At 38.2% G+C, this 134,775-nt stretch overlaps 3 protein-coding genes across 4 annotated transcripts; 2 read left to right on the top strand and 1 right to left on the bottom strand.

The window, feature by feature from the left end:
* Nucleotides 1–1,412: 1,412 nt before the first annotated feature.
* Nucleotides 1,413–20,498, top strand: LOC146003131 (dolichyl-diphosphooligosaccharide--protein glycosyltransferase subunit STT3B-like). Its single transcript, XM_083141312.1, has 10 exons — nt 1,413–1,581; nt 2,849–3,027; nt 6,298–6,509; nt 7,343–7,530; nt 8,498–8,669; nt 12,499–12,672; nt 16,418–16,531; nt 17,572–17,696; nt 18,872–18,956; nt 19,419–20,498. Exons 1-10 carry the CDS (start codon nt 1,520–1,522, stop codon nt 19,500–19,502), a joined length of 1,395 nt encoding a protein of 464 aa, XP_082997438.1. The 5' UTR covers nt 1,413–1,519; the 3' UTR covers nt 19,503–20,498.
* Nucleotides 20,499–42,172: 21,674 nt separating this feature from the next.
* On the bottom strand, nt 42,173–44,017 carry LOC145986745 (zinc finger MYM-type protein 1-like). Its single transcript, XM_083121117.1, has one exon. The coding sequence runs from the start codon at nt 44,015–44,017 to the stop codon at nt 42,173–42,175; it is 1,845 nt and encodes a 614-aa protein (XP_082977243.1).
* A 9,189-nt stretch (nt 44,018–53,206) lies between these two features.
* On the top strand, nt 53,207–134,293 carry alpha-Man-IIa (alpha-mannosidase 2). 2 transcript variants are annotated; one of them, XM_083141303.1, is made up of 21 exons: nt 53,207–53,415; nt 55,129–55,276; nt 55,891–56,121; nt 57,560–57,707; nt 58,436–58,607; nt 85,626–85,766; nt 89,056–89,216; nt 91,062–91,248; nt 92,056–92,233; nt 94,612–94,814; nt 95,394–95,579; nt 96,806–96,878; nt 113,608–113,799; nt 114,207–114,373; nt 116,628–116,840; nt 119,997–120,175; nt 121,289–121,422; nt 124,120–124,272; nt 126,381–126,503; nt 127,045–127,329; nt 130,373–134,293. In XM_083141303.1, exons 2-21 carry the CDS (start codon nt 55,148–55,150, stop codon nt 130,520–130,522), a joined length of 3,405 nt encoding a protein of 1,134 aa, XP_082997429.1. In that variant the 5' UTR covers nt 53,207–53,415; nt 55,129–55,147; the 3' UTR covers nt 130,523–134,293. The 2 variants fall into 2 exon arrangements, with proteins under 2 accessions (XP_082997429.1, XP_082997422.1); XM_083141296.1 differs by having other exon boundaries at nt 53,218–53,317.
* The last annotated feature ends 482 nt before the right edge of the window (nt 134,294–134,775 follow it).

The following is a 134,775-nucleotide window of genomic DNA, read 5'->3' as shown; positions in this document are numbered from 1 at the left end:
GAAAACGTATGAAGTGGGAAACTGCAGTTATGATGGACGTTAGATCGAAGTCAACTTTTCCGAAAGCTTGGATGACAAATCATTAAGTGTGTTGACGATCTTTAGTTGGCCTATGTAGCTTTGATTATCTCTAACAGTTTCGCTTTTTTATGAAGTGTTACAGGGAACAAAGACATGAGTTGCTCACTCATGGGAACCTGCTGAAATTTAGGTCAAAGCTGGACAGATGGTCCAGACTTCCAGGCACCATGCATCTGTATTTTGGAACATTCCTGCGATCTTATTTCTCAAGGTGGTGTATTTATCGATGAAAGTGCTTGACCTGCCATATACATAGACAAAGGCTACAAGTCAAGCACAGTCATTTTGGGCTGCTCCCCCACCCCCACCCCCCCAATCCAGTTGTCAGCAGCTTGTAGGACAAGGAAACAAGTCAAGGTCGATTTAAAATAACATCAAAGCACATTCGATCTTCTCTTCTTGCGTATCCAAGAGCAAGCGAAATCACAATGGCAAAACAAGCCTAGCATGTTGGGTAACAGCTGTCGGGTGCAGGGTAATATTGGCATCCTTGGGGGAGGAGAGGGTAGAGGTCAAGTGCTATTGGATATCACAAGCTTGGTGTGGTGGTGTCTATTTTTAGATCAGACCCACTTGCAAGGGGTAGAGTGCTCCCGAAGGGAATGATTGCAAATAAAACGAGTGCAAAAAATGCATTTTTCAGCAGATTTCCTTCAATTTTTCAACTTTTTCATGGTTCCCGGGAAAAGGGTCGTTACTTCGAGAGGGTCGTTATATCCGGGCTCGTAGAATCGAGAGTTGACTGTATATGTTTCATAATTTTGTAAAGTATCATCATTGCTAATTCTTGAACATAGTTCTTTGGTTACTTCTGCCACCTAGAAGCTTTATGCTATATTTTTTTTTCTTTCCTGCATACATACAAAAAGGGGGCAAAGAAAGGAGCAAGTAGGTGTTGTGATATATAAGAGTAGATTCATGGGAATAATCTAGTGTTAAAAATTTGGAAAAGAAAAAAAACTATTTGATTCCAATTTTTATATTAAAATCAGTTATGAGAACTGATAGAAACCATAAACATGAACCTAGGAAGTAGCTGAAGCACAAAATGGGAAAATACTAAACATTTCTGTAAAGAATATTGTGGCTTTCTTCCTTAAGAAAAAAATAAATTCTTGACATTTGCAAATACATTATAATACTTAGTTAGCTTGTAATTGTGTGCAAGAACAAGCTAGTGAGAAATATGCATACTTGACGTAGTTGCAATGACGCTGGTTAATGGAAGTTGTGAAATAATATACACAAAAATGATGGTTGTTCATTTTTATACAGATGTCCCCTTCCTACCTAACACACGATTTTTCTATGCTGTTTGTTTCTTTCAGGTGTTTTTGTATTATTGAATGCTGTTGCAGTGGTAAAGTACCTTCAGAGTATCCTTACACGTTCAGAGTACAAATACTTCTTTATAGTGGCAAGTCTTGTTGCTGCGGGAATGGTATTTCTCACAGTAGTTGGGCTAACTTATGCAGGAATAATAGCTCCATGGAGTGGGAGGTAAGTCAGAAAAGTGTTCATCTGTTGTAGTTTTGTCCATTACATTGACCTTTGCTGGGGAAAAAGTAAAGCTCTCCCCTGTGCATTGTGCTACTGTGACATGCTTTTTCTTTATCTCTGACAATGTGGTGGTGATGTGATTAGCCCCATGCTTCAGCAATCTTTAACCCTGAGGGTACCCATTGATAAGAGGGGAGGGGGTAAGCCTCAGAGCTACTTATGCAGAAAACTTACCACCTGAGGTCTCCCAGCCTGGGAATCAACCTGGGTGTCTCACGTAGCAGTTAGTGCCCCCTACCAACTGGACCAGCATGAGTATGATTGATTGATTGATTTTATTTCTTCTACTTTGCTTTTCTGTCATTTTTGGCTAATCATGAAGATGAAGACTAGTGATGATGATATGAAATTGATGAAGGCATGCTCACAAAAAACACTCATTCCCTAGCTGGGATTTGAACCTGGACCCCTGGTGTCGTATTGCACTGTACTAACCATTTCACCATGAAGGCCAGCCAGCATGAATGTAGTTCAGGCACATTGTTAAAAATGTGCTGATAAGAAATTTTTGTGATATCACTAAATTAATTTGTAAAATTTGCTGATACATTAAAGATTGTAAAGATTTAAAATTTTAGATGTTTCGCGAAGAACACATTCACTTCCTTAGTTAATGTGACTACAATCAGAAATAGAACACTATGTTTAGACATACATTTAAAAGATAATAACATTGAATTTTTGCCTCTGTTGCAACTTTATGGAAATGTTAGGATTTTAATAATTCTGGTACACTTATACACCTATGTCAGCTGGTACGAATAGAGCCTTTTGTGAGTTTGTATTTAAGTTTACTCTATGTGCAGTAAGGCTAATTGGGACTGGACCTACATTTAAAATGATATCTGAACCACTATGTGCCTTCACCTGGTATTGAACCATTATGCCATCGGGAGGCATTTACAACAAAACATGCTATAATAAATATAACAACCAAAAGCATACAAACAAAATATGAGACTGAAGCCTATAACGTTGTTTCACATGTGCTTCTATCTACTTCCCCTTTTGTGTGTAGATTTGCTCTTTCATACGAGTCTCATCTGCTGCAGTTGGACGGTATTAGTTTCCATCGTAGGTCTTTTTGGAATTGTAACCAAAGTTTTGTTAGTGTAATAGGAAAGCATAATTGTAATGTAAGCAAGTAATTTTTATTTCATCTTTAGGAACTTACATCACATAATTTATATAATCTTAATTTTCATAGGTTCTATTCATTGTGGGATACAGGCTATGCAAAAATCCATCTGCCTATCATTGTGTCAGTGTCGGAACATCAACCAACGACGTGGTTTTCATTTTTCTTTGATCTTCACATTTTGGTGCCCACCTTTCCTGTGGGATTGTGGTATTGCATAAAAAACATCAATGATGAACGAGTGTTTGGTAAGTAGTTTAGCATTTACTTCCATAGAAGTTCAAATATTAATCTTAGATAATTATTCACTACTTATTTATAATCAGCACATTGATTGTTTTTGTAATAGGTGTCAAATTATTATTAGAACAATACTCTGTTTAGCATCTCTTATTGATAATAGAAATTTACCAGATAGAAGAAACATTAGCAGTAGGTAAACAATTTCAACTGGAAGATTGTTTAACTGAGATAGTTATTAGAGCTAACTTTTAGTACACAGAGGATATATGATTACTAGGGGCATGCATATTTCGTTTTTCACGAAAAAACGAAATGTGAAAAAACACATTGTAGTGTTAATTTTTCATGTTTTTGAAAGGTGTGAGATACATTTTGTGACCATGTTTTGTCACGAAATAATGCGAAATGAACTGCAAAAAGCGAAATTAACTCTTAAACACGAAATTTACCGTTTATATACCGACGCGACACTTTCTGAAGTCTGAAGTATCCTGTGAGTTATGCAATTCACGGAAAATTGATTAATTGTGCTGTAAATATTTGAGAACACCTTTACACAGGAATAAACTTAATACTCTGGTAACTTCATAAATGTGCTATTAGAAGGGATAAGTTTATTTTGTGTAATAAGTGCAGTTTTTAAATCAAACTTAGGATTATATTCACAATTTTAAAACCAAAATTTAATTTTATATAGCACTTTTCATGTGATTATTCACCGCTATAACACCGAAATTTCATTTTATTTACCGCTTTTTAACCCGAAATCGACTCTGTTTTTGTACCGAAATTTTGCTTTTTTAATTACCAAAAATATGTGCCTCTAATGATTACTTATTGAAAAGTCTGTAAAGTTGTGGTTCAGCTATGGATGAAACATTTCCATTTCGGAGCCAGTGTTTTTGCTAACTGAACTACCAATCCAACCTGCAGTTCATCTCATCACCATTTAGATCTCTGCATGAGATTTTGTTTCTAATCTAGGTATACTGCAACTTCCTGTTGTCATTAGCCACTTGTGAAAAGTAGTGTCATCTCTTATTGATATGTTGATGGTGTAGTGGCTAACATCGATGTCCTGTAATCAACAGGTCCTTAGTTCACCATTTTAAACTGTACAAGATGGGCAAAATCTCTGTATACCTGTTTCGCCCATATGGATTTGAGTGCAAGAAGTGGATAAACATTTTGGTTTGCATGCTGCTGTTAAACATTCAATTGTGTGACAGCTCGTAATCATGCTGCAGGATTGGATATTTTCTTTTCACCAAGGAGAGATAGTGTGCAAAATCTCCAAGAAATCTATACATAACCCATTCGTATTGGGTGGATGTTACAGGGTGGGGCAAGATGGGTTGACTAATGTTTGACCACATGTTTGAAGCACAAAATAAAATCAGATATGATTTTTATTGCGACAAATAGTTTTATTGGTTCTTTGTTAATGTTATAAAAATGTGAAAACTGAAAAGACACGCTTAATGTTTGGAATATATTGTGATTTTTAAAGGAGCTCTTGCCCCACATGCAGGGCAAGACTGAGTACCTTAACTGTTTGCTGTACGTACTACTTAATTGTAACATTATTAAGTTAGAATAATCATAGAAACATAGTGGATGTTTTAATTGTAGAATTGTGTAAACTTACTCAAACAATTAAGTTTCACACAAACCACAAACATGAACAGCATTTTTGTCTTCACTTGACACACCTGCACAAGAATTATGCACCCATCGCAAAGTGCAAAAACACGACACCTGATTCAACCTTCATTCGAAAGATCCAGTAGAGCCTTGTTTGTGTTTCTTGGCTTAGGAAAGACCAACTTGCGCGTGGGTGCTGCTTTCATTATTTGATGAGTTTGTTCTGCTCTCTACGGTGATTCTGTTAAGAGATCTGTCTATCCACCTCATTTAGGAGATCTTATTTTGTTCTCTTGATCTAAGTTTGGAATAGGCACAATTGATTGAGGACTTGTAACTTTAAAAGGAGGATGATGCTGGTTCCTCAGCAGCAATGTCAAAGGCTGAACATAAAGGGTTGAAGCAGCATTGGGAGGAAGCTGAATGCTAAATGTTGGTTGTTGCAGAAGGCAATAAGTCTGCTTCACTAAACACATTACTGTCAACTGGGGTAATACCCCATTTTGCCCCATCCCATCACATTATCAGGTTACACGATCGTAACACAAAATGTGTGAATTGAAAATAACGAATGACCTGTTTTATGATATCCGACAAGCATGCTGGACAGATAATATAAGCATGCGTTCACAATAATAATCCCATTGTAACTTACAGCAGCAAATAGTTTGTCTAATAATTGCAACATAGGGTGAAAAATGTATGCACATACCGTTCTTTCTTTCAAACTGAGACCAGCTTCTGTCCAGACAAAGAGTACTATGTGCTGATGAAGTTCCAAGAACGTCGGATGAATAGTGTCACTTATTTGGCAAAACCACCCCATATCCCGCTTTACCCTGCTACCTCAGCTTGCCCCTAAATAGCAAAATGACTAATGCCAAGACACACATGTTCAACATTTATCCCGTCAATACCCGGTGGAGGCACATAGTGGTTCGGATCCCACTTTAAACTGTAGGTCCAGTCCCAATTAGCCTTACTGTGCATAAAGTGGACTTTACCCCCGGGCGAACTTCCCTTCCCACTGGATCATCCGACGACCTCCTTCCCTTCCTTTTATAGAAACCTTCCACCACCGATAGAGAAGGAAAACGAGCGAGGAAGGGAAATGAGAAAAAAGTCTAAACACCAATTCAATCAATCAATTCAACATTTATCCAAATTTTTCAACCCACCTAATTTCATCAGGGACAAGAGAGGAATAAGTGTTCCATATGGGTTAAAAGAGATAAGTTTGAAAAAAAAATTGAAAATTTACAAACTGATACTACATCAGGAAGTTATGGGTAGCCATTTCTCCTTCACTGGGAAACATGTCTGATGATTTTTTTTCCCCCATTAGTCACTTTACTATTTATAATGCTGATGACACGTGCAATGAAGTTTAATCATCTTGAAGATCATTTGTTTTGATTGATATAAGCAAATCATGTTTACTTACTCTGTTTTCATGCCAGGGATTTATGGAATGTTTGTCCACTGTCTGAGTCAAGCCTCCCTGAGCATAAAGTTGACATAAAAGAAAATTTTGATACATGTATAAACATTCATGAGAAGTTGTAGCTTTGAAGAGGTACATATAAAAACTATGTATCTTACTTATTGCATCTTTTCTTTCCCTAATATAGTTGTTCTATATGCTCTGAGTGCAGTATACTTTGCTGGCGTAATGGTTCGACTGATGCTAACCTTAACTCCAGTTGTGTGCGTTTTGAGTGGAATTGCTTTCTCTCGTGTGTTTGAATTATACATGAAAGAGGATGAAACACCAAGATTATTTGATAGTGACAGTGATGATGAGGGTGGAGGAGAAAGGAATAATAGAAATATGTATGATAAGGTAAGGGAAAAACTGGCAAACTTTGTAATTACCCTCATGAACAGAAATGCTTTATTATTTGATTGTAATTAGGTAGTAGACAGTGGAAACTTGATTATACATGTCAGTATACATTTTTTGGTGCCTATGGGGTTCGCTGGTACTAAGAATGTGATGCTATTGTATTTTAATCAATTTGGATTACCAGGTATCCTCAGGGTTCCCACTGACGTGAAAGATCTAGAAAAGTAAAAAAAGTCAACCTGTGAGTGAAAAAGTAAAGTAATTTTGAAAATCTATCTTACCTGGAAAAATCAGGCATTCTTTTTACTTGCCAGGATTTGGAATTGAAAGTGAATTCCACATTTTTCATGATATGAGATTGTATTTAAAAACATTTATATACTTTAATTTTTGTTCATTTATTTTTAACAATGCTGGGTAAACTTTATTGTCTTGAATAACAAGTTCAGTTTAACACTTAAAAACTTTCTTATTAGGATGTTAAAGCATCACAAAATTGTCTGGAAATTTACTTTAAATTTGCATGGAAAAATTGGAAAAGCTGGGTGGGTTCTTTGGGAACAATGATCTTATGCTTTTTGTTGTAATGTAAGATGAGGTATAGCCATTCAAATCCATAAAAGAACAACAAATTGTTTGGGTGTTAATTATGGAGCTGGAGGAGTCAAGTTGGTCAGCCATCTGACTGCCACGTGGGAGAATCATGTTCAATTCACAGCATGCAGATATGACTAAAAGCATATTTTCATTCAAAAGGAATTCTAAGAAAATAGCAAACGTTATAGATAAACATTCATTGCCTTGTTAATTTCTGCTTCGTCTCTTTTTAGGCTGGGAAACTGAAAAAGATGAAGCATGAGCAACAGAGGGAGAGTGATGGTTTGGGTGCAAACATTCGCAGTATTGTTATAATTGCAGTGCTCGTAATGCTTATGATGTTTGTAGTACATTGTACATGGGTGACCAGTAATGCTTATTCTAGTCCAAGCATTGTGCTGGCTTCTTACAGTCATGATGGGTAAGTGCTGAAAGTTACACAAAAGATTTGATTGCATTTTATATATGATCCATATATCTCGAAGCAAATTCAACTTGGTTCTTTGTAGGTCAAAGCAACAACTTTGGTGGTAAGAACATACCAATACAAATGTTATTTTATTTCTATTGTAGTTTACAGTTCTTACAAGCATGTAAACAACATTTGATGTAACATTTCTGGAGAATTCTCACTCCCTTCATCAGACATTTATTCTTAGTTTGATTAACTGAGCTTTTATCAGGCTGTTAGATATTAATTTATTTAATTTTGGAAATCAGTAAATGAATTAAGAAGCAACAGAAGACTGACTTCCGTGGTTGGCACAGTGCACTATGATGCCAGGAGTTCCGGGTTCGCATCCCAGGCTTTGCATGGCTGTTCTTTGTGAGTGTCTCTTCATCAATTTGATCATATCACTATTCATTCTAATCTTTGCGATTAGCTAAAAGAGGCAGAAAAGCAAAGTAAATTCCAACGAGGATGGTGGCAGTGGCTACCGAAATTAATAGAAAGAAAATTACTTAAAATAGCTTCGCGGAAAACATGTGTTCCTGAATTATCTATTACCGTGTGTCTCATTCCCATAGTATGAAGTGAAATAAACCGAATCAATCGGCCAAGAAGCACCAGATTACTCTGATATATTTTTTACATAGAAAGAGAAATTGCTTACTTAGAAATTCATTAAAAAAATTGTAGGTGATTTTTATGTATATATATATATTTGTAAAAAATGAAAACTACAGAAATGTTTCAAAGTTATACTTACTTTTCTAACCTATCATTATTAGTTAATAATAATTTTGTCGATTTCATACTTAAGTAATAGTTCTTTTAGTACTGTGATGAAGTTTATTAGACCATTTGCACAAAACCTTTCCTTACTCTTGCTTGTTAACTTGAATTCATAATTCTGGTTTTCCATTTTTCTTTTTTTCTTTTTCAGATCACGGCAAATTTTAGATGACTTCAGAGAAGCTTATTATTGGCTTTCACATAACACTGCAGATGATGCAAGAGTAATGAGTTGGTGGGATTATGGTTATCAGATAGCTGGGATGGCCAACAGAACTACACTTGTAGATAACAATACGTGGAATAATAGTCACATAGCTCTGGTGAGTATTAATATTCCCAGACCTCTAAAACAAAGGTTTCTAAATGTAGCGAGTGACTATTACCATGAACTGGGCTGGATGCATGCTTGCATTTAACTTCAGATGTCTTTTAGTTTTTGTTATTTTTTTATTATATACAGTGGAACCTCGATTTAACGTTTTTCAGGGAACCAAGAGAAAAAACGTGAAATTTAGGGAAAATGTAAAATCGAGGAAAATTTTACAACACTTTGCTATGTTGGGACCATCAAGACTGAATGTGCTCAATGTGATCACAAGTATCCGGACACCCACCTGAAAATGAAGTACAAGTTTGGGCTGCCCTCCATCGGGAATACTGGCAGTCAATACGGTGTTAGGCCACCCTTAGCCTTGTTGACAGCCTTCACTCTGGCAGGCATAGGCGTAGCTAGAACTTTATATTTGGGTGTGCAGAGAGAAAAGAAATGAGGTCTTGTACCTTTTTAATAGCATATTTTGCAACACAATCACTTGGCTCTTTAATTGCACTGATGTTTGTAAAGGAATATAAATTCACTAAATGACAGTATTGAAAATTTCTGAATATACGTAGTAGAAAAAAAATCAAATTGCATAGAAATTACACACACACACACACACAAAATGTTCATAAATGTTACAAACCAATACATCAAAATACACGTCATCTATAGCAAGAGACTTCTCTCAAAAGGTACAATGTTCTTAAACTCATCAATAACTTCATTTCATCAATAGACTAAGCTTTTTCCTGTTCCACAAATAGCAAGAGCAGGGCTTCCAATCTATCCTGCTTCTGAGTTGCTCTTAATTTAGTTTTAACTTGGGTAAGCTTGGAGAAAGCTCTCTCTCACACGTGCAGCTTGTGACAGGTATAGAAGAAAAGCGCTGCAGTACAGAGTAGAATGCAGTAAATATCTTCTTTCTCCAATGACATCAAAAAATCGAAAATCTATAGACACTCGTTTCATCAGCGATACTGCACACGTTTGTACCAAGTAATGACATTCTCAACTTCTTACAAACTGTCGCTTATTTTCTCTCTTATTGAAATATCTGTCTTCAATTCTCTTTAATAAAGCAGCCCATTAAGGTGTGCCTAGGCACACCCGGCGCGCCCCGTAGCTACGCCTATGCTGGCAGGCATACTTTCAACAGGTGGCTGAAGGTTTCCTGGGGAATAGCAGCCCATTCCTTGCGGATTGCCGAAATGAGAAGAAGTATCAATGTGGGGCTGTGTGGTCTAACACGAAGTCGGCGTTCCAAAACATCCCAGAGATGTTCGAGAGGATTCAAATCAGGACTTGGTGCAGGCCAGTCCATTAGTGGGATGATGTTGTCGTCAAACCACTCCCCCACAAACCCTGCAGTATGAATGGGTGCTCGGTCGTGTTGAAAGACGGTCATCCCCGAACTGGTCTTGAACGGTAGGCAGCATGAAAGTGGTTAAAATGTCAACATAAGCTTGTGCTGTGACATTTGTCACGTAAAGCAACAAGGGATTAGCCCCCTCCAGGAGAGACATGACCACACTAACCCTGCCACCCCCGAATTTCACTGTCAGTGCTATACAGGCTGGTAGATGTCATTCACCAGGCAATCGCCACACCAACACCCTACAATCGGATTGGCACATTGTGTACCATGATTTATCACTCCACACAACGGTTTTCCACTGTTCTATGGTCTAGTTTAGACGTTCCTTGCATCACTCGAGGCAGTTTTTGGCATTTGCCTGTGTGATGTTTGGCTTATGAGCAGCTGCTCGGTCATGCAAACCAAGTTGCTGCACCTCAGGCCGAACAGTCATGTTGCTTGGAGTAGATACTGATGCTGTTCGGAATTCGTGTGTGATGGTGGCAATGGATGATTGATATTACGCTATACGATCCTCTTCAACACTTGATGGTCTCTGTAGGTCAACATAGGAGGTCGACCTGCAGGCTTTTGGGTTGTACATGTCTGTTCACGTTTCCACTTCACTATAACATCGGGAACAGTGGACCTCGGGATGTTTAGGAGGGAGGGAAATCTCACGCATAGACTTCTTACACAAGTGGCACCCAACCACCTGACCACGTTGAAGTCCGCAAGTTTCTCGTAGAGTATAATGCAGGAAAATGTAAAAATCGGGGTTGCACTGTATTTTCTACAATAGAAACATTTGTATATGTTGTGAAATGATAATGAAGAGTTATTAATTTATTTTAGTTATTATTATTTCATGTTAGTTGTACATCACAGATATTCCTCTCTTCTAACATGATTGAAACACATTACTTGTTGTAATGGTTTATATTGTGTTTATAAATATTAGGTGTTCTAGATTCAAATAATGCATAAAATATGGATGGTATTTGTCCTTTAACTCTTTCACTGCAGAATTCTCTGGCATACAATATCCCTTGGCTGCGTAATTAAATTTGAAAATATATTTTTTTTATAAACAAATATTTTTCACAATTACATTGCATTAAATATGAGAGAGAACTTACAAAAGTCATTCCTTGCACTTCAAAACCATTCTGTAGTCCCTGGTGGAATGATATTTTGAAAAATTTTGAAATTTTGAAGAAAAAAAACATTTTTTAGAAACAACAATTTTACAAACATTTTTTTAGAAACAATAATTTTACACAATTACATTGCAAAATATGTTATAGAGAACTTACAAAAATCATTCCTTGCACTGGAAAACCATTGTGTAGTCCCTGGTGGTATGATATTTGGAAAAATTTTGAAATTTTGAAAAAAAACTTTTTTTTAGAAAGAATAATTTTACAAAATTACATTGCAAAATATGTTATAGAGAACTTACAAAAGTCATTCCTTGCACTGGCAAACCATTCTATATGTAGTCCTTGGTGGTATGATATTTTGAAAAATTTTGAAATTTTGAAAAACAACATCTGCTCCATGATGTTACGGACGGCGGTACAAATTCATCATCAGACACTACACAATCACTGTCACCACTTGAAGTCTCATAAAAACTGTCGCTATTGTCGTCACAACTTAATTAACCTTCTGATTCTGATTCTGAAAATAACAGTTGAGTAACATCATTATCAGACAAGTGTTGACGACTTGACGAAGCCATGCTGTTTACATTCGAACATGCATTTGAAACTGACATGTCAGAGCACTCAACGCTCGCATGTCAAAGAATTCTAAACGGAGGCGTAATTAGCAACATCATACGGATAAAAACAAAACTACAAGTTCAAATAGTTCCAAATACTATCAGCAGATGTCAGAAGGCTACTAAAAGCAACGTACTGCGGAAATGCGACACCCGCAGCGAGTGGAAGTATGAAGTCGCAATAATGCGACTTCCGTGGAGCAAGGCACCTGACGTGCTGTGCATAAATGCGACGACCTCAGCGAAAGAGTTAATTCACCCTATCACCATTTTATGAAAAATGATAAAAAACACATTGACATTAATATGTTACATTTTTTCATCATAGAAATGTATCTTCACTTTTTTTTTAATGTTTTTCATTTAATTTTATTTTTAGATTCCAAATTGCATAAATAATTCAGTTTAGGGCAAAAAATATATTTTAAAGTATTTACAGTGTTGAACTTTAGGGAGAATTGATACCAAAGTGACAAGTGACAGAAAACATGTCACTTGGGAACGAGACAATTAGCAACAACATTTCACACTGTAGAGATGTGACAGGCCACACAAGTCTGCGTTTAATTGTGACACTTGTCGCTTGGGTGTGAATTCTCCTTAAACATAAGATCTTGATTGCATTGAACCTCTTTTCTGTAAATGCATTTATTATATTGTGGTTTAATAAGCAATTGTATGTTCTAGGTGGGGAAAGCTATGTCTTCCAATGAAAGTGAGGCTTATAAAATAATGCTGTCTCTTGATGTTGATTATGTTTTGGTAATATTTGGAGGTGTGATTGGCTATTCAGGAGATGATATAAATAAATTTCTATGGATGGTGAGGATAGCAGAGGGTGAGCACCCTAAGGACATAAGGGTAAGTAACTTAGTAACTGTAGTCATGAAATTGTAGATTCACATATGAAAAATCATTACATTGAGATGCCAACCTCCGTGATGAAATGGTTAGCATAGTGTGTTACAATGCCGGGGTTTCTGGGTTCAAATCCCAGTCTGGGCATGGATGTTCTTTGCAAGTATCCCTTCATGAATTTCACCATATCATCACTGATTGTGATCATTGCAATTAGCCAGAAGTGGCAGAAAAGTCACATTAAATAACAAAAATCAAGAAAATCAATACAGTCAACTCTCGATTCTACGACCCCGGGTATAACGACCCTCTCGAAGTAACGACCCTTTTCCCGGAAACCGTGAAAAAATTAGAAAAATTTGGAAAAAAAAAAAAGTTGAAAAATTGAAGGAAACCGGCCAAAAAATGCGTTGTTTTTTCCTCCACTCATTCCCTTTACGAGCGCTCTACCACTCACAATTAGGTCTGAACTAAAAATAGACACCACCACACCATGCTTGAGTGATATCCAATAGTACTTGACCTCTGCCCTCCGCTCCCTCAAGCGCACCAATGTTACACCGCACCCGACGGCCGCTACCCAACGCGCCAGGCTTGCTCTTGGATACGCGAGAAAAGAAAATCGAATGTGCTTGGATGTTATTTTAAATCGACTTGACTTGTTTCCTTGTCCTAAGAGCTTCTTAAAACTCGCGGAGGAGGGGGGGAGGAGCAGCCTGAAATGACTGCTGGACTTGCAGACTTTGCCAATGTGTATGGCAGGTCAAGCTCTTTCATCGATAAATACACCACCTTGAGAGATAAGATCGCAGGAATGTTCGAAAATACAGATGATTGGCGCCTGGAAGTCTGGCCCATCTGTCCAGCTCTGACCTAGAGTTCAGCAGGTTCCTGTGAGTGAGCAACGCTCGGCCTTGTAGACGACAACTTCCGGTAACAGCTTTCATTCAAAAAGTGTTCTTTGTTCCCTGCAACACTTCATAAAAAAGCGAAACTTTTAGATAATCAAAACCACATTGATGAACTAAAGATCGTCAAGCCGCTTAATGCGTTGTCATCCAGGTTTCCATAAAAGTTTACTTCGATCTTACGTGCATCATAATCCCACTTCATACGTTTTCCTAATTGTGTCGATGTCGTAATATCTGCCAAAAAAGTGTTCCGTTGGCTGACTGACTTCTCCCACTTTTCATGTCAGCAAACATGGGGGGGCAGATTGTTTCAGCCCTGATTTTCTTGCTGATGCGGGCTGATTACAGGCAAGGGTGGAAAATGACCCACCCCTCTTCCTTTCCTTTGACGTCTAAAATGGGGCAACCAGTTCTGGATATCTTGAAACGAACAAAAACCATAGAACAAGTAATAAAAGAACGTGACCCAACTCCCTTTCCCCAGCTCATTCTCCGCCACTGGTGTGCACGGCAATGTTGATAATTGCAGAATTTTTTTTTTTTTTTTTTTTTTTTTTTTTTTTTTTTTTTTTTTATTAATGCTGTTGTCTGCATAGGAAATATTGCCCCTATTATTGTCTGTTGCATGGTAAAACCTAAAGCAAGGGTCATTTCTTTCTTCCTTACACTGCTGTTAAAAGTTCCGTCTTTGACAGTTGCGTTATCTGTAAAATGCTGGGATTATTCTCTTCCGCCACCTGTTGCTCGAACTTCCAGCCGGTCTCTTTGTTTTTACGATGCAGCTGGCGCCAGTGTTTTGTCTAGCATCTGCAAAGCTGTCCCTTGCCGATAACAGCGATGACTCATCCAGCGTGAAGAAAAAGGAATCTCGCAAAGCTGTTTTGATTTGACGATAACGAAATTCGATCTCCAGAAAGGAAAACAAGAGTTAAAATAACTTCATGTTCTGCGCCTTCTGATAAGCAAATCTTTAATTTAATTTGCATCCGCTTTTTTTTTCAGAACCATTCATGTGGAGGGGAAAAAAAAGAGTTCAATGTATAACTGAGACCGATTAAAGACATTATTCAAGGGGAAAACATTTGGAGGGGTGGGTGTTTGACATCAAGAATACTCCTAAATCCAACATTCAATCGTCGATTAACATGAGAGTAAATAACGATCTACCATTTTGACATGTGAAAATGCGCAATTTCATAAAGCTTGTTTTCAGTTCATTTTATGCTGATGGGCTAATCGGGACTAAATATACAGTTTAAAGTGAAATTCAATTCCAAACCCGAATGATTATCGCTGCCACGAGTTTGGACTGCTCCCTTGAATGGGGAAGGAGGGAGAATGAAGTTGGTTGAAGCAAAGAAAAGTGACTTTTTTTACGATGTATTTTACACAGCCGAACCAGAACGAAAATTACAGCCCTGCCTTTATTTTTTTTGTCTGGTACCTAGAGACAACCTGTGTTGTTTCTCCCGAGAGATCTAATCTTACCAGTTAATCTTGTAACAGACAATGCTCCAGTGAACCTGTATAAAATCCAACATTCATTCTGCCCGATTATCTCCCGACTTTTGCTGGCACCAGTCTGACTGGTGTCAAGATTCTTCGAGTTTCGCTTGCAATAAGCGAGAGATTGTTTTCCTTTCCATTGGTCTCAGTGCAGACGGGTGTCTCAGGAACTAGAATTGTAAGAATTTACTGGAAAAGCAACGACTGTGCACAATTGAAACAAAGTAACATTATTATAAATTCTCGTTTGTGAAAACTTTTTCATGTTCTATTTTCCTTCTCGCAACACGCATCCTGTGCATAACAGGTTGTATAACTACCAGGATAAATGGTGTTACCATCTCCTAGGCATCTTTCTGTCCGTTTCAGCTCCCTTTAAGCTGAAAATTGGTGCAAATTCCAATAACGACCCCTTCGAAATAACGACCCCTTTCCCGGGAACTGTGAAAGGTCGTTGAATCGAGAGTTGACTGTACATTGAAACCACTGTTATTTTTCATGACAATTTTGGTGTAGAATTAATGAAAATTGAAAGTTTTGTAAAATTACCAGGAAGTTGCTCAGGAAAAGTGTAATGTGATTAAATTCACATTGTATAAAGGGTTTTTCAAAATGAACTCATCAAAATAATGGGAAAGTAATTTAAGTAAAGCTCATTTGTATCTGTGGTCACTGTGTAAGATTATTTTTGTGTAAGGCTCATGAATTTCTTCCTTTGGGAACTGTGTGTTCTTCCAACCTCTCCCTGATATGTTAGAGAATGCATGACTGAAGTCAATACGCAAGTTAATCAGAAGAAAGATGTGGATAAAGTATAGGGGTGAATTTGACTATTGCATTGATGTGTGTAGATGGAGCACATCAAGATTTTTAATAATTGTCACTGTAAGTTAATTTTATTACAAGAAATTATTTTGAGTTTTTGACATCATTTTGAATAACCTTGTACAGAATTTTGTTATTGGATAAATTCAGAGTTAACTTTGTTTATTCCTCTTGTGTGTACATTTCATTTGTCTATAAAGCTTCTGTAAATACAAAGGTAATCACTTGTTTGTTTATGTATGTGTGTATTAATATTAGGGATGAACCGATGCATTTATATTCATTAAAAATATGACAAAACTTTTGCACTAAATTGCAGGCTATGTATAGAACTACCAAATCTAAAATAATCACAAATTTTACCAATAAACTGATATGCCTACATTGATCAATATCAGTAGAGCATCAATTAATCTATTCGTTCTCTAAACCAAATTATTATGTAGACTGTTATGAGAATTTCTGTCTGGGAAGGTGTCAAAACTGATGTTATTTTTTTTTCTCAGGAGAGTGACTACTTCTCTGATTCAGGAGAATTTCGAGTTGACGAAGAAGGTTCACAGACCATGTTGAACTGCTTGATGTATAAACTGAGTTACTATGGATTTGGTGATCTGAGGGTAAGGATTAGCTCTCCTATTGTAATAATTGCTAACAAATCTTTCAGTCTTGTTCATCCCATCATCCTTCGCAGTTTCCGGCCTCTGGCTGGGTCGGCATAGAAGTCAATCCTCTCCACTATTCTGGTCTTCAACCACTCCACCACTCCTCTCTTTCCACAGTATTCCAATCTTGTCCTCTTCTCCTAACATTCCTCACTATCTGCTCTTTCCACCAACATCTTGGTCTCCCCTTTGGCCTTACTCCCACTCCATGTGCATTGTAAGCTCTTACTGGCAGTCTTTCTGCACCCATCTCATCTAGGCCTGATCTATTCTGTCCTGAAGCTTCACCACCCCCACTGTCTGTCTGATCTCCTCATTCCTTATTCTATCCTTTCTAGTCTTCTCCAATATACCATTAATAATTTCATCTCCACTGTCTGCATCTTTCTTTTTCCTCTTTCTGTCATTGTCGAAGTCTCTGCTCCATATGTAATTATTGGCTTGTTCATTCTTAAAGCTAATTTCACAGAATTCATTCTTCATATATGATTTGATTTGCAAGGTACTTTATAATTTGATAGCTCTTTATATAATCTGGTACATTTTTGTTTCCCTCTTACAATGAGTTTTCCTTGTATTGCAGAGTTTTTACTTGTCACTTCCGATGTTGCATATGCTTCAGACATTTATGGGATAATTTAGTATACTGGGTGTCCCATAAGTCTGGAACCATAGGAGAAGAACAGAAGTTAATGTTAGGAACTTATTATTGTACAACACAGTTCAAGAATGTGTTCAAAGTCCCCACAAGCACAAGCAAAATATATCGGATTCGCTCCTCCTTAGTCAGTGCCATGGTTTACCTGTAACAGAAATAAAGGGTAATATGAACAATACCTATGGTTCGAGACTTATGGGACACCCAGTAGACTAATTCTGTAATAAGTGTAAAATAAAATTTTTCCTTTTCTCATTTCTGTGAGTAAATTTTCTACACACGCCAATTTTACCAGTTTAGTTCCACAGTAAAGATGGGATAAATGTTCTTATTTCAGTTGGATTTCCGGACACCACCTGGATTTGATAGGACCAGGAATGTAGTGATTGGAAATAAGAATTTTGATTTGACGTACTTGGAAGAAGCCTACACAACAGAGCATTGGCTTGTTAGAATCTACAGGTATGTGCTTTGATAGTGCCTTCTTACTGTGAGATTTGAAATTTATACTAGTAGAGTTGAAATTAAGTGTGTCCACTGCTTTAAAGGAAAAAGCTCAATCTGAGATATCTAGTTAGCTATTGTTTATTTAGTATTTAAAGATATTCCTTGTTATTATTCTTGTTAAGGTTATCAAGCCAAATTTAGATGATGTTGGTCCATTTCGATTGCTAGAAGTTCAATTTGGAAATTTTCTATTGTGACCGCCTACCAATCCTCGTAGCACTGCTTGTAGCTGGAGAACAGTCGGGGACCCACTTGCATTACTGGGATTTTTACCTTTCAGGGTCTTAACATATTATGCTAACTCAGACTAATTGCCAAAAACAAGTCTGCGGTTAGTAATTTCAGGTATTAGGTTCCACATGCAAACATGCTTTTAATTATTCCAAAACAATCAGATTCACATGCATCGCAAAAACTTACAACCATGGCTTCCATCAGCTAAGCCACAGAATATCTCCACACTGCCATACTCTTTTATATAACGTGATTGCCAATATGGCTTTTGTTCACATTGCTTGCAATGTTATAATTTGTACAGCATGATTGAACTCGTATACAAATATTTTTTATACATTGTAGAACTCTAGAACTTACGATCTGTCATACTATACAGAAATTTTGCATAGGTCTTCCAAATTCTATTGATTACAACTTGGGAGACTACAAAGAAAGACCCACTTTGTATATTTATCATGAAATAATTTTTCATTATATAAAATAAATGCTGGGGTTGGTGTGGGGCCAGAGTAAAATTAAAATGTCACTAATTTTTTTTAGTGTGTAAATATTGAATATAATATGAATATAGCAATGCTTAGAAAAGTTATTCTCTTTGTAACAGCTATATTTATGAAGAGTATAGCAAGCAATATTAAGCATTCATATTGCTTTGTCAAAAATATTGTGAAAACTGTACAGATGACTTTCTCCAACATACTGTCTACTGTTGCTGTGTCATCTGCCAAGGCAGGGACTTCTGTCTGAAATTTATCCATATTCATGCGACTGCCTGTTTTTTTCTTAGCTGATAAGTGGTTCCCCAAGGGTCTGAGTTTGAGACCACAGGTATAGAGGTACAGCTTTATAAACAATTTAAAAATTATTTTATAAATTGCTTTTCTTCTCTACAGGGTAAAGAAGCCAAATGATTTCAATCGACCTAGAATTCCTCTATCAAAGAGAAAGATAAAAACCCGCACTCACATTACAAAAAAGGTAAGTAATATTTATTTTTCCCTCACTTTTGTAACTGGTTATACAAAAGATGCTTGAAAAGTCATTTGAAATAACAATGCTAAATCTGGCAAGGGTTATGAATGTATTTTATTTTAACAGCGGAGTGTTGTATTTATTAAAACAATTGATGCTAAGGACTGTTGGACATTTATGAAATTTTCACTCTTGTGTTCGTCACTGAATGAAAGTACATACACATTTCCAACAAAGAATTCATTCATGCAGGTTTCAGGGAATGAAAATTGATGTAGCAAGTTAATGCATTGGAATGAAGTACATACTTAACTATAATTGATTTATGGAACTTACTCTGTTTACTCAGAAATGTTTCTGATGCATTGGTGATTGCTCATCCCTAGTTTATATTCTTTCCTTCATATTTGTATTTTGTTATGGAAAATGCTGATAAAAACATTTCAACTATGTTTTTCTGTTTTGCAGACGAACAGACGCAAGAAAGGCTTTATTAAAAACAAACCAGTTGTAGTTAAAGGTCGAAGATTAAGTAAAGGGCAGTCATCCTAGTGTGAAGCGTGAATAGTGCCAGCCTTCACTTGTGTGCCTCTGCTGACAAGCCTTTGTGGGGAAAACAGGAACAGAATAGTTTTTTTTTCAAGTTGTGGATGTACACACGTTTCTACCAGGATGCATTTGTATGTGTGTGTGTGAGTGGGAACTGCCGGAACAGTCTTATTTATATAAATGAATTTCAAAATTCCTTTCACGAAAAAACATTTATCAAGTTATTTGTGAAGACTGCAATAATCCAACGGCTGTGTTTCTGAAAATCCATCTAGTTGGGAAGCCTAATAAAAGAAAATTTTATATGTGTAAATAAGTGTATGTATTACTGCATGTCTTAAAGAGATTGCAAATGTTGTGTCAGAAGGAACTTTGTTTATGTAAGTAAAGAAAGTGCACAGGAATATTACTGTATCAAGGAAATTTGATCTGGATCAGAGATGATTTTTTTTTGCCTTGCATTAACATTGTGCTGTTAAGACTTCTTTTCACGGAAGGTCTTATTTGGGTGGAGGTTGCTTGAAGATGATTCCAATCTGGATATTTTTTAACTTTCTCCCCTTTCATGATCTCCATATGTTGTTTTCTTCCATTTGTTTTCCACCCACCCTTCTAATTTTACATTATGACAGATCAGTACACTGATCTCGTTGAATGCGTAGATAGTGTTGTTTTGGTTGTGATGGACAATGTGGTGTTACTAACATTGACACGCATTGTACTCGAATGTTGTTACAGCTGCTGTTGTAATATGTCTTGTTAACAATTTACAATACATGTTTAAGAGTAATTTCCAGATATATTCTTGTTCTTAAAAGATTGTGTTTCATTTTTGTGTTGTTTTTTTTCCACAATATTGTGTACTGACAGAAGCCAATATCTTCACAAAAGACAATTGATGATTGTTGTACCCATGCCAAAGAAATCATTGGTTATGTCATTGGTCACTGTGCAAAAATTCACCAGATGCATTGGTGAAAAATAAACTTAATTATTTCAGTTTGTTTACTATTTTCAGATAACCTCTCTTCATGTTTGAATTTAAAATTTTCCACACATTTCAAATCAAAATTCATAACTACAGACCAAGGGCCAACCTGTAACCCCCTTCCTTTAGGAAATTTATGAAGCTTCATTGTAAATGTTCTTGCATAAGAATTGCAATATAAGTTGTTTGCCACCTGGCAATTTTCAGGTTAAATGGTTGTCTTCGTGTGTGTGGGGGGGATTGCTATCCATTTTACTTTGTTTCTTCAAGAGAATAAATCAAATGAAAGCAATAAATACAGAAAAAAAATATATTTGGATGTTGATGAGTTACTTGGTGGGAAACAACTTTGATTATACTTCTTGCACTAGAAACGGGGATGAGAATATCATTAGCCGATGGCATTATTAAAATGGATAGCACCCCCCCCCCCCCCCAAGCCCACACACACACACATGAACACTTCCGCTTCCTGTTGTTTCCTCGCTTACCGCTAGGAGCGCTGGAGTAGCCAGTTCATCCACAGCACGTGATAGGTTTGAGTTGTTGCAAAAGCAGGAGCCAAACATGATGTGCATGATCACTGTTGATACAGTGAAGCATCGAGTTGCAATGCAACAAACAACTAATTCATGTTAGGGGGAATAAAAACGCAGTTGATAATAAGAAGACGTGAGTGAGTTACTAAATTATTTCCACGAAAACTTACTTGTAAATGTTCTATTAATTTCGGTGGCCTCTGCCCCCATCCACACTTGGGAACTCGATGCTTCACTCTTATCAACAGTGATCAGGCACAACATGTTTGGCTCCCGGTTTTGCAACAACTCGGACCTATCACACACAGCAGACAAACTGGCTACACTAGCGCTCCTAGCGGTAAGCAAGGAAACAACAGGAACCGGAAGTCAACCCAACAGTGAAGCATCGAGTTCCCAAGTGGATGGTGGCAGAGGCCACCGAAATCAATAGAACATATTAGGGAGGTTATTGCAGCATGACACCGCAAGAGCGTCGGCCGCTTGCCGGCCCAGTCATGCAACAGGTGCCGGCAAATTGCGTAACAGATAGCCCGTTACACAAACCGCTTGTTTTGTAATGTTTCCACTTTTCACAATTATAGTTACAATTACAACTTAAATAAGCACGTACCTTGTCGTAAGGATGCTGGAAAAGGTGTCCTCTAAAATACAAATATTTCTGGCACTTTATTTTTGACATGTAATCTTTCTTAGACACCGCGAGAGCGTCGGCCGCTTACCGGCCTTGTCATGCATCAGGTGCCGCCAAATTGCGTAACAGATAGTCCGTAACAGAAACAGCATCGCGGCGCATAAAGCAAACCGAAACTGTAAAATTATATTTAAAACTAATAATAATGATGATCACTAACCTTCTGTGTTATAAATGATGTTGAAAATGACCTCCTTCAACACCAATACATTTCCGGCATCTGCGTATGAAATTCCTCTGAACATCCATAAGCTCCTCAGGTGTGATTCTGGCAATTTCTCTTCTTATATTTTCTTTTAAATCCTCTATTGTACGCGGGTTATTCTGATACACTTTGTTTTTTAATGTTCCCCATAAATAATAATCACAAGGAGTAAGATCGGGGCTACGAGAGGGCCACAACTCAGTACTGATAATTCTGTCCTCAAAAATCTCGGCAATAAAATTAAGTGATTCATAAGCAGTGTGAGCAGTAGCAGAGTCCTGCTGAAAAAATGACTGCTGGCATTCAATGTCCGTTAATTGTTCAAAAAAAGGTTGTAGTATGTCTCTTCGATACCTTTCACCATTGATAGTACCTTCATAAAAAATAGGCCCTATTATTCTGTGCGCATTCAAACCACACCACACACCAATTTTTGCAGGATGGAGCGGAACTTCATGCACAAGGTCAGGTTTTTCTGCGCTCCAATAGCGATTGTTTTGTGAAATAACTCGGCCATTCAATTCGAACCAAGCTTCGTCTGAAAATATGATTAATTCTGGATTTACTCTGCCAGCAACAATATTATCCAGCATCCAGTTACAGAATCGAACTCTAGTCGCGTGATCGCGCGGTTGCAATTCATGAACCACTGTAATTTTGTAGGGTTTTAATCTAAGTAATTTAGTGGCATTTCGTGCTGAGGATTTTGAAATGCCTGTTTCCTGAGCAAGCCGACGGAGGGATTTTTTTGGAGTATGTTCAAGTCGTTCACCAATTTCGTCTAGCTTTTCTTCCGTAAGAACACGTCGTCTGGAAACACGTTTCTTAGGTTCAAGAGATCCTGTCTCTCGTAATCTTTTAACGAGGTTGTAAACAGTATGTCTGTCCAGAACAGGATTGCCAGGAAATTTTCTTGCGAATCGCCTGACTACTTTTCTGCAAGAGTTCGTTTTCACGTAAGTATCGTACATAAAAACTCTTTGTTCAAGACTATATTTGTTTGGCGGCATAACTTATGAATGAATAACAATTAACACACGATAAAGCACTAGCACTGAACAACACGAGTACTGATAAACGCAAACCAAAGTGAACACGTCTAAACAACTGGTAGCCGACAGCTGTCGCATTCGCGTAGTATCGAGAGGCTTCTCGCGGCTTACCACTACTCCGATAAGCCGCTGACGCTCTTGCGACATCTGAGGAATTTCGCTTCTAGCGTCGGCTCTATAGACACTGGATGGACCAAATTTTGAGGGAAGCACAACAAAAGACTACTCTATGAGGATATGTAATGCTCCTGCCGCAACTTTGAAAAAGAAAAAAAAATATGGAAATTACGACGTTCAGAAATTTTGCGTAATTACGGGGAAAATAGAACTTTGGGATTTGGCCCCCATTTCCCCCTGGACTCACAATTGTCGGAATTTACATAAAATGTTGCTTTTTGTTCATTCTTACATTTAGAATTTAAATTTCTTAAAAAGATGCAGTTGTTGAGCAGTTATAGCCTTTTATATTCAGTTTATCCCATAGTAGCAAAAGGGGAAAAGTGCTTATTTCAAATGGCGCTCTCAGAAAGAAAAACGCACACAGTGTATGATCGCTACTTTACTTCAAAAATATTCACACGTTAAAATTAAGTGACACTGTTAAATAATTCGTTTATCTGCGCTTTCGTTTTGCATAATAATGTATACGTAACCTCCCCCCTCGAAAATCTTGGGCACGCCACTGACTCTAGTGTTCAAAAGGATTAATCTTGTGTTATCTGCAAAATAAGAGTCACGGTTTTGTTTATTCGAAGGCAAGACAAGAATGAAAAATTGAATCCTTTATGTTGGATGAGTCATTGCTGTCAGAAGCGATATGGGCAGAAATAAAGTGCCAGAAATATTTGTATTTTAGAGGACACCTTTTCCAGCATCCTTGCGGCAAGGTACGTGCTTATTTAAGTTGTAATTGTAACTATAATTGTGAAAAGTGGAAACATTACAAAACAAGCGGTTTGTGTAACGGGCTATCTGTTACGCAATTTGCCGGCACCTGTTGCATGACTGGGCCGGCAAGCAGCCGACGCTCTTGCGGTGTCATGCTGCAATAACCTCCCTGTACAAGTAAGTTTTCGCGGAAATAATTTAGTAATTCACTCACGTCTTGTTATAACAACTAATGTCCTGCTGTCACTGGTAAGTATCAAATTATTTGTATGACAGAATTTTGAATGAGAATATTTTTTTACTTACAGCCATATATTTCCACTATTTTAAAAACAAAAAATAAATATTTTAAATTTTTTTAACACGTAAAAATCTGCTTTATACTGATAACACTATGCCATTTTACATTAAATTACAAACACATGGAATAATGCCAAAATTTATTGGACTGCTCTAGAATTTCTGAAGTGATCTATTTTGTTAAATCTCATACGAAGATGTAACTCTTCAAAGTTATAAATATATATTTTTTTGTCTAATCCAGTCTGAGGTTTTTCCATGATTTCCTTCAGTAATTTCAAGTCAATACTTGAATGGTACCATTATTGAGAGCCATGAATGCCCCCTCCCAGAAGTGTTATTTTTCATGTCTCACCTCACTGCACTTGTCCCTGTAATAAATTGGGTCAGCCAACCAACCAAGGACTTGGGGTACATGCAACAGTCAGACATTTCTGAGTTGTAACGACTTCATTTACTTTAAATAACATTCACACCCCTACAGAAGATTTTGTGACTGTCCATCTAGCCCTTTAGGCCAAGAAGAGCCATTCATATTCCAGGACATATTAGCAATTGAAGATAATGCAACTAATATAAAATCTACTGATGCTGATAACCGATAATCTACTGAACCAATATAAAATCACAAATGTTCCTTGAAGAACATGAATTGTTCATTTACCTCCTTTATTAATCTATTGTTGTAAGCCCGTTTACCTGGGCTTTGAGGTACAGGGAAGTTTCATTTAAACATTTTAGGTAGAGCTTAATAATGTTTGATGGCTGAACCTGCTCCGTAGGAGGGTAGAGATATGGAAAGTTGGTGTAAAAGGTTATTCACGCTTGTTCATACCTGGTAGATGTGTGTGATGTCTTGTCCTAATGCTTCTCGCAGACCGAATCGTGAAAGTTCCAAGGTTCTATCCAGCGACCCTCAGTTCACCAAGCCAAGCGATCCCTTGCGCCTTGTAGCATGCTAGGCAGCGGTAACTCCGTGTTCCATCGTCGTAGTTAGCAGTGTAACGTGTTGTAAAGTAATCGGACTAGTTATCCATGTAGCGTCGATGAGTGTCTGAATCAAAAGAGAGCTAGCTCCGGGTAGGAGCTTGCTTTTATCATTATAGGCGTCGAAAGGTTGTTAAACCTTTCGAACGCGGTAGATCCTGTTTAGATCCACGCGTTTGCCTTTCCAGTTCCTGGTTTTTTACGGAAGTTACAAGCTAGCGCATTCTTGAGATCACTCGCTGGTCGGACAAGTTCAGGAAATAAACAAGTGTGAATATTAACATGACGAGGTTTTCTCGGTCTAATGGTCTCCATATCTCTACATTCCCCTTGTTGAAATAAGCGAACCACTCTGTGATGGTCGACTACTTCATCTGGAGTAGGTTATATTTAAAGATTAGGATTTATTAACAAATCAAACTTGTAGAAGACCAATACAGGAAACCAATCAGTAGAAGAATCACATCACCGTAGAGAAAAAAAAATTGAAATCGCCAGAAGAGTCATATCATATCGTGGCACCAAACACCGTTGAGAAAAAAAAAAGATAAAAACACGTAGAATTAAAAAAAAAAAAATTGTAGGTCATAGCCTCTTATAAACTCAAAAAGTACGAGCACAATTAACTAAGTTCTGAGGCATGGATAAAATAATTATATAAGTGTGACACTGAACTAGTTTTGGTTGAGTGATGACAGCACAATAAAAAAAAAAAAAACACATGTCAGCACAGTGTGAAGAAACGCCGGCAACCGCACGCGGTTGTATTTACTGTTTGCCGAGTTCAAAGTACACTCGGCGGAACATACGCAATGCTGGGCGGAGCCTTGAGGTATGTTACCTATGGCAACTCTGTAAACTGCATGCCGCCATAGGCTGGACGTTCTGTGCAGCTGACGATAATAAAAAAAAACACAAAAGAAAGAGACGTATCTCTAATCCAATATGGGTAGTACCCATGGGCACAAACTTTGGCACTGTAAATGACATATGTTTGTATTAATTGCGTGTGCCTTACGGTACTTGAAGCAGCTGAGCACCGGAACACTTTGAGCCGATGAAAAATAACAATAAGGATCATGTGTCGTCAGTAAACAAGAGCAGGATGCACTCAGTGGGCGGGGCCTGTCGATGAAGATCGCCGTGACGTCAGCGAAGTTGAGTCTGGAAGTCAAATTTGCGATGGCGCTTTGGGTCAAGAGACGTCCTGGGTAAAGCGCTCCACATCTGGGTCGCGGCGTGGGAGATGGAAAAATCAGCCATGGGTCCAGACGGGAACGGGTCCTTGTTGGTGCTGGAACTCCACAAGATCGTTGTTGGTCTCCGCGATGAGCCTAGGTCTGTCGCTCGATGGTACAAGCCGGTGGTGTCATGGGTCCAGTAACATCCGTGGCGATGAGATAATGAAACAAGCGTAAAAGGAAAAATTAGGAAAAAGCAAAAGGTAGTGGAGCAGATTTACAATAAGTGATGACGGGTTATAAAATCGATTGAAAAGGGACTTTCAGTTAAAACTGGTGAATTATTTTGGGGGGGAGGGGAGGTCATATCTAATTTGAATGACGGCGAAGGGGCGTTATTACTTATAGGATGTAGAGTTTTTGAAGGGGGCCTGTTTTTGATTAACAGGTTTACCATGTTGTAGGGAAAGTTCGCCGGGGGGGAATGGGGGGGAATAGGTGGAATAATTCCATGTTGTAAGGAAAGTTCGCTTGGGCGCAACGGGGGGGGGGGGGGGGGGGGAAGTTTCGAATAGTCGGCTTAGCCGAGAATGAAATGAGAAAAGAAAGGAGAATTCAGCGATAATAGAACGAACTAAGTGATTACGAGACATTTCCTTCTGTAATATGTGTAAATGTCGTTTATAAAAGCAATTGCAAGAATTTTACGTGTCTTGTGGACAAAGGTTTAAGCGCCTTCGATTCGCTGCTAATAAAAAAAAATTGAAAAAGAAGTGAGAAAGAGTAAGTAATATATTTGTGTAAAAGTTCATTGAAAAATAGAGTAGGTTGTAATTTCATGGGATATGAGCTATACCATGTTGTATGCTATCAATATTTGAACTCTAAAATTAAAGGAGAGAGTGGGAACATTTGCCTATTTGTATTATATGCTTTATTAACATATTTAGTGCATTGCAGCTTTCAAAGAAGCAGTTCGCGTTACACCTGAGCGTAAATAAAAAAAATTGCTATGGCCAAAAAGCCAAAAGTTCAAGCAAGTTCTACGCAGTTCATTTGTTCTTTATGTCTTTGTACTTTTTTCTTCATTTGAGCGTATATGTACCAGCAAATGGGGAAAAAAAAATATATATATTTGCTAGTTAGAATCATAAACACACTAAGTACTTATTAGTCAAATCAGCTAAGTGATATGTTCTGACTATTACCATGCGTTTAAACGCAAATTATAAAATAACATTAAAATATCTGTAAGAAAATAATTTATTAGGCAAGAAATGTATTATAACTGTTCCGACGATTGAGATAGCATTCTGTAATCCTGATCTTGTTAAAAATAAAAATAACCATGTTGTATTAAAAATAAAATGAGTTCGTTCTAACGCAGAAATGCAGTGCGAGCACTGGGAGTGGAAAGAGGGGGGGGGGGAGGTGGATGAGCGTGAGAAAATGCTGGATGCTAGCATGTGCAATGTAGGCAACGACGAGCGAAGAGGCTAAAGCGAGTGACAACGGAATGGCGTGTTAATGAATGTTAGTGGGGTTATCATGGCACTAGTCGTAGCGGGCTTTAAGTCTAGCAATAGTGATAGTGTCAGTCTTTTGCTTACTTCTCCCGTCGATGAAAGTTACCTCGTAGGAATTCTCGTTAACTTTGCGAAGAATAGTTCCTTTATACTTATAAGAGGACGCAAAGGCTTTTGACACACCTGGAGTTGGAGTGGCATCTAGAATCCATACATGTTGTCCTGGTGAGTACTGTATTTTCCTAGAAGTGCTGTCTACGTACTTTTTCTGCTGTTCGTAACGCTTGTTCAAGTTGTCATGTGCTGTCTTACGTATGGAAGTCAGGAGTTCAAGTCTCTGTGCGTTCGTCTGGGAAACATTGTCGGGGTTCGAAGGAAGGACAGCGTCAGCTAAGATCCTTGGGTTGTAGCCAAATAAAGTAAAATACGGGCTCTGGAGGGATCCAGAATGGATTGTAACGTTGTGGCTAAACGCTGCGCTAGCCAAATAATCACACCACGAAGCTTTCTTTTCTAACACAAAGACTCTCATAGCTTTCTTTAAGTAACTAAATGAACTCTCAACTAATCCATTCGTGAAATGGGCACAAGTATCTACATATTTTAGTTGTACGCCTGTAATATTAGCTAACTCTCGTAAGAGTAAACTTGAATTGGGTGTGGAACGATCTAAATAGATCGTTTCCGGGATGCCATGAACTAAAAAGACTTTCTCAACTAGGGCTGTTGCTATGTTTTGTGCATCGTGGTTAGCCAAAGGAGCTGTAATTACGTACCTTGTACAACTATCGACTACTGATAGGAAATATTTGTATTTGTGCGTTTTTGAAGAGACTAAAGGACCACATACGTCAATATGGATTCGTTGGAAAGGAATCTGGGCTGGTTGAAATGTTTGCAGCGTATGCGGTTTAGAGCCTTGTGGTTTCTTTGAAATCTGACAAGGGATGCAATGTCTAACCTTATCGTACACAAATTTCTTCATATTAGGGAAGAAGTAGCGCATAAGCATTAAATTATATGTCTTTTGTGCACCTTGGTGACTTCCATTCATTTTGTGTGCATGAATAAGATCGAAAACTTGATTTCTTAATGCATGAGGAATACAAAGTCTATCCCTATTACCAGTTTTGATTTTATTAGTCCTGTATAAGACTCCATTTTTGAGTACATAAGAATACGAAAGCTTTTCTAGTTTAGGGTCACTAGCTTTATCTTTGTTTTCTAATACGTCAATAATGTCTCTGAAATAGGGGTCTTTACGTTGTTCTGAACTAATATCAAAATCTGCTGCTTGTGCATGAAATACTTGATGAAAGAATAAGTCATCATCATCATCATCATCATTTTTCTTGTCAAGATTAGTCTTTTCTATAGGGTTGTCTTTGGGAATGACAGGTGACTGAGTGTTTACTGTATCATTGGGAAGGACTACTGGATGCTGGGCCATAAGGGAAGCAGATGAGGTACAAAGTACAGGCTTAGGGGTGTTAGGTGTCGTAGTGGTAATGTTCAAATTGATATAAGTTTCTGTTCGTGGACTTAACTGAACTGTGTTTGAAAGGGTAGCTTTTCCCTCATACACATTTGCATTTTCAATTTGGGTAAATATGTCATGCGACAGCTGGTGAGTCTTGTACTTTGATCTTAAAATACTATAATTAGGAGTACGTCCTAAATGACAAAGAGTTATTGTATTGTCTTTTAATGACATTTCGCACCTTTGCGTTCTCAAAAAGTCATTTCCTAAAAGGGGAGGGACGTTAATTGAATCTACTATTCTAAATGGGTGCGAATATTTACGCTTTCCAATTATGATAGGAAGAACTACAATTTCAGACACACTCAGTTTCGATCCGGACACACCTTGGATTGTGGATTGTACTTTGTATGTTTTTCTTTCAGTAGGGAGAAGATGGGAGGGATAAATTGAGATTTGGGAACCCACGTCAATAAGTAAATCTACCTGTTTTCCTTGTATGCTACTATTAATAAAGTATAGGCCATTTCTCTCAATTATAGGAACTTTATCTAATCTGGTATTATCTTCGATTTCGTTCCTGCAAGTCGAAGACGATTTTAGTTTAAACCACTGCCTTGTTGTGGCTTGTAAAAGCAGTTGTCGCTCTCGTGATTATAACGACCACAAAACTTGCAGGCTGAGGTATTTGCATCGTCGCGATTAGCCTGATCTCGACGCTGAAACCTGTTGTTACTATTACTTCTGAACTGGCCTCGTGAGTTCGATCGAAAGTTACCTCTGTGATTAGCTCTAGAATTATTATTATTTCTGTAGGAAGAGGACTTATTATTCCCCTTGTTGAAACCTCTGTTATGTGCGTTTTGATTAGCCGTCTTCGCAAATTCCAGCACATTTGTGCAAAGATTGAAGAGAGAACTGGCGTTCATCTCTTCGTTCGAGTGCAGAGTTAAGGTCGAGATTTGTGACGAAAGTTTGTTTATTTCGTCACCAGAGGTAGCACTTGGAGCGTGTTCTACTCTGGGTACGGCTGGTGTCGCCGCGCAGCGGGCACTATCCGAACTCGGTATATGATACATTCCTTGATACACTGTGTGGGAACTATTTACGAGAGCCGGACTTTGGACTTGATGTGTCAATGGTGGGAGAGAAGGAAATGGACACTGGTTGTATGGTACAAAGTGCTGAGTCAGGTTGTGAGAATTACTACTGGGGAGGGGGGAATAGACCTGTGCATGCGAACAGCTGTGAAGTGCTGACGGAGTGAATGTCTGGGGTAAGCTCGCCTGAGCAATGGCCTGATCAATTTCCAATTTCTCTTCCAACATACGGGAATTAATTAATGACTGCTGGCGTTCGAAATTCTGTAGGTGGGCAATTAATTCTTCTGTTCTAGCAAAATGCTTGTTGGTTAAACAGCCAATGTACTTGGCTCGCAGTCCCGTGATGATGTAAGAGAGAGTTTGTTCTTCAGTGGCGTTCGGGAAGTATTGCTGGACTAATGCCTTTTTAGCAATAACGTAGGTGTGAATGGGCTCGCTTACCACCTGTTTTCTCTGAAGAATTATCTGTACAGGATCTGCTGACAAGTATGAACCCTTAAATAGCGTATTTAGCTCGTCTTTGATATGGGTGTATGTCAAGTCTACAAAATTGGGTCGTTTCTGTATGTCATGAAAATAAGTTAAAGCGGTGTCCGTCAAAAATAAAGGTAACATCTCTTTACGCTTAGCTTCCGACCATCCTGCGGCGTGTGCTACATTTTGAAACTTAAGGAAAAATGAGTCAATGTGCGTAGGGTCATTTCCGCTAAATGGTGCCGGGTATAATGCAGTTGGAATTGGGGTAGCCATGTTAGTCGTGGGAATTTCTACAGTTAAGTGATCAGAGTTATTAACAGTGTTAGAGGAAGTTGAAACGGGAGCCGGGGTACTCACTAAGGGTTGGGGTTGGTTTTTGTTGGGTGTTTGTAGTCCAAGGACAAATTGAGGGTAATTTCGATTAGCAGACCTTAACCGTGTTAGTGGAGGGGAGGGAATTGGGGTTAAAGGTCGTGAATTTATTGGATTTGCCGTGATTGCAGTTGCTAACTCTATGATTTGGTCGAGGGAGGAATCTAGGTGTTCGTGCAACTCTATCTGTGACGTATTCATAAACGAAGGTTCGTCGTGCTGACCAAAGAACAAAGGAAAGTATGGTTATACAGTTATTTATGTCATTAATATATCGCTGGTCAAAGAAATATAAGCAAGTGTTCTCATTCCTGTGTGAATGATGCTTGAATACATGTTATGCAGAAGAACTAGATTTTTGTTGAAAAAGGGGGGCTCGGCATAAAAGAAAAAGAGGGGTTGTTTTCCATAGGGTAATACACAAAATTGTCATTGGGTCTAACGCATCTTAAGCGTACTGTGGGAGTATGAATTGGAATTACTAAAAATTTACTTTAAAAATGCTCCCAAAGTGGGAGGGAGGGGTGGGAGGGAATAATTTAATGTAAAGCAATTCGTACAGGAGGGTACTTAATTGCAAAAAAGGGCCTGAAGCAACTCCACCATGTTGTAAGCCCGTTTACCTGGGCGTTGAGGTACAGGGAAGTTTCATTTAAACATTTTAGGTAGAGCTTAATAATGTTTGATGGCTGAACCTGCTCCGTAGGAGGGTAGAGATATGGAAAGTTGGTGTAAAAGGTTATTCACGCTTGTTCATACCTGGTAGATGTGTGTGATGTCTTGTCCTAATGCTTCTCGCAGACCGAATCGTGAAAGTTCCAAGGTTCTATCCAGCGACCCTCAGTTCACCAAGCCAAGCGATCCCTTGCGCCTTGTAGCATGCTAGGCAGCGGTAACTCCGTGTTCCATCGTCGTAGTTAGCAGTGTAACGTGTTGTAAAGTAATCGGACTAGTTATCCATGTAGCGTCGATGAGTGTCTGAATCAAAAGAGAGCTAGCTCCGGGTAGGAGCTTGCTTTTATCATTATAGGCGTCGAAAGGTTGTTAAACCTTTCGAACGCGGTAGATCCTGTTTAGATCCACGCGTTTGCCTTTCCAGTTCCTGGTTTTTTACGGAAGTTACAAGCTAGCGCATTCTTGAGATCACTCGCTGGTCGGACAAGTTCAGGAAATAAACAAGTGTGAATATTAACATGACGAGGTTTTCTCGGTCTAATGGTCTCCATATCTCTACACTATGTAAGCATGTGACTGCAATGGATTTTGCCTTTGAAAAACAAAGTATACAGTTAAACATTTACTTTATAAAACCACGAGTTAGGAATTTTATGTTTTTATTCATAAAATTAATAACAAAATTCCATAATATTGCACAAAATTGCAGGCTCTTTATGAATATATCATATTGATAAAATTTATCGATACGCTGATATACTTACTAAATCCATCTCTAATAATATGTGGGTTATTTTTTAAGTAAGGTCTGTTTTGCAATAAAAACAAAGTAAGTAAATGTTTTTCAAAAAAACATTTATTTTCTGAATTCACATATTTTCTCTATTTTTCTACATAATTTGCTTGCCAGTTTAAACATTTATCGTAACGAACTATGAGTTTTTGGATACCCTCCTCCTAGAACTCTGCCGCCTGTGATGATAGCCAGTTAGTAGTCGCTAGGTGCAAGGTCTGTTTGTGAATACTGTTTGAAATTGCATGTACACGTGGGAATGAGTGCGCACGCAGGCTCCCAGCATTCGTTGAGCAGCATCCGATGACATTTGCATTCACGGCATCAGTTGTACGCTTTGTTAAAATGTTTAAGAAAATCGAGCACCCCGCCAACTGTGAAATACGGTCAGTCATCCGATTCTTAACAGCAAGAAACATGAAACCTGCGGAGATTCATCACCAGATATGTGAAGTTTACAGAGACAATGCAATGAATGTCAGTGAAGCACGAAAATGGGTGAGATTGTTCAAGGAAGGTCGGGAAAACGTCCATGACTAATCGTACCCTGGTCGGCCATCTGTAATCACTGACGAGTTGGTGTGGACAGTTGACATCCGCATTGACGCAGACAGGAGATTCACAATTTCCAAGTTGTCATCGGAATTTCCACAAATTTCAAGGTCAGTTTTGTTTAAAATTGTGTGAGAACTTACAGTTCATGAAATTGTGCTGTCGATGGGTTCCTAAACTGCTGAGTGAGGAACACAAAAAGAAAAGATTGGCAAGTGCTTTAACATTTTTGACCCTCTACAAATAGAAAGGTGAGTTTTTTGAGTAATATAGTCACAGGAGATGAGACATGGGTGTCCCACGTGACTCCTGAGCCAAAACAACAATTGATGGAGTGGCGACACACATCATCGCCGGTCAAAGTGAAAGCAAAACAGACACTTTCAAAGCAGGGTGTTTTGTTAGTGGACTTTTTGCCGCAAGGAACAACGATTAACTCAGCTTCCTACTGTGAGACCCTAAGAAAACTCCATTAAGCAATCCAGAACAAACGGCATGGAATGTTGTCAGCCGGTGTCGTACTGATTCATGACAATGCAAGACCACATGCTGCGGTTCAGACTCAAGATCTGATCGAATCTTTTGGCTGGGAGGTATTCGATCATCTGCTATACAGTCCAGATCTAGCACCTAGCGACTACCACCTCTTCCGCCATCTGAAGACCTTCCTTGGTGGCAAGCGTTTAAACACTGATGAAGAAGTGAAAACGACCGTGAGTAATTGGCTATCATCACAGGCGGCAGAGTTCTATGAGGAGGGTATCCAAAAACTCGTAGTTCGTTACGATAAATGTTTAAACCGGCAAGGAAATTATGTAGAAAAATAGAGAAGTGTATGTAAATTCAGAAAAAAAAATGTTTTTTTGAAAAATATTTACTTAGTTTTTATTGCAAAATGGACCTTACTTAAAAAATAACCCTAGTAATAATAACGTATTTACTCACGTATAATGCACACTTTTCTCCCAAATTTTTGCACCCAAAAACTTCGGTGCGTATTATGCACGGACTATTTTTTTCATGTTTACAGAACCCTACCATGTTATATATCGTTGTAAAGCGTGAATTTTGTAGTTTCTGAATATGGCAACAGTATTCCATTCAAGATGGCGACACTAATGTGAATGCAGTTGAAATAAATTCCTCGCAAAATGAAGGAACGTTCTGATTTTTGTGGTACTTTGGATTAAAGAAAAGGTAAGGAGAAAGAAAATAATTAAAATGTATTACTGGCCAAATAATATGACACACATGGCGTGTGTAAGTTCCTTAATGAAAGAAATATTGTTCTGCTAACTGCTAGTTTGACTCTTCTGAATGGGCCTCTTATAAATGTTAAGTCAGTCATGGAAAAAGTATATATTATGAAGGTTTCTTTTTTAGAAAAAGTAGAGAGAAAATGAGCAAAACGACGCATAGAAGTTTAAAGGCCATTTTTCACTTTTTAATAAATGTTCTGAAACACAAGAAAATCAGTGCCGTTCTGGCAGACTTTGAGCATGCACCTCCCATCTGATGGGATGTGTATCAGCAGTATTTGTTGGCCAAGAAATAACAGAAAATAACTTCTTGAGCACTGCAAATCCATAACGTAATTTTGATCTCCCTTTCTACTATTACAGAATAAATAATATGATTAAAGAGTGAAAACTTTGGGATGCTAAACACAGTGGAGGGAGAAGGGGGATGTGGCTTGGGTTGGTGACTTACTGTTTGCACAAGAGGATATGATGTCACTAGCTGTTGATTGGCATAGCAACAGGTTTACGACCTACTACTAAAAGCCATTTCTTGAACCTGGTTTATACTGCGCATTATACGCGAGATAAATATTTTGTCACTTCTCCCCATCAAAAACTAGGGTGTGTATTATACATGCGTAACTACGATAATAAAAAGGTGAAGACTGTATGACTATGAGGGGAAATGGAAGAGGCCTTTGCATAATCAATTTAAATAGTAATGTCCTGTGTTAAGTACTCTGCGAAAAATTTATAATTCTGGAAAAAACTGGGAAAATAGATTTAGAGTTCATGTGGAAACCATGACAGTTTCCAGAATGGGAAAAGGATTGAATTTCAACACCGTTGGCAGCTGACTGCTCAAGGCATGCAGTGGGAGACACCTGACCTGAATTCCAAAGCTGAGTGAGAGGTCATTAGATCGGAAACTGGGAAGAACATAACTTTTTTGTGAAGAAAGCATTCCATAACATGGGCAATTTTCCACATAAAGACTTCTTTTGGTTTCAGTTTCCCTTAATTTCTGGGAATTTAACATTTTTCAACCCTAAAGTCATGGAACCAGGAAATCTGTTTAAGCCAAATTTCCGTCTTACGGCAGGTTTTACTGTGATGAAGCATTTCTTCCTAAGTAAATTATTGCAAAACCTCACATGAAGTTAGAAATACAGTAATGTTTTAAATTTCAATCCACCTATTCATACTTGAATTTATTCTTCTCTCCTCTTGTTTCTCAAAACACATAAGTCGAAGTAAAAATATATAAATGTAAAAAGGACATCAGAAGTAATAAGGAAGGTCAGGTTTACCTAGTATATGAAGAAAATTGTTCATTGAATTAGTGCAAATGGAAGTAGTATCTGGTTAGGAGTTATTTATGATCACTAATGTGACAGGAAACTTATGACTAGCAAGAAATATGTACAGAGGTGGCAAGTGCTAATGGAATAACTGAAAATAATAATAAAAAAATGAATTGCATGAGGGAGAGAACAACACATGCACTGAAAGAATGTGTGAGTGGTTAATGTGAGACTTATTTAGTACTGGGTGGTTACAATTAAAATTCCCCTACTCTGAGCTCTCTGGAGCCTGTTTGAGGCATCTTACAACTGTGAAATTTGGTGAATCGACTATGCAGACGATGGGGAAGAGAATGGCGATGAAAAAAAATAGTTCCGTTTTTGACCACCAGGTGAAAATGTCGTGCTGTTACAGTACCACAAAGAAAAACAGATGCCAAGCATAAAATTATTGTTGGTTTCTGCCCATACAGCAGTGTTCAATATGCGTGCCACCAGCATGAATGACTTGTTGAAAGCGTAACAGCGTGATCAAGAGTTGCACAAAACATGCTGTGCAAGGAGTTGCGCGTAACTTGCACTAGTAATAATGGAACATCGGATGGGACCTTGCGGTGTCAGCTCCTCGAAGAAAAAAGTGACCCAGGATGAAATCAGCAGTGAAGCCACACCAGACACTGACATAATCAGAATGCAATGGCTGTTGTTGCACCATGTGGAGCAGCGAGGCACCCCATATGCAACAGTTATGCATGTTCACCGCACTGTCGAGGATAAAGTGTGCCTCGTCTGTCCACAGAATGTTCCAAGGCCACATTGATGCGTTGAGGTGGATCTTGCGGCTTTTTCTGTTGCTCCACATGGATCTTATAGGGGTACCACTGTAACATGGACCATAAGACTTTGCGAACTGTCGACCATGGCAGGGACAATTCCCGTGACACAGCTCGCGCACTAGTCTCAGAAAATCGGGAACAAGAAGCTCTGTCCGCCACTGGAACAGCCACTTCGATGACAACCTTTTCCGCAATCGGCTGGCGCCCCCTTCCTGCTGCAATGCCCAAGTCTCCAGTATCTTCAAATTTCTTCATCATTTTTCTTAACCCATTCCTCAACATGGGTCCTTTTCGGAGTCTTTTCACATGACGATAAGCACGTAGTGCAGCTGCACTATTGCTACCGTTCTGATCAAATAACTTCACCAGCAATGCACGTTCTTTCTTCTGTAATGGCATGGTGATCACTTCCGACTTCTTGTTGAACACTCACTGCTGGCACTGTCTCCTTTCCTTCAGAATTTTGTTGCCCAACACCACCTGGTGTCTCCAGAGGGCTCTGAGTTGGGGAACTTGACTTGTAATGATCCAGTAGTGCCACATATGCACTTGGTGGTGAAAAATTGAACTATTTTTTTTTCATCGCCATTCTCTTCTCCATGGTCTGCATAGTCGATTCACCAAATTTCACAGTTCTACGATGCCTCAAACAGGCTCCAGAGGGCTCTGAGTAGGGGAACTTTAATTGTAACCACCCGTACTTCAAAATCCCTGATTTGATAATACTGTCAGCAAGTTATCAAAGAAATTCCAAAACAGAACCTGCTGAATGACACATTCTGACGAGCAATTGTTTTGTGGCCATATGGCACAACGTTATTTTAGCATTTGTCATTGAATTGTGTCATGAAACTTTGTTGTAAGGGAGTGATGATGAAGTGGACAATTAGTTTTACTCTGATGAAAGCATATATTTATTCCATAATGATACCTGATTACTCATATAATTATAAATCTAATTTTAATCCAGTAAAGAAAGTGCAATGGTCCAGTTTTAAATTTCTATGATATTTCCTGATGTAAATATTTCAAACATGTGACACACATGAGAAGTTTATAATACATCAGAAACCTTTTTAGAGTTGGTTTTTAGTTACAGGTTTAACCAGAATTTTTCATGTGGGGAGTACAGTGGTAAATTTAGAGCCAAAGTAACCATCAATTTTTCATTTCTGAAAATTTTAGGGGTGTATGGAAAAATCACTGGGTTTTAATGGTGTTTTTTTGCAAGATTGTGTATATTAAAGGAACATTTGTACCAATTTTACCACACAATTTTCCAAATATAATTTTGGAAATTACATGTACGTACATTGTAGAGTTTGTATTCCACTCCCAATATTTATTGTTTGCTGGCCATGTTGAGCCCCATAAATTGTTTTATGTGGTGTGCCTTAGTAGTTTTATAAAAAAGTTCTCATTTTATTTATTAGTCTACAACCGATCACTTTTAACTAGTTACTGGTTCTGTATATAAAAAAATATTGGATGCCTCTTTATTAATGATTCGATCCCCGGCTGGTTCAAATCTGGGAACTTTTCTACCGTTAAAAGCGGCACCGGCACCCACCCAGTGTCGAATAACATGGGTACCTGGGGGAAACCCTGGGGGGTAAAGGCGGTCAGGCAGGGGTGTGATGCTGATCACATCACCCCCACTCACCCCCTATATGCCTTCATGGTGTGGTGCTATGCACACTGGAGCACTTTACTTTTTACTTTTTACTCTTTATTAATGGTAAAATATAATTCTGGAATGAGGCATGCACAGTAGTCATTTATCATGTAGATATTGTACGAGGGTCACTATTTATATTTTGAGCCTTGGCAACACCGATTGAAGTTAGGCGCGATTTGACGTTTGCACGGAATCGTCTGGCATTATTGACCATAACTTACTTCAAATGTTTTGTCAATAGCTTCATTTGTGTTGTTTATGTTGCCTTGGAGATTGCGCGACAACAATAAAATGGAATTAACTCGTGAACATTTTCGTGCGATGATTTTTTACGATTTTCGACGTGGATTATCAAGATAAGAGTGCATCGATCAACTTACTTCCACATTTGGCGATGAAGCCCCATCCTTTGCCACTGTGAAACGCTGGTATAACGAATTTAATCGTGGCCGCCATTCGCTCACTGACGAGATTCACGAAGGTCGTCCAAAATCAGTTGTTGTTCAAGAAAACATTGATGCTGTGCAAAACCTAATACTGCAAGATCGTCATGTGACATACTGTGAGATTGAGACAACCATAGGCATTAGTTCCACCAGCATATATAAAATATTACATGATCATTTAGCTGTGAGAAAGGTATGTTCTCGTTGGATCCCACACAATTTGACAAAAACTCAAAAAGACGCTTGCGTCAATTGGTGCAAACAAATGCTCAATAAATACAATTGTGGTGCTTCAAAAGACGTATATAAGATTGTAACAGGTGACGAATCATGGATATATGCATATGAGCCGGAACGTAAACAGCAGTCGAGTGTATGGGTGTTTCAAGATGAACCCAATCCAACAAAAGTTGTTCGCACTCGAAGCACATCGAAACAAATGGTCGCCTGTTTTTTCGGGAAAACTGGTCATGTGGCAACTGTGCCTTTAGAGGAACGTAGAACGGTCAACTCTGAATGGTACACAACAATTTGTTTGCCAGAGGTCTTCGGTCAAATACGGAAAACAAACAAACGCCATCGGATCATTCTTCATCAAGACAATGCCAGCTGTCACACATCTCATCTAACAACCGACTTTATGAACAGTCAAAAAATCGAATTGATGGGTCATCCGCCGTACAGTCCTGATTTGACACCCAATGACTTCTTCTTGTTCCAGAATGTCAAGAATAAATTGCGTGGACAACGATTTTCGTCGGCGGAAGATGCCGTTGATGCGTTCAAAAACCATATTATGGAGGTGTCTCAAGAAGATTGGAAAAACTGCTTTGACAAATGGTTCGAACGAATGCAAAAGTGTATTGACCATAAAGGAGAATACTTCGAAAAACAATAAAGCAGTTTTCAATGCCAAATTCCTGTTTTTTCATTGTTAGGCTTAAAATATAAATAGTGACCCTCGTAGTATCCACTTCAACTTTAGAGCAAAGTTAAAAAAAAAAAAATATATCCCACTGAGTTGTATGTGAGGACCCTTTCCGATTGTGCAGTGGCTAATCATGTCACCTTGCAATCAAGATTTCTACAAAATCAATTCCTGGTAGGGGCACACACGCTGGTTTGGATTCCACTCTGTAGACCTAGACCTGGGTACACTGCCAGTGCATAAACTGAACTTAAACTTTGGATAACAATGTATTTAAAACCACAAGTCTCAAAACACATTGAATGGAGCTATTTCTCTTAGGGTTCAAAATACCATCATGTGTAGTAAAAATATTACATGGTTTTTTTTTCACAGAATAAGCTGGAATTTTCTGCACTTTCTCGGTTTTTCTAAAGAAAGAAAAAATACATTTGTACTACTAAACAAACATATTTAATAATAATAATAATTAATAGTATTGTTAGTTTGCAAAGAAATACTTGAATATCTAAAAATGTCCACACTCGCTTCGCTCGCAACCTTATTCTTCCTGTAAAGCTTATATTTATTGCTTAGAAGCAGATATTGCATGCAGTCTCTTCATGATATGATATGCAAGGTACCGAGTGATGACTAAAAGTATATGAAGGGCCGCTTTCTAAATTGAAAGTAACCAATTCTGGGGATTTGCATGTTTGATTCAATGATGAGATGATTTTATCTGCAGATAAAATAAAATAAAAGTAACTGTGTTAGATTATTTTGCATCTATAAAAAGTGGTTATGCGAAACTTGAAGAACAGATGAGATGATTACTACAGCTGCGGCAAGGGAGAAATACATTCTCAGTATTGATTAATATTTTGATATTTTTTGGTAAGAAAGTAAGGAGATCCTGGGCATGAATGTTATATGCGAGTGCCCATCCATGAATTTAATCATATCATTGCTCATATTCATTGATGCAATAAGCCAAAAGTGAGAGGAAGGTGACATTAAATAACAAAATCAAATCAAGAAGAAAACAGATTAAAGAGAATTGTGCAATATTTCAGGAGACAAGTTAGCAGCATGACTTTTCCTTTGCCAAAAGGGGGACGGGTCACTTGACCCTGTGCTTTTAGTTATAGCAGCAATCCTCCCTGTACACGTCCACATTTGTCCTGCTCTTCCTCTCAGAAAATCTGGTCACCCTCTCCTAGCTGTGAATTTCCTTGTTCGAGTTTGGGGATAGAAGGAGGGATCCTTGCAGTGGCGTGCCCAGGATTTTCGAAAGGAGGGGGTTAGGTATACATTTTTTAGTAGTCAGCCCTAATTTCGCCATCTTTTCCTGCGTTTGATGTTCCTTTTTTAGGAATACTGGGCCAAAAGGGGGGGGTTATAACTCCCACCAACCCCCCCTTGGGCACGCCACTGGATCCTTGCATGGATTCACTTGAAGACGATGCATTAGATGGAGGAGGATGCTTATGCAAATTATTCTAGCTGTGGGGGATGTTTATGAAATTTATTCTTAGCTGAGGGGATAGCATCCTCCTGCATCCGTCCTTCCCGCACCTCCACACAAACTTCGAGGACTGGCTATCTATCAGGGGCGGCGCGTGCCTTTTCAGGCAGGCAGGGCACATTTTTATTTTTTGGGTGGAGGAGGGGTGGGGCAGTTAACCTCTATATTCCTCTTTAAGGTTTTTGAGAGTAGTTCCTTGACATGGAGTAAGTAAATTGTTCGAACAATGGGTCACTATTTGGAATAAAATGTAACGTTTTGATAAAGATATCTCTCCAAAGAGCATTAAATACTCACTACGTAGGAATACAAAAAATCAGCAACATATGGAACAAATTACGTGAATAAAAAAAAACTCGAATACTGACGTCGGAACCCTATACTCTTGCAGTAACTAAAGTTTGGGTAGATACTGGAATGATTAGGAAAATGTTACACTGTTAGCTCTGCTATAAAGGCCATGAGAAAGGAAGCAATGCCAAACGTACTTTCGACAACTACGGTAAAATCTGTGAAATGGTCAGCACCCCGCACTGCTCATCAATAACAAAATAAAATGACGAAGTGAAGATACTAATTACAAAAATAAAATAAAATAAAATACCTTTCTTTCCATTTATAATGATGGAAGAGCTTCTCCAGTTTCTGCGATTAATATTTTCCTTCGTACGATGAACTGTGATGACAATGATGGTGAATGAAGCCTATATGCATCGTCTATCTCCAGGCGAGCGGCTGCTCCTCGTCTTTTAATACAGGGAGGGGGCATGGACTTCGATTCCACACAAAGTTATATAGTGCAGATTAGTTGATTCACTATAATATGCCAAAATTTCACACATTCACACTTTTAACACTGGGGGAGGGGATCTTGCTCCTCATCCTTTCTGCACCTCACGATGCCAATAATGTAAACTAATATTAATGTGTAATGTCTTTGTATAAGAAGTCCATTCTGCGGTTCTTCAAGCATGCAAACTTCTCCATTACTCTTTTGTTGAAGTCAGGAATTTCACGAACAAGTTCTTTTTCGATAGATAGCATGGCCAATGCATTTAATCTCTTCTCTTTCATGGTGTTACGCATAAAAGTTTTAATGCGCTTTAGCGTAGAGAAGCACCTTTCTGATTCCGCAGTGTTCATGGGAGTGGTTACAATAACACGTAACAGCTTCACAATTTCAGCGTATACTCCTTCTAAGTTGTTATGAAGGAAAAACTGAAGGAGGGAGGTTGCTCCACCACTGATTCTGAAATCTTTCCTCGTGTACAACGTAGTTAGTTCAGTTTTCAGCCGTGGCTTATTTAGAAAGGGGTATGCATCAACAGCAGCGTTTACCTCACATTCAGGAAATTTTACGTCATATGTCTCAAACTTATTTGAGCTAAAAAGTGTTGAAGCCACAAGATGCCCTGTGAATGAGAAGCGCTCACGGGCTTGCGTTGTTATGGTATCGCAAACTTCTAGAGATGCCGCTAGCTTCCCTGTTGCCGAGTTCGATTCACGCCGACGTTTTGGATCGCTTCCTTCCTCGGATGAACGTTCTCTTCCGGATATGCCATTTCTCACGTCCGTGACTGCATTTTCGAATTTCTTTATAGCAGCATGCACTTGTACTTGGTCCGTGTTTGTTTTCTGAACTTCGGCGTACAAGTAGTCAACATGCGGCATGATTTTGTGAAAGAGTGATAGCCAATACATAAAGGTGTTGTTTTTCAATTGATAACATAGACCAGCTGCCTCTCGAATTGTCACACCGTCGAATTCGGCACTGTGTTCTATTTTCTCAAGACATTCAATAATTTCCGTCCTGTATTCAAATATTGTGTTCACCAGTCTGCTATTGAAATTCCACCGCGTAGAAATCGCCCTAGGCAACCGCTTTGATGCAACTGATTCTACAGCAGCAATTCTCTGAGGTGACCTCGAAAAGAATGATGCAAAGCCAGTAAGATGCATGAAAAATGTCCTGACCCCACTTATATGCAGAGTAGCCTGTTGCATGGTGAGATTTAATTGATGGGCATAGCAATGAATAAAATATGCACATTCATAATGCTTCCTAATAAGTGTTTGAACACCTGCATGTTGCCCACTCATTACAGCTGCCCCATCGAAGCACTGAGCAATTAATTTATAGGGCTTATCTTTTAAGAACTGATCTATTTCGGATAACAATATATCTGCAATATCGTTTGCTCTGGCACGAGCAGGATTAAAAAATCCCCAGAATCGTTCGTAAACTTTTCCAGATCTCTCGTAGCGGAAAATGAGAACAAGTTGTAGCTGTGAAGAAGAATCTGTAGTTTCATCAGCCTGAATTGCAACAAAATGAGCATTTTCTATCTGAATGCTTATTTCTTCTCTGCATACTTCCAAAATGCAGTCCAAAATTTCATTTTGAACCGTGCTTGAGGTTCCCTTAAATACACTAGCAGACTCAAGATGTTCTTTCAATGATGAATCAAGTTCTGCCGCAAAATTTACAAGGCCAAGAAATATTCCTCTGTTAAGTGAATCTGCAGATTCGTCATGACCTCTCAATGCACATTCAAATACACCGCAAAATTTAATGCAGTCTATAATAGTTGATAGAATTTTCCTGTTCTTGTCAACCATATCATTGTGCCGTTTCACTGCTATTCGATATGATGAGTCCAGTTGTTTAGCAATGCTTACACGACCCAGTAATGCAAGATCCGTACATGCATTAATGTGCAATTTGGAAGATTCGTGGCTTTTTATCTTTTCTGACAAATGTTTCATGTCCTTTATACCTGTACGTGTCCAAGCAAAGTCGCCCCCAAACAAAATACAAGGAAAGCAAAATAAAGCGCTGCGTTTATCGCAACCACAAAGCCACACTTTTCGTTGATACCAGTCCATGTTAAAATTTCGATTTACTTGCTTTCCCTTACATGTTGTTGTATGCTGAATTGAAATATTTGGTCGATGTGGTCCTAGTAGCTTTATCTGCAGTTTCTCTTCCATTGTCAATGAATTGAAAGGCGTAGATATTAAAGTTTCTACATGGTTCAATGTCTTTTATCGTCGCAAAATGTCTTCCAAAATAATGAAAAGAAATATTCTATATTCACCAAGTATCCACTAATATCAACGACTAACTTGGAAGATGATGCAGCGTTAAGTTCAGTAACAACACTTTACATTGACCATGTACCCCCAAAAATTTCGTTTATACTAACGAAGATATTCTGCATGTCAAGTTGCTGGAACACAGACACAATCACACAAATAAATAAATACGTACAATAACTATAAACTCGCGAGAAACTAATTATTTCGTAAGCGACCAATACACCCAGACGGAACGCAACGCAAACTCACACACTAACTCAAATCCAAATCCATATTACAATGGGAAGAAAGGAGGATCTTTTTGAAAATACGAGGGACTAGTTTGAGCAATAAAAAGTGTTGTCAACTTTTCAGGTCGCCGGAACAAGCGCGAAGAAAAGCATTCGAGGGATTTTTTTCTATCTTATTGCTGTAGGCTGGAAGAACAAATGAACTGCCTGCCAAGCGTTGGAAACACTGAACGAGGCAAACATGAATGGACAGGGCACCTCGTTCACTGCCCAGAGACGGCTACGAATTTTGCGCTTTTCCATTGTGAGGGGACCGTCAGTTGGGTCCCTTGCCTATGCTGTAAATGTTTGGATCAGTTAGTGACGTCACGTCTCCAGGGCAGAGCCGAGATTGGACTCTCTCCAACAGGACGGAGAAATATATTAACCTCGCACAGGGTGCATACCCTGTAAGTCTGGTTGCAGCAACGTAGGAGTTGAGGGAAAAAACAAAAATTTTAGTTACGCGTATATGCTGTAAATGTAAATGGCGTCTCTTCAGATGAACTTTGTTAAAATTGTTGTGGGGCAGTGCCCTAGTTGCCCTTTATGTAGCATCGCCACTGCTATCTATTTATAAAACAGTTCTTGTTTCATGAAAAAGTCTTTAATAAATGCATGTTCATTGGCCTATCAAAATCTTACAATTATGAATTGAGGTCCACTAACTCCAAAATTGAACACCGTTCCGAAAGTCGCACGAGTTTAACGCGTTAAACGAGTTATGGTAACTGGCTGTCCCATAAGTCCTTCCGTGCGTTTCATTATGCTGTCCCAAAAGTCGCATTCCGTGCGTTTCGTGCAACAACGAGATTCACTAAACGCACGGGTCAGGAGGCTGGTTTGTTCCGTGAGAATCGTCTGCTCCTTGCAGACAAAGCGCGTACTGATGGATTCAAACTGCACTAGTTCGGGAAATGTATTATAATTTTAACAGAGACGGATATGAAGCAACATGCACAAGATAATTAATCCTTCTTAGAATGTGATTAAAATGAGAATCAGTGTCCACAGGAGAGTTAATTTTTGCCATAAGGACATTCCTTCCGCTGACGACATGCGGAAACTTTCTCTAAACAAAACGCTGCGCCTGCGCTTTCGCCTAGAGTGTCCCGGGCCATAAGTCTGTAAAATAACTGGTTTCACCAGATTCACGAGCCCAGTTATTTTCGTTGAATGCGTTCGTTTCGTTAAGACTTTCGGAACGCACCCAGTGTGGCAACAACCTTTTGAGGGGCCTAGTCCTTCCAATTGGCATTTCATTGAGTGACAAATTTTCTCATCGCCGCTTTATTAGTACCCCTCAAGCCTGGAGTCCGCTGCTATTTCACCACCGACAATGGACATTTCCACTTTGACATGAAAAACGTTTTAAATCCATTCATTTTACAGAGAATGACACAAACATGAGATGTGCAACGTATCTCGGCGATATTTGTTTCGGTTCTCGAGAAACACGCCTTCAAACACCGCTGAAATTCACCTCCTACGTCACGGATTTGGAAACGTCCTCTCCATAGACAGGAGGTCCTCTGACGTCATCACTTAGAAATGCGTGCAGGCGGGGCTTCTGCTCGTCCCGTCAACTTAGCATGAGCCACAGAAGAGACAGAAAATTCACTTGTTACTGTGTAAAACAAGTATCTTACAACTTCCAGTGCTAAAATCTGTGCTCCATTTCTTGGAGATGAATTATACCCTAGCAGTATAGTAGTATTTACTATAATTCAGCCACTCGGTAGAGGGTTTTCCCATTAGGGTGACAAAGCAAAACTTGTAGCAGTCAATGGCTGAACATGTGAACAGCCTTGTTCATTGCGAATACGTAGGTTGCTTCTGACTGGCAAGAACTTAATGTTATATGAATGCCTTTTCTGGAATTACAATTATTTTCGTCATAATATTTTCTTCGCAAATTTTAAGATAATACGTTTAGAACACAGTGGTTTACACGCCAATTTCTGCAATATAAGAGGTGATACGGTATAAAAAGGTACGGGTAGTTTTTAAATTTCCTTCAGTAAATGACAGTTTTCTTCAGCTAATATATGAATTGCAATTTTTTTGTATTTAGCCTACTTTTACGTCGCTTTTCCGTCACTTTGTTTAACCGCAACGATGAGAACGGATGGTTAATTTAGTATGTATCTTCTCTAACATCACATTTCTTCCCACTTTTGGCTAATCGCTACAATGAAGATGAATGACTACAAGCAGTATTCGAAGTCGGGGTGCAGGAGGACACCCCCCCCCCCCCACACACACACACACACACTACCATCACCTCCAACAAGCACAATCTAAGTATCACCCAACCTGCCACGATACGAGACGAACTTTTTCTTCTGTCCCATCTTATTTCGAAAACATTCACTAGTTCTTGTCCCATCTCCTTTTATGAGACGAGACGGAAAATGTCTCGTCTCGTGAGCAACACTAACACTAACAATAGAAGCATCCCCCTAGGTGTCCCCAAAGTCTCGAGCAAACATCCTCCCATGTAACAATTTCCAGTTCAATAAAATGTCACTCACAAGGGAACAATCATTCCCAGGTCGAGAGTCAAACCTGGAACATGCGACTTCCTCAGAGAAATCATGGGTTTTGTGTATAATAATTACAACGCCAGTTCATTTCTGGTAATTCTGAATCTGCGGTTTGGTTTGCATATATAAGCAGGATAATATGCTATTCAGTTTTCGAGGGCTCGTACCGTTAAAACGAGGAGTCAATAAAAAAAATATATCAAGAAAGTTTTTTTTTTGTATTTATAATGATAAGCCTTTGCATACGTTGTTAATTCTATATTTTTCGAGACTTGAGATAAGAACGAGAATTGCCCTCCCAAACCGAGACGGATGTTTATAAATCGAGACGAGACTGTCAATGCGACATTTACAAATAAACACGAGACACACATTTTCAACTCTCAACGAGAACGAGAACAAGGCTGCCATGTCTCGTCTCGATAGGATCCTTAGTGGTGAAGTTGTGAACCAACCAATTAATGCGTTCGGGGTAACGAGATGAGGCGGCTTTTTTCGCAGTACAAAATTCAAAATATATCGTACCATTTCAGTATGGGATATTGTTATGGACATGGGCGTATATATAGTTCACGTGGGGGAGGGGGGGATCAACTTTTGGTATGATTAGGGTTGCTTTATTTCGTAAGTTAAAATCCAGGACACGGCTGGTCGGAAGCTTGTTGGGGAGACGGGGGGTGCTGGACCCGACAAAGTTGTGTGTATGTAGTCACGAAGTCACGCTAGTATTGATACTTTTCTGTTCATCTTGCGTCACTGCGTTTTTAAAAACCAAATATCTTTAAGATGACTCGAGGGGGAAAATATAACTGATTTGACAGTCTCAATGCAGTTTCTCATCGCAGAAATTCTGAAACCATCAGGAAATGCAGACAGTTGGTCTGCAGTCCCATCTGGTGTGTGGAATTACGGAATTTCCTTCCCATCCATATCCCGTCTTACGTCTCTAATTTAAGAGAATAAAATAAGTCCGAAGAAATTTTTATGAGCAGGTAACTCTGGCAATTTTACTGAACCAAAGAGGGGTGGACCCGTTGAACCTCCCCTTAAATACGCCCTTAGTTATACACATTATTTCCTTGTAATAATTATACATAAACTAAGTATTAATATGTACTGTGCAACTGATGTAATCTTCTCAGTGTATTTTCTCTTAATGCCCAAAAATATTTGAACATAACTTGCGCAACAGAAATGAAACACAAACTGAAATTGCTTTATGGAAAATAAAGTAAAATAGGCTTTATAAATAAAGTGAAAATTCTTATTTTGCACTACATAGGTTACAGTAAATTTCGATAAATATAAGTTTAACATATATATATTTTTGAAAGTTTGGTGTTTGGTCAGCAACCAATTTTACAAGCAATATTTTTCGCATGACCTGAGAACACGCACGCAGCAGAACCCTTTCATTTATCTTGCACGTGAGCAGCAGGGATAGTTCATGGAAGAATGATCATTACAAAGCATAGCTTTCCTTTCCACTATCGCTCCTTCTTCCATTATTTAAATCTGTACAGATTTGTAAAACTGCTGCACATGTTCGCTCACCGCGGGCTACCCCATAGACAGTAGCTAGCCGCAGTAAACTGGACGCTCGAAGCAGACGACAAACGAGCTCTCTCTAAGGCGTGACGTATTAACATGGCGGCGGCGTGTTTTCAGAGCAACGCTAGCCTCGCAACTTTGGAAGTCTCTTATGGACAATGCTTTTCTTATGGGAAAATAAAGCGCGCTATTGCCAAATATGTCGATTTTGAAATTTACGTGAAGTAGAAAAAAATACAGTAAAGTAGAAAATTGTATGTAGAACATAATGGCGAAGATGAAAATTGTTAACTTTATTTCATATTATTTTAAAATAATTAAAATGCAAGTTTTCATTGAAACCAAATTTTGAACATCTTTTCTATTCAAAACGTTAAATCATGCCGTAAAATCGAAAGATTTGTATATAAAAAATCGACACTACTATGCAGTTGTCACTGGTGATGGTGGTGCTGAAAATTTGGCAATATTTTTAAAAATATGTCCTTAAAAAAATAAATTGTCAAATAAAATGTGCGGATTTTTTATTGGCGCAGTGGAAAATGTCGTCTCTGGCCAAATTTCGTTTTATAAGTCTACGTAAAAACTCTCAGCGACAAAGTTGTAAAGATAATAATGAAATTATTTTTGTCTTCACTCAAAGGTCCCCAGAGGCATTACTTCCTGTAAATGCAATTTGTTTTCAAGTCGGCGCGAAGTAAGGCGACTCGCTGGCGTGAGTCTTAGCCATACCATTTGGTGTTATGAGTTCGTACGTGCTCAACAGTTCAGTGATCTGGTGAAGTGCTGTGTGTCGACATTTCGGTGATTTTTACAAGTGGTTCATGAAGTGATTAATAGCGTCCTAATCTGTAAGTCTTCAGTCATCACCCCTTCGCTATTGTTGCCATATTGTCATTCCATTCCTGGACACACTCGCGCAAACTTCATTAAAAACAATTGAATAGCGCTCCAGCTCGCGGTTCACACCGTTCGGCAGGGACGGTAATGTGGCAATATAGCACGGCGTAGTGATTGATTGATTGATTGATTTAGTTTATTTACTTCGCGTTTTGTGCCTCTTGGCTAATTTGCGAAGATGGGGATGAGTGATGAAATGATGAAATTGATGAATGGACATTCACAAACAACCAAGCCCGACCGGGATTCGAACCCGGGACCCTTGGCGTCGCAGCACAATGTGCTAACCACTCGGCCACAGGGTCGGGCAGCACGGCGTAGTGGTTGCTTCTTTTATGAAGTGCATGTTCATTGGCTAGCTAGTAACTAGTGTTGCCAACTGTAATAATGAAGCACTATTTCTGTCACGGAAGGGGAAAGGCAGGTAAAATGACGGCGAAAACCTTGCATAGCCAAGCTCGGGAAATTCTAAGCAACGTGCACGAGTTCATGAAGGAGGAAGCCAGTCAAGGTGTTAGCATCCCAATACAGCATTTTGGCAAGAGAGCAGCGGCTGCGACTGGAGTTCCTGAACGAACAATCAGGGCTATCATGAACGAAAGACAATCTCTTGAGATGTCAGAAGGCCCCTCCACATCATTCCACACTCCAGGGAAAGAACGACAAAGACCAGCGACCAAATCGTCAGTGGACGCTTTCGATGAAAACGTTATCCGTAGGCGCATATACGACTACGCTCTGCGTGAAAATAAAGTGCCGACATTGAAAAAATTGCATGTCAAATTACAGGCGGACATAAATTTTGCGGAAAGTCAAGAGAGTTTGCGACGTTTGCTGCGAAAGATGGGATTTAGGTGGAGGAAGAGGAGGCTGTCATTTTTGCTGCTTAATGCGATGCATATTGTTTTCTGTGCTAAAATTGCCATGCTTTGATGGGTGACCAAGTTCATAGCAGGGCCGGCGGAAGGGGAGGGCGAACCGTGCCACCGGCCAGGGAGGCAAAATTTGAAGAGAAGAAAAAATAAGCCTATTGAAAACTGTGGTCCAGCGAGATATTCTTTTGCGCTTAATAGTATTGAAATAGCATAAGAAGTCTCATTATTTATTTTATATTTTGATGTTTTACTTAGGAATATATTGATTTTCAATTTCCGGTTGCTGCGTAATGGCGGGGGGGGGGGGGGTCGAAATGAAGCGGCATCTACCGCCACCGCCCAGGGAGGCAAAATGACTAGCGCCAGCCCTGGTCCATAGCAAAGGAAAAAGCTGCGCAGCTTATCGTCTAGTGGCAGTATATGTACTTGTTATTGTTGTGGAAGCCGGCATCGTTTGTAAATGTAAACGTGTTAAACCGCGACAATTGGACCACAACACTCCTCCTCAAGCAGTATTATTATTTCCTCTCTGTGATCGGCGAAAGTCGGTTGCCTTTGTTATTTTTTTATTTTGTTTGAAATCACTGAAATAAGGAATCGTATGAAGAAGTCTTCTTTGCAGCATTTTTGGTAATTTTACGTATGTGTTAGTTCATATTTTGCGAATTTTTAGTCCATATGTATGTAGCTACATACAAAGCCACTTGTTAGTACATATTAATCCTAGTCCTGGTATAATGCATGACGTTAGATAGACCTGAATTCTCTAATTTCCTTGTTGTACGTAACAGCTGTACATCGGCGCACTGCACCGATTTTTCTATCTGCTCCATTAGCAACACTGCTTCTTTAGTTGTGTCGCGCATCGCACGGCAGAAATATCTGTGCTGGACTCTACCTTAAACTGGACGCAGAGAAACGCGAGAACTTGCAGGGGTCATTTTTCCAGGGTGTAGTTTTTAAAATTGTTGTAAAAAAAAAACGAGTGGAAATGTCCATTCGTCTGCTAAAAGGATGTTACAAATCTTAAGAACAGATTGAGGCGAGAGAAATGCAAGTTTATGATTAGTAGGAATGAATGTACAGGTAATTTAGAACCTCTTTTCTTTAGAAAGCATTTAGCGATATTATTTTAATGGTAACAGAACGTAACCTAACTACGAGAGCATTTAGGTTTATTATTAGAAGAAGGGACATAATCTTAAAACATTTTCGTGAAAGAAATCGCTACAACTTCCCCGTATTTGTTACAGACGTAATTCGCGATTAAAATTAACCGATATGCCATCTGCCGGGATTTTCAGGAAGTACTCTAAGTAGGATACGTTGTGTTGAAGTCGTTTAAAGCAGTAAGGTCTACTGTTCAGGTTTTTTTTTGTTTTTTTTTTTGCTCTAAATAGTTTTATGGGTCAGAACAAATTAAAAGTTTACATGTGTTTCCACCCCGTGGAATCAACAAAATGAAATTTGTTAATAAATCAGGGAAAACGTAATTGACAGAAGATTGGTATGGGGGATATAACACTGTAATTCGGCAAGGAAATTACGAAGAATGCACGAGTCTGCTTACTTTATTTATCGAGAGAGAAATATATATTTCCATGAAAGTAAAGTTTTAAATTGTACTTTATAAATAAAGCTTTTTTTCCGAAAAATCATGAAGCGTCTTAACCAATGCGTCCATGCATTACCGGTGTTACGTATGTGTGAAATTTGGAACAGGTGCAAGTCGATTAAGAGGGAAGATGAAAATAGTTTGAGAATGAATTAATGTCAAATGTAACCAGAAAAAAAGTGGATATGCTAATATTACTGTTTCATTCAGTACGATGTCCTTTTTCAGTGAGTATAGCCTGGTCATGAAATCGTGAATATTATTATTAAACCAGCCTTTCTCTTTCGAGAAAGAACTGCAACGATATGTTCGCAATTTTCTCCTGTCCCAGCTTTTCAAGTACAGGTCAATTTCAATTCCTTTATTTTCAAATAATTTCCGAGAACCCCAGTTACATGACGTGCAGATGATACAGCACTGCTTTGGACAACCAGTGCGTATACATAGTTTCGTCTGCATTTTCCGTGTTATTTTTGCCTATCATAATTAAATGCTTCGTTCTCAGTACAGCTTCACGTTTGTTAGAGTACCTGGAATTCACATCGCATTCGCAATATTTAAAAATAATGCGTAATTTAAACGTTTTCTACCATACCAGTCATGACAACACGCTGCTCTTTTGTACTACTGCTGAATGTAAACAAAGATCTATCCTACTTAGAGCGGCCATATTGGAAGAGACACTAGCGCTCAGGTGGTAATTTTAATCGCGAATTGCATACATAGCATGATGAAATCACGAGAAGACAAAGACTGAGTCTGCTGCCACGCGCATCTTTTTTGAGGTTCCAGCAGAAAAAGAAGGTGGCAGCAGACCCTACCAAAAGTGCGCTGAGCTGCCATATTTACGTTTTTTTGCATAATTTACGGTGCAGGACATCTACATCATACTGAGCCGTCAAAAGCGGAATGTTTTACGGTATTTTCCATGATCGGGGAACGAATTGAAATATAGTGTCAAATCTAGAACTTTATGACCAAATAAAGGAAATATTTGCATTATGTGGAGAAGTTTGAAGTTACACTACTTTAGACATATTATTTAAAATGCAATAGTACTGATACAATTATTTTGGGTAATAACTTCGAGTCTGTGTCCAAATTTACAAACTGCTTAATCAATGGTTGAAATGGAAGACGTGAGCAAAGTTTTAAGTAGAACAGCTGATGTTGATAATTTCTGAAATGTGTATCTGTAAAGGAATAACCCTGTAAGAATTTAGTTCCCAATACATTTAGTCAATGGTTTTTGGAGTAAAATCTTCACTAACATCAATAACGAACATGTTCGTTTAACTGGATAAGTGAGGTTAGTCCGTAAAATGTTACCTGGCATGGTGAAGCAGTAGGTAGACTGTAGTTATAAAAGTAAAAAGTAATTTTGTTCCATGTTATTTGTCATTACCTGATTTATGTAGGGCGTCCATGTGATATACATATTTAGAGACGTGATGTTATATCTTCTGCAGTTTACATCCTGTATCTGAGCAGTATATTCTAATTAGTTCATACAAATATATAAGGTTCGAAGAATCGGGAATTGATTGATTTCTGTGCTGCGGTAGAAACCGAAAAAAACAAAATAAAACTGCATTATAGACTTGCACATTCTTTGCCTGCAGTTGAAGGCCGATATTAACAATTGAAGGGGTTGGGTGTAAAACATGAGCCTCTTCTAGTTCGCTGCACTTTTTGACTCTTTGCACCGAAGCGTCTAGTTGGTTACACGGTGCAACACAGAGTCGTCTAGTTCGTTGATTTGGAGTCAAGCAGTGGCGTCCCGTGAGGTTCACATACAGGTGTTTCACAACAAAATTTTTATACTGAATGCAGATTTACTCCTCTCCCTTTTAACTTCATCTTCAATTGAAAAAGTGAGAATAACAGTTCATTATTTTCAACAATTTCCCCCCAAAATCACACTATCTTTGAAGTAATACAAGATTTTTTATACAACACCCTCTTAATTACGTTATTTATAATTAGTAACGGTTAATCCAAACTAATTAGTATAACATGCAATCTCAGGTATGTACAATGCAATACTACCATACTTCCCAGTGTACTTTTTATTTCACGGACCATTTGTTAACCAACGACATTCATTCAGCATTGAAAGCACGTGCATCGTTAGCGGGACAGAGAGGAGGACACATCCTCCAAAGAGTCCAGAAAAAATGTATAATGTGTATGTGAGATATTTGGGTATTATTATTCAGAATGCCCCCACCCACAATCACTTGGTTGCGATGCTTGTGATTGAAGTATCAGTCAATGTGACATTGCTCATATTACTTCTTCCTTTGGTGCACAGCCCCTTAGCTGTCAGATTTATGCAACATGCACAGCAATTGTGTTCAAAGCCCTCCGTTGAACACGGTGGGAGTCAATGTTACCAACTATCTACAAACGTTATCACATGTGAAAGAAGTTGTGTCAGAGTAAATTGTGTGTGTATATACTTGTACATCAAACAAAGTATTTTTTCAAAAAATATATGTGTGTGTATTTAATATGTACGTAATTTGAAACATATACATGAGTGTCCACGTGCTCATGTGAACATTATCATGCGACGCATCTGGAGTCAAGTAGTGAATTTGGTGTCTGCACCATTTGCACTATGTTCTGCGTTGGTGTATGATCACGTAGTGAGTGCTAGCTAACTAATCAAATTAATGTTTAAAGCAGCAGACAGGTATTTGTTGAATCTTCTGAACTTGAACACCGCTTTCAGTCTACTAGGTTGAACGTCATTTCATTGCACCAGCCTGGTCCTCGGTTCAATACCCGGTGGAGGCACATAGTGGTTCGGATCCCTCTTTAAACTGTAGGTCCAGTCCAAAATAGCCTTACCGTGCATAAAGTGGACTTATCTACAGTATAGCTTCTAATAACCTTTTTTCTTAATGAACTCAGAAATAACCAAGATGCCACTTACCATGTTTTATGCCTGAGCCTTCAATTAATTATCTGTATATATATCACTTTTATCCAGCTTTCCTTTTTGTTTCCCCCTTAGGTTTGTAAACATTGGAAAGATGAGGTTTCGGAAGCTAACAGCTCTATTCGGGACTGCAATATTACTACTAGGATGTGTTTTTCTTTTTATGATGATGGATCTCACCTTGTTTCCTATGAGCGATGAAGTTACAAAGGATATGCATAAGGTAAAAATTACGAATAAATAAAATTTACAGTTGAAAGAGTTTCCCCTATTTGTTAGCCATGCGATTTATGGAAGCGTTTCAAAGCTTTTAAAAACTAACATACCTTCTTTTCCAGAAATTCCTTAGTTGATTTCATAAAATAATCTTTTTATCAAATATTCCAAGTTGACCTTCAAATGTAATGATATTAAAATATTGTGGTGTTATATGTAAACAATTTGCATGGCTATATTTTATTTGAATGGACAAATTTTGGAAGTTGCACTGTACAAATATAGGAGTATTAATTACTGATAGGGAAGTCAGTGGCATATTCTGAAAATTTGACCTGGTTTGCAGAAAAAATCTTATTTATTGTATATATTTATTACATATTATTATCTATGTTAGAAAAATAAAACACCAATGAAGGTATGCAAGTAAAATACAAACAAAAATCCAACAATTTCAAATTTTCTGGCAATTTCTATGTATGTGGAGAAATTTGGTTTACAGATGGTAAACCAGATAACGTGGGAGAATACGCCATTGATGGAAATAAGATACATTTGCTACTATAACTTAAAATTGTATGTTGAAATATAACAGTTTTTCCTCACCATTTTATTTATTAGAACCATTTGGTTTTGTTTGAGGACCGTTTGAAACAACTCGAGAAGGAAATTGCAAAGAACCAGAAAATGGTTGGAGAAATTAAAGATGCTGTCCAGAATCTTATTCAGTACAAGAGTATTGGTGCAACTGAAGTTCAGCAGCCGCAGCAGATTACAGAGAAAGTAGTAGCGCATAACTCAGACAATACTTGCATGTTGCAATCGGCATTGGTTCCGAAGCCAGATATTCAGGTGAGTTCTTGTATAGCTTGAAGTGCTTCAAAGTTTATAGTTTATGGCAAAAATTCTTTTAAGCAATAGGGTATTTTGTGCAAATTCAAGGAATTGTAGGTACATTGGAGGGTAACTGTACCGTATAAATTTCCTACCATCAATCATTCTATGGTCTTTTTGGTTATTTCCTTAAATTAGGGTATAGTATGAATTTGCGTGTATATGGAGTCAGGCAGTTTAAAATAGTAGTTAAGCATTCTGTTAACCAAAAACTAATATTTTGTAGAACTTACCAGATATAAAGAGTGGAGATCAGAAAACTAAAGGTGTCTTTACACCAACAGGAACCTTGGACCTGTGACTAGTCACATGTAACTGTTGCTTCAAGTTGCATGGATCACATGTGATAAAAAGTTGCTGAAGCACCAGTTGCTAGTGATTGCTTGATTTCCCAACAGAAGTGGAAACTTCAATAATTGCAACTTCAAAATGGACTAGTTCAATGACAAAGACTAAACACAATTAAAAACTAGAAGCAGACAGATAATTGTGGACTGAGTTACAGAACAATTAACAACTGATGAGCTAAAGTAGCCCTCTATTAATTTTTTTAAGGACTTGTTTGTTGCAAAACTGTGAATATACAGTGACAATAAAATGAAAATATGTCATATCAGAGGGTTGGATATTTTAGAATATAGTGGCCATGTTTGTATGCATGTATATAGGTACATAATATGTTATTTAGGGGCCTCCCTGATAGCCTAGTGTCTAATGCTGTCACCTTGCACCATGGGGTTTGATCCTTGGTGGAAGCACAGTTGTTTGGATCATTCTTTAAATTGCAATTTCGATTAGTCTAGATGAACGTAAAGTGAACCTAAAATAAAATTTTACCCAAACTTTTTTTACTATATATACTATTTGTAAGTGCTGCATAGCCATAGTGTAATTCATATTTGTACCTATGACCCGTTTTGGATGAACTGTATCATTCTTGTGTGGAAGGGGGGTTCTTGCAGAGGAAGAGACCCATATTATAAGATTCACTCGTATGGATTAGAAGATGAAATCAAGACAACTCCTTCATTCTCTTTTTCAGTTTTCATTAAAGCAATTTGTTCCTTTGGCATAAACAGTTTATTGCATACAGTGGAATTGTGGAGCATTGGCTTGCTGTAAAAGGCAGAAAAATGTTTCCAATTGTACGTGACTAGTTGCTCCAACTAATTGTGTAAATTCGTCTTTAGGATAGAACAGGATAAGGTATATTAAATATATTGTTGTGATGACCATTGTATTGAAAGTAACTTCGGGATAACTTTCGTTATGGCGACTAGTATATGAACCTATAGGTATGTATGTATGTAGTAATGTTCATGTTTGTTCAGCAATATCATCTAATTCTATCATTCCAAGGCACTGTTTTTATTACCTTTTTGTTTATGTTTTGCAGATGCTGAGTGTGTATGAAGAAATAAAATTTGACAATCCGGATGGTGGAGTATGGAAACAAGGATGGAATGTACAGTACAATCCCAGTGAGTGGAATGAAGAAAATAAACTGAAAGTGTTTGTAGTTCCTCATTCTCATAATGATCCAGGTTAGTGCTGTCATCTTTTCACATTTTTTCTAACTTACTACCACCTCTGTGGCCAAATTCGTCAAATACATGAAATGAGTGTGAAAATAATATTGAAATTTGGAGAAACTAATTTATAATTTAAAGTAATTTTATTTATGTGGCCGCGGTGGCTCAGTCGGTAACGCGTCTGACTACCATGTCCAAGGTCCCGGGTTCGATCCCCGGCCGGTTCAAATCCGGGAACTTTTCTAACGGTGAAAGCGGCCCCGGCGCCCACCCAGCGTCGAATAACATGGGTACCTGGGGGAAACCCTGGGGGGTAAAGGCGGTCAGGGGCGTGATGCTGATCACGTCACCCCCACTAACGACCGGATCAAGAAAGTGTGGGGCGTTACCCCCACACCCCCTATACGCCTTCATGGCGTGGTGCTATGCACAGGGGAACACTTTACCTTTTTTTTTTTACCTTTTATTTATGAGAAATTAACTCATGAAAGTATGTTGCACAAGTAACCATGCTCATAAACAAGTCCTGTGTAAAGCTTTTAAATTTTTTATTGCATGGAAAATGTATATGTACAACAGCGGAAATGCTGAGGCAAGTGAAACCTAACTATCCTAACCTACTCTAGATATATAAATAGTAACACTGCAAATGTGAGTGTAATTAAAATGAAGAGCATCAAACCTGACTCTGTAATATAGGAGCCAGAAGTAGATTTTTATTTATTTATTTTTTTGTACAGGTTGGATCCGGACATTTGAGGATTACTATAGAAAGCAGACTAAAGGTATTCTAAACTACATGGTCAAAAAGTTAAATGAACATCCCGGTTTGAAGTTCATTTGGGCAGAAACTTCCTTCTTGTCTCTTTGGTGGGATGATATCTCTCCTGATATCAAAATAATGGTCAAGCAGTGAGTATGTAATGTAATTTTCAGTTGCTCGGTTTGCAAGATGAGTTGTGATTGAACGTAAATAATGGTAGTTGATGTACCTGGATGTGTCTGTAGATAAAACAAATTCTAGCATTTATTATGTACTGTAATTGGGAAATTTGTATTGATTATTTCTTCTTCTGATGAGGTCTTTATAAAGATCATTTTGCGATGTGTTTAGGTAAATCCTATGATCATATTGACAATATGACAGGTGAATAATTTCTTTGATGATTATAGTTTCACTATACTAAGTAATTCTTGATACTGAAAAAGTCTTACTGGGATTAACCTTAAAAATTGCAAATTACAAGTTAATTTTAAAATTTTGAATTTGAATTTGAATTTTCTTTCCTTTCCTTTCGCATACCCTTGATTAAAAGGGCATGGAAAACGTCAATGTACAAAATAGTATTTAGTTGAGTACATCATAACAAAAAAGAAGAAACATTGTGTAGTACATTACATCACTACACCAAAGTAGAAATAGAAAAATACACTTCATTACACTACAATAAAAATAAGAACACATTAGCATTGCATTATTAAAATAAGAATAAAAATACAAGACATATTGTCCAGTACATTGGCTTTGCATCAAAATAAGAATTAGAATTTTTTTAGAAAACACTTTTTATATTTTTTTTATATTACACTGGAATATCAGGCTGTTTAGTTCTAATATCATGAAATTTACTTGTGAAGTGTATACACATTCAGCATGTTTCTAAGTTATATTGTCTTGTTCCATAAGTTCTGTGAGACTGTAGAGAGCTCTCTCTGTCAAATATTTTTTAATTGTTTGTATTTGTTTATTTTTTGGAGTTAACAGTTTTATGTCATGAGGCAGCTGGTTGTAGAATATTTTCCCAGCATTCATTGGTGATTGTTTTGAGATATTGAATCTGGGCTGATTCTGGTAGTAATTATCTTTCCTTCTTGTATTTTGATTTTGTGTTTGGTTATTTTTAGTCATGTTTGTACAGTGTTTCAAAAGTCACGCAACCCAAATTTTGAAAATTTATATCATGAAAACCGTAAGCGATATTTACACAGAGTTTGCTGCATTATAAAGCTCATCCATTGAGATATTTTCCAATTCTTAATATTATCGGTTTACTCCATACAGAAAATTAAATAAATTAATAACTGTTGAAAGGCAGTGTTAAAATTATTCCAGAAATGCACTTTTGAGTGAGAAAACTACATAAGAAATTATCAGAGTCTCATAATTAGACGTCTGATGACTGATGCCATGTCAATCTGTCATTTGCCACCAATATTGATCATGTGCAGCATTTGATAGATTTTTGACTGTCGATTTTATGGATTGAGTGAAAAAGTGCCATTTTTGGGACATTTTGCCGTAGCTGGCCACACTAACAGGTCGAAATTTTGTCACCAGATGCACACAACATGTTCCTAAATACTGGCAATACATTTATGTGAAAAATAAAAATCATAATTTTGCCCCAAAATTTTACTTTTAAGTGTAAATTTCTATGCACCTGGCAACCCTGCCATTCCAACAAAGCTGATGGGAGCTTGTTACGAAATGGTAAGGATGAGTCATAAATGCAACTATTACACATCTACTTTTTAATTATTATTACAATTTGGACATTAAGTGTTCCGATTAAATCACTAAACTAATCATGTAGGCTATCACTGTTTTTCTTGTATGTACGCATTGCTTGCATTATAGAATTATTTTCTTGTAGTTTACGGTTATTACAAGCATAAGAAAGCAGTTTTTCTTTGTGACGTTTCAGGAGAACACACGCTCCTTTCATCAGACATTTATTTTCATTTTGACTAAAGATACAGTTATAACAATGGTTAGTAATTTTTAAACAAAAATAATCCGTTATATAATGGACGTTGTCAATGTTACATTGTTGTAATATAGCAACTTAACTGTGAAAAAAAGCAGTCTGTTGTATTTTTATTTGAGATTTTTTAAATTATGAATCCCAAATATCATCAGGTAATTCAAATTCATCATTGTTTTCACACAGTCTCTTGATGTTTTCTGTTACATTAAATTTCAAAGATGGTGGCTTACTCCATTTGTGAAAAAGAAAACTCCATACTGGATCTACATTACCATTTTCATTATTTAATTTATTCCAGTGTTCTTCTGCAATGAACGAAGCTTCCCAGACATTCAACTCTGTGTTTCCCGTTAATCTTTTTAAAACCCTTCTCTTTTTAATCAAATGTTTCTCTTCGATGATATGAGTTGACAAACCTGTTCTTGGGTTTAGATTTATAATGTCCAAATCGTGTTCGTGCCATCTTATTGCCATTTTCCTTGCTGTTTGTCCCACATAATCCTTTGAACATGAACAACTTATATTATATATTCCTGTGGTTTCCGCATCTGGTAGAGAGTTTGTTTTTGAACAAAATGAGAAACTCTCTACCAGATGCGGAAACCACAGGAATATATAATATAAGTTGTTCATGTTCAAAGGATTATGTGGGACAAACAGCAAGGAAAATGGCAATAAGATGGCACGAACACGATTTGGACATTATAAATCTAAACCCAAGAACAGGTTTGTCAACTCATATCATCGAAGAGAAACATTTGATTAAAAAAGAGAAGGGTTTTAAAAAGATTAACGGGAAACACAGAGTTGAATGTCTGGGAAGCTTCGTTCATTGCAGAAGAACACTGGAATAAATTAAATAATGAAAATGGTAATGTAGATCCAGTATGGAGTTTTCTTTTTCACAAATGGAGTAAGCCACCATCTTTGAAATTTAATGTAACAGAAAACATCAAGAGACTGTGTGAAAACAATGATGAATTTGAATTACCTGATGATATTTGGGATTCATAATTTAAAAAAATCTCAAATAAAAATACAACAGACTGCTTTTTTTCACAGTTAAGTTGCTATATTACAACAATGTAACATTGACAACGTCCATTATATAACGGATTCTTTTTGTTTAAAAATTACTAACCATTGTTATAACTGTATCTTTAGTCAAAATGAAAATAAATGTCTGATGAAAGGAGCGTGTGTTCTCCTGAAACGTCACAAAGAAAAACTGTTTTCTTATGCTTGTAATAACCGTAAACTACAAGAAAATAAGGCCATCACTGGGTTAATAAATTTATGTTAGCATTTATCCAAACAAAAGCAATTACAGCAGACTCGCGATTAACCGAGGGAGTGGTTGGAAAACTTAGCGCTTCATAACGCACCCTCCTGTTTGTGTACGGAGTCAAGTCTCCGTCCGCGCTGCACGTGTTCCTTACATTGGCTGCGTTCCGAAAGTCGTAACGAAACGAACTCATTCAACGGAAATAACTGGGCTCGTGAATCTGGTGAAACCAGTTATTTTACAGACTTATGGGACACTAGTCGAAAGTGCAGGCGCAGTGTTTTCTTTAGAGAAAGTTTTCACATGGCGTCCAGCGGAAGGAATGTCCTTACGGGAAAAATAAACTCTGCTGTGGACACACTTACACATTTTCATCACATTCTAAGAATGGTTAAGGAATGCTTATCTTGTGCATGTCGCTTCATATCGATATCTGTTAAAATTATAATATATTTTCCGAACTAGTGCAGTTTGAATCCATCAGCACGCACGATGTCTGAAAGCAGCCGACGATTCTCACCGAACAAACCAGCCTCCTGGCCCGTGCGTTTGGCGAATCTTGTTCTTGCACAAAACACACGGAATGTGACTTTTGGGACAGCATAATGAAACTCGCGAAATGCAGGGAAGCACTTATGGGACAGCCAATTACCATAACTCGTTTAACGCGTTAAACTCATGTGACTTTCAGAATGAGCCCATTGTCGGTTTATCCGATTGTTCTGGTGGTGTTTGTGTGTGTAGCCCTATTCTAAGCGGAAAAAGTAATCTTCTCATTTATGATGTACTAGTAATAAATAATTACTATACAGTTTTAAGTGTTGTTTCGTTGTTTTCCTAGCCCACCTTCACAGCGGTGGGATGGGGAGAGAAGGGAAGAGAGAGGAGGAAATGCAGGAAAGGACAGAGAGGGAGATATAACAGTTGGGGTGAAAAGTTCGTAGGCTGACTCATAGATGGCGTTACTAGAATTAAATCCATGTGATTTTTACTTAGTACTAACCTTCAAAAGATACGTGTATAAATTTCACAGCTGCCGGATAATTAGTTCGTGAGATATAGCATTGTGAGTGAAGCAGCTTTTGTTATTGTGAAAAAATGGATAAAAATGAATTTCGTGTGTTAATAAAGCATTGCTTTTTGGCGAAAAAAAATACTGTTGAAGCCAAGGCTTGGCTTGATAAACATTATTCGGACTCTGCACCAGGAAAATCAACCGTTGAGAAGTGGTTTGCTAAATTTAAACAAGGTGAAACGAGCATCGAAGACGATGCACGCAGTGGATGCCCCAAAGAGGCTGTTACCGACGAAAACATCAAAAAAGTCCACAAAATAATTTTAAATGATCGTAAAGTGAAGTTGATCAAGATAGCTGAGACTTTAAAAATATCAAAGGAACGTGTTGGACATATTGTGCATGAATATTTGAACATGCGAAAGCTGTGTGCAAAATGGGTGCCGCGCGTGCTCACAATCGATCAAAAACAACGTTTTGATGATTCGGAGCAATGTTTAGCGATATTCATCCGTAATAAACACGAATTTTTCCGTCGATATATTACAATGGATGAAACATGGCTCCATAACTACACTCCAGAGTCCAATCGACAGTCAGCCGAGTGGACTGCACGTGATGAACCGAATCCAAAGCGTGGAAAGACGCAACAGTCGGCTGGGAAGGTTATGGCATCAGTATTCTGGGATGCGCATGGTATTATATTCATCGATTACCTCAAAAAGGGCCAGACCATCAACAGCGATTATTACATAGCGTTGTTGGAGCGTTTAAAGGATGAAATCACGAAAAAACGGCCCCATTTGAAGAAGAAAAAAGTGCTGTTTCATCAAGACAATGCACCGTGTCACAAATCAATGAAAACGATGGCAAAATTATATGAATTAGACTACGAATTGCTTCCCCATCCACCATATTCTCCAGATCTGGCCCCCAGTGACTTTTTCCTGTTTGCAGACCTTAAAAGAATGCTCGCTGGAAAGAAATTTAGCACTGATGAAGAGATAATCGCCGAAACTGAGGCCTATTTTGAGGCTAAAGAGAAATCGTACTATAAAAATGGCATCGAAAAGTTGTATGACCGCTATAATCGTTGTATCGCCCTCGAAGGCAACTATATTGAATAATAAAATCGAATTTTGTCAAAAAAATATTTTTTACTATGTTAGCCTACGAACTTTTCAACCCAACTGTTATTAGCACATTATCTCAGTATTATCTGAATTTTTCCGTATCCGAGGTAATCTCGGTCCCAATTAGCTGGGATAATCGCGAGTCTACTGTACAATATTTTATAAACATTGTTAATTTGCTGAAAACATCTGAGAATTGATCTTTAACAGTATATACCAACTCTTAAGAATTTGTGGGATCATTTGTTGGTGTTTGATATTGTTGATTGTTGTCAAATCAGGAAAGAAAAACAGTTTAACAACAATAGCAAATGTGTCACCTTTACAGGAGATGCTCAAAGTGGGTTCCCTCATCATGGATACATGCTCGCACTCTTCTAATCATGTTGGTTGAAATTGGTTGAAACTCTGTGAAGTGTTTCCTCCTTAATATTCAAAATTGCAGTTTCAACGTTTGTCTTTAATTCTTGTAGGGTGGATGTGTCCTGTAAAGTGCTCCTTTGAGGTAACCCCAAAGATAGAAATCGGGTGATGTTGGGGACCATAAATTTTTGGAAATAATCCTTTCATGGAAAAACTTGCACAAAAATTCCATAGTTTCGTTGGAGGTATGGCAGGTAGCGCCATCTTGCTGAAACCAGCAATCGTGTTCATCCTGTTGAAGCAGGGAAATAAATTGAGTGATGATATATCGGTATACAACACCATCCACTGTCCGCTCAAAGAAAATGGGACCCAAATTACGTCGTCGGGATACAGCACACCATACTCCGAGATTTTGTGGATGAAGCGGTTGCTCGTGGAACGCATGAGGATTTTCAGAAGACCATATTCTGCTGTTTTGGCTGTTTACATAACCATTCAAATGGAACCAAGTGTCATCAGTGAAAAGCACGGAATCGAGAATTCTGAAGTCATTTTCTTCATTGAGAGATCGAAACCACCTGCAGTACTTCAAGAGTTTATCCTAATCAAGGTGTTGCAGTTCTTGAACAGTGCGAACACGATATGGTTTTTAGGGTAGTTTTCTTCACATCCCTATGAGCACAGGAAAGTGACTAGTCTGCTTGGGATGTAAGTTTCCTCAGATTTTTGGTTGGAGATTGTTCCAGGCATGTACGCACATCCCCCACTGAGGCAGGGGCTAAAACCGATGGGTGACCACTTCTTGTTTTGTCACATACATTTCTGGTTTCTCGAAATTGATGCACTAGTCTTAAAACATTTGCTTTGTGAGGTACAGCAGAAGCTTGGAAAACCTCTTGCACATGAGTGTAAAAATGAGTAAGTAAAATACTCCTCAACAAGGCACATGTGCTGCTTCAATGAATACTCCATGCTGAATCAACCGGGCACTGTAGTGGGGAAGGAAATTCAGGGTAGCCAGGGGCAGCCTAGGATTCTCTCAAGAGTCGAATTTTGGTACAAAATCATGATTTATGATTTTTCATGTAAATGTATGGTCAATAGTTAGGCACATGTTGTGTGCATCTGGTGACAAAGTTTCGACCTGCTAGTGTTGCCAGCTACGGCGATATGTCCCAAAAATGGCACTTTTTCACTCAACCCATAAAATTGCCAGTCATAAATCCATCAAATGCTGCACATTATCAATATTGGTGGCAAATGACAGATTGACATGGCATCAGTCATCAGACGTCTAATTATGACTCTCCCGGTAATTTCTTATGTAGTTTTCTCACTCAAAAGTACATTTCTGGAAACATTTTAATGCTGCCTTCCTCCAGTTATTAATTTTCTGTATGGAATAAATTGATAATGTTAAGCATTGAAAAATATCTCAATGGATGAGCTTTATAATGTAGTAAATCTGGTGTAAATACCTCTTACGGTTTTCATGATAACAATTTTCAAATTTTGGGTTGCACATCTTTTGAAACACACTGTAGTATTTAGAACAAACATTATAGCCTTATAGATGTATAGGGAGTATATTTTCATTATTTGTTTCTTCCTGAATTACTCTTTGCAGGATTCCCTACCGCCTACTTTGTACATTATTCTAAGTGCTCTCTTTTGAAGTCTCAGTATTCTGACAGTATTATTATAAGATGATCCACCCCACGGTATTATGTCATATTCAACATAGGGGTAAATTAGTCCATAATATATGCATTTGTTAATTTCTGTTAAATTATATTCGGCCATTTGTTTTAGCTGGTATAGGTTAGATGATAATTTACTGCAGATATTGTTAATTTGTTCTTCCCACGTTAATTTTTGCTGTAGTGTTATTAGTAGTGCAGTGGCACGGGTTCAGAAACCGAAAATGAGGCTCGGTGAGGCTCGCAGTGTTGCCAACTCCTCACTCAAAAAAATCACTAAGGTTTTTGTTTTTGGGTATAACCTAACCTCAAGCAAGGAGCTGGCAACACTGCGAGCCCCATTTTCGGGCGCAGTGTTGCCAACTCACCCCAAGAAAATTTCACCATGTGATATTTCACAGGCGAAGCTAACCTACAAATGGGAGTTGCCAACACTGATTAGTGGAGGTGCGCGGGTTCTGCGCTATTATTTGCGATTCAGTGTTGCCAACTCACCCCAAGAATATTTCACCATGTGATATTTTACAGGCGAAGCTAACCTACAAATGGGAGTTGGCAACACTGACTAGTGGAGGTGCACGGGTTCTGCGCTATTATTTGCGATTCAGTGTTGCCAACTCACCCCAAGAATATTTCACCACATGTTATTTTACAGGCGAAGCTAACCTACGAATGGGAGTTGGCAACACTGGCAACATCAATTGCGGTTCAGTGTTGCCAACTCACCTCAAGAATATTTCACCATGTGATATTTTACAGGCGAAGCTAACCTACAAATAGAAGTTGACAACACTGGTAACATCAATTGCGGTTCAATGTTGCCAACTCACCTGAAGAATATTTCACCATGTGATATTTTACAGGCGAAGCTAACCTACAAATAGAAGTTGACAACACTGGTAACATCAATTGCGGTTCAATGTTGCCAACTTACCTGAAGAATATTTCATCATGTGATATTTTACAGGCGAAGCTAACCTACAAATGGGAGTTGGCAACACTGACTAATAGAAGTGGCCAGGGCTGCGTCCGAATCAGCAGCAGATGTCACCTAGAGCGCTGTTCCATCCGGGACTCAGCCAATCTCTGTTGTCCGAATTTGCGGTAGACGTGGAGTCGGAGGGAAGAGCAGAGAGGCGCGACAGATGCACGCTGGCGCTGTGATGCTGCGCTTGGCAGCCATATTCTAACTTTCATTTTGTACAGACAACATTTACTGATTAGAGGATGTAAAACTCAGTTATATTTTAATATTTTATCGATAATGAATGCAGAAAAATTGTAAATGATGAAATAGCGTGTTATATTTTTAATGTGAGTAGTTAGGTGGAAATCATTGTCATGTTTGTTTGCGCCCCACGCGGTGGGTGAAGTTCGGGCTGACACCTGGCGGGAAAAGTGACAGGCGTACTACAAGGGGACATGCAGATTCGGACGACTTGGACGTGACTTCGAGTGCACGCGAGAGCAACGGGAGAGAACAGGATGGAGCGCTTGCCAATCCGGACACGGCCTTTGTAAACCTCTCTCGGGAACGATGTGCCACACACACGCGCGCGCGCCTATCTATCGGTAGATCACGTTCCGTGCATTTATTTGTTGTGCTGACACAGCGTGATGAGTAAATAATGCACTTTCTCATTGAAGTACGAATGCACCTTATCGTAATCTTCCAAGTCCCGGGGACACCAAATATTTGTATATCGTGACTTTTGTAAACCTCTCTCGGGAACGAAGTGCCACACACGCGCGCGCGCGCGCCTCTTATTATTTCCGTATTGTGACGCAAGCAAACAAACAAATAATTTTTTTTATTTTTTTAAGATTCCTGGCCCCTAACCCCGCCAGGGTGCGTGGTGCCCAACCAAAAAAGGTTCTAACGGCTGTGGTTGTAGATAACCACACCTCTGTAGGGTTTCACGTGTTTTTTTTTCCCCCCAAACTTCCATGAAACCCTACAGAGGACCTCCGTAATGCATGCAACGTGTACTAACGACTCTAGTGTTATTTGATGTTGTAATATTTTGGATATAGAGTTTTATTGTGTGATAGATAAAAATAATTATGTTTATTATAATATTTTTTGATGAAGATGGAGAATGTATGTGTGTGTTACAAATAAAGTTGCATGCTTATTTTTTTAGTGTGTTTGTATGTGTATGTGTTTTTGATGTTCGACAGCATCTGAAACGATAAAAAAAATTTTATTGTTAATTTTCACATGTAAAAACAACAACAACAAAATTTTTGTGCAAAAATTTCTGATTGTCTTGTGTTATAGTGCAAAAAAAACTGATGAGAAAAAAGATATTGTAACTGATCTTGAACTAGTGAAATTTTCGTATTGTGCTATTGAAACTGATTGTGCTAGTACAAAAATTTCTTATTGTGCAAGAAAAAATGTTAAAAAACTTGTTAAAACTGCTCTGTGACCCTCTCGTTCTTCACGTCGTGGACGAAGGATTTCTCGGCGACCAGGATGACGCTGCACACGGTGTCCTCGGGCAGCGCGTCGTGGAACAAGAACATTTTCATAGTTTCACACCTCTACTAGATTGGTAGAAAAATATACTAGTGGGCAATAAAATCTGAAGAAGATTCGTGTCTAGCAAAAATAAGCTAAATAGAATTACACATGCATACAATATTTATTGTGCTTTTTCTATCTACAATCATATTTTTCTTATATATTTTTTTTTATTTTTTTTATAGAGTTGATTAAAACACATATTTGAGGAAGACAACACTCTACCACCAACAGATCACATATAAATAAACATACCCCCGAAAAAATGCGTTCCATGAAAAATTGCCCTGTGTGCAAAACAGCCATATCAAGCAAAAATTTTGCAAGACATTGTCGCACCTGCGTGCCAGGCAAGCATTTGGCTGCCACCGAACTGTGTTCCGGATGCAATAAACATATTACAATTGCGTATATCAAGAAGCATAAGCTTACTTGTCTAAGCAAAAATACATCTGGGGCCCAGCCTTCGACCTCCACCAAGAGAAAGGCAGAAGCAGCCTCCATCAATGCACCACCCGCCAAATGCGTCAAGCCTGCGATAAAAGCGAACCAGTCTGCTTTCCAGCGTTTGTTAGAGGATTTTCCTTTTACTTCGGAGGGCTCATGCGACGTCCGTAGTTTTTTGGAGAACGTGCAAGCCCAAATTATTTCCATCCTCGACGATGCGCTTGCAACGCACTCCACTAAATTCTACGCATCGCTATGTTGCTGGTACAAGAAACCGTCTGGTGAAATTTACAGCTTCTGCCACAACACCAAGGCGAAGACGCTGCATCTGGCGGATGTCGAAAACCTAGAGGTCATCTACAACAAGTTTGCCGAGGAGCTGGTGGCAAAGCAGGAGGAACATCAAGCCAAGGGCTCGGGGGGTTCGCTGTGTGGCGAGCGTCACGAACTGCACGTCAAACTTTGCAAGTTTGTGCCTCTCTCCGCCTCCAGCTACGTCCCCTTACCACCTGCTATTGTGAAAAAGAAGGCCGTCCTGAACATTCAGAACAGTGACGCCAAGTGCTTCATATGGTGTGTGCTTGCAGCGTTGCACCCTGTCGACCGGAAAAACCAACCACGCCGAGTTAACCACTACCTACCCTACGAGCCAGAGCTGGAAGATGTGATGGCTGGAATCGACTACCCGGTGGAGGTCTCGGATATTCGCAAGTTCGAGGCTTGTACACACAACCCTCGGTTGGCCATAAACGTTTACGGTCTCACCGACAAAAATGTGGTGTACCCCATCCGGGTGAGCGACGTAAACGACGATGGTGCGCAGAAAATTTACCTTCTGCTCATCAAAGATGAAACTCGCCATCACTACACCCTCATCCGTTCTCTCTCTAGACTTGTTTCGAGCCAGCTGAGCAAAGACAAAACCCACATAGAAGTTTGTCCCAGGTGCTTGTCTAAATTTCGTAATCAAAAACGGGGGGATTATCAACGCATCAGAGGTCCCAACATCGCTGCCGAGAAGCTCGCTAACCACAAGCTCTACTGCAATGCCAACGAACCGGGGGTGGCAGACTTGCCCAAACCTGGCACCATGGAGCGTTTCCACATGCACGGTGCCATGGTGGAGCACCCTGCTATCATCATCGCGGATTTCGAGGCCTTCCTCAAACCCCTGTCTACTTGCGATCCCGATCCCGAAGTTTCTTCCACTACCCCTTACCAACTCCACGAGGCATCCAGTTTCGCATACGTTGTGGTGCGACGAGACCAGCACATCGCCCCCGAGCCTTATGTGTACCGTGGTCCCGACGCAGCCAAACACTTCCTCGAGAGGATGGTTGTCGAGGCCATCGAAATAGGGAAGGTATTGTTGGCCCCCAAGTCTATGCTCCCGCTGTCCACCGACGATCAACATAGACATGACGAGGCCATCGCTTGCCCTGTCTGCGTCAAAGAGTACACTACCAAAAACCATAAAGTCCGTCACCACGATCACTTTAACGGTAGGTACGTTGGTCCTTGGTGCAACGATTGCAACCGCTTGGCCCGGGACCCGCGCTTCATCCCTGTGTTTTTTCACAACGGCTCGGGGTACGACTTTCACCACCTGATCAAGCATCTTGTGTACGACGACATGCGAATCAACATCCTGGCACAAAACGAGGAGCGTTACATCAGTGTGAGCAAATGGGTTCGAATCCCGGGAGCAGACTCTACCGTCGAGCTTCGCTTCCTCGACTCCCTGAGGTTCCTCCCGGCCAGCCTCGATGCCCTTGCAGGGAAGCTGAGCAACGAGCAAATGCTTATTACCTCTGCGAATTTTCCAAACTTGGACGCCGGTCTCTTCAGGCGTAAGGGGGTCTACCCCTACGAATACATCACCGACTCTACCAAGTTTGCGGAGACGACGCTACCTCCCCAGGCGAAGTTCTACAGCCAGCTACGAGGCTCGAACATCACCGACGAAGAATATCACCACGCCCAGTCCATGTGGCGCGAGCTGGGTTGTCGAACTCTCGGAGACTACCACGACGCCTACCTCAAACTTGATGTGACGCTCCTCGCCGACGTGTTCCAGACGTTCCGGGCGACCGCAATGAAGATCTACCACCTGGATCCCGCCTACTTCTATAGTCTCCCCGGACTGGTGTGGTCAGCCATGCTTCTGGTGACGAAAATCGAGCTGGAGCTTCTTTCGGACGTAGACATGATGCTGTTTGTGGAACGTGCTGTGCGGGGTGGAATGGTCCAGGTGTCGCAACGGCACGCGCGCGCCAACAATCACCACATGGCTGCTGGCTACGACTCCACCCAACCGTCGAGCTACATCATGCACACGGACGTAAATAACTTGTATGGGCACTCCATGATGCAGCCACTCCCTTTTAGAGGGTTCGAGTGGGCTGACCCTACCAAATTTGACGTTGAAGGTTTCGACGATTCGGAATATGGATTTTTCGCCGAGGTGGACCTTGAGTTCTCCGAGAAGCTGCAGGATTTGTTTTGCGATCTTCCCCCTGCACCCGAGTTTAAGTGTCCACCCGATTCCAACCAAACGAAGCTCGTCATGGATTTCGAACCCAAGAAGAATTACGTCCTTCACTACAAGAATCTCCGGTGGTTGATGCAGCAAGGGGTCACAGTCCACGCAGTTCACCACATCCTCAAGTTCGAGCATTCTCCGTGGTTGCGTCCATATATCGAAGTCAACACTAAACACCGCACCGCAGCCACGTCCGAGCTTGATAAGGATTTCTTCAAGCTCATGAATAATGCGGTGTTTGGCAAAACCATGGAGAATGTACGGAATCGCGTGGACATAAAATTGGTGACGAGGAAAGAGCGATGTCGTCAGCTTGTCGCGAGTCCATTGTTCAAGTCTCGAACAATCTATAACGAGCAGCTGGCTCTGATTCACATGAAGCAAGGTGTGGTGAAACTAACCAAGCCCATCTATGTGGGAGCCACGGTTCTGGATCTGAGCAAGCTCCACATGTTCGAGACGTACTACGACATATTACGTCCACACTACGGCCACAACATCTCGCTTCTCTACACGGACACGGACAGCTTGGTGTACCACGTCCGCTCACCCGATGCATACGAGGATATAGCCACAGTTCCATCTTTGGTTAAACTCTTCGACACCTCGGGCTATCCCCAGCCGAACCAGTACGGTATCCTGACCAGCAACAAGAAGGTGCCTGGCAAACTCAAAGATGAGAAGGACGGAGACGTGATTCTTGAGTTTGCAGGTCTTCGCGCCAAGGCCTATACCATCAAAGCCGAGGGCAGCGTTACCAAGAAGGCCAAGGGTGTCGGCAAACAGGTGGTTCGGGAGCATCTCACATTCGAGGACTTCGTGGATTGCCTCAAGACCAGGTCGTCGGTTCTAAGAGCAGAACAGCGCATCCAGAGCGTCGACCATGTGTTGACCACCAACAAAGTGAGGAAGATTGCCCTGGATCCCAACGACGACAAGAGGTGTGTTCTCCAATGTGGAATCCACACACTGCCGTGGGGGCACTATCGCTTAGCAGAAAGCAAAACCTGCAACATATGCCCATCTTCAACAGAAGATTCATAAAACAAAACAAAAAAAAAACAAAAAAAATCATTTTGTTAGTTATTACAAAAAAAAAACACTGACTGTCATTACAAAAAAACTTTGACCGTATTTTAAATAACCAGCATACCTATGAATCTCTTTGGTTTCCGAAAACAAACCAACATGGAGACTGTACACCGCGCGACGACAGATCATGAATTTCTACCTTCCATGTTAACTAAACTCAACGGTCTACTGATTGTTCACCTTAATAGCATTTGGACGAAATTGGATGACGATGTAGGCAAGATGTTTTACGTCTTCAACAACAATTTACATTTTTACAAAATTCCGATCGATGGAAAACTTCAAATCACCGTGAATCCGGAAAACGTAGGCGAAATCAAAATATCTACCGGCAAGAACATTTTTCGAATCAAGCACGACAAGATGCTTTCTAACATTACGTACGATGTTTCTGCAGGAGATTGTTTATACGTTAAACTCCTAGGAGATTACGACAAACTCATTCCTCTCTTCGTTGAATTACGAATCGTCTATCCTATTATAAATAACCGTTAACCAAAATGCCTAACGACATTTTCGGCAACACTAAGCGTGTAGACCACGCAGAAGAGATTCTCATGTTGGACGTCCGAATTAAAAAGTTGAGGAGCGATTTGATCGCTTTGCAGGAGACCTTAAACAAAAGTTTAGAGTCGGAAATCGCTACGCTCCAAACGCAATGTCTCGACCCCATTCTGAAAATCGATTCCGAACTGAAAACGCTCATAAAAAATTATGTCGACGTACCTTCTTACGACAACGTTCAAAATATACAGTTGAGCGTGGATAAGCTTCAAAATGATTTGGCCAAATTGCAGCAATTTCAATCGAAAAATGAAGATTTGGAAAAATTGAAACTCGAAATCGAAGAACGAACTTCGACAATCGAAAAGAATTTCTCTGAACTTCAAACCGTCGTGAAAGATATTGATGTAGAACGCTTGCATGTTGTTGTTTCCAAATTACAAGAAGAATTTGCCGGCACGTTGGAAGAAATTAAATCCAAGTTACAGACTTTGGAAGATACCATGACGAACCTACCATCGTCAGACGAACTCCAAGTCATCAGCAAAAGCGTTGCAAACATAAAAATTCAATTGGAGGCTTATCAAGATTTCGAACACATTCAAACCACCATCGCTACGCTTCAGGCGTCTCTGGAGTTGATCAACGAAGAAATTAAAAATATTCACACTGAAGCCAGTGCGTTGACGAGCATACAAGACACGTTAAGCACGGTTCAGCAGAAGATCGAATATTTAGAAAATTTGAACGTCGAAACGAATCTTGCTCATTTTCATCACGTACTGGACAACATACAGGGTGACTTGGAATCGTTACGGACGAGCGTACCTTCGAGCGAAGATTTGGAAAAATTGAAATCGGCGGTGACGGCACTATCCGATTCGAGCAACATCAAAAGTTCATTGAGCGATCTCGAGAGTAGGGTGGCCAATCTCCCCACCTCAAAAGAATTACACGCTTTGAAAAGGAGCATATCACGTATGCTGAAACGACTAGAAACGGAAACGGCGAACGTGGAACAGATTCGAGACGAACTTACTTCGCTGGTGTCGACGCTGCCCACTTCGCAGAGCGTCGCCGACCTTCACACGCAGTTTACCGAGATGCGAAGCATCGTGAACGATCTTACCGAGAAAAGTTCGAAATTAAATCAAGTCGAAAACCTTCAGAGTATCGTCGTCAACATCAGAGATCAAGTTGGAGTGCTGGAATCCACGCAGGAATCGACGCTGGCCTCTTTCGGTGCCAAATTACAAGAACTCAACGAAAACTTCAAGCAGTTGAACGTGGAAGTGAAAATCAAACCGTCATTTTCTACAGTAACGGATACCATCGTCGAACATTTGTTGCCTGTACAAAATACACTGGGACAGCTTCACAGCAACCTCGTTAGCGTTGATACTAAATTCGCTAAACTGCATTCTCTGCAAGCCATCGAAATCAACAGCGTACCCAATCAACAGAGAATCTCCACGTTCGTCGAAGATAACAAACTGTACATGTTACATCCTTATCATCCGTACTACAAGTTTCTCCTCGATGGCACGATTCAGATAAACGAATTTTCGTACTGGTCTCACGGCAGAAAAGCTAGCGTTCCCACCATGACCTTGATATCAAATCGTGGTGTCCAGAAAGCAGGAAATATTCCTCTGGCACGTTGGAACAAAACGCGCAACGTATATGAAATACACGAAGACGAAGATCTTACCGTTTTCGACGTGAGTACCGGCGATAAACTGATCATTCAAAACACGAGCGAAGTGCCACCCTCTTTGAATCCCATCACGCTGGTGCTTCTCTTCAAACGTAATCTCTAAAAAATGTCTAGGCAAGCCATCGTCGAAGAATTGCATAAACCTGCACGTCGCAACTACGAACGTTTAGCTGTGGTAACCAAGGGAATCGATAACCTCTGGCAAAGTGACCTCGTGGAGATGAGTAGCGGCAATCTAAAAAATGTGCATAAATTGAACAAGGGCAACAAGTACCTCCTCACCGTCATAGACACGTTTTCGAAATTTGCATGGGCTCTACCTTTGAAAGCCAAAACGGGGACATACGTCACGGAAACATTCAAGACAATTTTTCGCGAAAGCAACAGACGACCTCGGTTTTTGCAAACAGACAAGGGGAAGGAATTTTACAATGCCGTATTCCAAAAGTTTATTCAAAAACAGGACATTCGACATTATTCAACCTTCAGTCACATCAAAGCCAGCATCGTGGAAAGATTTAATCGAACCTTGAAAACACACATGTGGAAACGATTCACGCTTCGAGGAAATTACAAATGGGTCGACATACTGCCGGAACTCGTCGACACCTATAATGATACGGTACACAGAACGATAGGCATAAAGCCAGCTGACGTTACGAAATCTGACGAGCAACGTTTAATTTCTACAGTTTACTGTCCAAAGTATACTCCCACAACTACCAAAAAATCAAAATTCAAAATTGGAGACCAGGTGAGGATCAGCAAATTCAAACACACCTTCGAGAAGGGGTTCACAAAAAATTGGAGCACGGAACTTTTTACGGTGGTTCGAGTTTTACCCGGAAACCGACACACGTATATAATAAAAGATAGTAGCGGTGAGATTTTGAAAGGAAGATTTTACGAAGAGGAACTCTCTAAAACAAAACATCCCGACACGTACCTCATCGAGAAAGTATTGCGTAGGAAAGGCGACAAACTGTTTGTCAAATGGCTGGGACTTCCGGAAAAGAGTTGGATCGACGCGAACGAAGTAATCTTGTGAGTACGTGAAACGTGGTGAAGCGTCTACCGGATTCGGAAAGTCAAACAAAAAAAAAGAACGGCGAGTTGCTTCCCGACAGCATCCGCTGTCTAATCGTAGGTCCTTCGGGGTGTGGGAAAACAACACTGCTCGTGGACAATTTTCTCCTCGCACCGAATTGGTTAGATTGGAAGAACAGGCACCTCTACGTGTTCTCGAAAAGTTTGGAGCAAGCGAAATACCAGCAACTGATAAAACTGTACGATGGTCTGGACATTGCAACGTTCTCTTCGGAAATAAAACCACTCGACGATTGTCGTGAAAATTCAGTCGTTGTGTTCGACGATGTCATCCTGGAAAATCAAAATGAAATTCGCAATTTTTTCACGCAAGGTCGTCACAAAGGAATAGATTGCTTCTTCCTAGCTCAAACGTTTTCCAAAATTCCAAAACAGTTAGTACGCGACAACGCTAATTTTATATGTTTGTTTCGTCAAGATCACACCAACCTCAAGCACGCGTACGATGACTACGTAGGCGGAGACATGAACTACAATCAATTTTCGGAACGCTGCTGCTCCCACTGTTGGAACAGTGACGATTTCGGATTCGCGACGATCGACATGACGAGAAAACCCAACGACGGAAAATACAGAAATAAAATCAACGACTTTCTAAACGTTGCAACGTTGTGAGAAACGACGTGTATAAATAACGTTATGACGAAACGAAAAATCGAAGACGAAAATCTCAAGCTTCGCGATTACCTCGCGAAACGCTTCAAAGGTTGGAAATCCGAGAATCGCGGATTCTACGAAGAGAAGAAACGTCAAGATCAACCTGTGATCGACGCCATCAGCGATCTAGGTAAAGAAATTAAAGGCGTGACGGAACAAAATAAAAATTTGATCAACGAACTCGTACCACTTGCAGCTAAAAGTTACACCGTACCCACGCCCATTTCAAGCATTCCTTCCACGCCGTTCGAACTGAAGGAAGTACCGCCACGACGTCGAGCCATAGGTAGCACGCCGTCGTCTTTGGATAAGATCGAGTTGGGACCTTTGGCACGAGACTACCTGAGCACGGGGAAATTCGACAAGGATGAAGTGTTCGGATTGTATCCGAGCATGGAGAGCAACGAAGGCGGCGGTGTGGTTTGGAAGATTGGAAAATCGAAGGTGAGCTTCGAAGGCAACGACATTAAAGTTAATTTAGGCGAGAAGGATAGTTGGAACAGGTATCCGGGTACGGTGGGACTGTGGGAACTCGTTGCCAAAAAGCAGCCGAAAGATTACACCGACGAAGATTACCAGAGTTACAAGGAAATTTTGATCATGACGGATGCCTTGTACCAGAACAACAACGCCTCGCAGAATAGGGTGAAATCGAGCAGCGGCGAGAAGTACAGGAATCTCATCAAACCGATATGGAACCAGGTCAAAACAGGCAGCGGCGTCAAACTCTACAACACCCTGCCCAAAGAGTTTGTGTGGGTGGACGACGTGCGCAAGCTCATAGACCGATTGTTGGTTATTGCAGGAGAGGAGAATGCAGGCAATCGTAATTTCTACAACGAGAAGATAGGAATTGTGGACATGATCAGCACCAAACTTTCCAACTTCATCGTGAACGACGACAAGGGCATAGGTTACCTCATTAAAATTATCAACACGCTGCCTCCGAGATTCTGGAACGTGGCCGAAGGAAAGGGACTCGTGAACGACATCATCAACAAATTACCTTTCGAGATGCATTTACCCGGCTACCAGTACTGCGGACCGGGTACCAAACTCGAGAAAAGATTGGAGAGAGGAGACAAGGGCGTGAATCCGTTGGACGCCGCATGCAAAGATCACGACATTGCCTACAACACCACTCGCACCGATCTGGATGCACGTCACGAAACAGACAGAAAGTTAGAGCACGCAGCTTTCGAAAGATTCGTCAGCAGAGACGCTTCGCTGGGAGAAAGAATTGCAGCACTGGGCACCACCATCGCCATGAACACGAAACAAAAATTTGGATGGGGTGTGTAGAAATAAAAAAAATTCTCGAACCGTGAAAAAAATTTCTTCGGCATATAAATAACACTACATAAAAAAAAAAAAAACTCCAGTTGTGTTTGCCATCTTATAAAAAAATGAATAAACAATCACTAGACGCCCAAGCATTAAAACAAATGCTAAATTCATCAATCGAATATGTAAAAATTCAGGAATTGGAAGTGGACAAACCTTACACGATAACTTCCGGTTCAATTGTTTCTACCCAGTATGGTCCCAAGGCGCGTCTGTTCCTCAACGCACAATACAGTCTATTTTTACCAGATCGATACGCTAACATGTTATCCGACGAGAAGCTAGCTATTTTAATCGAGAACAAAACTCAAATCGTGTACAAGGGTACAAAGGAACTTCTTGGTAAGAAAACAAAGCACGTAATAGAATTTGTGTAACGGCTCTGCGCGGAGTATATCCTTGAAAAAAAATTACACGGAACAAAAAAAATCTCAGAACATTTATATATAAATAACATACCGAAAAAAAATTACACAAAACAAAAAAAATCTCAGAACATATATATAAATAACATACCGTGAAGATAACATATAAAGCATCAACATGAAGCCTAAAGGTGTCGTGTACCAGATACCATACTCCAATCTGAAAAATCTAGGTGCCCTCGATGGTTTACTCACCAAGAAACAACGCGAGAAGAAACGTTCTTGCTTGACGAAAGGACACGGAATGAAATTACTTCTCAGCACACCTCAATTGAGACGCTTGCAGCGTTCGCGGAAACAGCAAAAAATCGGAGGGTTCATATTCAGCATCCCAGCCATCCTGGCAGCATTGGGGGCCGTTGGAAGTTTGGCCGGCGGTAGCGCTGCCATCGCGAAAACAGTCATCGACTCGAAGAAGAACAAGGCAGAATTGGAAGAACAGAAACGTCACAACCTGGCTATGGAAAAAAAGGGGAAAGGTATAACCAAAAAACAAAAAAATAACCTCGATGTTTTGAAGAAATATAAAAAAAAAAGAAGCCCTGTCCAACTTCGATATTGAATCTCTGATCGAACTGTTGGGAATAAAAAACTTCAGGGGTGTTTTCATGTCCGATTCTCTACCCTCTGCTGTGAAGAAAAAAGAGTATGGTGTAGTCAACCTGGACAGTTACAAAAATCCTGGTACACATTGGATATGCTACCTCAAAATTGACGATAACAATGCATTTGTTTTCGATTCGTTCGGTGGCACACCACCTGCCAGGTTGGTGAAGTATCTCAGTGTTGCCAACCTCTACTACAATGACAAACGCATCCAGGGTTTCACCGATGTTAACTGCGGCCACCTATGCCTTTCCGTTCTCGCATACATGTCTAAAATAAATAACCCGTCGGTGGAACATTTTCAGAAAGCATTGTGGAATCTTAAACACGATGGGCGTGTTCCATCTCACGAGCGAATCTTCGATCTTGAAACTCACGCTGCACGACGACATCGTCTATCCTAAATCCGTAGCTCTGCGTGCATTCTACAGCATGTACCTCATACCTAACGTCACGCAGCACAACAACAAAATTAGCGTCGGAAGCGAACACATCGTCGTCACGCCAGGCCAATACAATCTTTCCACTTTGCAAGCTCAATTACCCAAAGGCACGTACCTTTCTCAAAATTCGGTCACGCACAGAGTGGAAATCGTATCGGCGACGGAGACCGTGGACCTGGGTACCATGGGTGAACTTTTAGGTTTCGAGAACAACACAAAACTCGAAGCTGGCATCAAGCATACGGCAACCAACATTCCTAAATTTCTAGCCATAGAAACTCTAAACGTTCACTGCAACGTGGCGGAAGGCATGATCACAAAATCCTCGGACGGGGAGTTGCTGGGAAGTCACAAGCAGACGGGAATCATAGCTACGTTCAAACCCAGTTCCGAATTCATGGAACCGATCATCTACACGCCCTCTTCGCCGATCTATTTTCCAGTATGTCGCAACCGCATAGACGACATAGAGTTGGTGGTGACGAACGAGAAAGGAGAGGTGGTGGATTTCGCAGGTGCCACTACGACGGCCATCGTGGAGATCAACGTATAATAAATAACACCCATAGTGAAAATGGAGCAAATCGAAAGTTACGAATTGCAATCTTTCCCTCCGAACCGTCGCACGTTCGCCAATCTCAACGAAGCAAACAGGGAGATCGAATACGACGTGGACGTAGGCGATGGGTTCGTTCATCCTCACAGAGCAGACCTCTACCTTCAATTCGACGTGGTGAAGAAGGAAAGCGGAGACGCGTTTCCCGCAGCAGCAAATTTGATACTCGTGGACAACTTCGTGCCTCATCTGTTCTCGCAGGTGGAGGTGAGGAAACACAACACCGTCATCGACAGAATCGATTATCCAGGCATCACGTCGACGGCAGTGGGAACATTGAAATTATCCAAAACAGACGCAGCATACTATCAAGCAGGAGGATTCGAAGCAGGGACGAAAATATCAACAAAAAGTCACACGGTGCTTTTTCCCATGCGTCTGCTGCCGGGATTCTTCTCGGACTACAAAGAGATCATGTGGAAGGGAGGATTGCGCGTCACGTTTCGAAGAGCGGCCAACGACAACGACGCGCTGATGCGATACACCAACTTGAACGCCGACGGCACGCCGATAGCCAACACATTACCTGAAGCGGCCAAGTGCGTCATCCGGAGCATGGAATTGAGAATGCCGATCGTAGAATACGAAACAAACTACGCCCTCAAGTACAAAGCGGAGATCTTGAAGAGTCCGCAGGTGCCGATTCACTTTCACGGTTACCAGTGCGTGCAGAAGGTGGCGTCGGGAAGTCACATGGAATTCGACGTGACAACGCAGTTCAACAACATACAGTTCGACATGCCAGATTTCGTCGTGGTACTCTTTCAAACCGGTCGCGATAAAAATCAGGAAAAAAATTCCAGCAAATTCGACAACTGCAAGATCAAGAATGTTTATCTGAAGAATGGGCGCAACGAAGTGTTCCCGCGCGAGAATTACAACCTCGACATGACCAAAGACGATTACCTAAAACTTTACGAAGCTTACACCTCTTTCAAACGCGTGACCGAGGGAAACGTGGACATGTACTACACGCCCAGCGAATTCATAACCCACAGACCCATGTCCGTCATCAATACCACGAAGAGGAAGCAGGTGGTGGTCAACGATCGCACCAACATCAAGGTCGTCTGCGAGTTCCACGACGCGCTGCCCGAGGACACCGTGTGCAGCGTCATCCTGGTCGCCGAGAAATCCTTCGTCCACGACGTGAAGAACGAGAGGGTCACAGAGCAGTTTTAACAAGTTTTTTAACATTTTTTCTTGCACAATAAGAAATTTTTGTACTAGCACAATCAGTTTCAATAGCACAATACGAAAATTTCACTAGTTCAAGATCAATTACAATATCAATTTCATCACTTATCAGTTGCAATATCTTTTTTGCACTATAGCACGAGACAATCAGAAATTTTTGCACAAAAATTTTGTTGTTGTTGTTTTTACATGTGAAAATTAACAATAAAATTTTTTTTAACGTTTCAGATGCTGTCGAACATCAAAAACACATACACATACAAACACACTAAAAAAATAAGCATGCAACTTTATTTGTAACACACACATACATTCTCCATCTTCATCAAAAAATATTATAATAAACATAATTATTTTTATCTATCACACAATAAAACTCTATATCCAAAATAATACAACATCAAATAACACTAGAGTCGTTAGTACACGTTGCATGCATTACGGAGGTCCTCTGTAGGGTTTCATGGAAGTTTGAGAGAAAAAAAAAACACGTGAAACCCTACAGAGGTGTGGTTATCTACAACCTCAGCCGTTAGAACCTTTTTTGGTTGGGCACCACGCACCCTGGCGGGGTTAGGGGCCAGGAATCTTAAAAAAATAAAAAAAATTATTTGTTTGTTTGCTTGCGTCACAATACGGAAATAATAAGAGGCGCGCGCGCGCGCGTGTGTGGCACTTCGTTCCCGAGAGAGGTTTACAAAAGTCACGATATACAAATATTTGGTGTCCCCGGGACTTGGAAGATTACGATAAGGTGCATTCGTACTTCAATGAGAAAGTGCATTATTTACTCATCACGCTGTGTCAGCACAACAAATAAATGCACGGAACGTGATCTACCGATAGATAGGCGCGCGCGCGTGTGTGTGGCACATCGTTCCCGAGAGAGGTTTACAAAGGCCGTGTCCGGATTGGCAAGCGCTCCATCCTGTTCTCTCCCGTTGCTCTCGCGTGCACTCGAAGTCACGTCCAAGTCGTCCGAATCTGCATGTCCCCTTGTAGTACGCCTGTCACTTTTCCCGCCAGGTGTCAGCCCGAACTTCACCCACCGCGTGGGGCGCAAACAAACATGACAATGATTTCCACCTAACTACTCACATTAAAAATATAACACGCTATTTCATCATTTACAATTTTTCTGCATTCATTATCGATAAAATATTAAAATATAACTGAGTTTTACATCCTCTAATCAGTAAATGTTGTCTGTACAAAATGAAAGTTAGAATATGGCTGCCAAGCGCAGCATCACAGCGCCAGCGTGCATCTGTCGCGCCTCTCTGCTCTTCCCTCCGACTCCACGTCTACCGCAAATTCGGACAACAGAGATTGGCTGAGTCCCGGATGGAACAGCGCTCTAGGTGACATCTGCTGCTGATTCGGACGCAGCCCTGGCCACTTCTATTAGTCAGTGTTGCCAACTCCCATTTGTAGGTTAGCTTCGCCTGTAAAATATCACATGATGAAATATTCTTCAGGTAAGTTGGCAACATTGAACCGCAATTGATGTTACCAGTGTTGTCAACTTCTATTTGTAGGTTAGCTTCGCCTGTAAAATATCACATGGTGAACTATTCTTCAGGTGAGTTGGCAACATTGAACCGCAATTGATGTTACCAGTGTTGTCAACTTCTATTTGTAGGTTAGCTTCGCCTGTAAAATATCACATGGTGAAATATTCTTGAGGTGAGTTGGCAACACTGAACCGCAATTGATGTTGCCAGTGTTGCCAACTCCCATTCGTAGGTTAGCTTCGCCTGTAAAATATCACATGGTGAAATATTCTTGGGGTGAGTTGGCAACACTGAATCGCAAATAATAGCGCAGAACCCGTGCACCTCCACTAGTCAGTGTTGCCAACTCCCATTTGTAGGTTAGCTTCGCCTGTAAAATATCACATGGTGAAATATTCTTGGGGTGAGTTGGCAACACTGAATCGCAAATAATAGCGCAGAACCCGCGCACCTCCACTAATCAGTGTTGGCAACTCCCATTTGTAGGTTAGCTTCGCCTGTGAAATATCACATGGTGAAATTTTCTTGGGGTGAGTTGGCAACACTGCGCCCGAAAATAGGGCTCGCAGTGTTGCCAGCTCCTTGCTTGAGGTTAGGTTATACCCAAAAACAAAAACCTTGGTGATTTTTTTGAGTGAGGAGTTGGCAACACTGCGAGCCTCACCGAGCCTCATTTTCGGTTTCTGAACCCGTGCCACTGCACTACTGTTATTCCCAAAATCTTTACTGAGGATACAGTTTCTATAATCGCATTGGCTATGCATAGTGTTTCTGACTCGAAATCCATGTTTCGGATTGTATTGGAAACCATACATTTTGTTTTATTGTTGTTAATTATTAATCCTTGTGAAGTTAGGTATTGTGCCAGTTGGTTTATGGTGATAAAAGTGTTTATTTCAAGCTTTCTAGGGTCAATAGCTCTGGCAAGTACGGTTGTGTCATCTGCATAGGTGATGATTTTTTGTGTTTGGGTATTCTGGTACATTGTTTATGTACCGAAAAAAGAGCAAGGGTCCTAGGATTGATCCTTGGGGTACACCCATTAACACTTTCCTACTTTGTGATTTAAAGTTAGTGACTATACCATGTATGTTGTAGCTTATTTAGGTAATTTGCGTTCTCTCCTGTAAATAAGATTGGATAAGTTCATATGCTGTCCCTCTTATTCCTATGTTGCTTAGTTTGACTATGAACAAGTCATGTTTTACCCCATTGAATGCTAAATTTTTAAATTTTGGATTATGATACAATTCTATAGTGTGTCTCAACCTTAAAAGTCAGTATGGAAGTAAATGGAGTACTTCCCTCTCTCTCTAATACATGAGTTTTGCTAATAGCTCTGTCCTTCTCTACCACCGCGCGTTGCGAGATGTTACAAAATTTACAAAATGTAAAAGTCAAAAATTTCAAACAGTGAAATCATTATCCTGTAGAGTTTTTTATGCTCTATTTACTGATGGCATAAATTCATGTGAAATGATGCAATTTTGCAAAACACTTAATTTTTTTCTAGTAAATACTTCAAAAGCCATAAATATCAAACCGCTTGAACAACTTCGCCAGTTTTTTTTCTACGAGATCTATGATGTTTGTAGGTATGATATTCTTCGCCTGAGTGAATTAATTTGCTTACGATAAGAAAAGGTAAAGTGCTCCCCTGTGCATACCACCATGCCATGAAGGCATATAGGGGGTGTGGGGGTAACGTCCCACACTTTCTTGATCCAGTCGTGAGTGGAGGTGATGTGATCAGCATCACGCCCCTGATCGCCTTTACCCCCCAGGGTTTCCCCCAGGTACCCATGTTATTCGACGCTGGATAGGTGCCGGGGAGAGTTATATATATATATATATATATATATATATATATATATATATATATATATATATATATATATATATATATATATATATATATATATATATATATATATATATATATATATATACACACACACACACACACACACACATTGGATATTTTGTATAAATCATCAGACCATAACACGAAAAAGTTGGTTAGCGAGAAACTTTTCGGTTTGTCGCGATACACATGCAGACCAAGCGAGAAAAGTGTTGACCATTGTTTGAAGTTATTTTTAGAATGCATTGTTACTCCACAGTACCTTTATTTATTCCGCAATCGTAGTTTGTTTATGCGGGCTTTCTCACGTATCAAATTCATTGCGCGCCACCAAAATTACAATTCAGTTGCAGGCAGGTGCCCTGGTTCGTAGGAAGTGCAGTGAGTGTGCTTTGTTTTCTGTAAAAATGTATCTTAATGTTTGTTTTTGCATTTATTTAATTGTGTTTATATAAAGGATACAACATTCAATGAAAGAAGTAACAATAGTTGCGTCGTGTATTACACATATAATGCAAATGTAAAATGGTAAATAGTTACGTCAAAATATAATCATTTACATGCAAATCTTGAGGTAATTATCATTTTTTTTTCTTTCCAAAATGCATCAGATACATAGATTTTGATGATTTCCCATATGATATTAAGGAAGCAAATTTGTTGCAATCATTAGCGATTAACAGCGACTTGATGCGACTCCTTTTGTTGATCTGGCAATGCCGTTCTCCATTTAACCCATACTGAGTTTTAAGGTTGAGACGCTCTGTACACATAAGGTGTCTTTCAACAGCATTCTCTATTCTTGATAAACAGTGAATGTTTTGGCAAAGCATGGTATATGATAGCTTACTTTACAATCAGTCAGCATGTGGGAAAATGATTTATGAAGAGTCTACAATTTATTATAAAAATGGCCCTTTGCTTGGCATATCCAAGACATGATTGTGTGTGCAGTTATGCCCACACTCATTTTTGTTTCATGAGAATTTATTTGACTAAATTTGTAATTTGACTAGATAAATGCAGTTATGACTGCAAGTGATGGTTACTTTTTATTTCAGACTAATAGATGACAAACAACTTGAAATTGTCACAGGAGGATGGGTTATGAATGATGAGGCTAACACTCATTATTTCGCAATGATAAGTCAAATGATAGAAGGTCATGAATGGCTGCAGACAAATCTTGGCACAAAACCAAGGTATGTTATTGTTATATTGTGGATCATAATAATTGCTAATTATGAAAACTGTGCGTTTACTCACTAAATATATAAAAAAAATATAAATGTTAAAAAACTTACGTGAGTTGCAGATGACGTTTCGCGAAGCTACGCTTCGCTTCTTCAGGTCACTTTTCAGTATATAAAATACTTCGTCAAGAACATAAAAAATCCAGGATTAGGTTAAAGAGGGTGATAGGATATGGAATTTAAAAATACCTGAAGTTAAAAATGCCATGTAGGCTAAGAGATAATTCTAAAAAAAAAAAAATATTAGTGTGCCCGTATTACCATATTGAAGGAATGGCTGTAGTAGCGCACGAATGCTACATCCCTTCCAATGAAAACTCCACAGACTCCGAAGCAGGCGGGTCACTTCCGGCGTGACATGGAATTTAACAGACTCACTGCCATTATTTCCCCACCGCTTAAATATGTGAATCCAGGCTTCCTTCAGGTTACCATCATCCCTGTTTAATTTATTCCCTCTATCAACAGATAATTTTTGCAGCCTCGTGAACATTCAAATCAGGTTGTTTATGAACCCTTTTTACAACTTCTCTTTTTCCAACCTTATGATTAAATTCTAAAATATGTTCAGAAAGCCCGGTCTTCGGAGATAGTTCCCTAATATCCTTGTCATGCTTGTCCCAACGGGTTCCCATGCTTCTTCCAGTTTGTCCTTTATACGCTTTATTACAAGAACAAGTAATCTTATATATGCCCTTCTCATCTCTGACATCTTTTCGCCCTTTTTCATCCTTTTTATATTCAGTAAAAAATTCCTCGATATTTATAGGCAGACTCAGGGACTTGCTATGGGCAACCCTGTTTCGGGAATAGTTTCCAGCATATTCCTCCATTACATTGAGAAAGATTCACTGAGTGAGGTTAACAATGATATTAAATATTTTTGTAGATATGTTGATGACATCTTGATTATCGGGAAAAAAGAAAAATTAGATTGTATTTTCGAAATTATGGGAGGACAGGACGATAGAATAAAATTCACATGTGAGGTAGAAAAGGAAGGAGTAATCAACTACTTGGACTTGAGGATTGAACGGGTTAATGGCAGGTTTCGGACCGGGGTTTACCACAAGAAGTTAGCAGGGGACAGATTTATCCACCAAGATTCCGAACACTCAAACAGAATTAAGAATAATCTATACATGAACTTCTACATTCGGGCCGGGAGACTTTGTAATTGTAGGGAGGAAAGAGAGAAAGAGGAAAATTGGATTATGAAGGTGGGGTTAAGAAACGGTTATAAAGTAGATGAAATGAGGAGAATAAAGAGGGGGCACTTAAAGTCTTGAATAATGAAGGTGGAAAGAAGGGGATAAGTAAGAATAACGAGGTAGGGGAAATAGAATACAAATACGTCGGCATCCCGTATGTAAAAGGGGTATCCGAAAAGTTTGACAAAATTCTAAAAGGCTTCAGGATTAAAGGGGGAATGAGAGCTCCCCGAAATATCGAGGAATTTTTTACTGAATATAAAAAGGATGAAAAAGGGCGAAAAGATGTCAGAGATGAGAAGGGCATATATAAGATTACTTGTTCTTGTAATAAAGCATATAAAGGACAAACTGGAAGAAGCATGGGAACCCGTTGGGACGAGCATGACAAGGATATTAGGGAACTATCTCCGAAGACCGGGCTTTCTGAACATATTTTAGAATTTAATCATAAGGTTGGAAAAAGAGAAGTTGTAAAAAGGGTTCATAAACAACCTGATTTGAATGTTCACGAGGCTGCAAAAATTATTTGTGTTGATAGAGGGAATAAATTAAACAGGGATGATGGTAACCTGAACGAAGCCTGGATTCACATATTTAAGCGGTGGGGAAATAATGGCAGTGAGTCTGTTAAATTCCATGTCACGCCGGAAGTGACCCGCGCTGCTTCGGAGTCTGTGGAGTTTTCATTGGAAGGGATGTAGCATTCGTGCGCTACTACAGCCATTCCTTCAATATGGTAATAGGGGCACACTAATATTTTTTTTTTTAGAATTATCTCTTAGCCTACATGGCATTTTTAACTTCAGGTATTTTTAAATTCCATATCCTATCACCCTCTTTAACCTAATCCTGGATTTTTTATGTTCTTGACGAAGTATTTTATATACTGAAAAGTGACCTGAAGAAGCGAAGCGTAGCTTCGCGAAACGTCGTCTGCAACCTTTATACTCACTCACGTAAGTTTTTTAACATTTATATTTTTTTTATATTTTTAATAATTGCTAAACATTGATACATAAATATGAAAAAACATCCCCATTCTAATCCCACTTTCGCAAAAACAATTGTGAAATCTGAACTATCAATAGTGTGAAAATTCTGCCATATAAAAGTTATTAGTGCTACATGTGTTAGGAAATTCCAAGAAATGCTAGATTTTATTTTAGAATTACAGAAAAACAATTATGCTAGGGTAAAATAATCCTGATGTATGGAGCTTGAAAAGTTATAAATGTTAATTATGTGGTATGTCATGTGCAGTTTCAATCTGAGAACATACTAACTCTAAAAAATTCACTGTATATGATACGTGGTAGAATTTTATAGTTTCAGTTTTAGAATTTTACACCATAAACAAATTATCCCTCACATTTAGAATTTGTTCCCAAAACTATTGGGCGTGTAAGGGGTGACACCTAAATGTCAACCTCTTTTCCACTTAGTGCACTCTGGATGGCATTCCACTGTAGGTCTGTGTTCTGTCCTTATATATGCAGAGTGCCCCTTCACAACCTCATATTTTAACCTGGGTAAGGATACTCATATTTTAGTCATCAGAGACATGTGCTAATTTTATTTATGGTAAGAGGCTTGACCCCATATAATATGATGAGTGAAAATAGCCAAAGTTCTGACACACCGACGATTCTTACTTCAATCAATCAATCCATCCTAAAAATCTTGGAATTATATTCGAAATTTTGTTTTCCGGTATCAGTAATTTATCGTCACCCCCCCAATTTTTTGTAACTCCTCCCTAGCATTTTCCAAAGCTTTAAATTATGGCTATCTTTAGCACTAAATTTACCTTTGCACTCCCCTGGAACACATTTCAATTCAAAATATTTCATGTTGGGTAAAGTATATTAGAGAAAGAAATAAGATTATATATGCTGGGTCTAATGAAAAATAAAACTATTAAAATTATACAATGAAAACTTATTTTAAAGTTGCTCTTTGTACTGAACCTGTATGTTTTTCACATTGAAATTTTTAATCTCTGGCCCATACTTTTACATTTTCAGAAATGGCTGGGCCATAGATCCATTTGGGTTGTCTCCAACAATGGCCTATCTGCTGAAGAGAATGGGATTTGAAAATATGGTTATACAAAGAGCTCATTATTCAATCAAGAAGTACTTGGCACAAGGGAAGAATCTGGAATTCAGATGGCGACAAATCTGGGGTTTGTTCTTTTCTTGCTTTTTTATTTTTTACATCTTGGCTACTTTCATGGTATCACACTCTTGATTACGTGAACAACTGTTTTGACCATTTGACACCACAATGAAGGATGAGACTCATTTCATTGGTCTTTGCATATTGTCTGTATAGCCACAACTATTTAAAAATATACTTTTTTTTATTTGTTCAATGTTGATATTAATCAGAAGGAAAGTATAGAAAACAAAGAACACTCATACTCCTGTAGAGTAGAGTTTGGATAATCCAATCAAAAAAAAATCCAAGTTTTATTCTGATAAGTGCCAGCCTCCATGGTGGAGTGGTTAGCATACCACACTATGAGGCCAGGTGTCCTGGGTTCAAGTCCCAGCCTGGGCATGAATGTTCCGTGTGTTTCCCTTCATCAATTTCATTACTCATCTTCATCTTTGCAATTAGCCAGTGGCAGAAATCAAAGTAAAGTAAACTAAATCAGTTAATCAATCTTCTGATAAGTGCTCAGATAACTGGGTTTGTGAACTGATATGATGCAATATTCTAAGCAGAAGACACTTGACCATGTCTTTAAAGTGGTAGTTGAATGTTGTTTAACTATATTTTTTCATGAGATCATTGTTACTACTATGCTGAGCAGAGGAAGTACAATATTCATAATAATACCGTATATCATATCAGTTCTTTGATATATTGTTTTTCTGTTGCCTATCCTTATTTTTCATAACTTATTCCATATAGTCTGAGGTTTTTTTATTATTTATTTTATTTAAATTTGAGGTAGTTTCAGACCCACCCATCTCAAATTATCAGGACTCTACTGTATCCCCAACCAGAACATATCAACCAGGAAATTAAAGAAGATGTTCCAAGATTTCAGTCTTCAACCTGCATATGGATTCCCTCCTACGTTTTACAAACCAGGATTTCTTTTATCTGTTGTTTCCAATCCTGATTGTTTTTTAAAAATTTTTATACATTATTGCAGTTTTGTTCTTTGTCCTTGAAAAGGCACATGTGTATTTATATCAAAATACTATTCTTGTTATTTGAGATTACTAGAAACTGTTTGACTGACTATCAGTTTAGTAATTACCTGGTAAATATTGATTAGTGAGTACAACCTTAGCCATTATTATTGAAGAAGAAATACAGAAAATATTGTTTAAAAATTTTTCTGAAGAAAATTAATATATCATCTCAGTTGTCAGTCACATACAATGACAAGATCTAAGAGATTTCTATGCACTGCATAAAAAAAGGTAAAGTGTTCCCTGTGCTTAGCACCACGCCATGAAGGCGTATAGGGGGTATGGGGGTAACGTCCCACACTTTCTTGATCCGGTCGTGAGTGGGGGTGATGTGATCAGCATCACGCCCCTGATCGCCTTTACCCCCCCAGGGTTCCCCCCAGGTACCCATGTCATTCGACGCTGGGTGGGCGCCGGAGCCGCTTCCAATGTTAGAAAAGTTCCCGGATTTGAACCGGCCGGGGATCAAACCCGGGACCTTTAGCATGGTAGTCAGATGCATTACCGACTGAGCCACCGCGGCCACTCTATGCACTGCATACAACTCCATTTTTCTTTCATAGCTCTGTTCTCTGTACTTTATGAGGTTAGGACCATGATGTGTGAAATCAGTGATTTTTGAATTTGAACTATGCAAGTTCTCTCTTCTTCATTGTATTAACTTACTAATTATAATTATGTAATCGACTTGGTAATAGAGGTAGCATACAGGCAAATGTCTGTGCAAAGAATGTGTACATTTAATGCATGTGTATTTCTCTCTCTAATTATAAATAGGATTGAAGTTATATGTTAATAGATTTTGCTCTTTCCGTTTACAGATAGAACTAATTCTACAGACATACTATGCCACTTGATGCCATTTTATAGTTACGATGTTCCCCACACTTGTGGACCTGATCCTAAAATATGCTGTCAGTTTGATTTTAAAAGATTGCCTGGACAAGGTGTGTCATGTCCATGGAGGATTTCCCCACAGGTTATTACCAAGGAGAACGTGGAAAATCGGTAGGAAATAGAGCATAGCATTGTCTTGTGTTATTTTCACTGTGTCTTGCAATCATATATTGCATTCATATTATCATTTTTAAATATTAAGTTAGATTAACAGATATTTTTAAAGTAAAGAATATATGTATGTATTTGTTTAAAGACTAATAAAATAATAACTTTGAAGTTGTATGGTTACACATGACAAGTAACTTAGGTGAAATAGAACTGACTTCATTCTTAAATGACAACTATTTTAAATCTGCTTTTTTTACAGCAATATTATGGTAGATTATCATTGCAAGTTGCAATGTAACTTATCTCAGAAATTTTAGTTCGCTATAATGTTCTAGTACTGATTCAGAAAGATATCAGTTCAGTAATACCTCTTATCAAACAACTTACTCTGCCTGAAACAACATCTGCCTTAGTGACAAAGAATATTGGGTGGTAACTCATGTTTTTGTCAAGCCTCAGCCTGTGCATGGTGTTCCTTAGGTAGTGCCTCATTGCCAATCCCATCGTCATTGCTGTGATTAGTCAAAAGTGTCAGCAACACTAAATAAGAAAAATGCAAATCCTTCATTCATTTTAGTGTAAATAAGTTTATTAATTGTTCTCTGTGGTGTGTGTGTGTGTTTTTTTTATTAAATATCTTTTCAATTTAATCAGCTGTAGATAAAGAAAAGTTCATTGAATAGTTCAAGTGTACATATGAATTATTTGTGTCGTAAAGGAACCCCCCTTCCCTTCTTCTCAAAATATCCTAGACACTATGCTGTAGTATATAAGGTGAAGACATGTAAATCATATTCTGTATTTCAGGGCAAAGCTACTGCTTGATCAGTATAGAAAAAAGGCACAGCTGTACCGTACGAATGTTGTTTTAGTACCATTAGGAGATGACTTCCGATATGATACATCTGCTGAGTGGGATGTGCAGTACATCAACTACCAAAGGATATTTGATCACTTAAATTCAAATCCCCATCTTAATGTGGAGGTATTTTGACAATTTCATTCTACATTGTACAGAGTGTCCCACTCGTAAGGTGCCCCGGAAAAAGTGTTATAAAAATGTTAATAATAGAGGATATGAAACCAAATTTGTACATGACATACCTTTATGGTTGAGAAATGAAGGTGCATTACAAGAAGTGCTGGAAGTGACCTCCCCCTACCTTTACACACAGTTCAACACGGTGCTGCATGTTCGTGAATGTTCTCACGTAACTCGTCGATGTGGCAACAATGCGGTTCCGCGAGCTGTGTGTGGATCTCGTGTTTCAGTGTAGCGTGGCTTACTGTTCGTGGTGTTCCATGTGACTTGCTTCTTCCGGTGCTGTTTGATTCTGACGATGTATCGATATTCTGTGGAAGATTGCGTGTTTCTTGTGAAACGGTATTGGATAAGTGGTTCATTTAAGACATGTCAGCGACTGTTTTTAGAATGTTTCGGTTGTTGACGTAAACCATCTAAACACTGCATTCAAGGCTTGGTGACGAAGCTGGAGACAAACGGAACACTGTTAGATGTGCACGGCGGGGGCCGCCCGCAGTTATCGGAAGAAAGTGTGGGTGAGGTAAAGACATGATCGTTGGCGTCGCCCACAAAGTCTCTTCGCCGTTTATCTCAGGAATCTGGACTATTGCGTTGCACGTGTCAAAGAGTTGCTAAGAAAGCAGGCCTGTATCCCTACAAGTTTACAGTTGTTCATGAACTGAAACAGACTGACCATGATAAACGCCTAACATACTGCGCCTAACATACTGCCATTGGTTTCAGCGATTTATCGCTGAAAGACCAGAGATATTGCAGTACACGTGGTACAGTGATGAAGCGTGGTTCCACTTGTCAGGGTATGTCACAAAACACACGTTTATGGAGTAGTGACAACCAGCATGCAATCGTTGAGGAACCCCTTCATTCACAGAAGGTGGGTGTGTTCTGTGCATTATCACAGCAGCGCATCATCGGGCCAATTTTTGTTTACACTACTGTCAACAATGATGTGTACCAGGTATTGTTTCATGAATTTGTGAACTAGTTGGATGACGAGAAACTGACACTTGGCTGGTACCAGCAAGATAGGGCAACATGCCACACGTCTGACGCGAGCATGGCTGCGGTGGAATCATTTTTCCCTGACAGAGTGATTTCGAAAGGATTATGGGCCCCAAGGTCACCAGACTTGATCCGCTGACTTTTTTCTGTGGGGTCACCTTAAAGGTAGTGTGTACAAGAACAAACCACTCACCATCGACAAGTTACGTGAGAACATCCGCCCTGAAATCCAGGCAGTCACGCCGAATACTCTGGCAGCAACATTCACGAACATGCAGCGCCGTGTTGAACTGTGTATACAGGTGGGGGAGGTCACTTCCAGCACTTCTTGTAATGTACCTTCCATTTCTCAACCATAAATGTATGTCATGTACAAATTTGGTTTGATATCCTCTTTTATTAAGATTTTTATAACACTTTTTCCGGAGCTCGTTACGAGTGGGACACCCTGTAGTAGTGGTATACAAGCATTATTACTATGCAGAAGTGCATGCGATAAAGTTGTAGATTTGTGTTTTACAATTTAAATTATGTAGTTTTATAGTATTTTGAGAACTTTGGTTTTTATAAAGATGGCTGCTAATTTATATTTAATATTTGATAAGGATTGATGTGTGTTTCTTTGTTGTTTTTTTAAATAACTTATAGCATTATATTTGTTTTGGCAATAAAATTCGACATTAACTTTTATAGTGAATAACATTGAATTAAATTAACTAGCAAACTTTTATAATGAATAACATTGAATTAAATTAAGTAGCAGAAGTTAAAAAGGTCCAGTTTTGGCATGTACTAAACTGGATGTACATGCCTCTCTTAATTTTAATTGCCGTATTCGTAGTTAAATTAATTTCAGTTCTGTTGGTGATTTTACCTTGCTTCTGTACTAATAGAACACATTATTATTTTTAATTTTGTGTGGAAGGTTTTAATTTTTATTCCATACTTTAGTGTTGTAGCTAGGTCCATTGTTCTTTTTAACTATAAAGATAGTGTCGTGAATGAAGAAATAGTGTGTTGTTCCTGTCCACATAAATATATATTTTTTTAAAAGAGAAAGGGGGGACTGGGAAGATTAATGACTTTCTTTTGAGGAGATGCAATTAGTCTGTTTTTAAGGTTACCCTCCAGCTGAGTTCATTGAACTTTTGTTGTTAGTTTTGGATATCGAGATAAGGGACCAGTTTGCTGTCCAACTTAACTTTATCCAACCTTAGGGAAGGCGATAAACTTGATAGAAATATACAACTCCTACTAATTTTTGTCATATGTAACACTGTGCAAGAATTGACAATAACAATTTGTCTCCCCTGTAGGCCCAGTTTGGAACTTTGTCTGACTACTTTGATGCTGTGAGAACTGAAATGGAGAAGTCTGATGGTAGTCAGGAACAGGGCTTTCCTTCTCTCACTGGTGACTTCTTTACGTATGCTGACAGGGATGACCATTACTGGAGTGGCTACTACACATCCAGGCCTTTCTACAAGCAAATGGACAGAGTTCTCGAAGCTTATCTTCGGTTAGTTTTTCCAGCTTCCTAATATTGCATATTGTATCATGAACAAAATTCTAATAGAACTTAAAAAACAAAGTATTATATGAAAGAATGCATGATTTATAATAGGGCATGTTTTCTACTTCGAAATTTTGCAACAAAATAAATACTTTTAATACCCATTTTTTGTCATATATATTAAGTAATGCTGCTTGAATTTAAGTGTTTTATCATAACAGGCTAGGTAGTAATTTGCACTTGTTAGAGTCAATAGGCAGCTGAAGATGTTTGGGGTACCTTTCCTGGTGATTTAATGTCTTTTCTTGTAGCTACCTTTTTGGATGGTACTCGCAATGTGTCAATTTTCGATTGAAAATTGTAATAATTAAAATTTGTTAAATTATTGATTAATAATAGTGTGATATATCGACTCATCATTAGTTTCTTACAGTTACTCTTTACTTCCACATGATTGTAATTTAGTTGGAAATGTTGATTTTCAGATTGTGACAAGAGGTGTCACATGTTTTGTTTTTCTCCACCACCTGTCTCATATGTATCTATACAATTTGCCTTCAAGTTTATTGTATTTTAATTTTTCAGAGCTGGAGAAATTATATTTGCTATGGCCTGGGGCCATGGAAAATCCAGCTTTGACGTGCTTTTTGATTCAAGCACAGGGCTGATGGACAAAATGACAATTGCGCGCAGAAATCTTGGATTATTCCAGCACCACGATGGCATAACAGGAACGGCAAGGGATCATGTTGTAGAAGATTATGCTCAGAGGCGAGTTGCTATAATTTGTACTGCTTTAAGCTTTTTTTCTTGGTGCTGCTAACACTTCATGTCATTCTAATTTATTCTATTTTTTCCTGGCGGATCAAAATCATTATTGTCTGAAGAGTATAACTAACTCACTTGCTCACTTCTAGCATTCCTAAACCCAGAGCAGCACAAGCCTTCCATCTATCCTACCCAGGCCAGAACCAATCAACTCTTGACTGCTTGCCATTTTCTTTCAGATCTATCTCAACATTGTTCTTTCACTTACATTCCCCTGCCTGCCCCCCCCCCCCCCCCTTTGTCTGCCATGAGGTTTCCTCATTTTTTTCTTTTTAGTATGCATACAGAATAAGGCATGCTAAGCTGGTCTTGAAAGCATTTTTTTTAAAGTAAGTCTTGAAGATTTCCTGGCGACGAATGCTGAAAAGATTCTCTCAGGCTATCGACCACATCTAACCTGATCGATACACAAGAGAATCTTTTCATTATACTATTTTTAAAATTAATTATCTGTGTTATACAGTGTGTTTACATTTACTGCTGCAATCCAAGACAAAGCTACAAGTGTGTGTTTAAGAAAATGAATCAGGAGAATGAATGAGTGTTTGCAGCTACCATAGTGTATCTGGGCATCTTGCAGGGTATATAAAATGCCACATGACACTTCTACAGTGTCTAAATATCATGGAAATTATATTTTTATAAACGTTTGCACCAGTATTGTGTGGAAAAGTGGATTTTGAGATTAAGCAACAGCTATTTTAATATTTAGATTATCTTGTATGTGAAATATGTTAAAATATATACATTTTCTGCCTACTTTAAAATGTTACAATGTTCAGTTATCTGTGAGAGTATCAACATGTTGGGTGGAAGTGCTATCGGCAAAGCCCTCTTTAAAATAATGAACTTATTTGACAATTCCAAACTTATATGTTTATTTATAATTGGGAAAAGAGAGACACGGTAGTATATAAATACGCGGATAAAAGTGAGTACTAGTTCCTCCGTATTTATATGTTTACTTATAATTTATTGTCATTTATTACCACAATTGGTTGAAGTATCTCCAATCAGTGAAAGTAAGGAATTAAAATTAGCCTATTTTGTCAAGCTATTATAAAAAGAATGTTAGTGAGTATGAACGAAGTTTACTTGCTATTATTAGAAAGTAGGCTTTTGCTTTCATGTTATTACTGTGCCTAATTATATTTTTCCTACTTTTCCAGAATGCTTGATTCAATTGAAGGTCTGCAACATGTAATTCAGCAGTGTGCTCATTTTCTTTTATCTCCATCTCAGGTATGATTGTTTATATGCATATTTTATTCTTTGGTTAGTATGTGAGGAAAAGCACTTAAGTGCAAAAAATAAATTCAAACTTGTTCATGACCTTAGGTTAGAAATGGATGGTAACAAGTTACAGGTGATTTTGCTGTGTTGGCTTTTGTTCTGTCATGGATGAAGGGAACAGAACCCTGTTGGTTAGCTGATTCCACTGTTGCCAGTTACACAAGGGTTACATGTTGATAATATAAATAATGTAGTGATGTCATGTGCAAAAAATGAAACTTAATATTGCAGTACACCTGGAATAGACATACACCCGCCGCAAAATGACTTCGGACCTCATAACAAAAACACAAAAAATACAGAAGATTCATGTGAAAAGCTATTATTAAGCTATTAGATACAGCAAAAAGTGCATACATTAGTACGGAGTCATGTTGCCTTTACTTTTGAGAACCATTTGGATGCACTTGGGCATGGAATCACTAAGACTTTGGAAGTAATTTAAGTGCATGTCAATGCCCCACATTTTCTTCAGTTCTGTTTGGAGGGTCTGTAGGTTCTGAATCTTCTTCTTTCCCAGGAATTGCTTCATACAATGCCAACAATTTTCAATTGTGTTGAGATCGGGGCTATTCCCAGGCCACTCTAACATCTGTTGTTCCTCAAGCCATTTCCTTACCTTCTTAGCCATGTGACAAGGAGTGTTATCATGCATGAAAAGATCACACTCGTGGATCTGAAGCATATCCACTAAATGGTCCTTAAGAACGTTGATATATCGGTCTGCGTTCATAGTCACGTTTTGCGGTAAGAAATATAAACCTGCTCTAAACTTTTCACCTGAAAAACACCCACACACCATTACAGACTGGGAGTGCCTAACGCTCTGAACCGTATACTTTGGGTCGTATCAATCTGAAGATGATGGACGTCGAACCGTAGCAGCTCCCATTTGGAACAGTTGGAATGAGCTTTCATCGGAAAACATGACTTTCCTCCGCTGTGCTGGTGTCCAGTGTGCATATTTCTTTGCAAAAGCAAGACAGTCTTTCTTCATGTGAGCGGTGTGTAGTGGCTTCTTAGCAGCAGTACGACACAGCAAATCAAAGTCTTTCTGTAAACTGTGCTGGATCGTGCAAACACAGCAGACTCGGGTGCATTTCTTTAAGTTCTTATGCCGTCATTCGAGGGTTTTTCTTTATTTCTCTCATTAGGAGAGCGTCTGTAGATTTGGTTGTTTTTCTTTGCCTCCCACCACCGAATTTGTGCTTTGGAATGACAGTCGGAGGCAGTCCTTCATTATGGTTGATTTTGCACGACCTGTCTTTATCGGGACGTTTTCACTTCGCCATGCAATAATGATGGCTTTTTCCACACTACTACAGTACTTTCCCAGCATATCATAAATGCACCTGTACAGTAGTCAAATATCCATCACAAATACAGTAGGAAAATATCCAGCACAAAGTGCACCACACGAAAACACAGCAACTTATCACACACACTACAGCAGAAAGTCACCCTTTCTGTGTCAACTAACAGTACGAAATGAAATGAACTCGCTTATCAACAGTAATATACTCTTGCCAGATACGTTCATGCAATTCCGTGTTCGAAACAAAACAACACTAGATGCAAGGCTACAAAGTGATAGACCGCTTACTACTATAGATTTCACATGAGGTCCGAAGTCATTTTGCGGCGGGTATATATGTATATGAATGGACCTTGAGACCTGAAGTGGTAGAATTAGGATGAAGTTGGCTTAGTGGTAGAACAGTGGTTTATTTGCTGAAGAACCCCAGAACCAATGCATATGAATTGTGTTGGTATTTTTTTCTTTTGTTGTATGTTGTTTGTCTTATGTCCTTAAGTTGCTTGTAATGATGGAGAAGGATGTCAAATAGATGAAGTATGGAGGGATGTTTTTGATCTCTGGTAATGAATTGCAAGTGTGGTTGTGCTGCTGCTGTCTGCATACCAAGGTTAGCACTTTGGAGATGTATCCAAGCCCAGTATTCGCGCATGTCCAGCTGCAATTATGCCTAAGTACATTGAACGTTTTTTTGGAAGGCTTCATAACTGCCTTTACGATGCAAGCTATAGCTATTCTGCTATCATAGATGCATGCAGGAAGTAAAATTTTCCACATCAAAGATAGGGATTAACAGTATAAAAAGGAAAATGCTCATCCCGGATTAATTCCAAAAGGTAAGAAAGGGGCAAATGTACAACCTGCAACTAGCCGCACTCCAGACGTGGCAATAAAAATCAAGCCCTTATCTCAGCCACGCAACAAACCATTGCCTGCAAGTTGGCAACATCATTAAAAGGCTGTGAACATCATCATCGACCAGGGGTGTAAGGGGTGACCTTCCACGTAGGCGCCCAAAAGTCAACCTCCCTTCCACGTAGTGCACCCTGGACTAAAGACTAACGAGGCTCTGGCGACTGGCACTATGGCCAGTATAATTTTGTGTGTGTTGTCCTGTTTGTTGTCCTTGTGTGTGCTGAGTGCCCGTTTATGGTCTCAGCTTTTAACAGAAGTCAGAACATTTTAACATTTTTAGTTATGCAACGCTAGAGTTGTTATTTGTAATGATAAGGGGCTGGCCCCCGTATAAAATGACGGGAGCAAAATAGCCTAAGTGCTGACGCTCCCAAAATTTTAAATTCAATATCAATATCAATCATCATCGACCAGGATTTGAAATTGGAAGAGCAGAGTTCACAAATTGTTGCCACATCATATTGCAGAACATTGCACAAGCTTTAGGAAGCTGTACAAGAATTAGCTGGCAGGAGAAAGATTGGCATTTGGATGGAGCGTATGTCTATCAGAGTGATTTACTACTATCCAAATGGTGAAAAAAGCACTGAATTTTTTTTCAAGGGATTAACGATTATTATTGCTGTGTTGCCAACAAGGCTAGTCAACTCCATATATGTCACATTGTATTTCTGATTCAATACACAATACATGATATTCCTGTCAGTAATGTACAGTGGTCACCTGATGCATCTCCCATGGAATTTTGTGCTTTTGGACTGCTGAAAAGGTCATTGGGAAACAGGCATGCGTGTACTGTAGATGGCTTATGGAAAGCCTGTAAGGAGGGTGGGAACAAACGGATATGGCGGTTCTTTGGAAAAGCCTTCTGCAATGGAAATGCAGGTGCAAGGCTATGAAGGAACACCAAATTGAATGTGTTTGGTGGAGACATGGCATTTTCTAAGATGAAATCCAATTGAAAGTCATTACCAGAAATAGGAAACAACCTTAGGCAAATGAAAGAAAACAAAACATGCACACACACACACAGATATGAACAGTTGTATTGTACCTAGGATTCTAATTGAAGGTTCCAGATCTTGTAGCTTGTTAAGTCAACCACTGCATCACAAAAGCAGAAGCACATTTTATTGTTCTTAACTATTATTGCCAAGTAGAATGTTGGCAACAAGCTGTTGTTCATTCATGGATTTTATATATATATATTTTTTTTTTAATTACACAATAACAGCACTTGACATTACATGCACAATTCATAAGTTTGAGGTTTGTAGTGCCTAATGTTGTTCCAACACTTATACCAACGAATTGGTATTTATAGCTCTCGTAGTTACTGATGACTCATGTGCATGGATAGACATAACAGGTGCATGAAGGTACTTTTTTTTTTTTTACCAAGGTCTAGTTGCTCATGAGTCTCAGGATGATTGTAGTGCATTGGAGGATTATTGTTACTTCTTAAAATATTGACACTTCCTCCAATGATGGAGGTGGAGTGAGCATGAAAAATCAAAGTTTCAGTGTGCAGCCAATCATTTTCGAGTCACTGAAAATATCAGTGCAAGCTGCTGGTACCTCATGATCAAGGTTTGGTGGTCCCTGCATTAAAGCATGCTGTGCCATTCATTACTACAGTGTCATGTAAATGAGTATACATGTATATTTATAACATAAAAATGATAGATTTGAATGCTGTGAATATTTATGAACCATTCAGAATAAGTATATTTACTGTTACAGTACTTAAAGTAATGTACAGCACTCACATTATTGTGTTTCTTAACAGTATTCAGATTAAATTGCTGAAATATCTAAGTACACTATTAATGTTTGTATCAACAGGAATTAGTACGAGGATCAGTTCTATTAATACATTATGACGGTATCAGAATGAGTACCATCATAATGTGTAAAATAAAATGATTTTATTACTCGAAATTTACGAATTGAGGTCATGTTTCGTCGTTCATATTAGTAGAAATTTAATTTGCATCACTTTGGCTTTGTTCTTATTGAAGTACATATCCAAACTTCACGTATTTAAAATATGTTAATATCTCAGCGATGTATTTTGGTTTGTGATGTATCAAGAATATTCTTACCGAAAATTGCTAATTTATGCATAATCGCACATATGTTTGGTTTCAACAGCTTTTATTTGCTCTTTCATAAGTATTTGGGCACGAACATGTATTTAAAACGTATTACTAACATGTACAAACCATTTAATATAATTTTGGTTGATTTTCGACATTAAACTTACGATTTGCTGTAAAGAAGCGCCTTGTAGAGTAATCCAAAAGCTGAAAAGTAATCCTAAACTTGGAAGCATAGCCAACTCAAATAAAGGGAAAAATCTAAGTTGAGCGTAAATAACCTTTTTCCCACCAAAATTGTAAAACTTAAAATAACTGAAAAGGGTGAAAATAAAATACGTAAACATGTAATTGAATATTGTAATATCTATTTTATTGTAACTAATTTATTTTACAAACATTTTAATGTATAATAACTGTATAATTCTGAATTTGTCACTTTAAAAGTATTCGCAAGTTTGTATACTGTGAAAAAGTTGTAACAGTGTGAGTTCGGATACACTGCTGCATCTAAAAGATCAACCTCGACCAGAATGGAGTCGCTAAAAGTTTTCGGAAACTGAAATTGGAATAATTGAATAATAACAGGAAGATTTGTGGATATAATGTGATATAGCAGAGCAGATAAGTACTATATTCGCATTTAATAATTGAAATTGCGTCGCAAAGTGCTTAAAAGGTCCAAAGGACATTAAATTTGTGACCCGATGGATTCACGTAAAATGGCAGCCATCTTCTCTTTGTGTGGAATTATGAGATAAGTATCTTACATGCATGTACTTACATAAGTGAAAGGCCTATATTTGCAAATATACAAAAAGTGTGCACTCGGAATGTGAAAAGTCGATTGAACGTATAAATACACATAATACGTATTTGATTCTAAGCTGATAATCGAGCGTTTGGTACCGATCTTCATCGTAAAGATCTACGCAACACCGGAAATAATTTTTCTTGATAATAAATGATTTAACGTGATAAACTTGAAGATAAATCTGTAATATGCGAACAGGTTAATGCAAAACAATATTTATGCTTCAATATATATATATAAAAACATGTACTGAATTTATGTATGAACTTGTTAAACTCAGTTGCTTAATCTTTGTTTAAATATATAGTGTGTTAATACTCGATCTTGGTAATTTTCCTTAAGTACTCAAAAGTGAATACATATTTGTGTCAGTAACTTTGCAACATAGAAAATTTAAAACTTGAACTTCTCGTATTTTGTCATGTAAAATTATGAAACCATTTTCTTTATTTCTTTTAAATGTGAATTTGATCTCGACCGTATAGTTCACTAAGCCGAGGAAAAAAGGTCGTGATAAATAGATTGATGAGACTCAATTATGTCTCTTTAGTGATAGGAGGAAGTATAATATTTAATTTGTGAAATTTTGTGTTTAACTAGTAAGTCTGTTTACATATCTTAACAATGACACAAGCTGTTGAGGGAAATTTCACACTGGCGGACATTGTGGAGTTAATAAATGCTCAAAATAGTCTGCAAGCAGAACAAAATGGTGAAATCAAGGCTGCTCTGCATGCACAAAATAGTAAAATTGACACTGCTTTACAAGTGCAAGCAGAACACAATAGTGATATTAAGTCTGCTTTGCAAGTACAAGCAGAACAAAATAAAAAGGTAGACACAACTTTGAATGCATTAACCGAAGCACATAAGGCTCATACCAAAGAATTTAAAGATCTTAAAATTGATATAAGTCAATTTAGAAATGAATGCATGCTTAGGTATGAGAAAGTAGAGAAAGATTTGCATGCACTAGACAAGAAAATGAAAGTAGAATTAGTATCGTTAGCAGAGGATGTCGATAACAAAATCGAGAGTGTTATAGAAGATCTGTCTAGGCAATTTGACACAAAGCTTGATAGATGCTTTAGAGCTTGTGAAGAGAATGATATGTGTCTGTGTACAGTTAGGAAGGATTTAGGACAGGTACATACTGCACTAGATCATTTGCAGTTCAATAAACCATTAGTGAATATGACAGCTAGGGGTGATCAGCTTGATAAGAGCGATGTTGATTATGAATCCGATGACAGAAGTCATGTCATTCTGTCATCCAAAATTCCACCCAATGTTATTAATCGTAGTGAAGATGATAGTAATGTACAATATGTTAAGGTTGTTCCAAATAGTGACATGTTGAATGATGGTGCAGTTACTTGTTTAAATGTTAATATTAGAAAGGCTATGTCACTGATCGAGTCTAGTCTAACAACCATGGTCAATAATGTACTGACTCCAGTTACAGTCAGAAAAAATATGACATCAAAGAATGTAAAGGTGAATTCAATGCAGGGTGATTTTCAGGAGCTTGATGCTAGACAGGTTGATTTAAATCCTGAAAGCCATGAAGGTGTAAGTAGACCTAGTGTTGGTTACGTTCTGCATGACTACAACAAATGTAGACACCTTTCGGGTGCAATTTCTGATTCGGAAACTGATTGTGAGGTCAACTCAGTTCATGATAGTACATGCGTAGATGATGGTCCGTATTGTAATACTAGACTGGCTAATAAGCGAAATAAGTTAAAACGTGACAGGTTAACTAGTAGGGTTGGACAGAATGTAAGCAATACTCCTCAGATAACTCCTCCGACAAATGTTCCAAATGTTAAACATTCGGAAGTTGATCCGTCGAGAGATACATCAAAGGTTAGGTATAAGCCAATAATTAAACCACAAGATTTGAGGCACTTCCCTCATTTTGATGGTGTTTCCGCAGATATTATACCATCTGAATTTTTAGAAAAAGTAGAGGAAAACCTGGAAATTTACAATATACATGAGAGTGAGTATTTGAATTATTTACCTAAATTACTCACAGATTGTGCGCGTACCTGGTACATTGAAAACAAATTAAAGTTTAAGTCTTATGCCGAGTTTAAGACAGATTTCTTATCCCATTATCAAAACGATAGGTGGAAATCTGTAAATTTAACTAAAGTTCTAAATTCACCTTATGACAAAGACAGCAAGGAGAACTTATTGCAGTTTGCGAATAAGAATTACAAAAAATTGAAATCTATACAACCACATGCTGACGAAGCACATCTTATTGCTCAGTTATCTTCATTGTTACCTTATAAAATAAGTGAACACTTGGTGGTGAATAATATTCACACACTGAGACAGACATTGCAAGCCATAGAAAATTTTCAATCTTTAAAAAATAATTCAACTAGGTATATGGATTCTAGTAAAACTTATGGTAACCAAAAGAACAAATCGAAGGTAGCTAATGTGTCTATGTTTAAGGAGCAAAATGACCGAAGTATGTCTAACAGAAATGGGTTAAGAAACTTAAGGTCTAATAATGAGGTTGGATCTGCTCGTAAATCCTATGCTAATGGTAGGACATGGGTAAGAAATGATCAGATTTCTAGAAATGTGAATTTGGGTTCGAGGCAGGAAAACTCTTAGATGCTCCTGATACGGGAGGTGTCTTGAGCATCAAAGCGGTTGAAAATCCTCCTTTTCCAAAAGCTCAATATAATGCTCACTCAAGTGAAATAAATAATAATCATCATTGTGATTTAGGTGAGTTCGTTCCTAAGTTAGGAGATCATCAACTACTTGGTGACAGTATGTTAGTTAGGTATGCCAACAGTATTTTGGGTTACAAATGGAATATGAATGAATCTGCTTCCAGATTCATAGGTTTGTGTGTCTCGGGACAAACCATTGATGATCTGCACAGGCGTGTATCAAATGCTAAGAAACTCTCAGACAAAATATTGGTCATGATAGGTACCAATGATTTAATTAGGAAACGCAGCTTCGAACAAGTGCAAGTGTCTTTCAGCAAACTCTTGAATACATTGAAATCTAGATGTGCTGAAATTACGATACTATGTTTGCCACCTCTTCCTAAATATATGTCATCTCCTCATGAACAATTGTGGCAGACATGGAATAATTTCAATCTATATTTGATGTCATTACACGACGAGTTTAAAGTAAAAGTATACAATATAGCACCTTTGTTCTTCTTGGAGAATGACCGCATAGATAACTCCTTGTACCAGAAATTCCTTGGTCACCCGTCCAGAGGTAGAGTAGATATGATACATTGGAATTATGCGGGAATGACTAAGGTTAAACAATTTTTGTACAGTATGGGTTTAGGTACTACACCTTGTACATCTAATGATAAAGTGGGTAGAGATATAAAAGTGCAAGCTACCGTGCACAATGTCAACGTTGGTCATTTTAGGGATGCAAATAGCATTGATAGTTATCCCGATGAAGATAACGTTTTGTCCTTGCGGGAAAACTAACAAGCGACCTTTGTTTTAAAGTGGGTGATGAAGGTCAAGTTAATAATCCCACTATTGATAGCATGAATTTAGGGAAATGGGAAGAATTTCATAACAGTGATGAATATGAATCTAAAGAAATTCCAACACCAATAAATGCTCTCGGCAGTAACACACTTACTGCAAAATTAAAAGTTTTAATATTTGATAAATTTTATGCTGCTCTCTGCGACACTGGCGCAGAAATTAGTCTGCTTTCTAATACTGTTTGGAAAGAAATTAATATTAAGGCCAGTAGACCCAGGCTCACACCTGCGGATAATGTGAGATTGGTAGATTTTTCTGGTAATAAGAAGACCAAAGTATTAGGTATGGTTAAACTGATCATTCAAATAAGTAATTTACAATGTTACGTTCAGTTTTTGGTGGTTCACAATTTACAAGTGGATATCATTTTGGGATTAGATGTGTTATATGCACTTCAAGCATCATTAAATTTTAAAGATCAAACAATAACATGTGGCTCCGATGAAGAACGCACTTTCGCACGCTTCATGCCAATAATTGAAGATGGCAATAATTTGTCTTATTTTGAGTGTTCTCATGTCAGTAATTATAGTGGCTTGGAGGATAAGTCCAAGTTCAACCTGCATAAGTTTGAAGAGTACATGAATAAGGCTGATTCGCTTACAAACGAACAAAAAACTTTGTTCATAGAGTTACTACTCGAATATCAAGAAATATTTTCTAATAAACCTGGTTTGTGTAACGATTACGTTCATAAAATGGTTTTAGATACAGATCTACCTATAGTAGGCAGAAATTATCCTATACCTTTTGCTTATAGAGATCAAGTACGTGAACAAATAAAGATCATGCTTGATTGGGTTGTTATAGAGTTGTCTAATTCAGAATATCTGTCTCCACTTTTAGTAGTTCCTAAATTTGGAGGGGGTATACGTTTATGTGTTGATCTCAAAAGAGTAAACCAGCATGTTAAGCTTATTCAAGTGCATCCTATAAAAATACAAGACTTATTGGTAGAATTCCAAAATTGTAAATACTTCACTTCGGTGGATCTATTGAATGCTTTCTGGCAAATAAATTTACATCCCGACAGCAGAAAATATACTGCGTTTATGTTCGAAGGTATCTTATATCATTTTAAAAGAGTTGTATTTGGTTCAGTAAATGGTACAGCTGTGTTCGTCGATGCGTTAAATTGTGTGCTTAAGGACTGTAGAGATTTCGTGGTAGTCTATGTTGATGACGTTATCATAAAGTCTCAAGATTTTGCATCTCACTTAATGCATGTAAGAACAGTTCTTGAAAAATTGAAGCAGGCAGGCATGACGTTGAAACTTGAAAAATGTGAGTTTTGTAGATCCGAAATTAAATTTTTGGGTCACATTATTACTTCGCAGGGGTATAAGAAAGATCCTAAGTATGTAGATTCCATTGTAAATTTGCCTGTGCCCAATTCTGTTAAACAATTGCAAAAAATCTTAGGTTGTTTTAATTGGTTGAGTAAATACATAAAAAATTATGCCATCATAGCACAACCTATGTATGACTTGTTGAAGGCCGGTAAGAAATGGCAATGGAATGACCAAGCTTCTATAGCTTTTAAAATACTAAAAGATAAAGTTAGTGAACAAGTACTTTTATCTTTTCCTAATTTTTTACACACTTTTTATGTACAAACTGATGCATCAATAATAGGTGTTGCAGGGTACTGCTATCAGCTGATTGATGGTAACATTAAACCTCTCGGTTTCGTGAGTAGATTGCTCAGAAGTTATGAAAAATCATACACTTCTACAGAATTAGAGGTTTTAGCAATATTGTTTACTATTGATAAGTTCTGTTCACTACTAAAAGGCAGACATTTTATTATCATAACTGACCACAAAGCACTTACCTGGTTAGAAACGGCGCACACATGGAATGCACGTTTAACTCGTTGGTTTGTACAATTACAACAGTATTCATTCCAAGTACAATACTGTAAAGGGTCGGAAAATATAATTGCTGATGTTCTGAGTAGAACATTTCCGATGCAAGAAGGCCTCTTGTATCATGTAAATTCTTTGCAGTTCAAGGAAATATTAGAATCTTTCATTGATATAGAAGATTTGATTATAGCCCAAGAAAAAGATGATGAATTGAAAGAAATTAGGCAATATATTTTGCACTCTTCAATTCTTAATAATAATCCAAAAAGTAGGACTTGGAATGAACGTTATCTTCTAAGGGACAATATTTTATGTGTTAGAGACTTTCATAACGTTCAAAAAGTTAGAATTTGTGTTCCAATTACATTAATAGGTTCAATATTGAATAAATTTCATGACTTATCGGGACACTTTGGTGCTAGTCGTACACTTTCTCAAATATATAGATACTTCCAATGGAAAGGTATGAAGAAAGATGTACAACAATATGTAGCAGACTGTGATTTATGCATTCGTACTAAACCGAATAAGCATCCGTCTAAACATTTAGCCAAAGTACACATTACCGACAAGCCTGGGAAAATATTGTTCATTGATTTACAAGGTCCATTCACCATGGGTCCTAAACGTGAACGTTTCTTATTTACTATATTGGATGCAGCATCCAGGTATTTGGTGGCATATCCAGTGACAAACAGCAACGCTGTTACGGTACTGAATAAATTGTTCCAAGTATATTTTGTACATCTGGGTATTCCAGAAAAAATAATTTCAGATAATGGACCACAGTTTCGTTCATGTCTTTTTAATACTAAAATGAAAGAATATGGTGTCAAACTTATGTTTACTCCACCTTACCACCCTTCATCCAACATGGTTGAACGGTATCATTCGGAACTTAACCGTTTAATGAGAGTATTGTGTATTGACAACCATGCAAAATGGCCCCAACAAGTATCCATGGCTTTGCATTGGTTAAACAATACTATTTCCTCACAAACTGGTTTCGCTCCAATAGAATTAAGGTTAAATAAGGAACCTAACCTACAAATAGGAAATGTCATATTTGATGATGGTACACATCAGACATGGAATGACAAACTGCTTATGGCTCAAATTAAAAGTCATGCAGCTAGATCTAATAAGTTAAACAAGTTGAATTGTAAGCAACTAGATAAAATATCAATTTCTTCTGGAAATCTTGTTTTTATTAGAAATAGACAAAGAGATATGGATGATAATCCAATTAAAAAATATTGTTTTCTGTATGAAGGTCCATACTTATGTATAAAAAACTTTGGTGACTCTCGTATATCTGCCTTACGTTGCAGTGATGGGATTCTTCAGGAAAACATTGCTATTGAACATGTAAAATTATGGAGATGTTCCAAGGACAAGAAAATTTCTTGGTTGAACACTTTGCTAGATGCAGGTAGCACACATAAAGATGTGGTGCAACATATACTTGACCAAACAATGCAAGAAAAAAGTGATATTCCTTCATCTGTCATTACAGATGTGTGCACAGTTTGTTCTTGAAACAAACTTACCATTAATGAGGTTGGCTTAAAATGGGTAGTACACCTCGTATAAAATATTAATGTGTTAAGTAACTCTTATAGTTATTCAATATTCTTCTTTGGTTGGCCTATAAATGGTCGTACTTTAAATATATTTTATTATAGTAATAATTACATTTCGTTGTGAGGATTTACCTCATGGACTGTGGGATACTTAGTTATAAATGCATAACAATTAAGTGCATCAATGTCACACTCTAGAAACAGTTGTTAATTGAACTGTATTAACCCATAACAGCTCGCTTATTTGTCTGAAGTACAAATTAATCAAGTTTTAGTCAATAACACCTAGGGAATGGTACCATAAATCCAAATGCTAATTTTAATGTGAATTATTTTGAGTAATTTGATTTCATAAGCTGAATCAAATGCTCACATTGTGTTGCAAAAGGTAAGCAAAGAGATCCATGAGTTGATCCGAGCTTGTTGCACATGCTGACATGCCATAGAGCATGAAAACTTGGGGTAGGTTCACGTAAAAGGCAATAAGTAAGTCCTATAGTGCCACTCAAGAAACTGAATATGAAAAATGTTATTAATATTTTTTGTCAATATTATTGAGCAGTAATCATTTTATTTTAAATGGCGAAGATTGACAAAAAAAAAACTTAATATTAAAAGTGTATAATTTTATTAGCAAAGGATATTGGGTGGTACATTTTCTCCACAAGTTGAAATCTTACTCAAGCAGTTTCTTTTGGTATGGTTAGTTTAGGTGAATAATAAGACATTATTTGTACTGGGCAGATGGGTAGTACTGGAACATTAAGATAGACGTCATGAAAAGTATCGCATACTCAATAGTACTTGGTTTAAAGGTGTGATGAGTGCTCAAATTAGTAACATTCGCATCTGATAAAGGGTCATGCTACTTGAGATAGCAGTGTCTGCAGTGTTGAAATTAAGTATACTCCAAAATACTGATTTAAGTTTCAATCGAAAGTTTTCTCACGTCCACAGCAGTGTGAAGTTCCTCTCAACAAGCTTTTATTCAGAACAGTTTAGAATTGATAGGTATTTCTTGTTTGTCAATATGTAATGAACAGTAACCATCTATCTTGAATGGTGAAGATTTGTAATAATTGTCTGCAGTAGCCATATTATGAGTGGTGAAGTTTATGGGTATTCTCTCATATAAACGATGGATTGTATTAATTTCATGTTTTGTATTCATTTGACTAAAGTGTTGATGTATAAATTTTTGTAGCTTACACTACTAGTACTGATCTGGCTACAAATGTATCAACGTACTAATCTTTGCTTTTGTTTGTCATTTGACACTTAATACTTCATATGCTATTGAACTTCACCATAACTTCGAAGTTTGAACTTCATTTTTTGTGTATGTTAATATAATATTATGTCACATTAATAATGGTTCAACTCAGAAACATGTTAAAGTTTCTTAATATATAAGCTATTTAATTTTGTTCTTTACATTTATTCAACTTGAATATGGTTATATAATATTTGTAGCTCACTCTCACATGAATGATGAGCTGGAAATTTCTTAATATACAGGTTATAGGCACGTAGCCATTCAATGTTGCTTTGTTTAGACTCTTCTGTTTTTGTGGCTTGATGATGTCATCCAGCGACATAGGCAAAATTTTGTCAGACGCTCGTATTAGTGTATATTCTGTTCCTGAAAACAGTATTTCGTCTTGTTCTCGTATTGCATAACGGGTGTTCTAGAAACTTATAATACACATTCGCTTATATACGCATTCACACACTACAATCTATAAATATCTTGTTTAAGATTACACCACACATCACAATAACTCATGTTACAGGAAGGGGTTCACTCTATTACTCAACCACATATGTATACACTCAGACACTTCACTTTAGTGATATTGTTATGATTATCACTACACTTAATAATACACTAACTCAGATTGTAAGAAGAGGTACACACACGCATATGTACACACTCAAACGTATTGTTCTAGTGATGTCATGATTATAACTGTGTGATACATCACACTACCTCAAGTTAAAATAAGAGGTACACACTCTCTCATGTATACTCTCACACATTTTGTTCTGTTAATGTTATGATTCATGGCAGTAACTCATGTTACTTTGAGAAGTTCACTCAAGTACACATACATAGGTAAACACTCTCACACATTCTGTTTTGATCGTATTGTGATTTTAACAACACAATATAACACACTTACATGGTGATATCACACGAGGTTAACACATGCATACACTCAGATGTTCTACTTTAATGACAATATGCTTACTACATCCTTACACAACACACTTATAATATGATTATATATGAACTACGGTTTTCATGCAATTTTGTATAACGTTATGTCATGGTCTTTAAGAACTGTTTGGTTCAGACAGGTTTTAAGAGTTATGTATTGATAAAAAGAGTACATTAGTTGTATCCATATAAAGTATAACCATTTTGTGTCAGTATGATAACACTTATGTTTTTGCTTGCTGATAATCTCATCAAGAGATAAGGACAGTGTATTATCAGACAATTTTGATAGTATGTTTCTGTGTACGAGATATTCCTTATCTGTTTTAACATGTATTACAAGGATGCATCCTACCCTGAATGGTGATGCATGAAGATGTTTATTTACATACACACTATTATAGGTATAAAAACACAACACATCACACACTTAGAGATATTATTGTTTCTTACCAAATATCTAATTGTCTTGTATGGTTACTATGTTCTTTTACCAATTTTTGTTTTCTTTGAAATAATAGGTCACATTCTGATCTTTTGACTTGTTACAAGTTTATAAAATAGTAAATAATAGTTTGGCGTGGGTAAGCCCATTGGGCGCCAGTATGACGGTATCAGAATGAGTACCATCATAATGTGTAAAATAAAATGATTTTATTACTCGAAATTTACGAATTGAGGTCATGTTTCGTCGTTCATATTAGTAGAAATTTAATTTGCATCACTTTGGCTTTGTTCTTATTGAAGTACATATCCAAACTTCACGTATTTAAAATATGTTAATATCTCAGCGATGTATTTTGGTTTGTGATGTATCAAGAATATTCTTACCGAAAATTGCTAATTTATGCATAATCGCACATATGTTTGGTTTCAACAGCTTTTATTTGCTCTTTCATAAGTATTTGGGCACGAACATGTATTTAAAACGTATTACTAACATGTACAAACCATTTAATATAATTTTGGTTGATTTTCGACATTAAACTTACGATTTGCTGTAAAGAAGCGCCTTGTAGAGTAATCCAAAAGCTGAAAAGTAATCCTAAACTTGGAAGCATAGCCAACTCAAATAAAGGGAAAAATCTAAGTTGAGCGTAAATAACCTTTTTCCCACCAAAATTGTAAAACTTAAAATAACTGAAAAGGGTGAAAATAAAATACGTAAACATGTAATTGAATATTGTAATATCTATTTTATTGTAACTAATTTATTTTACAAACATTTTAATGTATAATAACTGTATAATTCTGAATTTGTCACTTTAAAAGTATTCGCAAGTTTGTATACTGTGAAAAAGTTGTAACAGTGTGAGTTCGGATACACTGCTGCATCTAAAAGATCAACCTCGACCAGAATGGAGTCGCTAAAAGTTTTCGGAAACTGAAATTGGAATAATTGAATAATAACAGGAAGATTTGTGGATATAATGTGATATAGCAGAGCAGATAAGTACTATATTCGCATTTAATAATTGAAATTGCGTCGCAAAGTGCTTAAAAGGTCCAAAGGACATTAAATTTGTGACCCGATGGATTCACGTAAAATGGCAGCCATCTTCTCTTTGTGTGGAATTATGAGATAAGTATCTTACATGCATGTACTTACATAAGTGAAAGGCCTATATTTGCAAATATACAAAAAGTGTGCACTCGGAATGTGAAAAGTCGATTGAACGTATAAATACACATAATACGTATTTGATTCTAAGCTGATAATCGAGCGTTTGGTACCGATCTTCATCGTAAAGATCTACGCAACACCGGAAATAATTTTTCTTGATAATAAATGACTTAACGTGATAAACTTGAAGATAAATCTGTAATATGCGAACAGGTTAATGCAAAACAATATTTATGCTTCAATATATATATATAAAAACATGTACTGAATTTATGTATGAACTTGTTAAACTCAGTTGTTTAATCTTTGTTTAAATATATAGTGTGTTAATACTCGATCTTGGTAATTTTCCTTAAGTACTCAAAAGTGAATACATATTTGTGTCAGTAACTTTGCAACATAGAAAATTTAAAACTTGAACTTCTCGTATTTTGTCATGTAAAATTATGAAACCATTTTCTTTATTTCTTTTAAATGTGAATTTGATCTCGACCGTATAGTTCACTAAGCCGAGGAAAAAAGGTCGTGATAACATACATGGCAAATTCTCAATCCATTACACCTTGATCCAACACAGAAGTAAACAAACATCATACATTCCACCTGTCCATCGTTTGATTAGTTGCAAAGTAACTGAAACTTGAGAGGTATATTTTACTGAAACTATTTTTTATTCTAGGTGGATTATAATCCAGATCCTGAAAATGTGTATTTCGATTTAGATGATAAAAGAAAGGATTTTCACAGCATTCCTGAGAAAACATTTTTAAACTTTGACAATATGGATTCACACAAGATAGTCGTGTACAATCCTTTAACTGAAAGACGACAAGAAATCATATCTGTCATTGTCTCATCATCCAGAGTTAAGGTAAATTGCATGAAATATTAATGTCAGATTTTTATAATGTATTAATTTACTGGTGTGTTACCTGCATATTGCTAGTATTGTTTATTTGTTATAGAGCTGGTTTTAGACTATTGATCAAGACTTTATTTAGACTATGAGTGTGTGTGGTATCTGCATTAACAAAGGTAATTTTATACAATATTAAAACTATGGGACTAATCAGCATTGGAAATTATCAATTCGAATTAAAACATGTCTCTCAAGTTTTATTTACATTTCAATTGCTTGTAAGCATTACAGCATGTTTCTTTAACTTGGTGATCTTCAACTGTAATAGAGAAAGTTGGGTAGATTTATTAGCTCACTTGTAAACTGTTGACACTTAATATCAATTTTGTAATAATGCTTCTTGTTTATTTTTGTTTTAGGTATCAGATTCATCTGGGAATTTAATTCACTCTCAGATAAATCCATTTTTCACTCAGGCTGCTAACATGTCTGATTCTCAATTTGAGTTGTCTTTCCTAGCAGAAGTTCCTCCCCTTGCTTTAGTTACATACGTGGTGGAAGCTTTCAAGCCATATGAGCATCATGTGTAAGTGTTGTATGATAATTAATATTTCAGTAGTAAGTACAGTTTACTAAGAAATGGACATTCAAAACAGATAATGGATGTTCCTTTTGTGTTGACTGACTGCTTGTTGAACACTTTGGAAACATTTTACTTTAGGAGGTGTGTTCGATGAACCAGTAATTCATTGAAGATTCTAAGTTGTTGAGATAACAGAGAGTAGGAATATGACACTTCTCATGAAGTTTGCAAGAATGTAAGTCTACATTGTTGTATTTGAAAAAGAAAAGTAAGAACAGTCAGAAGGATGGGAATATCAAAATTGAAGGAAATAGAAAAGACCAAACAAAATGAAATGAAAAATGAATATGTCTGGATCTGAACATTCATTTTGTCTTACGAGTATTTACTAGGGAGATATGAAATTTTGGCCCTTAACAATACAGTCACCACAATGGAAATCTTTACATTTGAACACAATTGAAATCTTTACATGGTTATCGCGCGTGCCAACTGTGCCATTGTTATACTCCAAAATAAACAAAGTGGTAGGGGTCTATAATCTGTGATTGTTCAGTGAACAACAGCCGACAGTGTAGGGGTTATGCTTTGGCTAACAGTCCAGAACCAGAGTGGTATCCAGCGCAAACAATTTCTCTGTGTTACAGAAGCGTGCAGTTTCGTCATTTCGTTGTTTCTGCTTAAGAAGACAAAAGGGGAGGTAGAAGTTGACAATGGAAGAGAAGACTCTTGCCTTGACTTTGCTTCAACAAAGTATGTCTGTGATTCGTGTTGCAGCTGATTTGCAAGTTTCAAGACAGGCTATTTACGATCTTAAAAAAGCAGCTTCATGTCTGCCACTTGGCATGGTAACATCTAAACGGGAAAGTAAGCTCTGGGGGTACCAGAAAAATGTCACCACGAACCGACAAGATTTTGAAACATGAAGTAATATCAAATCCATCGATTACTGCCGCACAGTTGAAGAAGAAGCATCCAGATCTGCTAAGTGATGTATCCATCCGCACCATACATCGACTACAGAAAGACCTTCATTTACCAGCTTGTTGTGCTGCCAAGAAACTGCTTGTAACCTCAACTATGAAGTAAAAAGCTAAATTTCTGCAGAAAATTTCGACACTGGACATCAGAAGACTGGCGAAATATAATGTTTTCTGACGAAAGCACATTTACACTTGTTAGATCGGTATCAAAAATTGTGACAAGACCGAAAATGTGTATGATCCGAGGTACACTGTTAAAACTGTTAAACATCCGGCTAGTGTGATGGTATGGGGTGCATTCAGTGGTACTTACGGTAGAAGGGGACTATATTTTCTCCCCAAGAACGTAGCCATGACAGGGGGCCAATACATAAAAGTATTGGAAGAACACACGTTGACATTCTGGACAATTCATGAATGTCTGTATTTTATGCATGATGGTGCACCAGCTCACAGGAAGAAATTGGTTACGAAGTGGTTGAATGACAATAACATACCAGTTCTTGCATGGCCTGGTAACTCACCCGACTTAAACCCAATTGAGAATGCATGGAATCAATTAAAGAAAGAAGTTCAAGAAAAACAACAAGAGCTGCTGAAGAAGAAGTGGGTGACAATGGAGAAAAGTTATTTTGAAAATTTGGCAGATTCAATGCCCAGAAGATTACAAGAAGTTGTATATGCTTGTGGAAATGTGACAAAATATTGATAGTAAAAAATTGTGAAATTTTGAAAGCTATAAAACAAAGAAGAATCAGACTTTCATTCTTTTTGTTGCTTTTTTTTACTTATGTAAAGATTTTCATTGCGGCCACTGTAAAGTACCGATGTAACATTTACTGATACCAACCAATAACTGATATTCTATTCATCCGATATAAAATTCCAAATGGTCTTTGAAGAACCTAAATGATTCATTGACCTTCTTAATAAATGTTTGTTTCCAGGTGACTGCAGTGCAAAAGAAGTTGCATTATTTAGAAATTTACTTTTTTAAAATGTAGGGCATGGAGATTAGCCATTAAAATTATTAAAAAATGGCAGAATTGTGCACTAAATAATAAGATATTTGTAGATATATTGGATTGGTAAAATAATCGGTAATTTTACTGATACATCAATATGCCTGTATCGGCCGATACCGATAGAGTACCAATCTGTACCATCCTTAGTAAAATTTGAACTGAAATTCAGTATGTTTTAGTAATGTAATAATATATTGCTTTTCTCTTTTACAATGATGGTCTCTAATTATAATCATGTTTTGATTTCAGAATGAATTCATTTGGAAAAGTCAGAGTTTTTAATCTGGTTGGTGTACTTCACAAAGCAAAAGAGTTTGATAATTCAGAAATTCTTGATTCTGTTCAAGAATTCTCCATCCAGAATGAACATTTGCAAGCCACATTTCATGGAAGTGGACTTTTAAAATCCATTACATTGAAGGAAAGTCTGGAGACAATTACAGTGGATATAGACTTTGTCAGGTATTTGTTCTGTGTTTAAATTAACATTTTGATTGGCACTAATTGGAAACAAATTACCCAAGTTTCAACTCTGGTCAGTCCCAAAATACTTAGTTACAGATTGCATTTTGGTCATTCTTGGTTATAAAATGCAATTTCTCCTGCACTATGGGTTCTCCATCAGAACTGCAGCTGTTTGAGACAGACCTGATCATGCAGTTGCACCAACCTTAAGAAATGTAGAAATAAGTGCAGTGTTATTGGCGATAGTGAGATGAATCTATAGTTTTACAAACTTCCACCGATACCAGTGCTTGAACATTGTAACAGTTATAAGTTGTATTCAGAATATTTACAAATATTAACATTCCATTGCTCCACTTATGCTACTATTTCTAATTTTTTAGGGGAATTTGCTTTAATTCTACACTTGAAATCAACTGGGATGACTTACAGAGTTTCGGACCATTGTGTGAAGGCTGTTTCTTTGATTTTCCTGTGTGGTCTCCTGTCCTCAAAAATTAGAAACAGTAGGATAAGTGTTATCATATTTTTAAAGAATAACAATTTGGATGTAAGCTGTAATTTTCCTTTGTGGGTAATATTTACCCAATGTGCACCCTTAATCCTTCCATGTTAAAATAATATAGTGTGCTAATTGTAAAAAGATATGGAAAATTTCAAGAAAAAAAAATGATCTTAATACTTTACCTAGTGTGGGCATGTTTTGACGCCCTGATACGTGTGGTTGTTCTGGTCCATGTAGCAACCAAACATGTGATTGCAAAATCGTGGCTGTGTTGTGAAGGAAAGTTGTTCTTGACCTTGGGACCAGATGAGTCATTGTACTGAGAAGGAAAAGTTCCATATCGTTGTTGATGTTTTTGTGTTAGACAGATCACCACAGGGCAGGATAGAAGCAGAATGGCATCTTGTAATAAAAAGAAAAAGTGGTGAATGAAATTTGTGCTGATGAACACAGTGAAAAATGAATGTTTATTCCTGAACTTGATGATATGGAAGATGCAATATATTGCAATACTTCAGTTGAAAGTAACAGAGAAGATATGAACGTGTCCCCAGTGCCTGATGCTCACATTACTTGGACATATAGTGACATTGCACGAACAATTATCCCTTTTACAGGAGATTCTGGTAGGATTCCTAAAGTTTATAAATGTTCAATGTGCCTCCCTCCGGCCACAATAACATCTAGACGGTAGCTGAATTCATCTCACATTCTGCTCTGATACACACGGCTGGCCGGGGCTTTTGCCTTTACACAGTCAACTTGTTCGCTCAAATTGGCGATTGGCAAACTTAACGAATGCAAAATAATTGTAGTGCATAAAAGCCATTCTGCTCTCAACTGAAGCTGCACCACGGCTGTTCACTCAGTTAGCTGTGTGATAGGCGAGAACTCTAGCGGTAGTATTTGAAACTTAGTACCTTCTCTTTCAAATGTTATGTAGATCATTCACATTTGATGTATAGTTCAGGAAATATAGCCGTACGAAATTGAGTCCATCTTTTTGAATCATCCTGTATTTGCATACATTTTAGGTTAATTCCATTTAAAATGCCTGCCAGGATAGTGGTGGTATTTAAAGGCCCTTCCTGCCAGGGATAGAGTTAATTCCCACTCGCAGACAATGGTGGTGCTTCTGAATATTGACGCAGGGCTTGTAGTAAACATGTCCTAGTCATTTACCTGATGAACACTTTCACTTTCTAATTATTAATATTGTATGAATATGGTGTACTTACTAGGGTTACCAGATCGCTATGAGGGAAATGTAGGACATAATGTCCCAAAATGTAGGACTTTAAGTCAAAATGTAGGACACACAACATTCACAATAAATAATACACATTTCCAGAACATATTAGAAAGTAATTTAACATTTTCAACTTCTTGAAAAATATGATTTCTTAATGATTTTTTAAATGCAAAATTTCCAAACTTGCAATCAATACTACATAATACACTTCTTACTACTTGATTGACACTTTTCAAAGGAGCCAATTTTTGCCAAATTTCATCCAAATATATTTATGATAGACTGAACAGTCAAACTCCTTGAAATTATGCTGAACCCCAGTACCAAACTTTTTACAGACTTTTTGAAAATATTTTATCTCTCATGACTCCTTTGTGCTGATGGTAATGATAATGAAAGTATTCCCTCATTGAGCAGAAATTGCAAACAAATATTCAGCAATTACCATAACTTGAAATGGTCCCATAAATTTCTTCTAGGGTATCTTTTAGTTCAATAACTTTGTTCTCTATAACCCCTGCTTCACAATCAAAGCAATGAATAAAAATGGGAAACACCTTGTTCCATCAGCAATAAACCCCAAGGCAAGAAATTCCACTCACACACTGAACAGTGACATCGTCAGAATGTGACCCCAGTGTTCTAGCAGAAACCTTTATTTTCTTTTTGGGTAATGACTGAATCAAAATAAATTTTACTATTGAGTTTGGGAGTGCAGTCAATAGACCTGTAACTCTTTGTTCAACTGAAACACGTATTTTCCTAATTAATATTAGGTAACACCAAAAATGTAGGACATTTGTGATATTTTTCAAATTCCTCCTGGACGTCAGACATAAGGCTAAAATGTAGGACATGTCCGGGAAAACCCGTACATCTGGTAACCCTAGTAATTACACATATGATTTCCAACATTTCAGTCCGTGTTGAAACCTTGTTCTGGAAATTTAATGCAATAAGTAAGGAAAGGTTTTAAATTATTATACCAAGTGTCCCATAAGTCTGGAACCATAGGTATTGTTCATGTTACCCTCTTTTCTGTTACAAGTAAACCATGGCACTGGCTGAGGATGAGTGAATCCAAGACATTTTGCTGGTGGGGACTTTGAAAACATTCTTGAACTGAGTTCCTAACATGAACTTGTTTTGTTCTTCTCCTATGGTTCCAGACTTATGGGACAGCTGGTACAGTGGAACTTCGATTTTACGTTTTTCAGGGGACCATACCAGAAAAACTTAAAATGCAGGACAATGTAAATTCGAGGAAAATTTTGTAACATTTTCCTATGTTGGAACCATGGGGAAAATGTAAAATCGGGGTTCCACTGTACATACATTCGCAATGTAACAACTTTGAATTAAAACTCATGTGTAACAAAATTTATCTTAAAACTAGGTATGGCATAAAGCGAGGAAGAGAATCTAGTGGAGCTTACCTATTTCTTCCTGATGGCCCTGCATCTCCAGTAAGGATAGTTTCACCCCTTGTTTGTGTGATTGAGGGACCTCTTAAGTCAGAAGTGGCAGTACATCTACCTAATGTTGTTCACAAAGTTACGTTGTACAATTCTCCAGGTAAGTAGTTTTTTTTCCAGAAACAAATTTTTGATCTCTGTTGATGGCAATGTTGTTGTTATTATTACAAAATAATTTTTTTGCAAATTTTCTAGTTCATGAAGTAAGTCTTGAAGCTTTCCTGGCGACGAATGAATAAATTCTCTCAGGCTATTGGAACCTTGTTTCATTGGGCCATCTTCATCAGTGACGCAGAGCATCTACCGGAAGAAATTCAGCATCTTCACACGGCTTTCAGACAGAACGGGTACTCAGAACACAAAATCACCAGAACATTAAACCGAGTACTGTCTAAGAAGACCACCAGAGCAGAAAACCCGGACACATAAAAAAATCCAGATGCAGCGGGAAATTTGGACACACCAGAAAATTTGGACACATCATGGAATTCGGACACATCAGGAAACTCGGACACACCAGGAAATCTGGACAAAACGGAGGACCAGAAGATAGCTATCCTGCCATACATCGGAAACATCTCCGGAATTATAAGCCATATTCTTAGTAAATACTATATCAAAACCATCCACAAACCACTGCCACAAATCAGGAGCCTAATACACAACCCCAAGGACAATTAGGACTCAAAACACCTGGAGGTTTCAGGATTGCAACTGCAGTAAAGCATACATTGGCCAAACGGGCAGGACAATTGAACAATGCAGAGAACATTCAAGATTTTCCATTCGGAGAAGTCAGGACTAGTCTATTATTCGATCAATGAGGCCCATAGAATAGATTTTAGCAATGCTGAAATTATAGCTAAATCATCTAACTATTGGGACAGAATTATCAAAGAAACAATAACCATCCACGGGGAAAAGGAGAATGTGAATTGCGACACAGGGCTTGAACTGGATCCGGCCTGGCTAGCGTTAGTCAGCCCGCAGCAGATTCGGCTCCCGATTGGTCCGCCATCTACAATGGGAACAGTCACATGCAGATACATATAAACCGAGCTGATGCTCAGCAACATTGCTCCAGTATCACCCTAATATGGCCATTTACCAAATTAAAATGTCTTATAAATAGTTTCCATAAAAATGCAAAAAGTTATATATGATCAATAATGAGAGCAATATCATCAATTTCAAACTGTACTCCTTCTTTCAGGTGTCACTGGGTATGGCTTGGAGATTTCTAATTTTGTGGACATTCGAAACAAGGAAAATTATGAGTTGGCAATGCGCATTAGCACAAACATCCAGAATGGAAATGACTTCTTCACAGATTTGAATGGTTTTCAGGTAAAATATTTATAAAATTTTGCATTACATCTTTTTTTAATAAAGGATATGTAGCATCATCTAGTGTGCATGATTAAAATGCTATTGTAATCATGTTCTTTAATTCCCCAGATGGTATGCTGGAACAAGAGATGAAGTACACTAATATCTGCCAATTCAGTGCCCAAGCTTAAGTGGTCTACTTTGTGGGTCTGAGTCCCAGCCAACCATTGGTGTTGATTGTGAATGTCACTAATCATTGCTCATCCTCATAATTAACCAAAAGTGGCAGAAAAGGCAATGTAAATTAAAAACACAAATGGTGGGCTGAAAATATAAAACATGGTTACATTTTGGTCAATATGGAATTAAGAAAGTTAAAAGAGCCATTTCATACAATTTGCATTGGGTTCATTGAACACTGAAATTGGTAAACAAAACACGAAAACAATAGCTTCAAATAACCTTTCTGAAACATGAAGGATTAATCTTACCTGTTGAGCAGAACAGAAAGAATTGTATAGGAGAAAATATGTATTCCTGTATGTGTAAACAATGTAGGTATGCCATATGCCACAATTTAGGATAATGCAGACAGTGATGTTTGAAATTAGTTGGACCAGAACAAGACCAACATGGAAACCGATATTGTTACCCATACAGCATTCTCACCATGTTTATCACACCACACTGTGAACAGAAAGTGGTCACAAGACTGGAAAAACTGAAATTACATTTTTTTTAAATTTGATACCATCTGAAACAGGTTATGCAGTGTGTTTATGAAACCATCTTAACAACAAGCACAACACGCTAAGAAAAAGAGAAAGAGAGAGAGAGAGAGAGAGTGAGAGTGAGTGAGTGTGTGTGAGATGTCGTAATGGTAACACTGTCACCTTGTAATCAAGGGGTCCCAGGAGACACCGGTGGAGATACATAGTGGTTCAGGTACACTTTAAAATGTATGCCCAGTCATGATTAGCCTATCTGTGCATAAAGCAGACTTAAAAAGAACACACTGAGAGCTTTGGATTAGACCTAATAGTGTATTTTTCTAAGCCAGTTAATTAATTTCATACATGAGGTGACCATTTCTTTATTTAAGATTTTTCTAGAAACAAGTAAATACCTGAATACCACATTATACACACCTTTCCATTATGTGAAATCAAATAATGTATGTTTTTTAAAATCCAAGCCAATTCATAATATTCAGTGGGAGATAGTTTCACTATATCTAATTTTTTCTTCCCATATTTTTCTCTCTCTCTCTCTCTCTCTCTCTCTCTCTCTCTCTCTCTCTCTCTCTCTCTCTCTCTCTCTCTCTCTCTCTCTCTCTCTCTCTCTCTCCCTCCCTCCCTCCCTCCCTCCCTCTCTCTCTCTCTCCCTCCCTCCCTCTCCCTCCCTCCCTCCCTCCCTCCCTCCCTCTCTCTCTCTCTCTCTCCCTCCCTCTCTCTCCCTCTCCCTCCCTCCCTCCCTCCCTCCCTCCCCTCTCTCTCTCCCTCCCTCCCTCCCTCCCCCCATTGTAAGTTAGGAAGTTTTAAAATACAACATTGTGCACAATCGTGATGAATTTTTAACTTCCTTGTTTCTTTTTGTGACAAAACATTTTCATGTATAATATCTGCAATCTGCAATGTTTATTACCTCAAGTGAAATCTTGCACAGAAATAATAATGTCTGTTCATTCGTGCCAGAGAGAGATAGCAGTCACTGCTAATCAGAATCTTTTATGTTTTTCTTCCCATTATAGTTGCATTGCAGTTCTGTTTGGTCTGTTTCATTGCGCATAGGAAGTTTGTCACCATCTGCAACTGGGTTGGGGTGGGGTTGGAAAGAGGAAGAAGAGAAGCGACCAAGGAGAGAAGCTGAAGCTTCCCCCTTCCCCACAAGAGAGAGAGAGGAAAGCATTCCCGCCCCCTAAGAAACAGTCTGGTGGGGAGGGTGCCAGGAAAATGACCACCCCTTGCCCTGCCCTTTTCTTCCCCTCAACTCTCTCTCTCTCCCCCTAACCGCTCCACCAAGGGGGCAGAAGGAGGAAGAAGAAGAAGAGGGGGGCAGGAGGGAGAGAGAGCAAAGTTTACTTTCTCTTCTTCAAGGAGAGAGAGAGCTTACTGGTGGAAGGGAAAGTAAAAGTGCTTTATCTCTCTGACTCTCGGGTGGAAGAAGAAGAAAAAGATGTCTCTCTCGCTTTGGTCATCCCCTTCCCACCCCCAAACGAGAGCCTCCCCCTATCTCTCTTCTCTCCAACCTTAAGGCATTTTTCTATCTCTCTCTCTCCTTTTGCCCCCCCCCCCCCCAATCTCTCTCTCACCTTACTTTTCTCCTTGTTCCTGGCATGGTCGGTGACCAGGGACAGGAGAGGAGGGTGAGAAACAGTGTGGACTCACGACCTTCCCAACCCCGAAGGGAAGCTTCCCTCTCGACTTGGGAGCTCTCTCTCTCTCTCTCCTGAACAGAGAAAGAAAACAGCCTTCCCTCCCTCCCTCCCTTCTTCTTTTTAATCAGGAGAGGAGGTTAAAATATAAGAAAGTAAGTTTGATTTTTAAAAATAAAACATTGTGTTCATGCTGTGTGCACAGTTGTGATGAATTTTTAAGTTCCTTGTTTATTTTTGTGAATGAAAACATTTTCATGTATAATATCTGCAATGTTTATTACCTCAAGTGAAATCTCGAACAGGTTTTTCATTATTATTATTATTATTATTATTTACAGATAATTCGACGTGAGAGATTTTCAAAGCTACCCCTCCAAGCAAATTACTATCCATTACCGTCTGCAGTGTACATAGAAGATGGATCAGTCAGAATGACACTGCTTTCTGCTCAGTCGAGAGGAGTGGCTTCTCTTGAAGAAGGACAACTTGAGGTATGCATGGAGATTTTTTTTAAATATTATGGCCTGCAAAGGTTTTTTGCTATCATATAACTATTTTGAGATTTGGGGTCTCATCAGAAAGCATTATTGCAAATTGACATGGTAAATAACATGGTGCATTAGTTCTGAAGATTGTAAGAAGTATCTAACAAGTAAAATAACATTGACATTTCAGTCAATAACAATTTTACCAGATTCATATTTGCAAACTTCGTAAGATTTTTTAAAAAAAATTTGCCATCTTTTGTACAGCATTGATGTGAGTTAATCAGGGTTCGCCAACGTGGGCCCACTTGAAAAACCCATTTTAAAACCCGGTAGGTTTTTACATTAACTTTGGTATTTCAATGATTTCTGAAATGAAGAAATGCCATAGAGGTGTATACTAATGAAGATTGCATTTTAGATTCTTAGAATGTGATCACGGCTGTCATTATAACTCGAGATTCATTTTGCTATCTGAAATGCACAACACTTGTAATATTAAAATGAAATAGAACGAAATATCAGAGCTCAGTACACCAATACAAACATTTAATCTTTATTAAGAAATTACATAGGCCTATATTAAGCTGTAGATTGAGCAGGTACTTTAGACAAAAGATTCCAATATGTATGTTGAACAGCAACGTATTTATGTGTGCTCAATATTGAATACATTCGATACTGCAGTTTGTATACCAAATAGCATAGAATTACATGATTACTACATTATTACAATAACACAACTATTACGTTCTACGTAACAGCTTATTTCTTGGGGAAAAAAAGACACAACAGATCAATTTATCGATTACAAAATTTATTATTAAAAAAAACAATCAGTTCTGTTTCTGGCGGTCGCGTATACCTACCTACCTTACCAATCAATATTTTGAGATTCTCTATCATTTGAACATATAAACCTCTATACCTTCACCAACTTTACGGCCTTATCTACCCCAAGTCTATTGATTACTTTATTCCAAAAGTTGAAAAGATTCTTTCTATTGAAGCTGACGATGCTAAAACTGAATGAAGGCAAGCAAAAAATTCACAAAACCCACTGGGCAATTTTGATGATTTCTCGGCTTTTACTTCCATGATTTTCCACCACTTTGCGGAAGAAAATTGCTGTATGATGCTATCCTGCATCAGTTTCTTTCGATCTACTATCGGGGAATACTATGTATACTATCTCTACTATTGCTATTTTATTATGCTTGTGATAAAGGTAAAGTGTTCCCCTGTGCATAGCACCACGCCATGAAGGCGTATAGGGGGTGTGAGGGTAACGCCCCACACTTTCTTGATCCGGTCGTGAGTGGGGGTGATGTGATCAGCATCATGCCCCTGACCGCCTTTACCCCCCCAGGGTTTCCCCCAGGTACCCATGTTATTCGATGCTGGGTGGGCACCGGGGCCGCTTTCACCGTTAGAAAAGTTCCCGGATTTGAATTGGCCGGGGATCAAACCCGGGACCTTGAGCATGGTAGTCAGACGCGTTACCGACTGAGCCACCGCGGCTTGTGACTGAAGATAATAGTACACACCTACAATTGATCTCTTCATGCTTCTGAGAAAAGTTGTAATGTATCGTATATCGTAATGTATCCAATATTGATACATCTGCTAATATCAATTCAAACATACAAACTTGCTATCCACAGAGGCACAGAGGTAACCAGGAAATCATAAGAGAATAAAGGATAAAAAATAAACATTACTATGGTTTAGCAGTTTGTTGTGGTCTGGTAGTTGGTGTGCCGGGTGGCAAAGTGCAGTGGGTAGGTTGAGCAGCAATTACAAATGTGAATTATATTACATGTATTCACATTTTATTTATAGAAGCTCGACAAAACCCAATTAAACCTGCAAAAAAACCAACAAAAAAAACACGTGGGTTGGTTTTTTTTTTTTTAAAGAAAACTGTGTTTTTCCAAACCCTGGAGTTAATGCATTTTGTGTATTTCACAAGCAACCCATACTTGCGTATAGTATCTGTCAGTACATTGTTATCCACCTTGTTATAACAGAATTGAAGTAAGGGCTGTGCTTTACTTCGGAAAGAATGTTAGAAATGTCCACCAACCCAGTTTATTATTATTTATTTTTTCCAGATTATGCAGGACAGGCGACTAAGTCAAGATGATAACAGGGGTTTAGGCCAAGGTGTTCTTGATAATTTTCCCACCAATAATATCTTCAGACTTTTGATTGAGAAGAGGGAAGAGAATTGTAAGGTAGGTCATGCTATTACGTATAAATGTAAACTTTGGTGTTTCTTTTTTCCTAATGTTCCCCATAACAGAACATGGTTCTTAATGTAACACATTAGAATGTCTTGCAACTTGAATGGAAATTTTTGTTTGATGAAGTTTCTATCCTGGATCTTCAGCATATAACAGTTATTGTACTGCTTATGAGATAAAAATTAAATCAAATTACTAATCATATTACAATAAACTAACTCTTTCAGCTTCATTTCCAGATGACTACAGTTACATTTGTCACTTAGTTTTTACAGTAAAATGTTTTGAGTTTTTGTTTTTAAGTCCACTTTATGCACATGAAGGCTAATCGGGACTGGGCCTACAGTTTAAAGTGGGGTCCAAAGCAATTGTGTCTCCACCAGGTATCAAACCCTGGACCCATTGATTACAAGGCAACAATGTTACCACTATGCCATTGGGGAGGCGCTACAGTGAAATGTTTTCTTTGGTATTACTGCATGCACTGATCAAGTAATGTATAAATTTACTGACGTCTGTAATTCAATTTCAGAGATCCACAGAAGAATTTGCAGGTGGTTTTCTCTCTTTCCCTGCACATTCATCTCTCAATTCGCTACTGTATCCATTTCTGCGATTAATATGGGTGGGAGAACCTCAGCATAATTTGAGGACACAGTTCTCGCCAGTGGCACAGGAGCCTGGGTGTGATGTTCATCTTGTCAACCTTAGGCTTCTTAATGTGCCAGTTGATGGTGCTGGACTTATAGTGCATAGACTGGAAGGCGATTGCTGTTTTCCTAATTCTCATACCTGCAGCACATTTAGTAATGGCCAGGTAGGTGACTACGCTTGCAGTTTTTTTTTTTTTATATACATGTTCCCATCTCCCCACCCATTTTCCACAGTCATCCGGACACCAGAAACATTTCCTGAGAAGCCTAGAGTTGTTTTCAAACTTTCCAGTGTCTGGCGAGTTTTCCCTTTTTACCTATTATTTAGTCATTCTGATCCTCCTTCCATTCATCTGATATATAAATATGTATGTGTGTGTGAGTTTAAAAGAATTTATACTATTTCCACTAAAAGAACTAAAGAATACATTTTTATTGACAGTAATACTATCTAATGAAATACATGGTTTAAAAAAATCTTTTCCAGGAGAACAAGAGATATTTTGTTAGAAGTTCCTTACCTGCAGTTCTAAATGTAGATACTTTGATTCCCCAGACCACTTTGTGTTTTAAGTACATGGACACTTGTGAGAAGGAATGAGTTGTATGTACAAATGTTGTACCTGTGTGTGTTCATATTCTGTGAGAACATTTCATAATTTATCTAAATATGAATAAAGTGTTTCTACGTAATGTGTATTTTCAAGGGGGAGAAAATACTGGAATTCTCTGAAAATCTGAGCTGTTGGACTATACAGAGATAGATTTATCTTCATGTTAGGGATAATAAAAATGCGGTTGTTAATAAGAAGGCGTAAGTGAGTTACTAAATTATTTCCACAAAAATGTTCAATTAATTTTGGTGACCTCTGCCACCATCCACTTGGAAATCTCAGGGGATTCCAATGCGCCTCATCGTTGCAGGGTTCAACCAACCAACGGTCCACCTCATAAATTGGCTAAAAAGGAAAATCTCTTAGCACAGATGCCAAAGAACTAATAACCTCAATAGTGCAAGCTAGCCATGCCAAACTCGCTAGTATCGATATAGTCGACATATACAACTCTATCCTGGTTAGCCTAGCCCTCACCTTGGTTGAAAGATGGCTTGCTACCAATAAGGTCTCACCAGTGGAAGTTTTGAATTTTTGAATTTGAATTTGAATTTAAAATTTTTGGAGTGTCAGCACTTAGGCAGGCTGTTTTGCTCCCGTCACATTATACGGGGGCCATCCCCTTACCATTACAAATAACAACTCTAATGTTGCATAACTAAAAATCTTAAAATCTTCTGACTTCTGTTAAAAGCTGAGGCTGTAAATGGGCACTCAGCACACACAAGGACAAAAAACAGGACAACCCACACAAAATTATACTGGCCATGGGGCCAGTCGCCAGAGCCTCGTTAGTCTTTAGTCCAGGGTGCACTATGTGGAAGTGAGGTTGACTTTTGTGCCCCTACGTGGAAGGTACTCCTTACACCCCTCCAGTGGAAGTGACCGAGGTATCCAAGTTATTGGAAATCTGCCTCGGGCACAACTACTTTCACTTTGAAATACTAGTACATACAAACAGAGGAATTAGCCATAGGCAACCCTCTGTCCGCTACCATAGCCAATATTGTGATGCACTTAGCCGAGAAGGATATCCTTCACTCACCAGAACTCCAGTACATAAGATGTGGCAGATATACAGATGACACCATTGTAGTTTACAAAAAGGATGAAGAAATAGATCTACTTATGAAAAAACTTAGCAGCATTCATCCCAGGCTGAAATTCACAATAGAACTGGAAAACCAAGGCAGCATCAACTTTCTAGACCTAACTATCAAAAGAAGGAGCAACAAATTCACCACCACAGTCTATATAAAACCAGGGGCAGGGAACCAATATATCTTCTTCCTCTCCAATCATCCACCCAAACATAAAGCCAATGTATTTTCTTCTTAAAGATTCGCATAACCACTTTTTAATAGATGCAAAATAATCTAACACAGTTATTTTTAGTGGTTTTTATTTTATTTTATCTGCAACTTTTCGTTCTGGTTTCCCAGAACTTTTTCAAGCTACAATAAGATACACATACAATAACACAACCTCACATGGCTAGTCACTCTACATTTCTCAGAATAAAAATAAAATAGAAACCACTAAAAATAACTGTGTTAGATTATTTTGCAAGCCAATGTATGGCTTAACTTGTACCGAAGAGCTTTCTCTCTCACTGCACAAGTGAAGAGAACCTGAAGGAAGAAATTACCATTGTTGCAGACATAAGACTTCAGAATGGGTACATAGTGCATCAACTTTTTACATGGTGTTGCAAAGGTGAAATGCAGGTGCGACAACCTAACCAACACCACCCAACCAGCAGCAATAAAACAAAATGGATTGCCTTCCCTTACCACCAGACAACATCCAATCGTCTGGTCAAGACCCTGAAACAGTATGACATCAAACTTGCACACAGACCAGTGAACAAAATAGGCAGTGCCCTAAGCAAACACAAGAGATCTTTCCTTTCGCCACTGGACAACCCAGGAGTATGACGCCCAGTGTGAGTGCAACTTGCTTTACATTGGCAGATCCATCAACGAACGTATACAACAACACTTAACTGATGCAAAAAAATCCCAACCCACTACCGGACTAGCAAAGCACCTCAAGTTTAAGAAACACAGCATCCAAAAAGTTTCAGTCAGACATACAGCACACACACTGATTGACACAAAAATCAGAAACGCATGCAATTATGCACTTTCCACACGATCTGAATATCGACAGTGGTCAGGCACATCATGTTTGGCTTCCGCTATTGCAACAACTTAAACCTATCACATGCAGCAAACGAACTAGCTACACCAGCGCTCCCAGCAGTAAGCGAGGAAACAACAGGAACCTGAAGTCAACCCAACAATGAGGCAATAAGTTCCCAAGTGGATGGTGGCAGAGGCAACCGAAATTAATCGAACATTTACAAGTAAGTTTCGCGGAAATAATTTAGTAACTCCCTTACGCCTTCTTATAGATTTCTTATTAAATGCAATATGCTTTTTGCCCAATAAAAACTTCCTGTACTTTGGGGAACTGCTTAAATTATAGTTTTGTTACTACATTTTATTGTTTTACATGTTTTTTATTTGTTTGAAGTAACGACCACAGGTGAGTGCCAAAATTTTTTTTACAGAAGTTTTGTTTCTTGCAGGTAACAATCAGTGACCTCTTTCCTGAACTGTTTGGAAATTCCATGAAGAAATCATCTTTATCATTCCTCCATAATGGCTACACTTCAGAAAAAAGTTCCTCTTTGTCCATTCCACCAATGGAAATGACTGCAGTTATTCTTTCTAGATAACATGAAGTGCTATTTTGCTGTATTGTTTGTTTATATTATGTGATATTTTTAAGAGTGGGTTATGTAAAGGGATCACACTATAATTTAAATGAAAAATGACAAACATTTTGCACCAAAGATTTCACCAGTAGAATTTCACCGGAGAAATGGAACCAGTCATAGACAAGAAACTTGTATTTGCAATATTTGTGTGTGCTCGTGTGTATGTCTGTGTGTGTGCAGCATGCTTGCAAATATGGCAGTGTATTGTAAATGTGTTCATTAATTTTATTTTTATATGTTTTTAAAAATAAGCAGATTTCTATCGTGCTGTATTTTGTTGTTGTACAAATATTTTATGTATTTTAGAATCCTAGAATCCTTATATACATACCATTTACAGTGTGTCACTTTTAGCAATAATTTTCTAATTCATGAAATAGATGTATGTTTTTGTAAAATACATACTGTCCATGATATAAGTAAATATGATTTTAAATGAAAAGCTTGGGCTTTATGAAAGCATACAGAAGACAACAAACTAAGGCTGAGTCAATACCACTTTGAACCAAACCTAGTGGCGTGTCCAAGGGAGCAGGGGGTCATAACCCCCCCCCCCCCCCGTCCTTTGACCCAGTTTTCCTAAAAAAAAAAAAAGAACGCCAAAGGCAGAAAAAATGGCAAAATAACGTCTAACTACTAAACACAGTGTACATAACCCCCTCCTTTCGAAAATCCTGGGCACCCCACTTCCAATACCTATACCAATGTGGATCCCACCGATACTTAAAATTGTAATAATTAAAAGTTGTTCAAAATATTGATTAATATTAGTATGTAAGTATTCCACTCTAATTACAGTTGTCAATTTACCATGAGTTTTGCTTTAAAATACTCAAGAATTACATCAGAATATTAATATACATGTTATGTAATTACGAGGGCCATTTTTCTTGTAGTGGCCAACATGTATGAGAATGGGACATGAAAGAAAATACGTACCAGGAATCATTTACAATCCTTCAGTGTAATCTCCTGCTGCTGCGTGAACACGTTTCCAAGCATCTGACAGTCGTTTGATGCCATTGATAGCTCCCGTTCTTGCCAGTGTGCGCAGAGACCGCCCTGTGGCCGAAATGATGCTCGGGACGTCTGGAAAGCATTTCCTCTTCATCTTGGGAAACAAATCAAAGTCGCAGGGACTCATGTCAGGAGAATTAGGTGGGTGCTCCAACACCTCCCAACCCCATTGTTGCAGTACGCTCTGCACTACTTGTGCTGTATGACATCTTGGCATTATCGTGGAGAATGATGGGGCCTGATTGCAGGAGATGTGGTGTTTTGCACCTAAGAACAGGGTGCAAATGGTCACGAAGGTAATGGTGAAATCATCAATTCATTTGCTAATTCACTACATGTCCAACGATGATCATTCTCTACCAATCTGTAAAGTGCATGAAGGTGGTGTGGATTCTGTTGCCGTGGGAGGATGCCCGCCACCGACCACTTTCAAATACCTCGGCCCATCTGGCAACGGTACGTTACGGTAAAGAGCCTCGTGTATGCCCTTGTGAATTTTCATGTATTCCTTCCGCGTGCAACCTGAAATTTGATGAATATTTGCTGTTCTTCACGCGTGAACATTGTTCAGGGTGGTATTATACACACATTTCACTTTAACGTCTTCTAAGTACCACACAACAGTACTATTCAGCACCAAACACCTACACACGATCCGTAGTACAAGACTAAACAAGACCCGATCATCTTTTGTGCCTGCGACAACTGACAAGCATATACCAACAGTGTTGCCACTACAAGAAAAATAGCTTTCGTACTTAATGCAGTTTTTCACCCAAGAGTTGTGAATATTTTCCCAAACCCAATGGAAGACCAAAGTGCCAGAAAAGCATTGGCTATTATCTGTAAATTCAAACCGGAACTTTCTCAATACCAATACCAGTGAATACATTGGTATTGGCTCAGCCCTATAACAATACTGCTTACTTTTTGTTTGTACTGTTTTGGCATATTTCAAATGCAAATTTATTACTAATGAGTATTCCTGCGAGTGCATTTTACATCTGGATGTACTTGTATGTTTACTTGTAAGTCTGTTGATTATGGAGCGTAAAGCACTTCATGTTTATGGGAATTACAGCATGATTATAAGTATAGTAATGTATAATGACATGAAAACTTATTTCTGCAAATTTTAAATTAAGATTTGATGAAGCATCACACAGAAAGTAAAAAAGAGAGACAGAAATTAAAGCTGGAATAAATTTGTTCTTTAGGGAATAAAAGTAAACTCATTTTTTTGTGATTATGCTTTTTTCTTGGTTATTTGTTGTGGGCTTTAAATTTATTAAGGAGTTATTTATATTATTTTTTGGTTCATTGCAGTTAAATACAGTTGCTTCTTTGGGTTGATTTTCAAATACAAAATAAATGCAAGAGTTGTGAATACAAACAGCATTGAATATAATATGACAATAAGATGTTTAGAAAAGTAATATTTGGAGCTCTTTTAATGAGAATTTTCTTCCAGCTGTGTCGTCATATCAACGATTTACTATTGTTAGCATGTACACGTGTGTGTGTGATTGTTCTTCACCATAATCATGACAATTTTGGTACGTGAACTAAAGATACTTTGAGAATAACAATAAATCCAGAACAACTGTGTGTTATTATTTCAAGCGAAGAAAGATCATCTCCCCCTGAAAGTTACACATAATTTGCATATAAATTAATGAGCTGCTTGAAAGCTTGTATGCAGAATTAGTGTGTGATTCAAGTTATATAAAGGATTCAACTTTTGATGTAGGGTCCAATGAGAGCTACTGGGTGTTTTGGGCAAGGAAAACATACATGAAGATTACAATTGGGTGTGAAAGACAGTATTGGACAAGTGGCCATGTGGCCCCATTAACATGATGCCATTGTTTTGTTTGGATTTCTGATAACATTTTCACACAATTTGCAATGCAATCTCGCCAATGACTCATCAAATTTCTTCTTAGAGCTCATCAGTGGTTGTTTGCAGTCACCTTGCCTTTCATGTAACCCCAAAGAAAATAATCCAGTGGCATCAATTATTATGAGCTTTTGTTTTCTCTGTCAAGCGACATGACAGCTGATAAGAACTGTATAGAAACAGTGATGCCATATGGCAACCACAACTTGAAAACATCTGGTTGCTCCTATTGGAAATCCTAACTTAAGTTTTTTTTACGTGTCCTTACTATGTTACCCGATGTATGGAACCTCCATACTGCACTTCAGCAATTTTCCACTCACATAAGTATTGAACCAAGGCTTCCAGCTTACTTATCTCTTAGAATATATCTGTATTTTATCGTGGATGTTTCGCTACTAATGTAACTAAAGTATTGACAAAGGCTGAAAGAAATATATGCATGCAATCCAAAAAAAAAAAAAGTGTACAGAAACTTGATGCATAATAATGTAATCTTCTACTTGTAAAAAATATATGTTTCTTAAGCTCATTCAAGGCATTGTAGTAAAAAATGATGCAAAGTTTTATACATTTTAATGTTTGCCTTATTTGTAAACAAAGTAATATCATTAAAGGGGGTACATTTTACTAGAAGGCTTGTCAATTTGTGGTGTACATGTATTTGGGAGGAGTCATGCTGTGCTGTTGTGATTATAAGTTTGTATTTGTAAAAGGGAAGTTGTGATGTATTGAAATGTGGTCACAAAAGTGTGTAGGGGCTTCTTGATTTTGAATACAGCTGATTTTAAAATAAAATGTTGTTGAATATATTCTTTGAACTTCATTTCTTGATTTGTTTGTTATTACCTTTTCAGTTTTTATAACACAGGAAGTATAGCAGACAATTAAGTGAAATTTATACATGTTGCAACCTGAAAATGTAATTAATTTTAAATGTGTTTCCAATGTGGTGTTTGAAAAATGTGATATTTTGTATACGGTCTGCATCGAATTTTATCACTGCTTTCTGTTATTTTCAAGGATGTGTGAAATCCAAAGATGTCAGTACCAATATTAAATTTTCTTGTCCCAAACCCAACCCAGAGAGGTGATTTTCTCTTACTTGGTTCTCAAGACTTTTGTTTTATGGATTCCAGTGAATGAGGATTTTCATTGACTATTTTGTTTCTTTGGTTAATTCCATGATTTGCCACATGATTCCACTTTTTATTTATTGGGAATTGCTAAATGAATAAGTAATGACTGAACCAGATGATTTGAAAGTGCAGCAGACCAAAATCAGTTTCTTTGT

This window comes from Lepisma saccharinum, chromosome 1, assembly GCF_977018435.1.
Source record: "Lepisma saccharinum chromosome 1, izLepSacc3.1, whole genome shotgun sequence".
In the NCBI taxonomy this organism is placed as follows: Eukaryota; Metazoa; Arthropoda; class Insecta; order Zygentoma; family Lepismatidae; genus Lepisma; species Lepisma saccharinum.
The sequence above is the reverse complement of the archived record's forward strand: the minus strand, read 5'-3'. Positions and strand labels throughout refer to the sequence as shown.

What these genes read in the sequence shown, in the direction of transcription:
- LOC146003131 (XM_083141312.1), top strand. Translation starts at nt 1,520, where the DNA reads ATGGTATTTCTCACAGTAGTTGGGCTAACTTATGCAGGAATAATAGCT. An exon ending in CAATGATGAACGAGTGTTTG is followed by an intron (nt 3,028 to 6,297) that starts GTAAGTAGTTTA and finishes TCCCTAATATAG; the next exon opens with TTGTTCTATATGCTCTGAGT. An exon ending in TGGCTTGTTAGAATCTACAG is followed by an intron (nt 17,697 to 18,871) that starts GTATGTGCTTTG and finishes TCTTCTCTACAG; the next exon opens with GGTAAAGAAGCCAAATGATT.
- LOC145986745 (XM_083121117.1), bottom strand. Translation starts at nt 44,017, where the DNA reads ATGAAACATTTGTCAGAAAAGATAAAAAGCCACGAATCTTCCAAATTG.
- alpha-Man-IIa (XM_083141296.1), top strand. Translation starts at nt 53,274, where the DNA reads ATGTTGATAATTTCTGAAATGTGTATCTGTAAAGGAATAACCCT. An exon ending in ATCAAAATAATGGTCAAGCA is followed by an intron (nt 58,608 to 85,625) that starts GTGAGTATGTAA and finishes TTTTTATTTCAG; the next exon opens with ACTAATAGATGACAAACAAC. An exon ending in TACGTTGTACAATTCTCCAG is followed by an intron (nt 120,176 to 121,288) that starts GTAAGTAGTTTT and finishes TCCTTCTTTCAG; the next exon opens with GTGTCACTGGGTATGGCTTG.